The 144,179-nt window shown below is 45.8% G+C and overlaps 3 protein-coding genes and 2 pseudogenes across 3 annotated transcripts; 4 read left to right on the top strand and 1 right to left on the bottom strand.

Moving 5' to 3' along the window:
- LOC125537894 (ethylene-responsive transcription factor 1B pseudogene) overlaps nt 1–1,533 on the top strand; it is a 5,909-nt pseudogene extending 4,376 nt beyond the window's left edge.
- A 6,812-nt stretch (nt 1,534–8,345) lies between these two features.
- LOC125539751 (indolin-2-one monooxygenase) lies at nt 8,346–10,305 on the top strand. Its single transcript, XM_048703258.2, has 2 exons — nt 8,346–9,349; nt 9,445–10,305. The coding sequence occupies exons 1-2, from the start codon at nt 8,420–8,422 to the stop codon at nt 10,108–10,110; spliced, it is 1,596 nt and encodes a 531-aa protein (XP_048559215.2). The 5' UTR covers nt 8,346–8,419; the 3' UTR covers nt 10,111–10,305.
- Nucleotides 10,306–64,298: 53,993 nt separating this feature from the next.
- Nucleotides 64,299–109,641, top strand: LOC125537891 (putative kinase CHARK; annotated as a pseudogene).
- A 4,985-nt stretch (nt 109,642–114,626) lies between these two features.
- LOC125534108 (uncharacterized) lies at nt 114,627–115,913 on the bottom strand. Its single transcript, XM_048697405.2, has 2 exons — nt 115,649–115,913; nt 114,627–115,277 (listed from the first exon to the last, which is right to left on the bottom strand). The coding sequence occupies exon 2, from the start codon at nt 115,255–115,257 to the stop codon at nt 114,862–114,864; it is 396 nt and encodes a 131-aa protein (XP_048553362.1). The 5' UTR covers nt 115,258–115,277; nt 115,649–115,913; the 3' UTR covers nt 114,627–114,861.
- A 13,310-nt stretch (nt 115,914–129,223) lies between these two features.
- On the top strand, nt 129,224–132,267 carry FBX2 (F-box protein 2). Its single transcript, XM_048703257.2, has 2 exons — nt 129,224–129,427; nt 130,311–132,267. The coding sequence occupies exon 2, from the start codon at nt 130,386–130,388 to the stop codon at nt 132,066–132,068; it is 1,683 nt and encodes a 560-aa protein (XP_048559214.1). The 5' UTR covers nt 129,224–129,427; nt 130,311–130,385; the 3' UTR covers nt 132,069–132,267.
- Nucleotides 132,268–144,179: the final 11,912 nt, after the last annotated feature.

The following is a 144,179-nucleotide window of genomic DNA, read 5'->3' as shown; positions in this document are numbered from 1 at the left end:
GTCCAGTGGCCTGTTGGGCGAGCGTCGCTCGGCCGCCCGAGCTCCTCGGCCCACGCACGCTTTCAGCCCATTGGCCCGGTCTGCTGCTAGGGTTTCGCCGGTGACCGTCGATCAGGATCGGACGGTCCAGCGCCGATTTCGCTAGAAGAAAACTGGGAGGGTTCCTCCCGATCGAAACCTAGCGCCCCATTCGTCTCGTTCACCTCGACCCTTCTGTCTCTCTCTCGATCGCCAGAGACGGCGACTAACCGGCCGTCGGCGGTGGTTGCCACCGCGCCGCGACGCGGCTTTCTTTCCTTTCCCCCTTTCCTTTTCTTCTTCTTTTCCAAAGTCAGAGAGAGAGAGAGAGATAAGGGCGCGGTGGAGCCATCTTCTGCTCCTGTCTGCTAGGCGCCGGCGAGTCTCTTTCCTGCCGCCGGCGACGGCATCGAGCGGCCACCGCTGCGCGCGAGCCTGCTCTTGTTCCCCTCCTCTGTTTCTCCTATGACAGAGAGAGCGAGAAAGAGGCGCTGCCAAGCCCTCTGCTCCCCTTCGCGCGCTCGCTGTTGTTCTCCTCGCCGGAGACAGCAGGAAAAGAGGAGTTCGCCCCGGCCGCCGGCGACAACGTCGCGCCACCGCGCCGCACCCGGCCGCCTTCTTTTCCCCTTCCTTTTCCCCCTCCTGTCTGTTCGCGAGTGAGAGAGAGAGTAGAGAGCAGAGACGCGCGGCTGCTTCCCCTCCGCCGGCGTGCACCGTTGCCAGCCCCTTCGCCGGTCGCGCGTTCCCTTTGAGGTGAGCGCGCCACCGTCGAACGGTCTGGCCGCGGTGCTCTTTGCCCCTATCGGGGTAGGTTCTTCGTCCCTGCACCTCGGCTTGCCGATGTGTGTGGGGATCGAGAGGAACGGCGCGGCCATAACGGCGGCGCAAATTTTCCACGGATCCACGGATCATGCCTCCTGCTCTGACAACTCTCTCCCTTCAAGCTCGTCCTCCTCCGACATGACGGCCGTGGGCGTGGGGGCTGCCGCACCGCCTGTGCCCGCCGGCGGCAGCTCGCCCAGGCGCCGCGGTCACCAAGCCCCCGCGGCGACGCCCGTTGGCAAGGACTTGATCGGGGTGCGCACGCGCCCGTGGGGCAAGTTCGCGGCCGAGATCCGGGACTCGACGCGGAATGGCGCCCGCGTGTGGCTGGGCACCTTCGGCAGCCCCGAGGCGGCCGCCATGGCCTACGACCAGGCCGCCTTCTCCGCGCGCGGCGACGCCGCCGTGCTCAACTTCCCCGTCGAGCGCGTCCGGGAGTCGCTCCGCGCACTCGCGCTCGGCGTCGTCGTGGGCTCGCCCGTGCTCGCGCTCAAACGCCGCCACTGCATGCGCAGGCGGTCGCCCAACAAGGGGCCTGTGAAACAGCCCCGGGTTAACGCCGTGAAGGAGGACGCGCGGCCGGCGACGGCGGGCGTGGTGGTCCTGGAGGACCTAGGTGCCGAGTACCTCGAGGAGCTCCTCTGGGTATCCGAGCCGCCCATGGATCATTGCAAGCTTGTCTGCTTGGATTAGCATAGCTCCCGTGGGCTCGTGCCAAATTGATCGCAAGCGACTTTCTCACTGTGAAGAATATGCAATGTGTACACAGTTCATAAGTAAATTCGTGTGGCCGGGAAACAGTTTTCTTTCCTTTCTCCTTGCCTAGCTGCATTTGTGTATGTACTAGCAATGCGCCTTTGCGTTGCAACGGATTTAAAGTAGAATAGTACTTGTTCACAAATTTGAAATAAAACACTCTTGTTTTGATATATATATATATATATATATATATATATATATATATATATATATATATATATATATATATATATATATATATATAAGACTCATTTTCTGTACTCTTGGGAGTGTGTACTCCCATCTACAATATACCTCGTATATGCATTGATTATACCCCTTATCATTCTCAATATACTTCATTAAATATTCTAAGATACCTCAATACAAGTTTTGTTGAAAAAAATATTATTTACGACCTATTTTTTGTAATATACCTTTTCCACGTACAAACAAATCAGTATATACGTAAACCTTTGAAAATATGAGGCATACATGATTTTTTTTTTATGAAATCCATTTTAGGGTATCTAGTAATTATTAATGAAGTATATTAAAAATAATAATAAGCTATAAAAGATTCATATATGTGGTATATGAGGAGCGAGAGTACGTACTCCCAGGAGTACACAACCATTTTCCTATATATATATATCATTAAAAATATATTGCTTTTCACTCAAAATATATTTCTCAAGCTGTTTTGATGAAGTGAAGGAGAAATGTGGTTGCTTATAAGATAATAAGGAGTTTTCTGCAAATTGAAGCAGAGAAGTGGGCTATTGTTGCAAAAATGTCACAACTTACTTCACAGATATTGACGGAACCCATTCTAATACGTCCCAGATCCGTATTCCACTCAACCGACAAAGCCCCCCCTCCCCGCGTCGTCCGCTCCAGGCGACTCGGGGGCGAAACCCTCCCGCCGGTTTCCCCCCGCCTTCCCTCCTCCTCCCCCCTTGCCGCCGGCAGCCGCCCGCGCGGCGGTTGGAGGCGGCGGGGTTTCCCCGCGCACCCGCCTCGACGTTGGAGGCGCCCCCACCCCGCATCAGACGCCGCCGCCCGCCTCCCCAGCTCTTGGTGGCCGCCGACGCAGGCCCTCTGTGGCGGCCGTTGGTTGTCGGAGCTGTCGCTAGCCCTCCTCCTGATCCGATGTGGGGGTCTCCTGGGAAGGTCCGACTGCCAGATCAGGTCGGCTCCTCTATGGCGGCTGGTGGGCCGGGGATCGCCGGATCCGCCCGGATCTGGCCGGCGCGGCCCTGCCTCATCACCCGGCTTGGGTGCTCGCGGTATGGTCTCCCTAGTGGCGGCGGTGTGGGTCGTTCTCCGTGTTTTGACGGGATGTGTGCGGTGAGTGGATGCCGGGGTGGCGGCCTCGGGCGGTGTGGACGGCGTGGCCTCTCGACGAGCGACGGTCGTGGGAGCTGGTGGTCCGCGACTTCGGCTGTGCGGGTGGCGAGGTTTTGGTGGACGTCTACTACGATGGGTCAGGGTGCCCCGTCACCTGGCGTGCCTGCTTCGATGAAGTCCAACGCCTTCTCCGGCTGCGTGCGCTCCCCTGGCCAGTTGGCCGGGTGGATGGGACGGGGGCGGGATCGGGGGAAACCATTGGCCGTCGGCGGAGGCCACGACAATGGCAGCGCCTTGTGGGCGTCGGTTCCCTTCTTGGAGGCCTTGTCGAGGTCCTATCCCGTTTCTCACTGTGCACTTCATTTGGGCGAAAGCTCTAGTTCCCCTTGCGGGCGACGACGTCGTACCTTCGTCGCGTTCCTTCTTGAAGGCGTCGCCTGGGGTTCCCGGAAGCATGGTGGGCACTTTGTGGTGCGTGTGAGGTGTTTGGCGGCGGCAATGGGTGCGGCGTTTTATCTATTCTACCGTTGATCTTCATCTTGTGGTAGCGCTCCATTTGCTTGGCGATGTTCTAGCGTAGGTGGTGGTCGTCATTTGGCGTCATGGTGGCGTTGATGGCGGAGGAGCCTGCCAAGGTTGGCACCTCAATCTGCTTGGAGATGGACCAGTGGAAGATGGTGGAGACGACACCTGTGAGTGCGTCAGACCGGTTTATGCCCCAAACCCGGTATGTGGCTAGGCTGGAGATTCCGGCTTTTGATGTAGGATTAGGTGAATGGTCTGGGTAGTGGCCCAGCTAGCACCCCTTCATCATATGGATAGGAGTAGCGACATATGTTGCCTAGATGGTGGATTCAGCCTTATTGTTATAACACTTTGTAAGGTCCTCGAAAATAATCAATAAAGTGGCCATATGCATCTCCCAGATGTAGAGGCCGGGGGTCATCCTCCTTTTCTAAATTTTTTTTACTTCACAATCGTTAGATGCAGATCTAATGATTAGAAATGATGGATGACAGACACATCATTATCATCAACTGAGTCTTTTGTAGGAGTAGAGATATTGTTGTCCTGGTGGTGTAGTGGAACTTTTCTCTAAATCGACTGCATCACATATCATGTTATCATATTAAATGGAGCCACTCGGAAGTTCAGAAACCGGTACGAACCATGCCTTTCAATTTAAGATAATCTGAAGTGACATAAGGCTAGACAGTAAAGCCTGAAAAAACACCAGCATCTGCGATTCCACGTGCCATGCAGATTTATCCCAAAATCCCACTGTACAGATTCAAACTCTCCAGAACTTGCATATGCAAAGTTTGAAAATATCTGATCACCAAGACCCTTGGGAGGGGTCTTTCCTATTCTCTGTCCCAACAACATACTCTCTTCGGTCCTTTTTATTCCGCACATTGAATTTGCCGAAAATCAAATTTTGCTAACTTTGACCAAATTTATATTAGAAATTATTAGCATCTATAATATCTAATAAATATAATATGAAAATATATTTCAAGATGAATCTAATGATATTTGTGTTGTTATGTGAATGTTTATAATTTTTTATATAAACTTGGTCAAAGTTGAATGAGATTGACTTTAGATAAATCTAATATGCAGAGTAAAAAGGACCGGAAGAAGTACTACTTTTCATGTCAAATCAGATTGTCATGTCTACCTTCAGTTGGTTTTGGAAATCTTGCTGCGAGAAGAAAACGGAACATTCAATACGAGAGAAAGGAACCAAAAGAAAAACTTCTTACTTGCTGGTTATACACTTGAATTATGTTTTCCCTAATCAGACGGTCCAACAAAAAGTCGTTCATGGTCACATCGTCCCTGCAAGAAAGGAGGTGAATTGATCTTTATTCACCAAAACAAAAAGGGAAAGAGGAAAAGAGAGTGGCTAAATGGCTCCCGAGCTCATCTGCTCCTGCGTGTGAACAATAAAATAAAATAAAATAACTAAAAAATAATAATAATAAATCTGTAATTTTGACATGGATGATGTTTAGGTGGGTGATGTCCATGCCAATTTTCAATGGGTTTGGAAATCTGAGTAGCTTTGACAAAGAAAAATTGGGTATGCTCGTATTTTTTTCTCTAGTTTTCGTCGGACTTAACTACAACTCATATTTTTTTGATCTAAACATCAGTTGGTTACGGTTCCATGATGGCTCATGATTTGGCATAGTGTTCGGAAAGAAATCTTTAATGCTCCAAGAAGTCCAAAGATGCTTTACGAACCAACTTTAATTTTCTATTCATGGTGTATTTTTACAATGACAGGATCTAGAGAAGTTTCGTATAAAATTTGTTCTTTCGGGGAATGAAACATCGTAAAGATTGTTTGAGTTCTCCATGGAAGAATTTTGGTAATAAAGCATGGGAAAATGGATGGAATTACTTTGTTTAACATGTTCACGGTATTTTTATGGTGATATCAATAGAAAGAATGTAACGAATGCTACTCAAGAGTGTTTGGTTTTGTCTACTTTCATGATCTTGATGTTCAAGCATGGAAAAGATGAATGGGGGTAATTACTCTAGTTTTCACGTGTTCACGATCCTTTTACCATGGAATAATAAAAGTGCAATGAATTTTCTTTGAGGTTGTTTGATTTGTCTGCTTTCATGATTTTGATGTTGAAGCATGGAAAAAAATCGATGGTGATCATTTCTCATTCACTGTTCACTGTCTTCTACTGTATAATAAATTGAAAAGAATATGTGGAGATTTGTCGAGTTTTATCTACGTGTCTGCTTTCATTACATCGATGGTGATGTGTGGAAACAATGAATGATGAAAACTACTGCATCTTCTATGTGGTCTTGATCTTTTTTCGAAGAAATAAATAGGAAACTGCAATGAAATATTTGTCAAGATTGTTTGAAATGTCCGTGATTATTTCCAAGAGAAATGTAAAATAACTTTTTTTCAAGTGTCCATGATTTTTTATCTCCACAAAATAAATAAATAAACTATTGTAAAAAAATTATTTTGGCGAAGATTACTTGTGGTGAACCAAAGGACCGAGGATGTGGAGTAGAATGGCATATGAAAGAAGCTTAATGTGTGCTCTGCAAAATAAGAGGGGCCTTGTGATGAAAACGACTATAGTTGAGGGTGTTAAGTACAAAATAAAATCACCAATCTAATGGTGGAATGCAAAGGTGTAATGTGGCCGAGAAGTTCGTAAGTTGCATTTTCTACATTTGATCCAAACTAGAAATATGGGCAATGCACATATACAACCTGATCATGGGAACAACTAGTTAACGAGCGCTTCTTCGAGAGCCTCGCAACGATCAGCGCCATTTGGCGCGCTTTCAGCCATTCGCCACGTGTCGTGCTCTGGATGTTTCCTTCGGATTTTATTTTTTTATTTTTCCGCACGCGTTTTCGGCTTTTTAATGTGGTTTTTCGACGTTTTCTTTTTCCCCCAGTCTTTCTTAACTTTTTGATAAAAAAATTTGAAAAAAAATTATTTTTTCGCGAAAAAACGCGTTTTCTTTTTTTCTTTCGTGAAAGTCACGGTTTTTCTTCCGCGAGAGGCACGATTATGCTTTAGCGAGAGTCACGGCCGTGCCTCTCGGAAACAAAAAACGCGTTTTCTGTTTTTTTTTCTTTCGCGAGAGTCACGGTTTTGCTTCGCGAGAGGCACAGTTGTGCTTTCGCGAGAGTCACGGCCGTGTCTCTCGGAAAGGGAAAAACAAAACACGTTTTCTGTTTTTTTTTCGTTCGTGAGAGTCACGGTTTTGCTTCCACGAGAGGCACGGTTGCGCTTGCGCGAAAGTCACGACCGTGCCTCTCGGAAAGGGAAAAAAATATGCGTTTTCTATTTTTTTTCGCGAGAGTCACGGTTTTGCTTTCGCGAGAGGCACGGTTGTACTTTCGCGAGAGTCACGGTCGTGCCTCTCGGAAACAGAAAAAAAAACCGTGTTTTCTTGGTTTTTTTCCTTACACGAGTTACGGTTTTGCTTCGCGAGAGGCACGGTTGTGCTTTCGCGAGAGTCACGGCCGTGCCTCTCGGAAAGGGAAAAACAAAATGCGTTTTCTGTTTTTTTTCTTTCGTGAGAGTCACGGTTTTGCTTCCACGAGAGGCACGGTTATGCTTACGCGAAAGTCACGGCCGTGCCTCTCGGAAAAGGAAAAAATACACGTTTTCTATTTTTTTTTCTTTCGCGAGAGTCACGGTTTTGCTTTCGCGAGAGGCACGGTTGTGCTTTCGCGAGAATCACGATCGTGCCTCTCGGAAACGAAAAAACACAAGTTTTCTGTTTTTTTCCTTACACGAGAGTCATGGTTTTGCTTCCACGAGAGGCACGGTTGTGATTTTGCTAGAGGCACGGGCGTGTCTCTTTCGGAAAGGGAAACAAACCGTGCTCCTGGCTCGGTTTTTTCGCCTGGTTTTTTTGTCCGGTTTTTTCGTGAAAAAAAAGTTCGTCAAAACCTATCAACATAGGATCTAATTTTAAAGATCTCGACGCGACGAATCCAATAGTGAAAACGGTTCGAGATTTGGACGCACGGTTTAAGAGATAAAACATTTTAAATAAACGAATCTATGAAAAAAGGGAAAACTCCCAGATTACGACAAATGGCGCGCTGCATGAGTGCCACTTATCGCGACCTGGGAAACTGAAGTGTTTTTTGCAACAAGTACTCCTTAATTAATGATTTCGTCTGATCATGCTCCACGCTGGGCCGGGTTTCAAGTCAGGCAAAAGCCTGGAGTGGATATCCCAAGCCTAGGCCTGGACCGACCCGAAACATCTGAACATCGCATATTTTTCAAATAATTATTTTAGGATATTTAACTATACTATTATACCTATTTCTAACTAAAATGATTATTTAAACCTCAATTTGGGCTCCCCGCAAAAAAAAAAACCTCAATTTGGGCTTTACTTGGGCTTTTGGGCGGGAAAGGTCGAGTCTGAGACCAGTCCAGATGTTGGTCTCTTGCGCTGGGCTGCCCATGAACACTTCAAAGACCTAACTAAGACCGAAAGTGAGCTTTAACATTTCTAAATTGTTTAACCTCAAAAAAACATTTCTAAATTGTTTTAGTTAATCTTTTTTTGTGTGGGGTATTTCAGTTAGTCCTGGAGTCAGAATTTAGTGGCTCTGATGCATATAAAGGTGTATGCACTAGTTAGTCCATTCAAAATTCTGAAGAAATACGAGCAATGCACTTATATATTTCAACAATCCAACACTTGGGGACGGAATGATTTTGCTAGTTGTATTATCCTCATCTTTTCATTTTTTTAGACACTCGATCAATCGATTTTGCTGATCACACATACGACCAGATATTTTCTGCGAAATTAGAGGCTGGCACGCAAAGCGGTCCACCGCACGGCAAGAGCGGTGTGCCATCTCAAAACTAAAAGACATGCAGAACGGTGCATATATACAGGGGCATAGCATCATCAGGATTATACCACATTATCAGTACGCCATCTGCCTTGGATTGGATCCATGGCTGGTGAAGCAGCGCTCCATGGCGCACCTACATCTGCACAAGCATTGCTTCTTCTGTTCCTCGTCCCACTCGTTCTACTGCTCATCGGTGCGAAAAGATGGAGCCGGAGGAGCAAGCAGCGGCTGAACCTGCCGCTCCCACCTTCCCCTCCGCGCGCACTCCCGGTGATCGGGCACCTCCACCTCGTCGGCCCCCTCCCTCACGTCTCCTTCCGCGACCTTGCCGGTAAGCACGGCCGGGACCTCATGCTCCTCCGCCTCGGCTCGGTGAACACGGTGGTCGTGTCCTCGCCGCGCGCGGCCGCGGCCGTCCTGCGCACGCACGACCACGCTCTCGCGTCCAGGTCGCGCTCCGCCGTCGCCGACATCATCTTCTACAAGCGGACCGACGTCGCCTTCGCGCCATATGGCGAGCCCTGGAGACAGGCCAGGAAGGTGGTCACCACGCACATGCTCAGCGCCAAGAAGGTGCACTCGTTCCGCCACGACCGTGAGGAGGAGGCGCGGATAACCGTGGCCAAGATTCGCGCCGCGGCGGAGACCGCGGTGCCCGTGGACATGAGCGAGCTCCTGGGCTCGTACGCGAACGACGTGGTGTGCCGGGCGGTGCTCGGGAGAAACCACCGCGACGATGGCAGAAACAAGCTGCTCCGCCAGCTGATCGACATCAACATGTCGCTGCTTGGAGGGTTCAACGTCGAGGACTACTTCCCGAGCTTGGCAGTGGCGGACGTGTTCACCGGCATGGTGGTGTGCCCCAGGGCTAGGAGGGTTCGCAAGAGGTGGGACGAGCTGCTCCACAAGCTCATCGACGAGCACGGGCGCCTGCGCGAGCAGGACGATGCCAGCGCAGACTTCATACACGTGTTGCTCGCCCAGCAGGAAGAGTACGGCCTCACCACAGACAACGTCAAGGCGATCTTGCTGGTAAAGAGTAGTGCAGTAATTACTACTCCAATACTTACAGCAAAACTGACAGATTAATCCATTCAGCGGTAATTTATTGGTATGGTAATTAACAGGACATGTTTGAAGCGGGGACAGAGACGACATATCTGGTGCTGGAATTCGCGATGGCAGAGCTGATGAACAACCGGCACGTCATGGCCAAACTGCAAGCGGAGGTGAGGAGGAGGCGTGCGCCGGCGGCGGCCGTAGGCAAGGACGACGAAGGAGAATCAGCACAAGACGTGGTCACGGAGGAGGAGCTAGGAGACATGGCCTACCTGAAGGCCACCGTGAAGGAGACGCTGAGGCTGCACCCGCCGGTGCCGCTGCTCCTCCCCCACCTCTCGATCGCCGACTGCGAGGTCGACGGCTACGCGATCCCTGCCGGGACGCGGCTCATGGTCAACGCGTGGGCCCTCGCGAGGGACCCCGCGTCCTGGGAGGCGCCGGACGAGTTCGCGCCGGAGAGGTTCCTCCAGGGAGGCAGCGCGGCGGCGGTGGACAGCAAGGGGAAGGACTTTGAGTTTCTGCCGTTCGGGTCCGGGCGGAGGATCTGCCCCGGCATAAACTTCGCCAACACCGCCGTGGAGATGATGCTAGCAAACCTCGTGTACCATTTCGATTGGGAGCTGCCGCCGGGGACGAAGGAGGTCGACATGACTGAGGTGTTCAGCTTGTCGATCCGCCGTAAGGAGAAGCTCCTCCTTGTTCCAACTCCAAGATCTTGCCGAGAGGAGTGAGGGGGGTGCTTGTTGTTTCGAAAAAGCATTTAATTAGGTGCGTGCAATCAATCTGCGTATACTCAAGATCTTGATAAGTAATCTACTATATCTAACAATTTTGCTAAAGCATATTTAGATGTGTCATAAATATTGCACATCTAAATTCTATATCATTGATCTTACGTTAAAATTCGTGAGGATATTTTTTTATGCTTAATTCACTCATTTAGATGTGTAAATAATTAAAACACATCTAGATGTGTTCTAGACACACCCTCTAACTCTAACTAAATAGGAGCACTCCACTATCTTATTTCTCCTAATATGGAAGCTATCCACGTAAGGAAGCAACTGGGCGCCTTGCATGCATCCCGTTACCCATGCCGATCGAAGACAAGCAGCCCAATGAGTCGTTTGATTCAACTTTTGTTCAGTACGCACCCACGGCTGGTCGTTTCCTCTTTTGTACTATCATGTAACGCACGAGGCAGTCAGTCCAAACGCATCGTCTAATTCTTTTCTCAGGCTTTCAACGCATTTTCTTTCCAGCTAACGCAGCAGCCTTTTGCGCTGCACGTCACATCTTCCCTCATGTTCTGCCGCCGCCGGAAGTGAGCTCCGGCACCGCGCCGCTCTTGCCGCATGCCAGCAGTGCCTCCATGCCGCATGCACATTAGAGCATCTCCAGCCGTTGGCCCCTCAGGAGAGGCAAAAAATCGCCAATCGCCCCCTGAAGGCGCACCGGCGCTCAACCGCGCACTGGGACATGATGCTTTCCAGCCGCGGCCTCCCACAGTTTTTTAAAATGTTTAAATTCGGCGCAAACACAACGTAAACATGGGCGAGTTCGTTTAAATTTAAACATATTTTTTTTAAAAGAAAAAAACTACCGCGGGCTACCCCGCCATCTCCCTCGTCGCCCGCCTCGCCGCCCGCCCACGCGGTTCTACATGCCGAGGAGGCTGTAGAACCGCGTGTAGTCGTCGTCGTCGTCGCCCCCGCCTACGCCTCCGCCGTCCCTGCTGCATCCCTCCCCCGGTTGGCGCGGCGGGTTGGACGGTCCGGGGGCGTCGTCGTCGTCGCTATCGAGGACGATGACACCGTCCCCGTCCTCGCGCCCACGTTTGCGGGCGGCGATCTCCTCCAGGGCCCGGCGTTGCCGGACCATCTGCTCGCGCACGTAGTCGTCGCGCGACCACCGCATGGCGTCCTCGTCGGAGAAGCCGCGCCGGGCTATATCCTCGTACTCCGGGGGGAGGCTGGACTCCACCTTGGGCTCGACGAGGGCACCGGAGCTGCGGGTACGCGCGCTGACAGGCGTGTCCTGGGGCTCCGGCTTAACGGGGCGGAGGTGGAGGCAGGGAGAGCCGCCGGAGCTGCGGGTACGCGCGTTGACAGGCGTGTCCTGGGGCTCCGGCTTGACGGGGCGGAGGCGGAGGCAGGGGAGCCGCCGGACGAGGAGGAGGACGCCCCGGTCTCCATGTGCCTCGGCGTCCAGGAGCTTCCCCGGCGGCGTGAGAAGGACGGGGGAGCGGGATACTCGAGGCGCGGCGTGTTGCCGTCCTCGATGTACTCGAGGACGGCCTCCAACGTGCGGCCGGGCACGCCCCACCACCGGCACCGGCCATCGGAGTTGAGCCTGCCGGAGGGCACGACGCCGTTGGTGGCCTCGAGCTGCTCGGCGTGACGGCGGCGAAAGTAGGGCTCCCAGAGCGGGCTGTCGGGGACGTACCGTGGCCCCTCCCTCGCCGCCCGCGACAGGGACGCGCGGATGCGTGTGATCTCCGCACGCCGCGTCGCCCCGGTGGGTGGTGGTGGCACCGGCACGCCGCCGACGCTAATCGTCCAAGCCCCGGGCACCCGCATGTCTGGCGGGACCGGGTACTCGGCCTCGAAAAAGAGGCGAGCCTCGTCCTCTTGCAGATGACGGCGCTGAATCCGTTCGCCGCCGCGCCGTCGCCTGGGAAACGCTCGGCCATGCTTTCTCAACTAGTGACGGTGAGAGGAGGAAAGGGGGAGAAATGAGCGCGTGTCGGTGGATGATCGGGGTGAGTCTCTCCGGCGCGCTTGCAGTCGGCTTTTATAGGCGGAGGCGCCGCGTGATAGGCTTGGCCGGCGCGTTACGCGTGGCGTGATTGCGTGGCGGCCGAGGGACGCGCCGCCCAGCCTTCACTGCGCCGCCCGTGAGGCATCAATGAAGGCTGACCGGCGCGGCAGCGCGCGGCAGCTTTGGCATTGATTCGCCGCGGGAAACGAGGCGGTGAGGACGACGAAGGGGCGAGAAGAGGGTAGAGTCGCTGACGCGGCGGGCCCGCGGCTCTTCGCGCCAAAAACGATTCGCCCGGCGCCCCCGAGCGACCCCCAGTGCGCCGGGTGCGGGTTGGGTCCGCCGGCGCCAATTTCGGTCCGAGCCGGCGAAAACTGGACTCTTGGGGGCGCGACTGGGCCGATTTTTTGACGCCGGCGGACGAAAAGACGCCTGGGGGACCTTCTTGGGGACGCGACTGGAGGTGCCCTTAGCCTTTGGTCAGCGCAAGCATCTTCTCCGGTCTTCACGGTACTATTTGTTTCCCTTGCCGGTATAAAATATGTGCTCCTTCCGTCTCCTTAATTGCCTTCATCTTCTTCTCCCTCCGTTTCATTCATGTATTCCCTCCGTTCCGGATTACTTGTCGCAGAAATAGATATATCTAAAGTACGACGAGTAATTTGGAACGGAGAAAGTAATTAGACAAAGTTATTGATGTTTTTTCTCCCTATTCATTTTCTTCAAGAAAAAGTATTTCTTTTATTGATCGGGTGTTCTAACAGCTTCTTCAAGTTTAAGTAGTGGATTTGTTTCATCCATGTTGTCTCTATAGCGACTGGGTGTCTATGCATATTGCGATCAAAATTTCCATTAGTGTTGCTGTGTCTAAGCATCCCTAGAACAAAGAGAGAACCTGCATAGTCCCGCATAAATAGAGGATTAGTTCAAATTGAACTAAATCTAACAGGAGTGTTTATAACTAATTGAAACCTATTTTGTCTATGAAGTGGGGCGGATTGGGTGCCGCCCTGCACCCCTAGTAACTATATTGGATCGGTACGTGCAACCCGAAAAAAGATTGTAGAATATACCACATGAATGACGATTGGATTTGTATTGAAATCATTTTGTACTATAGTATTTGTGCACGTGCTCAAATTTGTGAATAGTTCATTCTATCATCTACAAAATACAAACCATATACCATATCTGACGGTTTATATGAGAGACTTTCTAATTCACCTTCATCGGTAGAACGGACCCAACACACTATGCCTTCTGACATTTTATTTCAATGAGCTTCTACTATTCGATGAAATCGTTTATTTATGGTATTAAACATTATAAGCAACAAATTCCCGCAGCAACGCGCGGGGTCTCATCTACTAATACAAAAAGTCTGAAGCCACTATATCGACAACATCTGTAGATATTTCGAGAGTGAATTCCGCTTTTTAGCTCTAAGTTTGACTTTTTGACACTAATTACCCCATTTAAGAGAATTTCATCTGTCATACTCCATTTAACAAAAGTGTCAGCCACAAATTACCCCTTTCTATTTTTTTGAGCATTCTGATCCATGGGCCCCGATTGCCAGGTCCACGTGTCATGTCACATAGTTGGTTTTTCTTGTGTTTTTTTGCTCACGTCAAACCATTCCGCGCCCGCCCAAAGTAAACCGCGCGCACCGCCAGTCCTGGCGAAGATGTTTCTACATCCGACCCAAGCTGCACCACGTTCGCCTCTAGCACGTGCATCGGTCGCCCAGCTTCGTACTGCATGCACCGCTCTTCATCAAACTGTGTATGTAAGAGCTGTACGAAGTGTGCACTGCTTCACCATTTCTATACTTTGTAACACAGTTTTGACAGCATGATGAAATAAACAAATAGGGAAAATTATTTGGCATAAGACATCCCTTTTGTCCAAATTGCATTTTCCTAATCCATCCATTTTGTATAGCATATATTGAATTGGTGTTAAGCATAAATGCAATATTATTTTTCTACATGTGAAATTGACAACAATGTATAGCATAACTATAATCAATTTTGACATAACAATGTGCATAAGTCTGATATAAGCTACTAGTATCTAAAATATTCCCTTCATTCTTATATACAAAGCCACAAACTCATATTACAAGTACCAAAGTAAAACTTAATGTCTATTTTACAAACTACTACTGTATGTCACACATTAGTTTAGCAGCACTAATCCATATATAGAGCGATGAGGGTGTTCTCTCCCCTGATCTGCTGCCTCGATTGCAATGGCTGGGTATGTTCTCACAGGTCTTGCTATATATAGTACTAGTGAACATAACAAACTGCAAATGCTCTGCCCTCGCGAGCGCTGGAGCTTGATGGCTTGATGCCATGGTCACTTTCTTGTTCTATCTTTTCCCAGCTGGCAGGTTGAAGAAGGTTGTACAGTCTAGGAGTATTCCAGTTGCCTGCGTAGCTGCGCTAATTAATCTATCATGAATAATTTTTTTTACCACATGTGTGTATGTTGTTTACATTCATTCTTAGGGGGTATCCCATCATGCGCTAGGTAATGCAACAGTCATTATCATGAACGCATAACTCTGATAAACTAATACGACAGTACACCAGAATTATACACACGCAAAATGAACTTGGACAAAACAAACTAAAACCAAAACCAAAACGGCAGGGCCACACTTGTTAAATGTCATTCAAGGCGTAAGTATTGAATACACACACCTTTAAACCCTGTTGACCAGCGTTTTAAATGGTCTTGTCAGATTAACATGGCAGAACAGCCAGGACCGTATTTTGCATGGTTATGCATGTGTATCCAGCTCCATTTAAGATGGCTAGCCACCGACACATGTACATGTATTTGCCGAATTGACCTGACGTATCATTCGTGTATTCATTCAATCACTATATTAATTGCTAATCTCATAGCATGGATGAACTGCCCACATTACGTCCTCGCTTGCCACCATGTCCTAAAAATCCGCGTCCGTAAAGTGTGGCAATACTTTTGTTAAATGGGGTATGACGGATGAAATTCTCTTAAATAGGGTAATTAGTGTAAAAAATGTGAAACTTAGGAGTAAAAAGTGAAATTCACTTTTATTTCTATCAACTTGATGAAGGGGTGTAACTTGTCTGAGCCGCATACCCACACCTCACAATAAAGCCCAACATCTAAAGCTGGAGGCCCCAACCAAGTCGCATTACCGGGTCTGGGGCACACACCTGTCCGGCGCACTCTCAATGGTCACTGCACGCGCACGCTGCAGAAGCCGCCGCTACCGTCTTCCACCGATCCATCTTCAAAGGAGGTACTAACGCATTGACCGTGCCAGACACAACTGACGTCGACGCCAGACAACGCCATCATCTTGCGCTCGTCCATCAACACACGTCCACTGTAGAAACCCCGCTACTCCATGCTGCCGAGACCCGCCTGTTGTCGACGTGCTAGCTGTGCCAGTCTTCCTTCGCGAACACCTCTAATCGAGCACCCGAACACCCTAGGCAGCGCCTCCAAGAAGGGCATGACAGACGTAGTGTCGCCGCCGCCCAATCTGAGAAGATTTTGGGTCTTCATCCGGGCATTTTGTCAGAGTGCAGAGGAGGGGACACTTGCAAGTAGGGGAGCGGCGACCTTGGTCGTCGCCACCGCCGGGATGAGAGAGACATCCAGAGTTTTCTTCGGTCTAAATCCACCTCTAACAGCCCCCACCAACGTACCGAGGCCGACGGACGAAACGGCAAGCCACCAAATGCAGCAGGAGAGAGTCTGCAATGGGGAGCAAATCCACAGGCGAGCACCGCCAGCCGAGGGCGCCGCCTACCTAGATCCATAGTTCTCCACAAGGACCGAAGCGACGAGACCTCCCACCACCCAAGCCATCGTCGGGAGTTAGCTGAGCACCCCCTTGCACAAGCCTTGGTTCGTCGCCACGACCCACCACCACCTCGCCACCACGCGATGTTGCCGGAGGCAAGAGGCCGCGCCACTAGCGACCCAGATCCGGGTAGGTTCCCCACATCACCCAAACCGACACGAAAGGGGAGAGAACCTCCGCCACCGCCGTCGGCCGTCGTGCTTTGCCCGTAGGCTTCCTCTAGCGACGCCGGAGGGAGGAACATGATCTGTGAGGCCTCGGCGACTAGGGTTCGGTTTTCGCCCAGTCGCCCAGGTAGGGGGTGACGTGGGGCGTTCGAGTTTTTTACAACTTGTACAGACAATATTCATGTACATGAAATTTCAAGCCCAAAATTCGGCTTATACATAAAAAAGACCTTTTTAGCTATATTTAGTAACTTTGGGCATTATCCATAAAAAGAAAATTTTGGAGTTCACTCCTCTAAATTAGACCTAGCCGAAGTACTAAATCCTATAACAGAGTGAAACTTTTACTCGGTCAAAATCGCCCACCCCCACCTCACCCCCACGGCGCCTAAAAACACATGGCCCCCACGTGGCTAAGTAAAGTTACCCTTCCACATTTTCTCCCGCCCGCGCGGCTCCATCCTTCCTGGAGCCGCCTCCCCATGTGCTGTAGTCGCCACCAATGAACGCCGCCATCGCTGGAATGGGTAACCAAGATTGTTCCGCCACCCCGTCGGCCACCACCGCGTGCGCATCGCCGTCGGAAACCACCCCCGAGCCACAACCAAAACAAGATTGAGGAACAAAAATCTTTTCCAGCCCACCACACCGGCTACCACTGCTACCTCTTGAGCATGTGTTGGTCTTCCGTTGAAGAGGAAAGGGTGATGTAGCAAAGTAGTGTAAGTATTTCCCTCAGTTTTTGAGAACCAAGGTATCAATCCAGTAGGAGACTACACGCAAGTCACCTAGTACCTGCTGAAAGTGCGTTATATCGACTAGAGGGGGGCGAATAGGCGATTTTTATGAATTCTTCACTGAGGAATTTACGGGTGAGGAAATTCCTTAGCGAAGAACTACTAGCAGCGGAATAAGTACTCAAAAGTAAACATTCAGGACACAAGCATAGTCATCATGAAGAAATGAAGACAAGCATGCTACCTCTTGAGCACTACGTTGGATTTCCCCGAAAAGGAGAGGATGATGCAGCAAAGTAGCATAAGTATTTCCCTCAGATTTTGAGAATCAAGGTATCAATCTAGTAAGAGGCTACGCGCGAGTCCCTTGTACCTACACAAAAACAATAGCTCAACGCAACCAACGCGCTTAGGGGTTGTCAATCCCTTCACGGTCACTTACGAAAGTGAGATCTGATAGAGATGATAGATAATATTTTTGGTATTTTTGGTATAGAGAAGCAAAGTAAAAAGTAAAAGGGCAAAGTAAAAAAGCAAAGCAATAATAAAGTGATGGAGATTGATATGATGAGAAAGAGACCCGGGGGCCATAGGTTTCACTAGTGGCTTCTCTCAAGAGCATAAGTATTCTACGGTGGGTGAACAAATTACTGTTGAGCAATTGACAGAATTGAGCATAGTTATGAGAATATCTAGGTATGATCATGTATATAGGCATCACGTCCGAGACAAGTAGACCGACTCCTGCCTGCATCTACTACTATTACTCCACTCATCGACCGCTATCCAGCATGCATCTAGAGTATTAAGTTAAAAACAGAGTAACGCCTTAAGCAAGATGACATGATGTAGAGGGATAGTTTCATGCAATATGATAAAAACCCCATCTTGTTATCCTCGATGGCAACAATACAATACGTGCCTTGCTGCCCCTTCTGTCACTGGGAAAGGACACCGCAAGATCGAACCCAAAGCTAAGCACTTCTCCCATGGCAAGAAAAACCAATCTAGTAGGCCAAACCAAACTGATAATTCGAAGAGACTTGCAAAGATAACCAATCATACATAAAAGAATTCAGAGAAGATTCAAATATTATTCATAGATAGACTGGATCATAAACCCACAATTCATAGGTCTCAACAAACACACCGCAAAAAGAAGATTACATCGAATAGATCTCCACAAGAGAGGCGGAGAACATTGTATTGAGATCCAAAAAGAGAGAAGAAGCCATCTAGCTACTAACTATGGACCCTTAGGTCTGAAGTAAACTACTCACACTTCATCGGAGGGGTTTGGATGATGATGTAGAAGCCCTCCGTGATCGATGCCCCCTCCGGCGGAGTTCCGGAACAGGCCCCAAGATGGGATCTCGTGGATACAGAAAGTTGCGGCGGTGGAATTAGTTTATTGGCTCCGTATCTGATCGTTTGGGGGTACATAGGTATATATAGGAGGAAGGAGTACGTCGGTGGAGCTTCGAGGGGCCCACGAGGCAGGGGGGCGCGCCCTCCACCCTCATGACCGCCTCGTGGCTTTCTTGACGGAGGGTCCAAGTCTCCTGGGTCTTATCTGATGAGAAAATCGTGTTCCCGAAGGTTTCATTCCGTTTGGACTCCGTTTGATATTCTCTTTCTCCGAAACACCGAAATAGGCAAAAAACAGCAATTCTAGGCTGGGCCTCCGGTTAATAGGTTAGTCCCAAAAATAATATAAAAGTGAAAAATAAAGCCCAATATAGTCCAAAACAGTAGGTAATATAGCATGGAGCAATCAAAAATTATAGATACGTTGGAGACGTATCAAAGCACAGAGTACAGGAAGCATAAGCACAGGATAACACAAGATGAAGACAAACAGACTGAAGAAATTGAACTGAGGAATTTGAGAAAAAATCTTCAGTCAAAGTCTTCAAGCACAGATATGAACAAGCACTCAACACAGTTATGAGGAAATGAAAGAGTTGAGGAAATAGAACCAGTAAGCTTGGTGAAGACAAAGGTTTGGTAGACCAGTTCCAACCGCTGTCTCAGTTGTACGTCTGGTTAGGGCGGCTAGGTATTTAAACCTGAGGACACACAGTCCCGAACACCCAGTCCTGAACACGCAGCTCAGGACACTCAGTCCTCACCGTATTCCCCTTGAGCTAAGGTCACACAGACCTCGCCCAATCACTCATGGCAAGTCTTCAGGTGACTTCTGAACCTTCACAAACTTGGTCACTCGGCGATCCACAATTCCTCTTGGATGCTCTATACCTTGACGCCTAACCGTCTGGAAGAAGCACAGTCTTCAAAGGTAACAAGCATCGGATCCACGTAGGATCAATCTCTTCAGTGATGCTCAATCACTTGGGGTTTGTAGGTGTTTGGGTTTGGGTTTTCCTCACTTTATGATTTTCGCTCAAAGTCCGCGGAGGATGGGTTGCTCTCAAATGACAAGTGTCAGTTTCTCTCGGAGCAGCCAACCAGCTAGTGGTTGTAGGGGGCGGCTATTTATAGCCTAGGGAGCAGCCCGACATGATAAGACATAAATGCCCTTCAATGATATGACCATTAGGTGGATAGATATATTTTGGGACAGCTGGCGCATAGCACAGCAACGGTCGGAATTTTGAGTAGCAAAATCCTCAGGGCTATCATGTTCCTCACTGTGTAGGCAATCCGCACTGGCGAATTCCTAACTCCTCAGTTAAAACAAATTCCTCAGAGACCAGAAGAACTTCGTCTCTGTCACTGAAGAATATGACTGGACTGTATGGGATTTCCAATGGCTTCACTCGAAGGGATTGGTAGGTGTAGGATTTTGAGTTGAGCATCACATGGAAATTTTTTCTTAGTATTTCCTCGACCCCCTTTAACAGTACGGTATTTCCTATGACTCAAAAAAGAGAAAATGAAACTACGAAAACAAAAGTCTTCACGCTTCATGTTCCTCGAATGAATACCAAGTCTTCAAGGTCACACCAATTTCTTCACTTTCAAAGTCTTCAGAAATCCAAAGTATTCAGTCGAAGAACTTCATTTTTAGGGGTCGACTTTCTCTGTAAATATCAAACTCCTCATAGACTTATAGACATGTGTACACTCACAAACGCATTAGTCCCTTAACCTATAAGTCTTCAATACACCAAAGTCACTAAGGGGCACTAGATGCACTTACAATCTCCCCCTTTTTGGTGATTGATGACAATATAGGTTAAGTTTTCAACGGGGATAAACATATGAAGTGTAAATACTGATATTGAGGAATTTGATTGCAAGATATAGAAGAACTCCCCCTGAATATGTGCACGGTGAGGTATTTGCTTTTGAAGCATTGCAGACTTGAAGAGTAGAATCATGGAGATCTCCCCCTATATATTGTAATTCATACACGCATTTGACATATCACAATGAAGAATTTGAAATGCATGATGAAATATGGTGACTGATGTAATTCAGCATGAGTGCATTAGCATATATGAGGAATAAGCATGCAGAATACAAATCAAAAGTATCAGCGCACCATCAGGTTTAAGTTTACAACTCGATCCAATAAAGTCTCAGAAGAACGAGAGTTGTAACTTAACAAATAAAAATGCCCATATAGAAAGACCCGCTTGAAGACTAACTCAAAATTCTCCCCCTTTGTCATCAAATGACCAAAAGGATCGAATATGAGGACTAACGCCCCTGAAGAATATCAAGTTGATGAAGGAGCGCCAGCGTTGTTGGGGTCGTTTGTCATGGAAGAAGGGCCTGCTACAGTGTCATCCAAGTCTTCATTCTCATCGGTGTCGCGCGATGAAGAATATGAGCTGGCCACCAAGGAAGGAACCCTGACCTTCTTGAATTTCTTCGGTGGAGGTGCAGACCAGTCAAAATCTTCCTTGAGACCCATTTTCTTGAGATCTTCTTCACCATACAGATGTGACAGTATTACCCAGGTGCGACCGAAAACTTCATGGAGGTAGTAATGGTTTTTCTTCACTACATTGTGGGTAGCAGTCATGTTGTGAAGAAATGAACCAAACTGACGCTTAACCCATTTATGGTTTTGATCCACCTTTTGGTGAAGACTAAGCAGAAGCTCACGGTCAGTCATCACACGAGGAGCAGTAGCTTGAGGAGTAGACTTGGGTGCATTGGCAGAGTCATGTGTGGCAGAGTCATCATTGGTGGAATAAGATGCAGCTTTGCGAAACTGTTCATCCAATGGACGAATGCCTTCATCTATAACAGCTGGTGCCTTGCCCTTTTCATCAACTGAGGAATAGGTCCGCTTGAGGACTTCAATTGGGGGCAAGTAGCTGAGGTGATTCTAGAAATCAGCTTTGTAGTTGAGTGAAGTCCTTGTCCTGAGGAATTTCATGATCCAGGGTGCATAAGGCTTCAGCTCAAACGGAGAAAGTGCAACATTTGCCAGAGTCCTCATGAAGAAATCATGATAATTGACAGGAATGCCATGAACGATATTGAATACCAGATTCTTCATGATGCCAACAATTTCCTCATCACATGAGTCGTGGCCTTTTATGGGACTCGTTGTCCTTGTTAGAATGCGATAGACAGTTCTGGGCACATATAGTAATTCCTTCACGAGGAATTTGGTTCGTGAGGCCTGACCAGACTTCAAAGGTTTCATCAGAACTTGCATGTAGTGATTTGTAAGCTCAGGTTCACTATAAATGCAACTAGCTTCTTCAAGGGGAGGACTGAGTGGTAAGGCACGAAGCAATTCAGTAGCTGGTGCTGTGTAGTGAGTGTTATCAGACATCCAGTCCAGCACCCATGAATTCATATCTTCAGAATCTCCTGTGATGTGCAGCGTCGAATAAAATTGAAGAATCAGTTCTTCATTCCAATCACAGATGTCAGAGCAGAAATTTAACAGTCCAGCATCGTGAAGAACACTGAGGACTGGCATGAAGCACGACAGAGATTCCATATCCACGTGAGGAATGTGCTCATGGTAGAAGATTTTGTTTTTGTTGAACAGCACTGAGGAATAGAAATTGGCTTGGCTGGCTGTCCAGAAACGCCCCTTCCTAATGCGAGTAGAGTCATAAGGGTTGTAGTCTGTGAAGAATACGTGCTCGCCGAAGAAATCATCAGCCTTGAATTTTTGCTTCCTGGAGAATGGATCCTCTGGCTTGGGCAGAGGAGTGTCAGTGAGTTGCAATACGACCTCAGGAATCTCAATCATAGGTTCTTCAGGCTGAGGAATTTCTGGTTCCTCTTCAGTGGCAGTCTGCGTCTTCAGATGTTCAGCAGCAGCAGTTTCTTCAGCACTAGTGGCTGGAATTTCTTCTCGTACAGATGAAGTGGGGTGAGTTTCTTCAGAGCCCATTTGAACAGTTTGTACAAGGGATTGAGGTATTTGCTGCAATGGTGTGAACATTGGAGAGTTTGGATGCTGACTTTCCCAGAATTCATCACTCATTACTGGTGTGGAGCAGCCAACGTCCACATCTTCATCTTCCATTTTTTCAACTCCAGCCTCTTCAGCAGTGAACTGAGGCAGAGGCGAGGAAATGACAGGTGTTGAAGGGATCTCATCCACTTCAATTTCTTCATCCAACTGCTCGGACAAAGTAGCAGAAGGATTTTCTTCATCAGATCCGCTGGGGATCACATATTCTTCATCGAAAGGAATAAGGTCCTTTGATGGCATGGTAGAGAGAGGAACATCATCAATGGGATTTTCAAACAAGCTGGTCAAAGGCTTCATCTTCTTCGGAGCTGAAGAATGTGAAGTAGCTGATGCTTTCCTTTTCTTCCCTGCTGCACGCTCTGCAGCCTTGGTCTTCTTCACATTTGATGCAGATCGAAAGATCGGAGTTGGTGTTGGCGCAGGAGGAGCAGAGGAATCTGGTTGATTTTCTTTAGGCACAACTGATGCAGTTGCCTTGATTTCTTCATTTTCTTCAGGCCCACCACTAGTGGATGGCCCCGGCAATTTCTTCAGGGGATGGAATGCAGTCATCAGCCCTGGAACTCACATTTTCTTCAGCAGCCTGATTTTCATCAGTGGTGCTGGCATGTTCTTCAGTCGGCTGAGCAGATGCTTCAGCCTGAGGAACTTCCTGTTGCATTGGGGCTGCAACATTTGAGGTGAAGTTATCAGCAAGTTTCACAAAGCGCACCTTGGCTCCAAGCCAGTCAGGACGTATGCGTCAAATTCATCACTGAGTTTCTTGATCTCAGTTTGAACAGCGACAAGTTCTTCAGTTGTCATAGAGACAACGTTTTTCTTCAAATAGCGCTCCTTCTTGTACTGCGCTTTCTTGATCTGCCTGGCCTTCTCAAATTTCCATTTTTCTTCTTGAATGAAGTGGGTCAGCATGTGACTTTGGCCACGAGTCAGCTAGAAGTCAGACATGAGAGTGTTGGGGTCCTTGTGCCAAACATCAATGTATTCGAGGATCAACTTCGGATCCAAAAGTAGTGGCACATCTGTTCCCTTGGCTCTAGCAGCCCTGACTTGCCTATCTCTGATGATTTCAGCAAGTTCATCATCATCAGCTTCGTCTTCTTCAGACGGCACTTGGAAGGCAACCTGCTTCTTCTGAGGACTGGGGCAAGGACCTCGTCCAGCAGTGGCCTTTGTCTTCAGTAGAGAGGGTCCCGTTGAGGAATTTGGTGCAGCTGAGGAACTAGCTGAAACTCCTGAGGCAATTGAGATGCCTGTGGTCCTTTGACACGTGGCGAGATGCACAGGTGCAGCGGACTTTGTCGGAGCAGCTGAGGACTTTGGAAGAGCTGAGGATTTGGGAGGAACAGGAGCAGCATGAGAAGTTGGCCTTGAGGGCTTTGAAGATTCTGGCCGTGAGGGCATTGCTGAGGAACTTGGTCTTAAAACCACTGAAGGTGAAGCACTTGGCTTGTGCGCGGGCTTCTTTGACATGACCTTCTTAGGCTTGACAGAGGCCTCAGCGGCAGCAGCAGCAGCAAAGTCTTTGTTGAATATCCTCACAGCTTCTTTGGCTTGTTTAGCCAACTTGGTTTGGCGCTTGGCACATTCATCAGGAAAATCCTCACCACACTTGAGGCTGCTGGGATCAGCTATTTGGCCAGGTGCCAATGGAGGTCTTGGGCATGGAGGATTGAGTGTGAATTTATTCATGTTATTTGGGAGTGACATATTTGTACTCCCTCCACTTTCTAGCCCATCTCCTCTCTATCTTCTGAATGCGCACCTTGCGCTGATTTTTGTTTTCCTCAGGAGGTGTGCAGTACCCAGCATATATATCATCAGGGATCTCAAACGTTGTGTTGACCTCAGCCCTCTTTCCTCCTTTCTGTGGCTTCTTACCGTCATCCATTTTCTTCAGTTGAGGAATTTGAACAATTGAATTCTCTGAAGAAGTATGCAACTTCTTTTCGAGGAACGCTACAAATGAGTTAAGTTGATGAGAACCTATTGATTCAGCAGCTGACATGAGTACCTGTGAACAGAGTATAGTTGCGAGGAATTTGGAGAGGTCATATGCGTTCTCAGAAGGTTTTATAAAGAACAAGTTTGAGGAATTTGACCAGATAAGTCTTGAAGACTTTCACTAAGCGTTCTTAGTCCTAGGTTCCAGAGTTGTACAGATCAGAAATCCGCACAATTGAGGAATCTTGAAGAGAAATTCGCAGCTTAGAGAAATGAATTAAGAACAAATGATATGAGAGGTGTTTTAGTGTGTGAAGATATGAAGAAAAACACCTTTGAAGATTTTGTAGATAATCATTCGAATCAACGAGGGCAGTAAAAGTAACTTTTAATTACCCTGAACAAAGAACACGACGAACTGGACTGTGGAGATGTGAAGTTCGTCAGTGCGGATCTTCCACGCCCTAACTTGGCGGAGGAAGACAGCTACGGCGGCGGCGGAGTGAAGATTTCTGCGGCCGGCGCGAGTACGGTGGCGACGAGGTCGTGGCAGTGAAGCTCTTCCTCACCGGCGACGATGAAGTAGCGGCGGCGCTAGGGTTTGAGAAGATCGAGCTGAAGAGAGGTCGAGCGGAGTAAAAGAAGTGAGGAAGGGGAGAGGGGTATTTATAGCCATGGTGAAAAACCGTTCGCCCGAAGAATTTGGACGAACGTGCCCCTAACCCTTCTCATTCGCATGACATGTGTCACCCACGTACTGAGAAGTGGAGATCGTGTTAGATCGTGGGTGAGTGGATAAGTATGTCGTGGGATGCGGAACGATTTGAGCGGCAACGCCAAAAAATTGGAGAAGATAAGTTAAAAGTTTCGTTCGTAATATTTTCAGCTGACAGGGACACAGTGAAGATTTTGAACGAGTTTCAAATAGAACGCACATGAAGAATTTGTGAACAAATCGGGTTGAGTATAGCATAGAGGGGGAAGGGTCCGATCACATTCACTTAGCAGAAAAACCAATTTGAAGAAGTAGCCATAAGTGAATGCTGTAGAGGACATAAACTCATATATATATATATATATATATATATATATATATATATATATATAGCCAGTGAAGAAAAACAACGGAAACAGTGAAGACAAAGCAAAGTTGAAGAATTTGAACAACCGAGGAATTTCAACTTTTGGTGGTGGCGTGACCCACCGTATGAGAATGATGATTTCAGACACCGCGTACAATTATCGTAGGGTTCTGAGAACCAAATTCTTCGCTAATTTCTTCACATTTAGAGTGTTATTCTTCATTGATTGAAGAAAAACGTTTCTTCATGTGTTGCACATCTAAGTCATCAATTTTTCATAAGTGTTAGGTTGAGTGTCCTTTTCAAAGAACATTCGAAGATTCTAGGATATTTAGCTCACACCGCAACTTACTAAATCTCTTCTTATCCAAGGGCTTTGTGAAGATATCGGCTAGCTGTTCTTCAGTCTTCACATGCTCAATAGAAATGTCGCCCTTCAACACATGATCACGAAGAAAATGATGACGAATCTGAATGTGCTTAGTCTTCGAGTGCTGAACTGGGTTGTGAGCAATCTTGATGGCACTCTCATTGTCACAGAAGAGAGGCACATTCTTCATGTTGACGTCGTAGTCCTTGAGAGTTTGCTTCATCCATAGCAATTGAGCATAGCAAGAACCAGCGGCAATGTACTCAGCTTCAGCAGTAGATAGTGATACGCAGTTCTGTTTCTTCGAGGACCAATAGACCAAAGATCGTCCGAAGAAATGACATGTACCAGATGTTGACTTGCGGTTCACACGATCACCAGCATAGTCAGAGTCAGAATATCCAATGAGATCAAAAGCCGAGCCCTTGGGGTACCATAATCCAAGTGTTGGTGTGTGAGCTAGATATCGAAGAATATGCTTCACAGCCTTATGGTGTGATTCCTTCGGTGTAGCTTGAAATCGGGCACACATGCAAACACTAAGCATTATATCTGGCCTAGATGCACATAAGTACAATAAAGAACCAATCATGGAGCGGTATACCTTATGATCGAAGTCGATACCATTTTCATCAGTGCACATATGGCCATTTGTGGGCATAGGAATTTTGACGCCTTTGCAATCTTGCATGCCGAATTTCCTCAGTACATCCTTGAGGTATTTCTCCTGAGATATGAATATGCCATTGCGTTGTTGACGATTTTGAAGATCTAAGAAGAATTTCAGCTCTCCCATCATAGACATTTGATATTCTCATATAGGCAAATTCATCACTTTAACGTTGGTTAGTACAGCCAAAGATAATATCATCAACATATATTTGGCACACAAACAATTCACCATCATAAGATTTAGTGAAAAGAGTAGGGTCGAGTGAACCGGGTTTGAAGCCTTTCTTCATGAGGAATTCCTTCAAAGTATCATACCACGCCCGAGGGGCCTGCTTGAGGCCATAGAGGGCCTTGTTGAGTCTGAAGACTTTGTCAGGATTCTTTGGATCTTCAGAACCTGGGGGTTGAGCAACATATACTTCTTCATCAAGCTTACCATTGAGGAATGCACTTTTCACATCCATTTGATATAAAGTGATATCATGATGGTTAGCATAAGAAAGTAATATGCGAATAGCCTCAAGTCTAGCAACAGGTGCAAAAGTTTCATCGAAATCAATTTCTTCAACCTGTGTGTAGCCTTGAGCTACAAGCCGTGCCTTATTCCTCACCAAAAGGCCATTTTCATCTTGCTTGTTGCGGCAGATCCACTTTGTGCCAATAATATTGTGCTTGCGAGGATCTGGACGTTTGACCAATTCCCAGACATTGTTGAGTTTGAATTGATGCAATTCTTCTTGCATGGCCTGAATCCGCTCAGGCTCCGGAAATGCTTCATCTACCTTAGTGGGCTCTGAGATAGAGACAAAAGCATAGTGCCCACAAAAGTTAGATAAATGTGAAGGTTTTGAGCGCGTGAGAGGACCTGGCGCTTTGATGTCATTGATAATCTTTTCAACTTGCACTTCTTTTGCAATGTGAGGATGAGCTGGTTGTCATTGAGGACTTTGATCAGCATTTTCTTCAGCACCATTTTCTTCAGTATTTTCTTCAGGTGCATTAGCTCGACGTTCTTCATGTTCTGAAATGAATTCTTCAGCAAATTCTTCAGTAGGAATGACATCCTCAGTAGCCTTGAACTTGATAGTTTCCTCAGGTGCTGGTTCATCTATCACAGTAGGTAGGTGCTCTCTTTACGAGCCATTAGTTTCATCGAACCGTACATCTACAGTTTCAACAACCTTGTGAAGAACGTTGTCGAAGACTCAGTAGGTGTGCGAGTCCTTTTCGTAACCAAGCATAAAACCTTCATGTGCTTTCGGTGCAATTTGAGTTGTGATGAGGATCTCTAATCCAACATTTAGTATCGAAGACTTTGAAATAACTTACATTGGGTTTCTTATCAGTGAGGAGTTCATAGGCTGTCTTGTTGAAGAATTTGTGAAGATATACTCCGTTGATGATGTGGCACGCAGTATCAATTGCCTCAATCAAGAAACAACAAGGCGTTTTATATTCATCAAGCATAGTGCGAGCCATCTCAGCAAGAGTCCTGTTCTTGCGCTCCACGACGCCGTTCTGCTAAGGAGTATAAGGAGCAGATAACTCATGAGTAATACCAAGTTCATCAAGATAGTTATCAAGACCAGAATTCTTGAACTCAGTTCCATTGTCACTTCTGATGTGCTTGATCTTCACACCAAAGATGGTTGAAGCCCTCGAGGAAAATCGTTTGAAGACTTCCTGCACTTCATGTTTGTAAGTAACAGTGTGTACCCATGTGTATCCAGAGTAATCATCAACAATAACAGAGCCATATTGAGATGCATCATTTGAAACTGCAGAATAATGGTTAGGACCGAAGAGATCCATGTGAAGCAATTCAAATGGACGAGTGGTGGTCATGATAGTCTTTGCTGGATGCTTAGCCTTTGTCATCTTCCCAGCTTCACAGGCTCCACATAGGTGATCCTTGAGGAATTTGACATTCTCGATGCCAATGACATGCTTCTTCTTCGCAAGTGTGTGCAAATTCCTCATGCCTGCATGACCAAGTTGTCGATGCCAGAGCCAGCCTTCTGAAGCTTTTGCAAGTAGGCACATGGCTGGTTGTGGTCCCGTAGAAAATCAACAATATACATGTCTCCTCTCCTAAAGCCTTCAAAGACTTTGGAATTATCAGCTTCCATAACCACAACACAGCGGTACTTGCCAAAGACAACAACCATATCAAGGTCGCAAAGCATTGAGACAAACATGAGGTTGTATCCTAAGGACTCGACAAGCATGAATTTGTCCATGTGTCGATCCTTTGTGATCGCAACCTTACCTAGACCCAATACCTGACTTTTGCCTTTGTCGGCAAAGATGATATGCTTCAGATGCGACGGAGATAATGGAGCATCCATCAATAAATTCTTGTCACCAGTCATGTGATTTCTACATCCACTATCGAGGACCCACTCAGTGGCTTTGGGTTGATCATCCTGCAGATGAATTAGTGCAACTTACGAACTCATATACTTCATCCTTGATGTAACACCCCAGATGTAACCTACCTTATTTGTACTCCAACTCTTGCCGTTTCCGGCACTAAGTTATATTATTTCCTCGTTGTTGGGTTTTTGTCTCTGCGTGTTTTGTCTTTGTCATGCATCTCATATCATACCATCATGTGCATTGCATTTGCATACGTGTTCGTCTCATGCATTCGAGCATCTTCCCTGTTGTCCATTTTGCATTCCGACGCTCCTATGTCCTTCGGTGTCCCTTTCTACCTCTTTTCGTGTGTGGGTGTTAAACATTTTCGGATTGGACCGAGACTTGTCATGCGGCCTTGTTTACTACCGGTAGACCGCCTGTCAAGTTTCGTGCCATTTGGACTTCGTTTGATACTCCAACGGTTAACCGAGGGACCGAAAAGGCCTCGTGTGTGTTGCAGAACAACACCCCTCCAAAGTTGCTCAAAACCCACCTAAACCTCCTCCATCATCCAGAGCGTTTGATCACGATCGCGTGGCCGCAAACCGCACCTCATTTGGAGCTTCCTAGCTCCCTCTACCTCTATAAATAGACCCTTCCACAAATCCCGGGTCTCTTCTTCCCCTAACCCTAGTCTTTTTCCCCGCAACGCGCCGAACATTGTCCGAACCGCGCCGGACACCGCAACGCCGCCACCCGCAACCAGTGGCACACTTCCACGTGGCCGCCGGCCGCCTCCCACCGCCGCCCGAGGCCCGCGAAGCCCACGCCGGGCCCCCAAGAGCCCGCGCGCGCCCTCGCCTCCTCTCCTCACCGCACCGCCTCCTCCTTCGTCCACCCCGCCGCCCGACGCCGCTTCGCCGTCACGCCGCCCCATCGCCGGCCACCTCACCGGAACCCGACCACCGCCGCCCCGTGCACCGATCACCACCGCGGGAGCCGCGCCTCGCCGCCCGGCGACCTCTCCGTCCAGCTCCGGCGAGCTCCGCCATCTCCGACCAACTCCGGTGACAAGTCCGGCCACCACCGCGGCCATTTCCGGCGACCTCATCCTCGGACTGCTACAGTGCATCGGCTGGATCTGGATCTCAAATTCGAAATCTTGGTTGACTTTTTCCCATGAAACCCTAGCATTTTTGCATACTTTGCCATGCCATAACTTCCTCATCGTGGCTCCGGTTCGTGCGTGTAGCATATCAAAGTGTTCGTCTCGAAGAGTACATCATTTCATCTCATTGCATCATTTTCATTTGAGCTCATATTGGTGCCCGAAATACTGTTGGAAGAGGGCTATGTGATGATAGTTTCAGATCTGTTTCAGCAAATGCCCTTTTGTCATTTTTGCCATGATTAATGTGTGCATGCTATGATCCTGAGCTCTACATGTGTTTTGAAGTATGCCATACTATCTTTACAGGGGTGTATGCCATGTATTTTTGTTATCTTTGTGGTGACTAGCACAAGCATGCAAAGTAGCTTACTCAATGATGCTGATTTCAGGGACTTAGAGTTTCACTGAGTCCTTGCCCTGTCATTATTTTTATGCCATATGTTCATGTTGTTTCCTAGTGATCCATGCCTCTTTTGAGCATGACCAGTAAGGATGTTTTGTAGATATTGTGTTGGTCTATCCATCCATGTCTTTGTTTGAAATTATGGAACACCCTAGCTTGAGTCAATCGAGCTCTACTTTTGCTATAAAATGTTCCTCGCAGATTGTTAACATGTTTTGCAATTTTGCCAAGCTTGTTGTTGTTGATCCAGGCATGCTATGATGTTGTTCTTGCCATGTCTAGCTTCTATGTCATGTCTATTTGCTGGGTGTATGCTTAGCTTGTCATGCAATGCCTCGTAGTGAGTGCATCGAGCTCGTAAACATGCCTACTCGTTATTTGTTTTGCCATGCTCCAGTTTTTTCACTAAGTCTGAATCTGTTTATGTTTTTGCTATGTTCACATGCTTGCAATTGTATTTTCTGATCCCTTTTGGCTCATGGTCACTAAGGGACTTTTGTTATATGCTTTGAGTAGCTTCATGCCATGCCTTGCTTTGCCATGATATGTTCCTGTAGCATGTAGTTTGCGTGCTCTAAACATTGCTTCCTGATGATAAATTCCTGACATGCTGTTAATTTCACTAAGTCTGTAACCAGTAATCTTTTGCACTTTTGCCATGCTTGTTTGAACCTGTTAATGAGTGACTTAGCCGTAGCTGAGTGTTCATATTTTGTCAAGCATTATGAGTGGATCCCTGCCATGTATTTTGTTGCCATGTTTGAGTACAGTAGTTTTTTATCTTGATGCATTTAGGAGGCTACTGGCTGTTAATCGCAGACCGGTGCCATATTTGTTTTGCTTGCCATTTCCAAACCGTGCATCCGATTTCGGTGATCTTTATATCGGTTTCGACCGAAATCAACTCCTCTTTCCAGTGGCATTCTTGGTTTTCCAAGTTGAGGCCAGGTTCAATCATTCCTTTCCAAATCATGCATATGCATCACATATCGCATCCCGCATATCATACCATGTTTGCATCATGTTGCTTGAGCATTGCACGTGGTTGATTGTGTTCCTTTTGTTTGTTGTTCTTTCTTGGTTAGATCCGGGAGACGAGTACGTGAATGAGGAGCCCGTTGAGTACGCTTACGAGGATCAAGTCAGCTCTGAGAACTTTACAGGGACCGATGATACCGCTCTAGATGTTATGACCGAGTTCAAGTGGGAGTTCGACGAAGACTCTCGTCGTTACTACGTGTCTTTCCCAGATGATCAGTAGTGGTGCCCAGTTGGGGCGATCGGGGACTTTGTCGCATTTGGGGGTTGATCTTTATTTTTGTTCCGTAGTCGGACCTTGAGTGTATTGGGTGAATGTAATGACTTATTTATGTATTTGTGTGACGTGGCGAGTGTAAGCCAACTATGTGGCCTTTCCCCTTTATTTATTTACATGGGATGTTGTGAAGATTACCTTACTTGCGACATTGCTTTCAATGCGGTTATGCATCTAAGTCGTGCTTCGACACGTGGGGGATATAGCCGCATCGAGGGCGTTACAAGTTGGTAATCAGAGCCTTCCTCGACCTTAGGAGCCCCCTGCTTGATCGAATCGTTGTCGTTGTTGAGTCTAGAAAAATGTTTTGAGTCTTTTAGGAATTATATATGTCGGAGAGTTAGGAATTCTTTTTACTCCTCAGTCCCTTCGTCGCTCTGGTGAGGCATCCTGACGTAGAGTTTTGACTCTTCTCTTCTCAAATTTAACTAATTTTTTTTAGGATCACGCGGGTATCTTGGAATCGTTCCGATGGTTTTGTGACGAGAACATTGTTCTTGGTGCCTCCTGAAATTTAGGGGTTGTGGCAGTGTCCCGGGGAGTTGAGCTTCGAGGTGTTGTCGTCACAATTTTATCGTCGCAATTCTGGAATACCTGAGTTTCGCCGACATCGAAAATCTCTTTTATGCAGTTGTTGGTGAGATAACCTAGACGCCACCCAGTACTGGGGCGGGATTTCGGGAGTATTGCCATAACTCGTATAAGGAATGCTTTTCGAAGGTTGAGGTAAATGATTTTCGAAGGTTTCTTGGTTATGTGTTGAAGGATGGATACAGCTGGATGTAGGTTTTGCTAGCTTTGGGTGAGATATTATGCTTCCCCTGTATCCCCAACACCTGATTGCATAACCAGAATGGTTCGGGAGTTTCATAGGTGGGAATTTATGTAGTTCTAGTTCTTCTTCCGCGGATATTTGGTTTGGGATTGGGTAATCTTCACCAAGTATTTGTTCTTGTCCGTACCTTGTTGTTTTATTCTTCTACCTCTATCTAAGTGGCTTCTCAATTTATGGAAATGTGACCATTTCGATTGGAATGCATTCGTTCATTTTGTTCGGATGCAAAGACTTTATGTTGCAATTTCTATCCGTTGGATTCAGCTTCAATATTTGTCTGTCAATATGCTAACGGATGTCACCCTCTTCAGGATGGCTCCTGCTAAGGGTCAGAATCAGAATCAGGATCCGCCACCACCACCTCCACCTCCGGAGGCATGGCAAGCTGTGATGGCCGCTACCAATGCAAACATGCAGCTAATCATGCAAATTCTGCAAGAACGCAACCAAGGGAATCATGGCCATGGCAACAATCAGAATCAGTTTGCTACACTCAACCAGTTCCTCGCTAACTAGCCAAAGACCTTCAGCAACTGTGTCGAGGCCTCATTCGCTGATGATTGGCTCGTGGATATATGCAAGCATTTCGAGTGCAGTAACGTCAGGCCTAAGAACTTTGTCAAGTTTGCCTCCTTCCAACTCAAAGACCAAGCTGCAGAATGGTTTCAGCAATACAAAGATTCCAGAGGAGGCTGTGTGATTACCTGGGATGAATTCCGTCAAGACTTCAAAGCTCATCACATTCCTCAGAGTGTTGTTGAAAGCAAGCATGAGGAATTCCGCAACCTGAAGCAAGGCAGCTTGTCTGATTACCAGTATAACATTCTGTTCCAGAGGCTCGCTCGTTTCGCCAAGCAGGACGTCCCTGACGAGAAGAGCATGATTTATCAGTTCAAGGGTGGCCTCAGAGAAGATCTCCAACTAGCTCTCGTCCTTTTTGAGCCGAAGAAGTACGATGAGTTCTACAATATGGCAATGAAGCAAGAGACTGCTCAACTCAAGTGCGATGCTTCCAAGAAGCGAGTCATATGCAACTCCTTCTTCCTCAACTCAAGTGGCTTCTAAGCAGCAAAAGTATTGGCTGCCTCCTCCGTTCCGTCAGCCTTATCAGCAGAAGAGCAAAGCTGGCAATGGATCTTCCCACCCACCCAACCCTGGCTTTCAGAACAAGACTTCGTCTCAAGCTCCAAGATCAAGTGCTCTGTATCACCGTCCGCTCTCGGAGGTCACGTGCAACAAGTGTCAGCAGAAGGGTCACTATGCCAACAAATGCTTCAATCAGAGGCATCTTCCTCCTCCTCCTGTGAGATCTGCTAGCAATGCAGTGGTCAAGCATAACCCCAAGCACGCCAAGGTCAACTTGCTGAATGCAGCTAGCGCAGAGGACTCGTCAGATGCCATCATGGGTAACTTTCCAGTTAACTCTACTCCTGCAAAAGTCCTTTTTGATACTGGTGCATCGCATTGTTTCATGTCAAGATCATTTGTTTCCAAGCATGACTTCGTTTCACAAATGTTGGGTAAACCTATGGGAGTGGTTTCTCCGGCTAAGTCTATGAGGGCTACCTCGATAGTCCCGGATGTTTCTATCATGATGGGTGATTTCAAGTTTCTGGCTTCTCCAATGGTCCTTGGTAACTCGGATATCGATCTTATTCTTGGAATGGACCGGCTTTCTAAGCACAAGGCTCAGCTTGATTGTGCTGCCAGGCAGATTCAATTGACTCATTCGTCTGATGATGTAATCGTCTTTGCCGCTAATGACGATACCATTTGACTGTTTTCTCTCAATTAGAAAGGAGAGCTGGATGCCATCTCTCAAATTCCAGTCGTTTGCGAATATCAAGACGTCTTTCCAGAAGAGCTTCCAGGAATGCCTCCGCACCGGCCAGTTGAATTCGTCATCGATCTTGAGCCTGGCACGGAACCTGTTTGCAAACATCCTTACAAGCTTGGACCTGAAGAGTTGAAAGAGCTGAAGAAGTGTAACACCCCGGATGTAACTTCCCCTATTTGTACTCCAACTCTTTCCGTTTCCGGCGTTAAGTTATATTTATTTCCTCGGGTTCGGGTCTTGTCTCCGTGTGTTGTTTTCGTTTTCTTGCATCTCATATCATGTCATCATGTGCATTGCATTTGCATACGTGTTCGTCTCATGCATTCGAGCTTTTTCCCCGTTGTCCGTTTTGCATTCCGGCGCTTCGTTCTCCTCCGGTGGTCATTTCTAGCTTTCTTTCGTGTGCGGGGATTAAACATTTCCGGATTAGACCGAGACTTGCCAAGCGGCCTTGGTTTACTACCGGTAGACCGCCTGTCAAGTTTCGTACCATTTGGACTTCGTTTGATACTCCAACGGTTAACCGAGGGACCGAAAAGGCCTCGTGTGTGCTGCAGCCCAACACCCCTCCAATTTGGCCCAAAACCCACCAAACTCTGCTCCATGTCCTAGAGCGTTCGATCACGATCGCGTGGCTGAAAACCGCACCTCATTTGGACTCTCCTAGCTCCACTTATGCCTATATATACTCCCCTTCGTTTTCGGATCTTCTTCCCCGTCCAAACCATAGTTTAAAAAAAAACAGATCCGCGCTGACGGACGTGTCCGCCCCCGGCCGGACAACGTCCGCCGACGCCCGCCGCCACCCGCCGCCTGACACATGGCAGCCGGCCACACCAACCGCCGCCGCCGCCAGCCGGCCCGGGAGGCCCAAAGCCGGCCCCGAAGCCCGTCTCTTCGCGCGCCGCCGCCCGCACCTTCTCCTCCGACGCCGATCCGCCGCGCCGCCGCTCCCCTCGCCGGCCGGCACCGCCGCCACCTCGCCCAACCTCGGCCTCCGCTCCGGCCGCCCCTCGCCGCCGCGGGCCGGCGCCGCCCCGCTGCCCCGCGCGCCGCCTCTCCGGTGAGCCGGACCACCGCCCCGGCGCCGCCCCGCTGCTCCGGCCACCATCCCCGCCATTTCCGGCAAGTCTTCGGCGAGCTGCTACAGTGTTCTCCGGCGTGCATCGGGAACCGTGCGGATCTGGATCCAGATCTGAGAAATTCATCTCGGTTGACTTTTTCGTCCCTAACCCTAGTTTTTTATGCATACTTTGACCGCCCGTAACTTTGCGTCCGTAGCTCTGTTTTGGACATATTATATATCAAAATCTTCGCCTCGACGAGAGCATCATTTAATTCCATTGCATCATTTTCATTTGAGTTCATATTGATGCCCAAAATGCTGTTAGAAGGAGGCTTCGTGAGTTAATTGTCAGATCTGCTAGTTCATCTCAGACTTTTGTCATTTTTGCCATGATTAATGTGTGCATGCTATGCCTGTGAGTCCTCATATGTTTTGTTACGCATTTTGTCTTCTTTCCAGAGGTTCAACCCATGCATTTTTAGGATGTGTGTGGTGACTTGTGCAAGCTTGCAAAGAGAGGCACCCGGGAAATCTGTTTTCAGGGACTTAGTTGTTTTCACTAAGTCTGGGATTATTTAGTTCATGATGTCATGTGTTCAGCTTGTTTCCTAGTGATCCGTGCTTCTTTTGAGGATGATCAGTAAAGGAGTTTTGTTAATCATGTTATGATCTATCCATCCATGTCTTTGTTTGCAATTATGGAGCACCATAGCTTGAGTCAATCGAGCTCTACTTTTTCTTCGTGGTGAATCTGGGCAGATCGTCAACTCGTTTGCGATTTTGCCGGCGTTGTTGTAGTTGATCCGTGCATGCTATGCCATTGTTCTTGCCATGTCTAGCTTGTATTTTCTGCCTTATTAATGGGTGTATGCCTGCCTTGCCATGACTTGCACCGTGGTGAGTGCATCAAGCTTGTTTACATGCCTTCGTGAGTTATATTTCAGCATGTCTCAGTTTTCACTGTCTGAAAACTGATTGTGTTTTAGCTATGTTCGTGTGCCCGTTAATATATTTTGTGATCCCTTTTGGCCTCAGGTCACTTTGGGACTTTTGTTAAGCTTGTTGAGTAGCTCCATGCCATGTTCTTACTTGTCCTGTTCAGGTCATGTAATGTTGTTTTGCTGCTCCGAAGAGAGCATCGTGATCTGAAATTTCAGACTAGTGTTAACTTCACAAAGTCTGGAATCTGTTTTGCATTTGCGTTTTTGCCATGCTTGTTTGAACCTCATAATGGATGAATTGGCCGTGGCTCAGTGCTAGTATTTTGTTAAGCATCTTGTGTGCATCCCTGCCATGTATTTTGTTGTCTTGTTTGGTGGCTGTAGCATGTTCATTTCGTTGCATTTAGATGCCTACTTGTTGTAAATCGCAGACCGATGTCATATCTTAAAACGCTTGCCATTTTCAAACCGTAACTCCGATTCCAATGATCTTTATATCGTTTTCAAGCGATTTCATCCCCTCTATCCAGTGGCACCCTTGGAATTCCAAGTTGAGGCCACGTTCATGCATTTCCTGTCATATCTTGCATTTTGCATCCCGCATCGCATCCCGCATAGCATATCATCATTTCATAATATTGCTTGGTCTTGCACGTGGTTGATTGTATCCTTGTTGCTTGTTTGTCTTGTTGGGTAGAGCCGGGAGACGAGTTCGCTACCGAGGAGCCCGTTGAGTTTTCTTGTGAGGATCCAGTCAACTCTGACAGCTGTGCAGGCAAGATGATCATACCCTCGAAATCACTACTATCCTTGCTATGCTAGTTTGCTCGGTCTTGCTATGCCAATGCTTCGATGCCTACCATTTGCTTGTCAGCCTCCCAATTGCCATGTTGAACCTCTAACCCACCATGTCCTAGCAAACCGTTGATTGGCTATGTTACCGCTTTTCTCAGCCCCTCTTATTGCGTTGCTAGTTGCAGGTGAAGATTGGAGGCCGTTCCTTGTTGGAACATCATTTATTTACTTGTTGGGGATATCATTATATTGCCATGTTATCTTAATGCATCTATATACTTGGTAAAGGGTGGAAGGCTCGGCCTCTCGCCTAGTGTTTTGTTCCACTCTTGCCGCCCTAGTTTCCGTCATATCGGTGTTATATTCCCGGATTTTGCGTTCCTTACGCGGTTGGGTTATAATGGGAACCCCTTGATAGTTCGCCTTGATTAAAGCTTTTCCAGCAATGCCCAACATTGGTCTTACCATTTGCCACCTAGCCTTTTCTTTCCCTTGGGTTCTGCAGACTCAAGGGTCATCTTATTTACCCCCCCAGGCCAGTGCTCCTCTGAGTGTTGGCCCAAACTAGAGCACCGTGCGGGGCCGTCCCTCGGCAACTTGGGTTACATTGGCTCCCGTACGCTTAGCTTATCCGGTGTGCCCTGAGAACGAGATATGTGCAGCTCCTATCGGGATTTGTCGGCACAGCGGGTGGTGTTGCTGGTCTTGTTTTAACCTGTCGAATTGTCTTGTTGTACCGGGTTACCGAGTCTGATTGGTGTGTCTCGGGTGGAGGTCTAGTCCTTCGTTGACCGTGAGAGCTTGTCATGGGCTAAGTTGGGACTCCCTGCAGGGATTGAACTTTCGAAAGCCATGCCCACGGTTATGGGCAGATGGGAATTTGTTAATGTCTGGTTGTAGATAACATAAACCTTAATTAATTAAAATGAATCAACTGAGTGTGTTACCGTGATGGCCTCTTCTCGGCGGAGTCCTGGAAGTGGACACGGTGTTGGAGTTATGCTTGCGCAGGTTGTTCTTATAGCTTCTCGCTCGTGCTTTGCCTCCTCTTCTCGCTCTCTTTTGCGTATAAGATAGCCACCACATATGCTAGTCGCTTGCTGCAGCTCCACACATATTTGCCTTATCCTTCCTATAAGCTTAAATAGTCTTGATCGCGAGGGTGCGAGATTGCTAAGTCCTTGTGGCTCACAGATACCATAATTCCAGATGCAGGACCAGGTGATTTCGCTCCAGGTGACGAGTACGAGCTCAAATGGGAGTTCGACGAGGACTCTCAGCGTTATTATGTTTCCTTTCCCGATGATCAGTAGTGGTGCCTAGTTGGGGTTTGATTCAGGGCCTTGTCGCATGTTGGGTTTTCTTCTATTTTGGCGCCGTAGTCGGGCCATGAGTGTTTGTATGATGGATGTTATTTATGTACTTTGATGTGACGTGGCGAGTGTAAGCCAACTATGTATCTCTCCCTTTTATCATATATTACATGGGATGTTGTAATGATTGCCTAACTTGCGACATTGCTTTCAATGCGGTTATGTCTCTAAGTCTTCCTCGACACGTGGGAGCTATAGCCGCATCGGGGGCGTTACAAGTTGGTATCAGAGCCTTCCCCGACCTTAGGAGCCCCATTGCTTGATCGTTTTTTTAGCAGCCGAGTTGTGTCTAGAAAAATGTTTTGAGTCATTTTGGAATTATATATCGGAGAGTTTAGGAATTCTTTTTACTTCCCAGTCTCCTCATCGCTCTGGTAAGGCATCCTGACGTAGAGTTTTGACTCTTCTTTTCTCAAATTTCACTAAAAAAATTTTTTAGGATCACGCGAGTATCTTGGATTTGTTCCGATGGCTTATGATGAGAATACTGTCTTGGTGCCTCCTGTCAGGGGTTTAGTGGAAGTGTCCCGGGGAGTTGAGCTCTGAGGTGTTGTCATCATAATTTTATCGTTGCAGTTCTGGAATACTTGAGATATGTTCGCCGACATCGAAAATCTCTTTTATGCAGTTCGTTGGTGAGATAACCTCGACGCCACCCAGTACTGGGGCGGGAGTTCGGGAGTATCGCCATAACTTGTATAACGGATGCTTTTCGAAGGTTGAGGTAGATGGTTTCCAAAGTTTTCTTGGTTATGTGTTGAAGGATGGATACAGCTGGATGCAGGATTTGCTAGTTTGGGTGAGATATTATGCTTCCCCTGTATCCCCAACACCTGATTGCATAACCGGAAAGGTTCGGGAGTTTCATAGGTGGGAATTCTAGTAGCTCTAGTTCTTATTCCACGGATATTGGTTTGAGATTGGGATTTCTTACCGATTATTCGTTCTTGATCCGTACCTTGTTGATTTATCTTTCTACCTTAATTCTACGTGGCTTCTCAATTTATGGATATGTGACCATTTGAAGAGGAATGCATTCGTTCATTTTGTTCGGATGTGAAGACTATATGTTGCAATTTTCATTCTGTTGGATTCAGCTTCAATATTTATCTGTCTATGTGCTAATGGTGGTCAACCTCTTCAGGATGGCTCCCGCTAAGAGCACCAGTCAGAACCAGAATCAAGATCCGCCACCGCCTCCACCTCCTCCGGAGGCATGGCAAGCTGTGATGGCCGCAACCAATGCAAACACTCAACTGATCATGCAAATTCTCCAAGAGCGCAATCAAGGCAGTCAAGGGAATCAAGGCAGCAATCAGAGTCACTTTGCTACACTCAATCAGTTCCTTGCTAACGGGCCAAAGACTTTCAGTAATTGTGTTGAGGCAACCGATGCTGACGATTGGCTTGTGGATCTGTGTAAGCATTTCGAGTGCAGCAACGTCAGGCCTGAGGACTTTGTCAAGTTCGCTTCCTTCCAACTCAAAGATCAGGCAGCAGAATGGTTCCAGCAGTACAAGGATTCCAGAGGTGGACGTGTTATCACTTGGGATGATTTCCGTCGAGATTTCCGAGCTCATCACATTCCGCAGAGCGTGGTTGAAAGCAAGCGTGAGGAATTCCACAATCTGAAGCAAGGTTCTTTGTCTGTCTATGACTACAACAAATTGTTCCAGAAGCTTGCCCGCTTTGCCAAGCAGGACGTGCCTGTTGAGAAGAGCATGATATATCAGTTCAGGGGTGGTCTCAGGGAAGATATTCAGCTCGCTCTTGTCCTCTTCGAGCCCTTGAGATACGATGAGTTCTACAACATGGCACTGAAGCAAGAGGCTGCTCAGTTGAGGTGTGATGCTTCCAGGAAGCGAGTCAGAGATGTTACTCCTTCTTCCTCTACTCAAGTGGCCAAGCAGCAGAAGTTTTGGCTTCCTCCTCCTCCGTTCCGTCAGCCGTATCAGCAGAAGAGCAAAGGTGGCAGTGTTTCTTCCCACCCACCCAACCCAGGCTTTCAGAACAAGACTTCGTCTCAAGCTCCAAGATCGAGTGCTCCGTATCACCGTCCGCTTTCAGAGGTCACGTGCAACAAGTGCCAACAGAAGGGTCACTATGCCAACAAGTGTTTCAACCAGAGGCGTCTTCCTCCTCCTCCTCCTGTCAGATCGGCAAGTACAGCTATGGTCAAGCATAACCCCAAGCATGCCAATGTGAATTTGATGAATGCAGCTCAGGCAGAGGACTCATCAGATGTGATCATGGATAACTTTCCAGTTAACTCTTTTCCAGCAAAAGTACTTTTTGACTCTGGTGCATCGCATTGTTTCATGTCAAGATCATTTGTTTCCAAGCATGACTTCGTTTCACAAATGTTGGGTAAACCTATGGGAGTGGTTTCCCCGGCTAAGTCTATGAGGGCTACTTCAATAGTTCCGGATGTTTCTATCATGATGGGTGATTTCAAGTTTCTGGCTTCTCCAATGGTTCTTGGTAACTCGGATATTGATCTTATTCTCGGGATGGATTGGCTTTCTAAGCACAAGGCTCAGCTTGATTGTGCATCCAGACAGATTCAATTGACTCATTCGTCTGAGGATGTAATTGTCTTTGCCGCTCGGGATAATACTATCCGTCTGTTTTCTCTCAATGAGAAGGGTGAATTGGACGCTATTTCGCAAATTCCAGTCGTTTGCGAATATCAAGACGTCTTTCCAGAAGAGCTCCCAGGAATGCCTCCACACCGGCCAGTTGAATTCGTTATTGAACTTGAGCCTGGCACGGAACCTGTGTGCAAACGTCCTTACAAGCTCGGACCTAAAGAGTTGAAGGAGCTGAAGAAGCAACTCGATGAGCAAGAAAGAATGGGTCTCATTCGGCCTAGTACTTCTCCGTGGGGTTGTGGTGTTCTTTTTGTGAAGAAGAAGGATGGAACGGACCGACTTTGTGTTGATTACCGTCCAGTGAACAAGAAGACCATCAAGAACAAATACCCACTTCCCAACATCAATGAGCTGTTCGAACAACTCAAAGGTGCCCAAGTATTCTCCAAGCTTGATCTCCGTATGGGTTAGCACCAGATTCGCATTCGTGAAGAAGATATTCCCAAGACAGCATTCAGAACAAGCTTTGGTTCATATGAATACACTGTCATGTCTTTTGGCCTCGCCAACGCTCCTCCGACGTTCTCTCGCATGATGAATTTCATCTTCAACGCCTACACCAATGACTTTGTTTTGGTCTATCTCGATGACATTCTGGTTTTCTCCAAGAATAAGGAAGATCATGTCAAGCACTTGCGTTTGGTTCTTGATAAGCTCAGGGAACATCAGTTCTACGCCAAGTTCTCCAAGTGTGAATTTTGGCTCGATGAGGTTCTTTATCTTGGTCATATCATCTCTGCCAAGGGCATTTCCGTGAATCCCGAGAAGGTATCCGCAATTGTGAATTGGGAACCTCCTCAGAATGTGAAGCAACTCCGCAGTTTTCTCGGTCTCGCAAGCTACTGTCGAAGATTCGTTGAAAACTTTTCCAAGATCGTGAAGCCTCTCTCTAATCTTCTTCAGAAGCATGTCAAGTACGTTTGGTCTCCGGAGTGTGATATTGCTTTCAACACTTTGAAAGAGAAGTTGATCACTGCTCCAGTTTTGACTCCGCCTGATGAATCCAAGCCGTACGAGGTCTTTTGTGATGCCTCTCTCCAAGGTCTTGGCGCAGTATTGATGCAAGAGAAGAAAGTGGTTGCTTATACATCTCGCCAGTTGAAGCCTAATGAGAAGAACTACCCCACTCATGATCTCGAGTTGGCGGCAGTTGTGCATGCTCTTTTGACTTGGAGACATCTTCTATTGGGAAGAAAAGTGGACATTTTCACTTATCACAAGAGTCTCAAGTACATCTTCACTCAGCCTAATCTCAACCTCAAGCAAACTCGATGGGTCGAAATGATTCAAGAGTATAATCCGAGTATTGAGTATACTCCAGGCAAGGCCAATGTGATTGCTGACGCTTTGAGCAGGAAGGCCTACTGCAACAGTCTGATTCTCAAGCCTTATCAACCCGAGCTTTGTGAAGCTTTCCGCAAACTTAATCTGCAAGTTGTTCCTCAAGGTTTCCTCGCCAACCTTCAAGTCTCTCCTACCTTAGAAGACCAGATTCGCCAAGCCCAACTTCTTGATGCTATGGTGAAAAAGGTGAAGATTGGGATTGCCAAGAGTCAGTCCAAGTACAAGTGCTACCGCCTTGATGACAAGGACACTCTCTTCTTTGAGGATCGTATTGTTGTGCCCAAAGGTGAACTTCGTAAGGTGATCATGAACGAGGCTCACAATTCTCTCCTCTTCATCCACCCTGGGAGTACGAAGATGTATTAGGACCTCAAGGAAGCTTATTGGTGGACTCGAATGAAGCGCGAGATCGCTCAATTCGTGAATGAATGTGATGTCTGCAGAAGAGTGAAGGCAGAACACCAAAGGCCAGCTGGTCTCCTCCAACCTCTTGCCATTCCAGAATGGAAGTTTGACCACATTGAAATGGACTTCGTGACTGGGTTTCCAAAGTCCAAGCGTGGCAATGATGCTATATTCGTCGTCATCGACAAGCTCACCAAAGTGGCTCACTTTCTGCCTATCAAAGAGTCGATCACTGCAGCTCAATTGGCGGAACTCTATACCTCTCGCATTGTCTCTCTGCACGGTATTCCTCAAGTCATATCTTCAGACCGTGGCAGCATCTTTACCTCAAAGTTTTGGGATTCTTTTCAGAAGGCCATGGGCACCAACATCCGCTTCAGCACTGCTTTCCATCCTCAAACAAGCGGTCAAGTCGAGCGTGTCAACCAAATTCTTGAAGATATGCTCAGGGCTTGTGTGATCTCCTTCGGCATGAAGTGGGAGGATTGTCTTCCTTATGCTGAATTCTCATATGACAACAGTTTTCAAGCAAGTTCGGGCAAGGCCCCTTTTGAAGTTCTGTATGGCAGGAAGTGTCGTACCCCTCTCAACTGGTCTGAAACCGGTGAACGTCAGCTGCTGGGTAATGACTTAATCACAGAGGCAGAAGAAATGTGCAAAGTCATTCGTGATAACCTCAAAGCAGCCCAATCCCGCCAGAAGGGCTACTATGATAGTAAGCACCGTGATTTGGCTTTCGAGATCGGAGATCATGTTTACCTCCGTGTCTCTCCTATGAAAGGTACTCGTCGCTTCGGTATCAAAGGGAAGCTTGCCCCTAGAAACGTGGGACCTTTCAAGATTGTCAGCAAGAGAGGCGACCTCGCCTATCAACTCGAGCTTCCTTCAAACTTTGCAAATGTTCATGACGTGTTCCATGTCTCTCAGCTTCGAAAGTGCTTCAAGACTCCTGACCGCACCGTCAACTTCGAGGACATTGAGCTTCAAGAAGATCTCTCCTATCGTGAGCACCCAGTTGCTATTCTTGAAGAGACCGAACGCAAGACTCGCAACAAGTCAATCAAATTTCTCAAAGTCAAGTGGTCACACCATTCCGACCGTGAAGCTACCTGGGAACGCGAGGATCACCTCCGTTCTAAGTACCCGGAGTTCTTTCAGTCCTAGATCTCGGGACGAGATCTTTTCGTAGAGGTGGAGTGTTGTAACACCCCAGATGTAACTTTCCCTATTTGTACTCCAACTCTTTCCGTTTCCGGCGTTAAGTTATATTTATTTCCTCGGGTTCGGGTCTTGTCTCCGTGTGTTGTTTTCGTTTTCTTGCATCTCATATCATGTCATCATGTGCATTGCAGTTGCATACGTGTTCGTCTCATGCATTCGAGCTTTTTCCCCGTTGTCCGTTTTGCATTCCGGCGCTTCGTTCTCCTCCGGTGGTCATTTCTAGCTTTCTTTCGTGTGTGTGGATTAAACATTTCTGGATTGGACCGATACTTGCCAAGCGGCCTTGGTTTACTACCGGTAGACCGCCTGTCAAGTTTCGTACCATTTGGACTTCGTTTGATACTCCAACGGTTAACCGAGGGACCGAAAAGGCCTCGTGTGTGTTGCAGCCCAACACCCCTCCAATTTGGCCCAAAACCCACCAAACTCTGCTCCATGTCCTAGAGCGTTCGATCACGATCGCGTGGCCGAAAACCGCACCTCATTTGGACTCTCCTAGCTCCACTTATGCCTATATATACTCCCCTTCGTTTAAAAAAACAGATCCGCGCCGACGGACGTGTCCGCCCCCGGCCGGACAACGTCCGCCGACGCCCGCAGCCACCCGCCGCCTGACACGTGGCAGCCGGCCACACCAACCGCCGCCGCCGCCAGCCGGCCCGGGAGGCCCAAAGCCGGCCCCCGAGCCCGTCTCTTCGCGCGCCGCCGCCCGCGCCTTCTCCTCCGACGCCGATCCACCGCGCCGCCGCTCCCCACGCCGGCCGGCACCGCCGCCACCTCGCCCGACCTCGGCCTCCGCTCCGGCCGCCCCTCGCCGCCGCGGGCCGGCGCCGCCCCGCTGCCTCGTGCGCCGCCTCTCCGGTGAGCCGGACCACCGCCCCGGCGCCGTCCTGCTGCTCCGGCCACCGTCCCCGCCATTTCCGGCAAGTCTCCGGCGAGCTGCTACAGTGTTCTCCGGCGTGCATCGGGAACCGTGCGGATCTGGATCCAGATCTGAGAAATTCATCTCGGTTGACTTTTTCGTCCCTAACCCTAGTTTTTTATGCATACTTTGACCGCCCGTAACTTTGCATCCCTAGCTCCGTTTTGGACATATTATATATCATAATCTTCGTCTCAACGAGAACATCATTTCATCCCATTGCATCATTTTAATTTGAGTTCATATTGATGCCCAAAATGCTGTTAAAAGGAGGCTTCGTGAGTTAATTGTCAGATCTGCTAGTTCATCTTAGACTTTTGTCATTTTTGCCATGATTAATGTGTGCATGCTATGCCTGTGAGTCCTTCATATGTTTTGTTAGGCATTTTGTCTTCTTTCCAGAGGTGCAACCCATGCATTTTTAGGATGTGTGTGGTGACTTGTGCAAGCTTGCAAAGAGAGGAACCCGGGAAATCTGTTTTCAGGGACTTAGTTGTTTTCACCAAGTCTGGGATTATTTAGTTCATGATGCCATATGTTCAGCTTGTTTCCTAGTGATCCGTGCTTATTTTGAGGATGAGCAGTAAAGGAGTTTTGTTAATTATGTTATTATCTATCCATCCATGTCTTTGTTTGCAATTATGGAGCACCATAGCTTGAGTCAATCGAGCTCTACTTTTTCTTCCTGGTGAATCTGGGCAGATCGTCAACTCGTTTGCGATTTTGCCGGCGTTGTTGTAGTTGATCCGTGCATGCTATGCCATTGTTCTTGCCATGTCTAGCTTGTATTTTGTTCCTTCTTAATGTGTGTATGCCTGCCTTGCCATGACTTGCACCGTGGTGAGTGCATCGAGCTCGTTTACATGCCTTCGTGAGTTATATTTCAGCATGTCTCAGTTTTCACTGTCTGAAAACTGATTGTGTTTTAGCTATGTTCGTGTGCCCGTTAATATATTTTGTGATCCCTTTTGGCCCCAGGTCACTTTGGGACTTTTGTTAAGCTTGTTGAGTAGCTCCATGCCATGTTCTTACTTATCATGTTCAGGTCATGTATCATGTTGTTTTGCTGCTCCGAAGAGAGCATCGTGATCTGAAATTTCAGACTAGTGTTAACTTCACTAAGTCTGGAATCTGTTTTGCATTTGCGTTTTTGCCATGCTTGTTTGAACCTCATAATGGATGAATTGGCCGTGGCTCAGTGCTAGTCTTTTGTTAAGCATCTTGTGTGCATCCCTGCCATGTATTTTGTTGTCTTGTTTGGTGGCTGTAGCATGTTTGTTTCGTTGCATTTAGATGCCTACTTGCTGTAAATCGCAGACCGATGTCATATCTTAAAACGCTTGCCATTTCCAAACCGTAACTCCGATTCCAATGATCTTTATATCGTTTTCAACCGATTTCATACCCTCTATCCAGTGGCACCCTTGGAATTCCAAGTTGAGGCCAGGTTCATGCATTTCCTGTCATATCTTGCATTTTGCATCCCGCATCGCATCCCGCATAGCATATCATCATTTCATAATATTGCTTGGTCTTGCACGTGGTTGATTGTATCCTTGTTGCTTGTTTGTCTTGTTGGGTAGAGCCAGGAGACGAGTTCGCTACCGAGGAGCCCGTTGAGTTTTCTTGTGAGGATCCAGTCAACTCTGACAACTGTGCAGGCAAGATGATCATACCCTCGAAATCACTACTATCCTTGCTATGCTAGTTTGCTCGCTCTTGCTATGCCAATGCTTCGATGCCTACCATTTGCTTGTCAGCCTCCCAATTGCCATGTTGAACCTCTAACCCACCATGTCCTAGCAAACCGTTGATTGGCTATGTTACCGCTTTTCTCAGCCCCTCTTATTGCGTTGCTAGTTGCAGGTGAAGATTGGAGGCCGTTCCTTGTTGGAACATCATTTATTTACTTGTTGGGGATATCATTATATTGCCATGTTATCTTAATGCATCTATATACTTGGTAAAGGGTGGAAGGCTCGGCCTCTCGCCTAGTGTTTTGTTCCACTCTTGCCGCCCTAGTTTCCGTCATATCGGTGTTATATTCCCGGATTTTGCGTTCCTTACGCGGTTGGGTTATAATGGGAACCCCTTGATAGTTCGCCTTGATTAAAGCTTTTCCAGCAATGCCCAACATTGGTCTTACCATTTGCCACCTAGCCTTTTCTTTCCCTTGGGTTCTGCAGACTCAAGGGTCATCTTATTTACCCCCCCGGGCCAGTGCTCCTCTGAGTGTTGGCCCAAACTAGAGCACCGTGCGGGGCCGTCCCTCGGCAACTTGGGTTACGTTGGCTCCCGTACGCTTAGCTTATCCGGTGTGCCCTGAGAACGAGATATGTGCAGCTCCTATCGGGATTTGTCGGCACAGCGGGTGGTGTTGCTGGTCTTGTTTTAACCTGTCGAATTGTCTTGTTGTACTGGGTTACCGAGTCTGATCGGTGTGTCTCGGGTGGAGGTCTATTCCTTCGTTGACCGTGAGAGCTTGTCATGGGCTAAGTTGGGACTCCCCTGCAGGGATTGAACTTTCGAAAGCCGTGCCCACGGTTATGGGCAGATGGGAATTTGTTAATGTCTGGTTGTAGATAACATAAACCTTAATTAATTAAAATGAATCAACTGAGTGTGTTACCGTGATGGCCTCTTCTCGGCGGAGTCCGGGAAGTGGACACGGTGTTGGAGTTATGCTTGCGCAGGTTGTTCTTATAGCTTCTCGCTCGTGCTTTGCCTCCTCTTCTCGCTCTCTTTTGCGTATAAGATAGCCACCACATATGCTAGTCGCTTGCTGCAACTCCACACATATTTGCCTTATCCTTCCTATAAGCTTAAATAGTCTTGATCGCGAGGGTGCGAGATTGCTAAGTCCTTGTGGCTCACAGATACCATAATTCCAGATGCAGGACCAGGTGATTTCGCTCCAGGTGACGAGTACGAGCTCAAATGGGAGTTCGACGAGGACTCTCAGCGTTATTATGTTTCCTTTCCCGATGATCAGTAGTGGTGCCTAGTTGGGGTTTGATTCAGGGCCTTGTCGCATGTTGGGTTTTCTTCTATTTTGGCGCCGTAGTCGGGCCATGAGTGTTTGTATGATGGATGTTATTTATGTACTTTGATGTGACGTGGCGAGTGTAAGCCAACTATGTATCTCTCCCTTTTATCATATATTACATGGGATGTTGTAATGATTGCCTAACTTGCGACATTGCTTTCAATGCGGTTATGTCTCTAAGTCGTGCCTCGACACGTGGGAGCTATAGCCGCTTCGGGGGCGTTACAAGAAGCAACTCGATATTCAAGAGCAAATGGGTCTCATCCGACCAAGTTCTTCTCCGTGGGGTTGTGGAGTTCTTTTTGTAAAGAAGAAGGATGGAACGGACCGACTTTGTGTCGACTACCATCCATTGAACAAGAAGACTATAAAGAACAAGTACCCACTTCCCAACATCAATGAGCTATTTGAATAACTCAAAGGTGCTCAAGTATTCTCCAAGCTTGATCTCCGTATGGGCTATCATCAGATTCGCATTCGTGAACAAGATATCCCCAAGACAGCATTCAGAACAAACTATGCTTCATATGAATACACTGTCATGTCTTTCGGCCTTGTCAACGCTCCTCTGACTTTCTCACGCATGATGAACTTCATCTTCAACGCCTACACAAATGACTTCGTCTTGGTCTACCTCGATGACATTTTGGTCTTTTCCAAGAACAAGGAGGATCATGCCAAGCACTTGCGTTTGGTGCTGGATAAGCTCAGAGAACATCAGTTCTATGCCAAGTTTTCAAAGTGCGAGTTTTGGCTCGATGAGGTTCTCTACCTTGGGCATATCATCTCTGCCAAGGGCATAGCGGTGAATCCTGAGAAGGTGTCTGCAGTTATGAATTGGGAACCACCTCAGAACGTGAAGCAACTCCGCAGCTTCCATGGGCTCGCAAGCTATTGTCGAAGGTTCATTGAGAACTTCTCTAAGATCGCGAAGCCTCTTTCCAACCATCTCCAAAAGCACGTCAAGTACGTTTGGTCTCCTGAATGTGACATCGCTTTCAAAACCCTAAAAGAGAAGTTAGTCACTGCTCCAGTTCTGACTCCTCCTGATGAATCCAAACCGTTTGAGGTCTTCTGTGATGCTTCCCTTCAAGGTCTTGGTGCAGTGTTGATGCAAGAGAAGAAAGTTGTGGCTTATACCTCTCACCAGTTGAAGCCCAATGAAAAGAACTACCCCACTCATGACCTCGAGTTGGCGGCAGTTGTGCATGCTCTTTTAACTTGGAGACATCTCTTATTGGGACGAAAAGTGGACATCTTCACTGACCACAAGAGTCTCAAGTACATCTTCACTCAACCTAATCTCAACCTCATGCAGACTCGTTGGGTCGAAATGATTCAAGAGTATAATCCGAGTATCGAATATACTCCAGGCAATGCCAATGTAATTGCTGACGCATTGAGCAGGAAGGCTTACTGCAACAGTTTGATTCTCAAGCCTTACCAACCTGAGCTTTGTGAAGCTTTCCGCAAACTCAATCTGCAAGTTGTTCCTCAAGGTTTCCTCGCCAACCTCCAAGTCTCTCCTACTTTGGAAGATCAGATTCGCGAGGCTCAACTTCTTGATGCTATGGTGAAGAAGGTGAAGATTGGGATTGCCAAGAGTCAACCCAAGTACAAGTGCTATCGTCTTGATGACAAGGATACTCTATTCTTCGAGGATCGCATTGTTGTGCCTAAAGGTGACCTTCGTAAAGTCATTATGAACGAGGCTCACAATTCACTCCTCTCTATCCGCCCTAGAAGTACAAAGATATACCCTGAACTCAAGCAGTCATATTGGTGGACTTGAATGAAGCGCGAGATTGCTCAGTTCATGAACGAATGTGATGTCTGCAGAAGAGTGAAGGCAGAACACCAATGACCAGCTGGTCTCCTCCAACCTCTTGCCATTCCAGAATGGAAGTTTGACCATATTGAGATGGACTTCGTGAATGGATTTCCAAAGTCCAAGCGTGGCAATGATGTTATCTTCGTTGTCATCGACAAACTCACTAAAGTGGCTCATTTCCTTCCTATCAAAGAATCCATCACAACAGCTCAGTTGGCAGAGCTATATACCTCCCGGATTGTCTCTCTGCACGGCATTCCGCAGTTGATTTCTTCAGATCGTGGCAGCATCTTCACCTCTAAGTTCTGGGATTCTTTTCAGAAGGCCATGGGCACCAACATCCGTTTCAGCACAGCTTTTCATCCTCAAACTAGTGGCCAAGTTGAGCGAGTCAATCAAATTCTCGAAGATATGCTCAGGGCTTGCGTCATCTCTTTCGGTATGAAGTGGGAAGATTGTCTTCCATATGCCGAGTTCTCCTACAACAACAGCTTCCAAGCGAGTTCGGGCAAGGCCCCATTTGAAATTCTCTATGGCAGGAAGTGTCGTACTCCTCTTAACTGGTCAGAGACTGGTGAACGTCAACTTCTTGGCAATGACTTGATCATAGAGGCAGAAGAGATGTGCAAAGTCATTCGTGATAATCTCAAGGCCACGCAATCGCGCCAGAAGAGTTACCATGATAGCAAGCATCGTGACTTGGCTTTCGAGATCGGAGACCATGTCTACCTCCGCGTCTCTCCAATGAAAGGTACTCGTCGATTCGGTATCAAAGGGAAGCTTGCCCCTAGATACGTGGGTCCTTTCAAGACCGTCAGCAAGAGAGGCGATCTCGCCTATCAACTTGATCTTCCCTCCAACTTTGCAAACGTGCACGACGTTTTTCATGTCTCTCAACTCCGCAAGTGTTTCAAGACCCCTGACCGCACCGTCAACTTCGAAGACATTGATCTCCAAGAAGACATGTCTTATCATGAGCACCCAGTTGCTATTCTTGAAGAAACTAAGCGCAAGACTCACAACAAGTCAATCAAATTCCTCAAAGTCAAGTGGTCACATCATTCCGACCGTGAAGCCACCTAGGAATGCGAGGATCACCTCCGTTCTGAGTACCCGGAGTTTTTCCAGTCCAAGATCTCGGGACAAGAACCTTTCGTAGTGGTGGAGTGTTGTAACACCTGGATGTAACCTACCTTATTTGGACTCCAACTCTTGCCGTTTCCGGAACTAAGTTATATTATTTCCTCGTTGTTGGGTTTTTGTCTCCGTGTGTTTTCTCTTTGTCATGCATCTCATATCATGCCATCATGTGCATTGCATTTGCATACGTGTTCATCTCATGCATTCGAGCATCTTCCCCGTTGTCCGTTTTGCATTCCGGCGCTCCTATGTCCTCCGGTGTCCCTTTCTACCTCTTTTCGTGTGCGGGTGTTAAACATTTTCGGATTGGACCGAGACTTGTCATGCGGCCTTGGTTTACTACCGGTACACCGCCTGTCAAGTTTTGTGCCATTTGGACTTCGTTTGATACTCCAACGGTTAACCGAGGGACCGAAAAGGCCTCGTGTGTGTTGCTGCCCAACACCCCTCCAAAGTGGCTCAAAACCCACCTAAACCTCCTCCATCATCTAGAGCGTTTGATCACGATCGCGTGGCCGCAAACCGCACCTCATTTGGAGCTTCCTAGCTCCCTCTACCTCTATAAATAGACCCTTCCACAAATCCCGGGTCTCTTCTTCCCCTAACCCTAGTCTTTTTCCCCGCAGCGCGCCGAACATTGCCTGAACCGCGCCGGACACCGCAGCGCCGCCGCCCGCAACCAGTGGCACGCTGCCACGTGGCCGCCGGCCGCCTCCCACCGCCGCCCGAGCCCCGCGAAGCCCACGCCGGGCCACCGAGAGCCCGCGCGCGCCCGCGCCTCCTCTCCTCACCGTGCCGCCTCCTCCTTCGTACGTGCCGCCGCCCGACGCCGCTTCGTCGTCACGCCGCCCCATCGCCGGCCACCTCGCCGGAACCCGACCGCCGCCGCCCCGTGCACCGACCACCACCGCGGGAGCCGCGCCTCACCGCCCGGCGACCTCTCCGTCCTCCTCCGGCCAGCTCCGGCGAGCTCCGCCATCTCCGACCAACTCCGTTGACAAGTCCGGCCACCACCGCGGCCATTTCCGGCGACCTCATCCTCGGACTGCTACAGTGCATCGGCTGGATCTGGATCTCAGATTCGAAATCTCGGTTGACTTTTTCCCATGAAACCCTAGCATTTTGCATACTTTGCCATGCTATAACTTCCTCATCGTGGCTCCGGTTCGTGCGTGTAGCATATCAAAGTGTTCGTCTCGAAGAGTACATCATTTCATCTCATTGCATCATTTTCATTTGAGCTCATATTGGTGCCCGAAATACTGTTGGAAGAGGGCTATGTGATGATAGTTTCAGATCTGTTTCAGCAAATGCCCTTTTGTCATTTTTGCCATGATTAATGTGTGCATGCTATGATCCTGAGCTCTACATGTGTTTTGAAGTATGCCATACCATCTTTACAGGGGTGTATGCCATGTATTTTTGTTATCTTTGTGGTGACTAGCACAAACATGCAAAGTAGCTTACTCAATGATGTTGATTTCAGGGACTTAGAGTTTCACTGAGTCCTTGCCCTGTCATTATTTTTATGCCATATGTTCATGTTGTTTCCTAGTGATCCATGCCTCTTTTGAGCATGACCAGTAAGGATGTTTTGTAGATATTGTGTTGGTCTATCCATCCATGTCTTTGTTTGAAATTATGGAACACCCTAGCTTGAGTCAATCGAGCTCTACTTTTGCTATAAAATGTTCCTCGCAGATTGTTAACATGTTTTGCAATTTTGCCAAGCTTGTTGTTGTTGATCCGGGCATGCTATGATGTTGTTCTTGCCATGTCTAGCTTCTATGTCATGTCTATTTGCTGGGTGTATGCTTAGCTTGTCATGCAATGCCTCGTAGTGAGTGCATCGAGCTCGTAAACATGCCTACTCGTTATTTGTTTTGCCATGCTCCAGTTTTTTCACTAAGTCTGAATCTGTTTATGTTTTTGCTATGTTCACATGCTTGCAATTGTATTTTCTGATCCCTTTTGGCTCATGGTCACTAAGGGACTTTTGTTATATGCTTTGAGTAGCTTCATGCCATGCCTTGCTTTGCCATGATATGTTCCTGTAGCATGTAGTTTTCGTGCTCTAAACATTGCTTCCTGATGATAAATTCCTGACATGCTGTTAATTTCACTAAGTCTGTAACCAGTGATCTTTTGCACTTTTTCCATGCTTGTTTGAACCTGTTAATGAGTGATTTAGCCGTAGCTGAGTGTTCATATTTTGTCAAGCATTATGAGTGGATCCCTGCCATGTATTTTGTTGCCATGTTTGAGTACAGTAGTTTTTTATCTTGATGCATTTAGGAGGCTACTGGCTGTTAATCGCAGACCGGTGCCATATTTGTTTTGCTTGCCATTTCCAAACCGTGCATCCGAATACGGTGATCTTTATATCGTTTTGACCAAAATCAACTCCTATTTCCACTGGCACTCTTGGTTTTCCAAGTTGAGGCCAGGTTCAATCATTCCTTTCCAAATCATGCATATGCATCACATATCGCATCCCGCATATCATACCATGTTTGCATCATGTTGCTTGAGCATTGCACGTGGTTGATTGTGTTCCTTTTGTTTGTTGTTCTTGCTTGGGTAGAGCCGGGAGACGAGTACGTGAACGAGGAGCCCGTTGAGTACGCTTACGAGGATCAAGTCAGCTCTGAGAACTTTGCAGGGACCGATGATACCGTTCCAGAAGTTATGACCGAGCTCAAGTGGGAGTTCAACGAAGACTCTCGTCGTTACTACGTGTCTTTCCCAGATGATCAGTAGTGATGCCCAGTTGGGGCGATCGGGGACTTTGTCGCATTTGGGGGTGGATCTTTATTTTGGTTCCGTAGTCGCACCTTGAGTGTATTGGATGAATGTAATGACTTATTTATGTATTTGTGTGACGTGGCGAGTGTAAGCCAACTATGTATCCTTTCTCCTTTATTTATTTACATGGGATGTTGTGAAGATTACCTTACTTGCGACATTGCTTTCAATGCGGTTATGCCTCTAAGTCGTGCTTCGACACGTGGGAGATATAGCCGCATCGAGGGCGTTACAAGTGAAGAATATGACATCAATTTATCAAATTAATTTCATCAAGCAATAGAACAGATAAAGCAGTATGAGGACGTGAGAAATGAAAGTTCATTTCTTCATGATTAGCCAGCGTCCTTTCAGGCATACTCAGGTCTCCAGCAAATTCTTCAGACGATTACGTACGTCTGGAGACCTGACCCTGCAGAAAGGGTTAGTTCCTTTTCTTCACCACCCACATCTGAAGGGTTGGCAAAGAGTTCATCACTCTATGAGCTCCATACGAGAAAGGTGGCATAGAAGCCAGTCCATTTCGTTTCACATAAGAGGAGTTAGGATAAGCATATGAATAAGCAGAGAAATTCTTCGAGGACTTATGAACATGATGATTAGAAGAATAACGCTCATATTCATAGCCCTTAGCTCTTCCCTACGAAACAGAGTTGTTAGCATGATGATATTCGTATGAGGATTTTGATCCTTTTGAGGAATTTGATCCTCGTGTGGAGTTTGGTCCGTATGAGGACTTGGATCCATATGACGAATTTGGTACATATGAAGAATTTGCTCTGGGGTTCCTATTCTTCACAGGAGGTGTCCTGAGGACATTCACCTGAAGGTCTTCAAGGCACTTTTTGGGAACCTAGATTTTCTTCATAGGGGAACCGTTCCTGCAGTTATTGCCAACATATCTAGCAAATACTTCACCATTCTGATTTTTGAACAGTTTATAGTTGGAGTCAAATGACTCATCATCAGAACGAGGAGATTCACATGCAAATCGAGATAAGTTAGATGGATCAACTGGAGGTCCCTTTGCAGCAACCCATGTAGTTTTGGGGTACTGCTTAGGCTTCCAATATGTACCATCAGCATTAAGTTTCATCTCAAAAGCAATACCCTCTTTCCTAGGGTTCTTGTTGAGGATCTGCTTTTTAAGCACATCACAAAGAGTCTGATGCCCTTTGAGGCTTTTGTACATGCCTCTCATGTACAATTCCTTCAGCCCTACATCGTCAGTGATACTAGCAGTGTCCTCAGATGAGGAATTAGTGATAGTAGAGGCATGTGAAGAATTTGAAACATTAGCAGCATTTGAACATTCTGGTGAAGAATTAGCAGTTTCACGTTCAATGCACTTTAAGCATGGAGGAACAAATTCTTCTTGAAAAGCGTTGATTTGTTGAGCAAGTAATGAATCGTGCTCCTTCTGAAGATCTTCATAACTCACTCTTAGCTTTTCAAGATCTTGCTTTCTTTGAAGAAATTCATAAGAAAGCTTCGCATGATTAGATAAAAGAGTGTTATGTTGATCTTGAAGGGTGTCATACTTAGTATGAAGTCTCTGAATACTTTCAGCCAAAGCTTTTGACTGATCCATTTCTTCACCCAACATATCATCGCTCTTATTTAGCATGTATTGAACTTTTTCCAAAGCTCTTTGTTGTTTAGTGGCAAGGGAAGCAAGTTTGACATAGCTGGGTCCAAACTCATCACCAGATTCATCATCACTAGACTCGGATAGGTAGCATTCAGTTACCTTAGCATCTTTTGCCATAAGGCACGATGCAGAAGATGATGATTCTGGTTCGAATGTCATCGCTTTGAGAGATTCCTTAAAGTCCTCAAACCAAGGATCATGACATGTTCGATGACCTTCATAGACCTCAGAGAGACGGTCCCAGATAAGCTTCGCATGATCGAGATGCATGATACTCCTGAACTGATTTTGAGACAGACAGGAGCAGATGACATCCTTCGCCGTGAGGTTGAGAAGAGTGTACTTGCGAATGTCATCAGCTTCCGCCATCTTGCACAGATCGGTCAGACCAATCTCAGTGACGGTCTACAGCTCGCTGTTCATCGCCATGAGGCGCTTCTTCATCATGGCCTTCCACTTGGGATACTCGTGACCGTCAAAGATGGGGCATGCCACTTTCTTCATACCTGCGGTCGACATAACTAAACTCCAGGCGGTTAAACCAAAATCACACAGAACAAGGGAGTACCTTGCTCTGATACCAATTGAAAGTGCGTTATATCGACTAGAGGGGGTGAATAGGTGATTTTTATGAATTCTTCACTGAGGAATTTACAGGTGAGGAAATTCCTTAGCGAAGAACTACTAGCAGCGGAATAAGTACTCAAAAGTAAACATAACAGAACACAAGCATAGTCATCATGAAGAAATGAAGACAAGCACAGAGTACAGGAAGCGTAAGCACAGGATAACACAGGATGAAGACAAACAGACTGAAGAAATTGAACTGAGGAATTTGAGAAAATCTTCAGTCAAAGTCTTCAAGCAAAGATATGAACAAGCACTCAACACAGTTATGAGGAAATGAAAGACTTGAGGAAATAGAACCAGTAAGCTTGGTGAAGACAAAGGTTTGGTAGACCTGCTCCAACTGTTGTCTCAGTTGTACGTCTGGTTAGGGCGGCTAGGTATTTAAACCTGAGGACACACAGTTCCGGACACCCAGTCCTGAACACGCAGCTCAGGACACTCAGTCCTCACCGTATTCCCCTTGAGCTAAGGTCACACAGACCTCGCCCAATCACTCATGGTAAGTCTTCAGGTGACTTCCGAACCTTCACAAACTTGGTGACTCGGCGATCCACAATTCCTCTTGGATGCTCTAGACCTTGACGCCTAACCGTCTAGAAGAAGCACAGTCTTCAAAGGTAACAAGCGTCGGATCCACGCAGGATCGATCTCTTCAGTGATGCTCAATCACTTGGGGTTTGTAGGTGTTTGGGTTTGGGTTTTCCTCACTTGATGATTTTCGCTCAAAGTCCTCGGAGGATGGCTTGCTCTCAAATGACAAGTGTCAGTTTCTCTCGGAGCAGCCAACCAACTAGTGGTGGTAGGGGCCGGGCGGCTATTTATAGCCTACGGAGCAGCCCGACATGACAAGACATAAATGCCCTTCAATGATATGACTGTTAGGTGGATAGATATTTTGGGACAGCTGGCGCATAGCACAGCAACGGTCGGAATTTTGAGTAGCAAAATCCTCAGGGCTATCATGTTCCTCACTGTGTAGGCAATCTGCACTGGCGAATTCCTAACTCCTCAGTCAGAACAAATTCCTCAGAGACCAGAAGAACTTCGTCTCTGTCACTGAAGAATATGACTGGACTGTATGGGATTTCCAATGGCTTCACTCGAAGGGATTGGTAGGTGTAGGATTTTGAGTTGAGCATCACATGGAAATTTTTCCTTAGTATTTCCTCGACCCCCTTTAACCGTACGGTGTTTCCTATGACTCAAGAAATAGAAAATGAAATTATGAAAACAAAAATCTTCACGCTTCATGGTCAATGAATACCAAGTCTTCAGGGTCACACCAATTTCTTCACTTTCAAAGTCTTCAGAAAGTCTTCAGAAATCCAAAGTCTTCAGTCGAAGAACTTCATTTTTAGGGGTCGACTTTCTCTGTAAATATCAAACTCCTCATAGACTTATAGACCCGTGTACACTCACAAACGCATTAGTCCCTTAACCTATAAGTCTTCAATACACCAAAATCACTAAGGGGCACTAGATGCACTTACACCTGCACAATCAATCAAGAACCTTGCAACCAACGTGATAAAGGGGTTGTCAATCCCTTGATGGCCACCTGCAAAAAAGAGATCTGATAAAGAAAATAAGATTAATATTTTTGGTATTTTTATTGTATAGATTGAAAAGTAAAGATTGCAACATAAAATAAATAGTAAACTAGAATTGTAGATCCGAAACTTATATGATATAAAATAGACCCGAGGGCCATAGGTTTCACTAGTGGCTTCTCTCATGATAGCATGTATTACGATGGGTAAACAAATTGCCGCCGAGCAATTGATAGAAAAGCGCATAGTTGTGAGAATATCTAGGCATGATCATGAACATAGGCATCACGTCCGTGTTAAGTAGACCGAAACGATTCTGCATCTACTACTATTACTCCACACATCGACCCCTATCCATCATGCATCTAGAGTATTAAGTTCGTAAGAACAGAGTAATGCTTTAGGCAAGATGACATGATGTAGAGGGATAAACTCAAGCAATATGATATAAACCCCATCTTTTTATTCTCGATGGCAACAATACAATACGTGCCTTGCTGCCCCTACTGTCACTAGGAAAGGACACCACAAGATTGAACCCAAAGCTAAGCACTTCTCCCATTGCAAGAAAGATCAATCTAGTAGGCCAAACTAAACCGATAATTCGAAGAGACTTGCAAAGATATCAAATCATGCATATAAGAATTCAGAGAAGAACCAAATATTGTTCATAGATAAACTTGATCATAAATCCACAATTCATCGGATCTCGGCAAACACACCGCAAAAGAATATTACATCGAATAGATCTCCAAGAACATCAAGGAGAACTTTGTATTGAGAACCAAAGAGAGAGAAGAAGCCATCTAGCTAATAACTATGGACCCGAAGGTCTGTGGCAAACTACTCACACATCATCGGAGAGGCTATGGTGTTGATGTAGAAGCCCTCCGTGATCGAATCCCCCTCCTGCAGATCGCCGGAAAAGGCCCCCAGATGGGATCTCACGGGTACAGAAGGTTGTGGCAGTGGAAAAGTGGTTTCATGGCTCCCCTGGATGTTTTTAGGGCATAAGAGTACACATAGGTGAAAGAAGTACGTCGGTGGAGCTCCATGGGGCCCACGAGGGTGGGGGTCATGCCCCCTGCCTCATGGAAGCTTCGCGGGCTTCCGGACTTGTACTCCAAGTCTCATGGGTTGTGTTTGTTCCAAGAAAGATCCTCGTGAAGGTTTTGTTCCATTTGGATTCTGTTTGATATTCCTTTTCTGCGAAACACTAAAATAAGCAAAAAAACTGAAACTGGCACTGGGCCTCCGGTTAATAGGTTAGTCCCAAAAATAATATAAAAGTGTGTATTAAAGCCCATTAAACATCCAAAACAGATAATATAATAGCATGGAACAATCAAAAATTATAGATACGTTGGAGACACATCAACCACCGCTGGTACCAAGACCGGGAGGGTGGCCACTACCTCTCGAAGGACGGTAGGCCGCCCTTCCACAGCTCCTGTCGGCGGCAAGCGACCTAGGAAACTGACAACCGCGGTGTTGGCCCTCGCCGAGGAGGCCACAAAGAAGAAGGCCACTCCGGCCCCTCTTCCCTGTCCGGTGGCTCGTATGGCGTCTTCGGCCACCTATACAGCCAGTGCTTCATCGCGTCCAGCTACCGCAGCCGACAATAAGGGTTGCGACTGCCAAGTGCTCACGGAAATGCCTACGAGGTAAAAAAATCATTTCAGCCGATGTTTTTTGCGGTGATTGTTGGTGGCCGATGATGATGGAGTTTTATTGTTGTTGTTGCCCTAGTGTGGAGATGAACACGACCAAATCGGCGTATTTAGAGGTGTCTCAGGCTTGATTATCTCAATTATGATTCGGCGTGGGATGAGTTCAAGATGTTGGAGGAAGAGAGATGAAAATCTAAGTTGGCGGCCGAGGAGAGAAAGTTGAAGACGTAGGAGCCTAAACTTGCACTTGAGGAGATACTTCATGATCCCAAGAAAGCCGAAGTCTTGCTATCATGTTCGTGGACCCAACCACAATGGATGATACCGCAAGAAAGTATTGAGAGCTCACTCGTGGGGAGATCTTTACCTCAATGGAGGTCTTTCTTCGGAATGGTGGTGGTGGTGGTTGCAGCGGCCAAGAGGGTGGTGGCCGGGAGGATGGTGGCGGTGATGTGAGTTGATAGGATGGTGGTGATGATGATGGTGAGCATGTGTATGGTGGTGGTTTGTTTGGTAAGAAAGGTGTTTGAGTTCGTGTTCGTGCATGCCATTGGTTAGCTTCGATCCGCAACATAAAACATGCTATGTTGTGATGATTTTGGATCAAACTTGATCGGTGAAGTGATGACTTTATGCTTGTGAATGGTTTATATGTTGTGCATGTTTATCTTCAAAAATTTGAGTGCTTGATGATATATTGTGTAAGTGTTCGAAGTTCCTGTGGCTAGGATAGAAAAACTTATGCTAATTTTTTCACTTCACTATATTTAGGGAATATAGGTCCGGCAACCTATAAAGAAGTAAATTTTACTTCACTAACTTTATTTAGCTGTTTACTTTTCTATTGTTTAGGGGATCGGCTAGAGATGCTCTTAGTGATCAAATTTTACTCTTTTTGCTAGCCACATAGTTTTCTTGTGCTGACATTCATGTTGGTTTCGTCTTGGTGAAATGTGCGAGATTTGTTTGGATGCAGAGTATTTATGAACTAATGTGTGTTCATTGGATGCGTATGTCACTTTAGGTTGAGTATGGTCTGTCTACGCATGTTACTGCATCTAGAAGTGATATTTTTATATTAAAAAAAGCAATTTTCAAAAGAAGCTTGATATATTTTTAGCATTTTTTTCATTACGGTAATATACCAGTGGTGTTTGAACTTGCCATGGATGTTTAGTTTAGTGCTCGAATTTGAAAATACGCCAAACTATTTATAAAACTTGACACAAACATAAAAATACGATGCTAATTCCATCCGTATACGTTAAGTGTTTGCATGGCTAGTGGGCCCCGTCTATCAGGGAAACTAAAATAAAAAATGGTGCCAGATAGGAATTGATCGGGTTACCTAAAGCTAATGCCTGCCTCTATTATTTGTAAAAAAAGTCCATAAGCAAGGCCACACTGCCGGTTACGAATATTTGTGGTACATAAATAATAAGCTCGTGGTACACAAATATTCGTGCACACACACACACACACACACACACACACACACACACACACACACACACACACACACACACACACACACACACACACAAAATAACGGCGTGCAATAAAATATCTTCCTAAAAAATGTTCCTGCATTTTTTAAAATATTCACATATTTTTTTAGAAAAACACTATTTTAAATATAATCCATGAATGTTTATAAATTTTTTACTTAGTACAAGAATTTAAAATATACTGTGTTGGATTAAAAATTTAAAAGTGTACTAAATAACAAAATGTTTAGTGAATAATATTTTTTACAGGCATGGCTTATATTTAAATAATATGTGAACAGTTTAAAATTTTAATTTGTTTTTAAGATTGTTACTTTAGTTTTGTGTAGAGTATTTATAACATGAATAGTTGAACTGTATTTGTATTGCTGCCGTTATAATTTATGGACTTTTTACATTTTTTTAAGAACAATTAACATGCTGTTAGTAGGCATATGGCCAGCACAGGCTGCTTGACAACACTACATCAAAATTTAGGAGACTCCATGACAATATTTTCTAGCGGGCGCTTGGTGGCCAGCACAGGCTGCTTGATAGCTCAAGGTTTCAGGTTCAAGTCCTGCCTGAGCGATTTTTTATTTTAAGTTCCCTGACAGCCGGGACCCATTAGTCATAGAGACATATAAAGTATTATAGTAATTTTGTTTCTTATTTATAAGTGGGCTCCATGCCACATCAGCCACATACACTGTCAAGTCAGCGCACTTTACATTTATAGATGAGATTAGCACCGTATTTGCACTGTCGTGCCAAGTTTTAGAACTTGTTTGGCATATTTTTCAACTTCAGGCACTAAAATGAACATTCATATCAAGTTCTAGTACCACTGGTGTACTTACCTCTTAAAAATCCTCCAAACATTCGTGACATTTAAAAATATATTTATTCAAAGATTATCAATTATTTTCTCACCTTTTATTGTTTCAAAATGACTTTACAAACTAATTCATAAATATTGATATGAGTACAAAACAATTGGATACATTTCCGTCATGTTTCAATTATTACAGCCATGTTTTAATCAATTTCAAAAACATTTCATACACATACAAAAAAGCATTGTTTAAGAATAATTTGTAAATATGATAAATACATTTCCCTATATATTTTAGTTGCCCAGTCACATTTTAATCAATGTTTGGGATGTTCCATAGGCATTTCACACAAATTTTAGTTCTTTCTAACATATTTCAATAGTTTTAGTCATTTAAAAAATAATCATGAAACTTGCATTTTGTAAATTAATTTGAATACAAAATTTGAAATTATCTTCACTTATTTTAAGTCTTCATTTTTGCGGCGAAAGTAGTTAAAGTATTTGAATCCTGCATTCTATCAATATTTTAAAAAAAAATTAATAGATTTATATACTTTTAGAATGTCTTTTGTGGAAGGTCGTAGATTCCAAATATATTATCAATAAACTTCTACCAGACCCAAAATCATTCAAACATGTAAAAGTAATTTTCAAAAAAGTTTCAAAAGAAATTTGATATCTTTGTGACACTTTTTGATTCCTAAATTCTCAATTATTTCAGTGACATTACAAAAGATATATTTTATTCTAATATTTTAAATATTTTTTGATTTTTGAAAGACGTTATAAATTAATTAATGAACATACTTTAAGTACAACAATTTAACATATATTTCCATCGGATTTCAATTATTACAGTCATGTGTCAATCAATTTTATAAACATGTCATGCAGGTACCAAAATTATTATTGTTTCAGAACAACTTGCAGATATAATTATTACGTTGTACACATTTTTATTGCTTAGTCATATGTTAATCATTTCTGGAACATTCCAAAGACATTTCACACAATTATTTTTATTATTTAATACTAATCTCTATAATTTTAGTTGCATTTTAAAAGCTGTAAAACTTGCATTTCAATTTTTTAGAATTAAGTTTGTAACAAAATTTGAAAATTATTACAAATTATTTCAAGTCTTTCTTTTGCCGGGAAATTCTTTGAATCCTTCGAATCTTGGATTGTGTTAAGAAACCATTTTTAAAGTTAATTGATGTAGTTTCAAAATTTATCAGATGGGGCCCGTCCTTTGAATACCGAAAATATCTGGTATATCATTGATATACTAGCAAGATGCCCGTGCATTGCACGAAACATCAAAATGCATTTTTTTTTACAAAACACCTGTTGTGATTGACCCATGCGGAGTAATCCTGTGTAAAAACTAAAGATTTATTGAGAAAGATGAGAGATAAGGTGAGGAGGAGTGGGGTGCGGTGGTGATTGGTTGGACGATGCCGGTAGGTGGCCATCATGCCAGATTGTTCGAGAGGCTTTCTTCTTTAATTGCTCAACAATGAGGTTGTTGAAGATAATGATGAATGAGGAAAGGCGTAATCAACAAATGTGAAGAGAGGTGCGGATATCATTTTTACAAAATTGTCATAATTTGCTTTTATCCGTCAGATATAAATTGAACGGTCTACATTACACGACGAACGACCTTCTTGTTTAACCAAAGGGGTCGCCCCCACCTCATTTTTACTGAAAAACGAGGCAAACAGAACAACCAAACTGTTCACAGCGCTCAGGCCGTGCCAAAGTAGCTGCGCCAGATGACTCCCTTACAACTACTCCCTCTGTAAAAAAAAATATAAAAACATTTAGATCACTGATGTAAACTTTTTCATATTTCTTAGTGATCTAAACGCTCTTATATTTGTTTATAGAGGGAGTAGATATTATGCTGATATAAATCTTTCTAAAACCCCTCACACATGCACGCAGGCTGGGGTAAGAAACAGAACGAAAACAATCGGGATACTCATCAAGAAACATCGCAGCAGGCTAGAACATTGATATATGCCTTGTATTGGAACGTTGCTAAAAGAGCTCACTAGTCTTAAAGCAGATGTGCATGGTCTCTACATAGCATAGTCTCCGCCTTGATATATTCTCCCGATCCATGAGTTTACGGATACAGATAAAACAGAGCGTGTAAACCAAAGAACGTTTTCTTGGAGAGTTCCTGTCGTGACCTGACCTCCTCTTATCAATAAGCTTGCTCTGGCCAACGGAGCCACCCCAGCAACAAGAACACACTACACACCATGGCTTCCTACAACGCAAGAATCCATATCCTGCTCGTGCTATCCTCCGTTTTCTGCCTCGCATCTCACGCCGCCGTATTCAACTGCAGCGACTGGGATCTCTCCGATGTGATCTCTTGTGACGATGCCACACTTGCAATGGGAACCACCATGGGCGGAATCAGTTTCGACGACTATTGGGTGTGTATTATCCTTGAGGAGACTCGGGATTCTCGCTACAGACCACCAATGAACTGCAGAGCCAGGTTTTTATCTGATCTCGCTTCCGCGTTCGAAGAATACAAACTTGCAATTAGCCTCCTAGAGCAACCTAGTGAGGGAAGATATGACCGTAGAGCGATGACCACGAGGAAGAAAAAGCCTGTTGTGTTCCGCGGGAAGATCGCGTCATCGTGGTTGATGCAAGCAGCTGTGGTAGGCTCGGCCTTGCTGGTCTTGATTTGCACCGTGCCAGCCCTTCTGCTCTGCATACGCGGCAAGAGGCTGACGCAGAGCACATCGGTTATCGAACCCCGGCGAGAAATGGGACTTAGGCTGTTTCGCGCGTGGCCGCAGTCCGTTCAGGCAGCCGCGCCCGGCCTCTGCAGGGCGCATATCCAGGGAAGCACGCACTCCCCCGGCGTCGCCATCACTGTCTCCTACATCGGTGCTCCGAACCTCGCCAGCGTCGAAACGTGACGAAGCACATGCAGCAGCAGCGGCATCCCAGGTCCTGAGCCCGGCGCTCATCGAGCTATGTTCGCCGGCCACGATGCAGCGCCCGCTCCTTGACATCTCCCCGCTGCGGCCTTTAGGCTTTGAAGCCTCCCCAACCCCACCTCTCCAGTGCAATGGCAACCTACAGCGAACCCCTACGCCACCCCGTGCTCGCCCCCATGATGCTGGGCACGACCTGCCGGCGGGCCTGGCTGAGCTCATTGTGCCCTGCCTCGAGCTTCCGGCAACACTCTTCTGTCCAAGGCAGCCGGCGCTCCTACCATCTGCAACCACGCAACCTCCCCCTGAGGCGCCCTTGGCATCTCCAAGGCCAAGCTCTCCAGCGGCCCGTCGAAAGACTTTGGCGGGCATGAGAATCTCCAAGGAGGGTGGCATCTCTCTGCAACGGATCCGGCGACCTTCTAGCCGCACGCCGGCTGCTCCGGTGGCAAAGGTGGCCGAGCGCCTGGTTTGCCGCAGCCTGGGCATAATCAAAGATGGTCAAAGATGTAACTGCTTCAATCCTGGAGGCGTTCATGGAGAAATTCAAGGAGCAGCTCCCTCCTGAACTGATTGTGGCCATGAGGGACTCCTTCAAGCTTGATGACAGTTCTATTAGTGTTGCTGAGGATGCGCTGATAGACCATGGTGGTGCTGCCGCATTAGACTCTGTGGGGCTGGAGCAAGACGGCCAGGGATCGCAGCCTGCGATCGCTTGAGCGGATACTACTTGTAGTACCTGTGTTAGAGCTTCCATGGTTGTCATGTTAGTAAACCAATCTGATGCTTACAAGGGTTCTGTTGCTGCTACTAGTTTGTATGTGTCTAGTTTGTACCTCTTCACTACACTCCATGGGTTATGTAACTCGGGCTGTGTCCCACACGGGTGTGTGTTCGTACTTCAAATTTGGCCACGGGCCATGTACTGGGGTTTGGGATCCCACCTTGTTTGTGTTGATGTTTTATCCCATGTTAGTCCAAGGGCAACCCCTGTGCACCCATGATAGTGCAACCTATCAATACCCTCAACTGGAACGTGAGAGGGCTTAATTGCCCGAACCGTAGAGCAACTGTCAAGGCTACCATCACTAGCACCTCTTGCCATTTGGTCTGTCTCCAGGAGACTAAGTTGAGCAACGTGATACGTCCATTTTGCATCATGCTTTTATATCGATATTTATTGCATTATGGACTGTTATTTCACTTTATGTCACAATACTTATGGCTATTCTCTCTTATTTTACAAGGTTTACATAAGGAGGGAGAATGCCGGCAGGTGAAATTCTGGGCTGGAAAAGGAGCAAATATTACAGACCTATTCTGCGCAACTCCAAAAGTCCTGAAACTCCACGGAACATCTTAAAATAAATAAAGAAAAACCCTCACCAAAGATGAAGGCCAGGGGGCCCACACCCTGCTCACGAGGGTGGGGGCGCCCCCCCTCCTAGGGCGCCCCCCCTACCTCGTGGGCCCCCTGGTGGCTCTCCGACGTCCATCTTCTCCTATATGAAGTCTTTCGATGAGAAAAAAAATAAGAAGGAACTTTTCGGGACGAGACTCCGCCGCCACGAGGCGGAACCTTGGCGGAACCAATCTAGAGCTTCGGCAGAGCTGTTCTGCCGGGGATACTTCCCTCCGGGACGGGGAAATCATCACCATCGTCATCACCAACGCTCCTCTCATCGGGAGAGGGCAATCTCCATCAACATCTTCACCAGCACCATCTCATCTCCAAACCCTAATTCATCTCTTGTATCCAATTCTTGTCTCAAGGTCCGGGATTGGTGCTAGTAGGTTGCTAGTAGTGTTGATTACTCCTTGTAGTTGATGCTATTGGTTTATTTGGTGAAAGATCATATGTTCAGATCCTATATGCATATTATTACCCCTCTGATTATGAACATGAACATCCTTTGTGAGTAATTACGTTTGTTCCTGAGGACAAGGGAGAAGTCTTGCTATTAGCAGTCATGTGAATTTGGTATTCGTTTGATATTTTGATAAGATGTATGTTGTCTAGCCTCTAATGGTGTTATGTGAACGTCGACTACATAATACTTCACCATTATTTGGGCCTAGAGGAAGGCACTGGGAAGTAATAAGTAGATGATGGGTTGCTAGAGTGACAGAAGCTTAAACCCTAGTTTATGCGTTGCTTCCTAAGGGGCTGATTTGGATCCATATGTTTCATGCTATGGTTAGGTTTACCTTAATACTTTTGTTGTAGTTGCGGATGCTTGCAATAGAGGTTAATCATAAGTGGGATGCTTGTTCAAGTAAGAACAGCACCCAAGCACCGGTCCACCCACTTATCAAATTATTAAAGTATCGAACGCGAATCATATGAACGTGATGAAAACTAGCTTGACGATATTCCCATGTGTCCTCGGGAGCGCTTTTCCTTATATAAGAGTTTGTTCTGGCTTGTCCTTTGCTACAAAAAGGATTGGGCCACTTTGTTGCACTTTATTTACTTTTGCTACTTGTTGCTCGTTATAATTTATCTTATCACAAAACTATCTGATACCACTTATTTCAGTACTTGCAGAGAATACCTTACTGAAAACCGCTTATCATTTCCTTCTGCTCCTCGTTGGGTTCGACACTCTTACTTATCGAAAGGACTACGATAGATCCCCTATATTTGTGGGTCATCAAGACTCTTTTCTGGCGTCGTTGCCGGGGAGTGTAGCGCCTTTGGTAGGTGGAATTTGGTAAGGAAAAATTTATATAGTATGCTGAAATTTACTGTCACTTGTTACTATGGAAAGTAATTCTCTGAGGGGCTTGTTCGGGGTATCTTCACCTCGTCCAGTAGAGCAAAGAGTTGCTCCTCAACCTACTGAACCTATTGAAAATGAAACTCCTTTTGAATTTCCTCCGGGTATGATGGAAAAACTGCTAGCTAACCCTTTTACAGGAGATGGAACAAAGCATCCTGATGAGCACTTAATATATGTGGATGAAGTTTGTGGATTATTTAAGCTTGCAGGTATACCCGATGATGTTGCTAAGAAGAAGGTCTTCCCTTTATCTTTGAAGGGAGACACATTGATATGGTATAGGCTATGTGATGATATGAGATCATGGAACTATAAAAGATTGAAGTTAGAATTTCATCAAAAGTATTACCCTATGCATCTTGTTCATCGTGATCGCAATTATATATATAATTTCTGGCCTCGCGAAGGAGAAAGCATCGCTCAAGCTTGGGGGAGGCTTAAATCAATGTTATATTCATGCCCCAATCATGAGCTCTCGAGAGAAATAATTATGCAAAGTTTTTATGCTCGGCTTTCTGAAAACAATCGCACCATGCTCGATACTTCTTGTGCTGGCTCTTTTATGATGAAGACTATTGAACTCAGATGGAATTTATTGGATAGAATTAAACGCAACTCTAAAGATTGGGACCTCGACGAAGGTAAGGAGTCAGGTATGACACCTAAGTTTGATTGTGTTAAATCTTTTATGGACACCAATATTTTCCGTAAGTTTAGCACTAAATATGGACTTGACTCTGAGATAGTAGCTTCTTTCTGTGAATCTTTTGCTACTTATGTTGATCTCCCTAAGGAGAAGTGGTTTAAATATCATCCTCCCATAGAAGTAAAAGTAGCTGCACCTATTAAAGTTGAAGAAAATACTGTCACTTATAATGATCCTATTGTTCCTACTTCTTATGTTGAGAAACCACCTTTCCCTGTTAGAGTAAAGGATCATGCTAAAGCTTCAACTGTTGTTCGTAAAAGCAATATTAGAACTTATACACCTCCTGAGCAAGTTAAAGTAGAACCTAATATTTCTATTGTTAAAGATCTCTTGTCTGATAATATTGATGGGCATGTTATTCGGTTCGAAGGTGAAACTGGTAGAATTGCTAAACCTTGTGCTAAAGATAAACATAGACCCGTGGTAGGCGTGCCTGTTATTTCTGTTAAAATAGGAGATCATTGTTATCATGGCTTATGTGATATGGGTGCGAGTGCTAGTGTTATACCGCATACTTTATACGAAGAAATTAAGAATGAAATTGCACCTGCTGAGTTAGAAGGTATTGGTGTCACAATTAAACTTGCCAATAGAGATACTATTTCACCAATTGGAATTGTTAGAGATGTTGAAGTCTTGTGTGGGAAAAATAAATATCCTGCTGATTTTCTTGTTCTTACTTCTCCGCAAGATAGCTTTTGTCCCATTATATTTGGTAGACCCTTCTTGAACACTGTTAATGCTAGGATAGATTTGCAAAAATAATGTTGTTACTATTGGCTTAGGTGATATGGTTCATGAGTTTAATTTCTCTAAATTTAGTAAACAACATCGTGAGGAAGAATTACCTAGTAAGGATGAAATTATTGGTCTTGTTTCTATTGCCGTACCTCCTAGTGATCCTTTAGAACACTATTTGCTAGACCATGAAAATGATATGTTCATGAATGAAATAAGGGAAATAGATGAAGTGTTCTTTAAACAAGAACCTATTCTGCAACACAATTTGCCTGTTGAAATTTTAGGGGATCCTCCTCCACCCAAGGGTGATCCCGTGTTTGAGCTTAAACCTTTGCATGATAATCTTAAATATGCTTATCTTGATGAAAAGAAGATATATCATGTTATTATTAGTGCTAACCTTTTAGAGCATGAAGAAGAAAGATTATTGAAAACTCTAAAGAAGCATCGTACTGCTATTGGATATACTCTTGATGATCTTAAGGGCATTAGTCCCACTCTATGTCAACATAAAATAAATTTGGAAGCAGATGCCAAACCAGTTCGTGATCCTCAACGACGTTTGAATCCTAAAATAAAAGAAGTGGTAAGAAAAGAAATACTCAAGCTTCTGGAGGCAGGTATAATTTATCACGTTGCTGATAGTCAGTGGGTAAGTCTTGTCCATTGTGTCCCTAAGAACGGAGGTATTACTGTTGTTCCTAATGATAAAGATGAATTGATTCCACAAAGAATTATCACAGGTTATAGGATGGTAATTGATTTCCGCAAATTAAATAAGGCTACTAAAAAATATCATTACCCCTTACCTTTTATTGATCAAATTCTAGAAAGATTATCCAAACATACACACTATTGCTTTCTAGATGGTTATTCTGGTTTCTCTCAAATACCTGTGCCGGCTAGAGATCAATCAAAGACTACTTTTACATGCCCTTTTGGTACTTTTGCTTATAGACGTATGCCTTTTGGCTTATGTAATGCACCTGCTACCTTTCAAAGATGCATGATGGCTATATTCTCTGACTTGTGTGAAAAGATTTATGAGGTTTTCATGGACGATTTTTCCGTCTATGGTTCCTCTATTGATGATTGCTTGAGCAATCTTGATCGAGTTTTGCAGAGATGTGAAGAAACTAATCTTGTCTTGAATTGGGAAAAGTGCCACTTTATGGTTAATAAAGGTATTGTCTTGGGGCGTAAAGTTTCTGAAAGAGGTATTGAAGTTGATAATGCCAAGGTCGATGCTATTGAAAAGATGCCATGTCCCAAGGACATCAAAGGTATAAGAAGTTTCCTTGGTCACGCCGGATTTTATAGGAGGTTCATTAAGGACTTCTCAAAAGTTTCTCAGCCTCTGACTAATTTATTGCAAAAAGATATACCATTTGTCTTTGATGATGATTGTGTAGAAGCATTTGAAATACTTAAGAAAGCATTAGTCTCTGCACCTGTTGTTCAGCCACCTGATTGGAATTTACCCTTTGAAATTATGTGTGATGCTAGTGATTATGTTGTAGGTGCTGTTCTAGGGCAAAGAGTTGATAAGAAATTAAATGTTATTCATTATGCTAGTAAGACTCTAGACAATGCTCAAAGAAATTATGCCACTACTGAAAAAGAGCTTTTAGCAGTTGTATTTGCTTGTGATAAGTTCAGACCTTATATTGTTGACTCTAAAGTAACTATTCACACTGATCATGCTGCTATTAAATACCTTATGGAAAAGAAAGATGCTAAACCGAGACTTGGGTTCTCTTGCTACAAGAATTTGATTTGCATATTGTTGATAGAAAGGGAGCTGAGAACCCCGTTGCAGACAACTTGTCTAGGTTAGAAAATATTCTTGATGACCCACTACCTATTGATGATAGCTTTCCTGATGAACAATTAAATGTTATAAGTACCTCTCATAGTACTCCTTGGTATGCTGATTATGCTAATTATATTGTTGCTAAATTTATACCACCTAGCTTCACATACAAACAAAAGAAATAGTTTTTCTATGACTTGAGACATTACTTTTGGGATGACCCACATCTTTATAAAGAAGGAGTAGATGGTGTTATTAGACGTTGTGTACCTGAGCATGAACAGGAACAGATCCTACGCAAGTGTCATTCCGAGGCTTATGGAGGACACCACGCTAGAGATAGAACTGCACATAAGGTATTGCAATCTGGTTTTTATTGGCCTACTCTCTTCAAGGATGCCCGTAAGTTTGTCTTGTCTTGTGATGAATGTCAAAGAATTGGTAATATTAGTAGACGTCAAGAAATGCCTATGAATTATTCTCTTGTTATTGAACTGTTTGATGTTTGGGGCTTTGATTATATGGGACCTTTTCCTGCCTCCAATGGATACACACATATTTTAGTTGTTGTTGATTACGTTACTAAGTGGGTAGAAACTATTCCAACTAGTAGTGCTGATCATAACACTTCTATTCAAATGCTTAAGGAAGTTATTTTTTCGAGGTTTGGAGTCCCTAGATATTTAATGACTGATGGTGGTTCACACTTTATTCATGGTGCTTTCCGTAAAATGCTTGCTAAGTATGATGTTAATCATAGAATTGCATCTCCTTATCACCCACAGTCTAGTGGTCAAGTAGAGTTGAGCAATAGAGAGCTCAAATTAATTTTGCAAAAGACTGTTAATAGGTCTAGAAAGAATTGGTCCAAGAAACTTGATGATGCATTATGGGCTTATAGGACTGCATACAAAAATCCTATGGGTATGTCTCCGTATAAAATGGTTTATGGAAAAGCATGTCACTTACCTCTCAAACTAGAACATAAGGCGTATTGGGCTATTAAAGAGATCAACTATGATATTAAACTTGCCGGTGAGAAGAGGTTATTTGATATTAGCTCACTTGATGAATGGAGAACCCAAGCTTATGAAAATGCCAAGTTGTTTAAAGAAAAAGTTAAAAGATGGCATGACAAAAGGATACAAAAGCGTGAGTTTAATGTAGGTGATTATGTATTGCTATACAACTCTCGTTTAAGATTTTTTGCAGGAAAACTTCTCTCTAAATGGGAAGGCCCCTATGTTATCGAAGAGGTCTATCGTTCCGGTGCCATAAAGATCAATAACTTTGAAGGCACAAATCCGAAGGTGGTAAATGGTCAAAGAATTAAACATTATATCTCAGGTAATCCCATAAATGTTGAAACCAATATTATTGAAACCGTAACCCCGGAGGAATACATAAGGGACACTTTTCGGAACGTTTTAGACCCCGAAAAGGAATAGGTATGTGGTACGGTAAGTAAACCGACTCCAAAACAATTTTTAAGGCAATATTTCTCCGTTTTGGAATATTTAGAAAAACAGAAAAATAAGTAGCAGTCCGGGAAGGACACGAGGGCCCCACGAGGGTGGTGGGCGCGCCCTACCCCCCTGGCCGCGCCCCCTACCTCGTGAGCACCTCGTGTGCCTTCCGGACTCCGTTTTCTTACACGATACGTATTTTGGTCGGTAAAAATTCATTATATATTCTCCCGAAGGTTTTGACTCCCGTATCACGCAAATCTCCTATGTTTTTGTTTTCAAGCTGTTGCTGCTGCAAATTAGAGCAAGATGTCTTCTCAAGAGTCAATCGGGGAGAGCCGGGTATCTAATCCGGCACCGGAACCAAGGGCAAACAGCGACGCTGACCACTTTGGGCCAGCAACGGAGGAAGAGATGGAGGCTGACTTGATGAGAGTAGATGCCATGGAGTATCAAGAAGTCACCTCTCGCCTCCGAGCTGGGTTCACGATGGGGGAACTACAGAGCTCATCTATTCCAAATTCGGTTATCCCTTCTAATGTTAGATTTCTTTCTTATGAAAATATGAAGAGGAGTGTCACTTGTTCTCCTGCAGGTATGCAACACCCTTGGGTGCAAGGAGCTTTAGCTGTCACAGGAAAGCTTTGTAAGGAAATAATGGACCTCAAACAGCAAGTCAATAAGCTCGAGGAGGAGAACCGCATCCTGAGGGGAATCATCGCCAAGAATATTACACCGACAACAAAGAAGGAGATATAATCACATGGGTATGGGCACTCCCCTTGGCAACTTCCAATCTTGGGGGAGGTGCCCCGGTATCGTATCACAATCACAACTCCTATCTTTATCGTTTTTCTTAGTTCGATCCTATTAGTAGTATCTTGATCTAGTAGAATAAAGTGTATGGCATGATCTAGTTTTGAGTTTTGCTTTTTGATCTCTCTATGTAATCGAGTCCGTGAGTTATACATAATAAAGATTAGTGTTGAGTCAAGGGCTTGATTATTTTGCCATGATCTTGGGTGAATAAAAGAAAAGAGAAAAAGAATAAAAAGAAACAAAAAGTTCATATTGATCTTATTGAGAGTAATGACTTCACATAGAAAGAGTATGATGATTAAAAGTTGTTGGGAGTTGGCAGACATAGCTTTGGTCATTGTTGCAATTAATAGGAAGTAATAAGGAAAGAAAGGTTTTCACATATAGATATATTATCATTGACATCTTTTATGATTGGGAGCACTCATTAAAATATGACATGCTAAAGGGTTGATGTTGGACAAGGAAGACAACGTAATGAGTTATGTCTTTCTTATATCTGAGATAAAGTATGTTGTCATGGATCCTCTAACTTGTTGAGCTTGCCTTTCCCCCTCATACTAGCCAAATTCTCAGCACCAAGTAGAAATACTACTTGTGCTTCCAAATACCCTTAAACCAGTTTTGCCATGAGAGTCCACCATATCTATCTATGGATTGAGTAAGATCCTTCAAGTAAGTTGTCATTGATGCAAAGCAATAAAAATTGCTCTAAATATGTATGATTGATTGGTGTGGGAGAAATAAGCTTTATACGATCTTGTGATGTGGAAGTAATAAAAGCGACAGACTGCATAATAAAGGTTCATATCACAAGGGGCAATATAAAGTGACGTTCTTTCGCATTGAGATTTTATGCATCCAACCATAAAAGCGCATGGCAACCTCTGCTTCCCTCTGCGAAGGGCCTATCCTTTATTATTATCTTCTACCTTATGCAAGAGTCACGGTGATCTTCACCTTTTCTTTTTCATTTTATCCTTTGGCAAGCTCAGCATGTTGGAAAGAACATGACATATATATATCTAATTGGATGTAGGGGAGCATGAACTATTATTGTTGACATTACCCTTGAGGTAAAAGGTTGTGGGGCAAAACTATAAGCCCCTATCTTTCTCTGTGTCCGATTAAAACTCTGTAACCACAAGTATTGCGTGAGTGTTAGCAATCATGGAGGACTAAATGATAGTTGAGTATGTGGACTTGCTTTTTAGCTCTAACATAGACTCTTTCCGATGTTATGATAAATTGTAATTGCTTCAATGACTGAGATTATAGTTTGTCAGAGCCCAATAAGGTTTATGATTTATACTCTTGCATTGTGAATAGATCATCACTTGAACATAAGTAATCATATGACAAAATCTATATATGTTGCTGTTATGAGAATAATCATGATGCCTTCATGTCTGTATTTTTTTATCGACGCCTCTACCTCTAAACATGAGAACATATTTATTGTTATCGGCTTTTCGCTTGAGGACAAGCGAGGTCTAAGCTTGGGGGAGTTGATACGTCCATTTTGCATCATGCTTTTATATCGATATTTATTGCATTATGGACTGTTATTTCACTTTATGTCACAATACTTATGGCTATTCTCTCTTATTTTACAAGGTTTACATAAGGAGGGAGAATGCCGGCAGCTAGAATTCTGGGCTGGAAAAGGAGCAAATATTAGAGACCTATTCTGCGCAACTCCAAAAGTCTTGAAACTCCATGGAACATCTTAAAATAAATAAAGAAAAATCCTTGCCAAAGATGAAGGCCAGGGGGCCCACACCCTGCTCACGAGGGTGGGGGCGCCCCCCCCCCTAGGGCGCGCCCCCTACCTCGGGGGCCCCCTGGTGGCTCTCTGACGTCCATCTTCTCCTATATGAAGTCTTTCGATGAGAAAAAAATAAGAAGGAACTTTTCGGGACGAGACTCCGCTGCCACGAGGTGGAACCTTGGCGGAACCAATCTAGAGCTCCGGCAGAGCTGTTCTGCCAGGGATACTTCCCTCCAGGAGGGGGAAATCATCACCATCGTCATCACCAATGCTCCTATCATCGGGAGAGGGCATTATCCGTCAACATCTTCACCAGCACCATCTCATCTCCAAACCCTAATTCATCTCTTGTATCCAATTCTTGTCTCAAGGTCCGGGATTGGTGCTAGTAGTGTTGATTACTCCTTGTAGTTGATGCTAGTTGGTTTATTTGGTGAAAGATCATATGTTCAGATCCTATATGCATATTATTACCCCTCTGATTATGAACATGAACATGCTTTGTGAGTAATTATGTTTGTTCCTGAGGACAAGGGAGAAGTCTTGCTATTAGCAGTCATGTGAATTTGGTATTCGTTTGATATTTTGATAAGATGTATGTTGTCTAGCCTCTAGTGGTGTTATGTGAACGTCGACTACATAACACTTCACCATTATTTGGGCCTAGAGGAAGGCATTGGGAAGTAATAAGTAGATGATGGGTTGCTAGAGTGACAGAAGCTTAAACCCTAGTTTATGCATTGCTTCGTAAGGGGCTGATTTGGATCCATATGTTTCATGCTATGGTTAGGTTTACCTTAATACTTTTGTTGTAGTTGCAGATGCTTGCAATAGAGGTTAATCATAAGTGGGATGCTTGTTCAAGTAAGAACAGCACTCAAGCACCGGTCCACCCACATATCAAATTATCAAAGTATCGAACGCAAATCATATGAACGTGATGAAAACTAGCTTGACGATATTCCCATGTGTCCTCGGGAGCGCTTTTCCTTATATAAGAGTTTGTTCTGGCTTGTCCTTTGCTACAAAAAGGATTGGGACACCTTGCTGCACTTTATTTACTTTTGCTACTTGTTGCTCGTTACAATTTATCTTATCACAAAACAATCTGTTGCCACTTATTTCAGTACTTGCAGAGAATACCTTGCTGAAAACCGCTTATCATTTCCTTCTGCTCCTCGTTGGGTTCAACACTCTTACTTATCGAACGGACTACGATAGATCCGCTATACTTGTGGGTCATCACAACATTGACAGTTTTCATTGCTGCTTCTCTTGGCAGAAATAGGTTTCAGGGTTTCGCGCAACGCCCCGCCTCCGGAACCAGAGGTGGAATTCTTCTGCTATTGGATGACAGCCTTCTTGAGATTACCGATATCGCCACCTCGACCTTTTGTCTCTCTGCCATGGTGCGGATTCGTGCTTCCGACTCCTCCTTCAAAATCACGTCTGTCTACGGCCCCACTGACAACGCCTCCAAAGATGCCTTATTTGTGCGTTGCTTAGCCAGAAGCCACCCTTGGGCGTGGGATGGCTCGCCACTGGTGACTTCAACCAAATTTATCGTGCCAGGGGCAAAAACAAGCGCAATGTTAACCGCAGCAGAATCAACCGCTTTCACGCCGCTTTGCAATCTTGCGAGCTCAAGGAGATCCATCTCTAGAATAGGCGTTTCACCTGGAGCAATGAGAAGACAAATCCCACCCTATGCAAGCTTGACTCATTCTTCTGCAACGCTGAGTGGGACACCACCTTCAACACCCACGTGTTGCACTCCTTGTCCTCATCCCTCTCCGACCATTGCCCCCTTTTGCTTGCTGACGACAAAGGGCCCAAATGGCCGCGGTCTTTCAAGTTTGAGAATTTCTGGACCTCCCTTCCAGGCTTCCACGAAGTCGTCCAAAAGGCATTGACTGAAGGCGTGCCACACACGGAGCCTTATCTCATTCTGCATCACAAGCTCAAGAAGACCGTGCTTCGTCTTACGGCATGGAGTAGAAACCTTTTCTCAGCAGCCAATATTCACTTCCATGCGGCCCTTCTCGTGATCCTGAGGCTAGACATTGCGTAGGAGGCGCGCCTCCTATCGCTGGAGGAGCTCGACCTCCGTGCCAGGCTAAAACATAGGGTGATCAGCTTGGATGTGCTCCAGAGGGCCAGAAAGAGCCAATGCGCTCGGATTGCCAACCTTAAAGAGGGTGATGCAAACACAAAGTTCTTCCATCGTTGTATAAATGGCCGGAGAAGGAAGAACCATATTCACCGAATCAAACTCACGAATGGATGGGTTACTGACCATGGCGAAAAAGAAAAGATCATCCATGACCACTTCTCTGTGGTCATGGGGAAGGGAGACACGAGCAATCTTGACTTCAATTGGGCAGAGCTCAACGTGCAGCCGCTCGATCTGCACACCCTAGATGACACTATTACCGAAGAGGAGCTTTGGGAGGCCATTAAGGTGATGCCAAGTGACAAGGCGCCGGCCCAGACGGCTTCACGGGCATCTTTTTCAAGAAATGTTGGGACGTCGTCAAAAACGATGTCATGAGAGTCATCCATCGTTTTGACTCCCTCCACACATCCAACCTTCAATGGTTGAACTCCGCCAACATTGTGCTCTTGCCCAAAAAGGATGGTGCAGAGGGCATCTCTGACTATAGGCCCATAAGCCTCATTCATGCCATCACCAAAATCCTTACTAAGGTGCTCTCTTTGCGGCTCGCCCCTCATATGGATGCCCTCGTCTCCAACACCCAAAGCGCCTTCATTAAAAAGAGAAGCATTCAGGAAAACTTCATGTATGTGCGGAACTTTGCTCGACGCCTTCACAAACGCAAGACCCTCGCCCTTCTTTTCAAGCTGGACATAAGAAAAGCCTTCGACTCTGTCAGATGGGAATTCATCCTCGACCTCTTGCAACCAAAGTGTTGGGGAACGTAGCAGAAATTCAAAATTTTCTATGCATCACCAAGATCAATCTATGGAGTAATCTAGCAACGAGGGGAAGGAGAGTGCATCTACATACCCTTGTAGATCGCTATGCGGAAGCGTTCAAGTGAACGGGGTTGATGGAGTCATACTCGTCGTGATGCAAATCACCGATGATCCTAGTGCCGAACGGACGGCACCTCCGTGTTCAACACACGTACAGCCCGGTGACGTCTCCTACGCCTTGATCCAGCAAGGGGAGAAGGAGAGGTTGGGGAAGACTCCATCCAGCAGCAGCACGACGGCGTGGTGGTGGTGGAGCAGCGCAGGACTCCAGCAGGGCTTCGCCAAGCACTACGAGAGACGAGGAGGGAGGGAGGTAGGGCTGCGCCAACAGGGAGAGCAAATCACGCGTGTTGGGCAGCCCCATACCTCAAGTATATATAGGGGGAGGGGAGGGGCTGCGCCCCCACCTAGGTTTCCACCCCTAGGGGTGGCGGCCAGCCCTAGATCCCATCTAGGGGGGCGGCCAAGGGGGGAGAGGGGGGGCGCACCACTAGGTGGGCCTTAGGCCCATCTGAGCCTAGGGTTTCCCCTTTTTTCCTTCTCTCTTTGCCTTGGGCCCTGGTGGGGGGGCGCACCAGCCCACCTGGGGATGGTCCCCTCTCACACTTGGCCCACGCAGCCCTCTGGGGCAGGTAGCCCCACCTGGTGGACCCCCGGGACCCTCCCGGTGGTCCCGGTACGTTACCGATAGCACCCGAAACCTTTTCGCTGACCAAAACAGGACTTCCCATATATAAATCTTTACCTCTGGACCATTCCGGAACTCCTCGTGACGTCCGGGATCTCATACGGGACTCCGAACAACATTCGGTAACCACGTATATCTATTCCCTATAACCCTAGCGTCATCGAACCTTAAGTGTGTAGACCCTACGGGTTCGGGAACCATGCAGACATGACCGAGACAACTCTCTGGCCAATAACCAACAACGGGATCTGGATACCCATGTTGGCTCCCACATGTTCCACGATGATCTCATCAGATGAACCACGATGTCAAGGATTCAATCAATCCCGTATACAATTCCCTTTGTCTAGCGGTACGATACTTGCCCGAGATTCGATCGTCGGTATCCCGATACCTTGTTCAATCTCGTTACCGACAAGTCTCTTTACTCGTTCCATAACACATCATCCCGTGATCAACTCCTTGGTCACATTGTGCACATTATGATGATGTCCTACCGAGTGGGCCCAGAGATACCTCTCCGTTACACGGAGTGACAAATCCCAGTCTCGATTCGTGCCAACCCAACAGATACTTTCGGAGATACCTGTAGTGTACCTTTATAGCCACCCAGTTACGTTGTGACGTTTGGCACACCCAAAGCACTCCTACGGTATCCGGGAGTTGCACAATCTCATGGTCTAAGGAAATGATACTTGACATTAGAAAAGCTTTAGCATACGAACTACACGATCTTCGTGCTAGGCTTAGGATTGGGTCTTGTCCATCACATCATTCTCCTAATGATGTGATCCCGTTATCAACGACATCCAATGTCCATGGTCAGGAAACCGTAACCATCTATTGATCAACGAGCTAGTCAACTAGAGGCTTACTAGGGACATGTTGTTGTCTATGTATCCATACATGTATCTGAGTTTCCTATCAATACAATTCTAGCATGGATAATAAACAATTATCATGAACAATGAAATATAATATAATAATAACCAATTTATTATTGCCTCTAGGGCATATTTCCAACAGTCTCCCACTTGCACTAGAGTCAATAATCTAGTTCACATCGCCATGTGATTAACACTCACAGGTCACATCGCCATGTGACCAACATCCAAGAGTCTACTAGACTCAATGATCTAGTTCACATCACTATGTGATAAACACTCAAAGAGTTCTGGGTTTGATCATATATGCTTTTGAGAGAGGTTGTAGTCAACGGGTCTTGCCATATTCAGATCCCTATGTATTTCGCAAAACTTTATGTCATATCGTAGATGCTGCTACCACGTTCCACTTGGAGCTATTCCAAATTGTTGCTCCATTATACGTATCCGGTATCTCTACTCAGAGCTATCCGGATAGGTGTTAAGCTTGCATCGACGTAACTCTTTACGTCGAACTCTTTATCACCTCCATAACCGAGAAACATTTCCTTATTCCTCTATGGATAATTTTGACCGCTATCTGGTGATTTACTCCTAGATCACCTTTGTACCCTCTTGCCAGACATGTGGCAAGGCACACATTAGGTGTGGTACTTGGCATGGCATACCGTATAGAGCCTATGACAAGAGCATAGGGGACGACCTTCGTCCTTCCTCTTTCTTCTGCCGTGGTCAATCTTTGAGTCTTACTCAACTTCACACCTTACAACTCAGGTGAGAACCCCTTCTTTGACTGATCTATTTTGAACTCTTTCAAAAACATGTCAAGGTGTGCGTTCTTTGAAAGTATCATCAGGCGTCTTGATCTATTTCTATAGATCTTGATGCCCAATATGTAAGCAGCTTTATCCAGGTCTTCCTTTGAAAATCACTCTTCAAACAACCGTTTATGCTTTCCATAAATTCTACATTATTTCAGATCAACAATATGTCATCCACATATACTTATCAGAAATATTGTAGTGCTCCCACTCACTTTCTTGTAAATACAAGTTTCTAGCAAACATTGTATAAACCTAAAAGCTTTGATCACTCCATCAAAACATATATTCCGATTCCGAGATGCCTGCTCTAGTCCATAGAAGGATTGCTGGAGCTAGCATACCTTTTAGCATTCTTAGGATCGTCAAAACCTTTTATTGTATCACATACAACTTTTCTTATGAAAACTGGTAAGAAAACTTGTTTTGACATCCATCTGTAAGATTTCATAATCGAAAAATACAGCTAATGCTAACATGATTCCGACGGACTTAAGCATCGCTACGGGTGAGAAATTCTCATCATAGTCAACTCCTTGAACTTGTGAAAAGACTCTTTCCCACAAGTCGAGCTTCATAGACGGTAACATTACCGCCCATGTCCGTCTTCTTCTTAAAGACCCATTTATCTCAATGGCTTTCTGATCATCGGGCAAGTCCACCAAAGTCCATACTTTGTTCTGATATATGGATCCTATCTCGGATTTCATGGCTTCTAACCATTTGTCGGAATATGGGCCCACCATCGCTTCTCCATAGATCGTAGGTTCATTGTTGTCTAACAACATGATATCCAAGATAGGATTACCGTACAACTTAGGAGTAGTACATATCCTTGTCGACCTACGGGGTTCGATAGCAACTTGATCCGAAGCTTCATGATCACTATAATTAACTTCCTATTCAACAGATGTAGGCTTCACAGAAAACATCTTTCTGTGTTGCACCACTCTCTGGTTGAAATAAAGGTTCGACAACCTCATCAAGTTCTATCTTCCTCCCACTCAATTCTTTCGAGAGAAACTCTTTCTCAAGAAAGGACCCGTTCTTAGCGACAAACAATTTGCCCTCGGATCTGAGATAGAAGGTATACCCAACTGTCACCTTTGGGTATCCTATGAAGATGTGTTTGTCCGCTTTGGGTTCGAGCTTCTCCGGCTGAAGCCTTAAGCATCGCAGCCCCAAACATTAAGAAACGACAACTTTGGTTTCTTGCCAAACCAATGTTCATACGACGTCATCTCAACGGACTTATATGGTGTCCTATCTAAAGTGAATGCAGCTGTCTCTAATGCATAACCTCAAAATAATAGAGGTAGATTGGTAAGAGACATCATAGATCGCACCATATCTCATAAGGTTCGATTACGACGTCCGAACACACCATTACCTTGTGGTGTTCCAGGTGGCTTCAACTGCGAAACAATTCCACAATGTCTTAAGTGATTGCCAAACTCAGAAAATCCCCTTTTGATCAGATCATAGGAACATGATCTTGTTTGTTATGATGATTCTTAACTTCACTCTGAAATCGCTTGAACTTTTCAAACGTTTCAGACTTGTGCTTCATTAGGTATATACCTATATCTACCCAAATCGTCACTGAAGATGAGAAAATAGCGATATCCACCGCACGCTTCAATTCTCATTGGATCACACGCATCAGCATGCATGATTTCCAACAAGTCACTTGCCCGTTTCATTGTACCTGAAAACGGGGTCTTAGTCATCCTGCCCATGAGGCATGGCTCGCATGTGTCAAGTGATTCAAATCAAGTGACTCCAAACATCCATCGACATGGAGTTTCTTCATGCATCTTACGCCAATATGACCTAAGCGGCAGTGCCATGAGAAAGTGGTACTATCATTATTAACTCTAAACCTTTTGCGTGAACATGTGTATTACCACGACCGAGATTCAATGAACCATTCACATAGGGTGCATGACCATGAAAGGTATCATTCATGTAAACAGAATAACCATTATTCTCTAACTTAAATGAATGACCGTATTGCAATGAACATGATCTAATCATATTCATGCTCAACGTAGACACCTGATAACATTTATCTAGGTTCAATACTAATCCCGAAGGCAGATGGAGCGTGCGATGGTGATCTCATCAACTTTGGAAACACTTCCAATACACATCGTCACCTCGCCCTTAGCTAGTCTCCATTTAGTCCGTAGCTTTTGCTTCAAGTCACCAATAATAGTAACTGAACCGGTATCCAATACCCAGGTGCTACCAGGAGTACTAGTGAGGTACACATTAATAACACGTATATACTTTGTTGAAGTTGCCAGCCTTCTTATCTACCATGCATTTGGGGTAATTCCTGTTGGGGAACGTAGTAATTTCAAAAAAATTCCTACGCACACGCAAGATCATGGTGATGCATAGCAACGAGAGGGGAGAGTGTGATCTACGTACCCTTGTAGATCGACAACGGAAGCGTTTGGTTGATGTAGTCGTACGTCTCCACGGACCGACCGATCAAGCGCCGAAACTACGGCACCTCCGAGTTCTAGCACACGTTCAGCTCGATGACGATCCCCGGACTCCGATCCAGCAAAGTGTCGGGGAAGAGTTCCGTCAGCACGACGGCGTGGTGACGATCTTGATGTACTACCATCGTAGGGCTTCGCCTAAGCACCGCTACAATATTATCGAGGACTATGGTGGAAGGGGGCACCGCACATGGCTAAGAATATGATCACGTGGATCAACTTGTGTGTCTAGGGGTGCCCTCTACCCCCGTATATAAAGGATCTAGGGGAGTAGGCCGGCCAGCCCTCTATGGCGCGCCAAGGAGGAGTCCTCCTCCTAGTAGGAGTAGGACTCCTACTAGGAGGGGGAAAGAACTGGGGAGGGAGAGGGAAAAGGGGGGGGCGCCGCCCCCCTCTCCTAGTCCAATTCGGACCAGGGGGAGGAGGCGCGCAGCCCACCTCTGGCAGCCCCTCTCTCTCTCCACTAAGGCCCATATGGCCCATTACTTCTCCCGGGGGGGTTCTGGTAACCCTCCGGCTCTCTGTTTTCTCCGAAATCACCCGGAACACTTCCGGTGTCCGAATATAGCCGTCCAATATATCAATCTTTATGTCTCGATCATTTCGATACTCCTCGTCATGTCCGTGATCACATCCGGGACTCTGAACTAACTTCGGTACATCAAAACTCATAAACTCATAATATAACTGTCATCGAAACCTTAAGCGTGCGGACCCTACGGGTTCGAGAACAATGTAGACATGACCGAGACACGTCTCCGGTCAATAACCAACAGCGGAACATGGATGCTCATATTGGCTCCTACATATTCTACGAAGATCTTTATTGGTCAGACCGCATAACAACATACGTCGTTCCCTTTGTCATCGGTATGTTACTTGCCCGAGATTCGATCGTCGGTATCTCAATACCTAGTTTCAATCTCGTTACCGGCAAGTCTCTTTACTCATTCCGTAATACATCATCTCACAACTAACTCATTAGTTGCAATGCTTGCAAGGCTTTATGTGATGTGCATTACCGAGAGGGCCCAGAGATACCTCTCCGACAATCGGAGTGACAAATCCTAATCTCGAAATACGCCAACCCAACATGTACCTTTGGAGACACCTGTAGAGCACCTTTATAATCACCCAGTTACATTGTGACGTTTGGTAGCACACAAAGTGTTCCTCCGGCAAACGGGATTTGCATAATCTCATAGTCATAGGAACATGTATAAGTCATGAAGAAAGCAATAGCAACATACTAAACGATCGGGTGCTAAGCTAATGGAATGGGTCATGTCAATCAGATCATTCACCTAATGATGTGATCCGTTAATCAAATAAAAACTCTTTGTCCATGGTTAGGAAACATAACCATCTTTGATTAACGAGCTAGTCAAGTAGAGGCATACTAGTGACACTCTGTTTGTCTATGTATTCACACATGTATTATGTTTCCGGTTAATACAATTCTAGCATGAATAATAAACATTTATCATGATATAAGGAAATAAATAATAACTTTATTATTGCCTCTAGGGCATATTTCCTTCAATTCCGCTACCAGTGACCGTTCCCCTTACAATAGAAGCACTCAGTCTCGGGTTTGGGTTCAACCTTGGGTTCCTTCACTGGAGCGGCAACTGGTTTGCCATCCATGAAGTTTCCCTTCTAGCCCTTGCCCTTCTTGAAACCAGTGGTCTTATTAAACCATCAACACTTGATGCTCCTTCTTGATTTCTACCTTTTGCGGTCTTAAGCACCGCGAACAGCTCCAGGATCAACTCCATCCCTTGCATGTCATAGTTCATCATGAAGATCTAGTAGCTTAGTGATAGTGGCTAGAGAACTCTATCAATCACTATCTTATCTGGAAGTTTAACTCCCACTTGATTTAAGTGATTGTAGCACCCAGACATTCTGAGCACATGCTCACTAGCTGAGCTATTCTCCTCCATCTTGTTGGCAACAGAACTTGTCAGAGGTCTCACACCTCTCAACACGGGCATGAGCCTGAAATCCCAATTTCAGCTCTTGGAACATCTCATATGTTCTATGGCGTTCAAAACGTCATTGGAATCCCGATTCTAAGCCGTAAAGTATGGTGCACTAAACTATCAAGTAGTCATCAGGATGTGTCTGTCAGGTGTTCACAACATCCACAGACGACGTTGTAGGGGTTTGCACATCGAGCGGTGCATCAAAGACGTAAGCCTTCTATGTAGCAGTGAGGACACTCCTCGGACTACGGACCTAGTCCGCATCAGTGCTTACAATATCTTTCAACTTGGTCTTTCTCTAGGAACGTATTGAAACAGGTGAAGGAAATATGCCCTAGAGGCAATAATAAAGTTATTATTTATTTCCTTATAATCATTATAAATGTTTATTATTCATGCTAGAATTGAATTAACCGGAAACATAATACATGTGTGAATACATAGACAAACAAAGTGTCACTAGTCTGCCTCTACTTGACTAGCTCGTTAATCAAAGATGGTTATGTTTCCTAACCATGAACAATAAAGTTGTTATTTGATTAACGAGGTCACATCATTAGTTGAATGATCTGATTGACATGACCCATTCCATTAGCTTAGCACGCGATCGTTTAGTATGTTGCTATTGCTTTTCTTCATGACTTATACATGTTCCTATGACTATGAGATTATGCAACTCCCGTTTGCCGGAGGAACACTTTGGGTGCTACCAAACGTCACAACGTAACTGGGTGATTATAAAGGAGCATTACAGGTGTCTCCAAAGGTAGATGTTGGGTTGGCGTATTTCGAGATTAGGATTTGTCACTCCGATTGTCGGAGAGGTATCTCTGGGCCCTCTCGGTAATACACATCACATAAGCCTTGCAAGCATTACAACTAATATGTTAGTTGTGAGATGATGTATTACAGAACGAGTAAAGAGACTTGCCGGTGACGAGATTGAACTAGGTATTGGATACCGACGATCGAATCTCGGGCAAGTAACATACCGATGACAAAGGGAACAACGTATGTTGTTATGCGGTCTGACCGATAAAGATCTTCGTAGAATATGTAGGAGCCAATATGGGCATCCAGGTCCTGCTATTGGTTATTGACTGGAGCATGTCTCGGTCATGTCTACATTGTTCTCGAACCCGTAGGGTCCGCACGCTTAAGGTTACGATGACAGTTATATTATGAGTTTATGCATTTTGATGTACCGAAGGTTGTTCGGAGTCCCGGATGTGATCACGGACATGACGAGGAGTCTCGAAATGGTCGAGACGTAAAGATTGATATATTGGAAGCCTATATTTGGATATCGGAAGTGTTCCGGGTGAAATCGGGATTTTACCGGGTTACCGGGAGGTTACCGGAACCCCCCGGGAGCCATATGGGCCTTCATGGGCCTTAGTGGAAAGGTGAAAGGGCTGCGCGCCTCCCCCCTTCCCCTAGTCCTATTAGGACTAGGAGAGGTGGCCGGCCACCCTTCCCCCTCTTTCCCACTTGGGGAATCCTAGTTGGAATAGGATTGGAGGGGAGTCCTACTCCCGGAAGGAGTAGGACTCCTCCTGCGCCTCTCTCTCTTGGCCGGCGCCCCCTCCCCCCATGGCTCCTTTATATACTGAGGTAGAGACACCCCAAAGACACACAAGTTGATCCACGTGATCTATTCCTTAGCCGTGTGCGGTGCCCCCTGCCACCATATACCTCGATAATACTGTAGCGGTGTTTAGGCGAAGCCCTGCTGCTGTAGTTCATCAAGATCGTCACCACGCCGTCGTGCTGACGGAACTCTTCCCCGACACTTTGCTAGATCGGCGTCCGGGGATCGTCATCGAGCTGAACGTGTGCTCGAACTCGGAGGTGCCGTAGTTTCGGTGCTTGATCGGTTGGATCGTGAAGACGTAATACTACCTCCTCTACGTCGTGTCATCGCTTCCGCAGTCGGTCTGCGTTGGGTACGTAGACGATACTCTCCCCCTCATTGCTATGCATCACATGATCTTGCGTGTGCGTAGGAAAATTTTTGAAATTACTACGAAACCCAATAGTGGCATCCGAGCCTAGGTTATTTATGTTGATGTTATATGCACGAGTAGAACACAAGTGAGTTGTGGACGATACAAGTCATACTGCCTACCAGCATGTCATACTTTGGTTCGGCGGTATTGTTGGACGAGACGACCCGGACCAACATTACGCGTACGCTTACGCGAGACCGGTTCTCCCGACGTGCTTTGCACACAGGTGGCTAGCGGGCACTGTCTCTCCAACTTTAGTTGAACCAAGTATGGCTACGCCCGGTCCTTGCGAAGGTTAAAACGGAGTCTATTTGACAAACTATTGTTGTGGTTTTGATGCGTAGGTGAGATTGGTTCTTACTTAAGCCCGTAGCAGCCACGTAAAACTTGCAACAACAAAGTAGAGGACGTCTAACTTGTTTTTGCAGGGCATGTTGTGATGTGATATGGTCAAGACATGATGCTGAATTTTATTGTATGAGATGATCATGTTTTGTAACCGAGTTATCGGCAACTGGCAGGAGCCATATGGTTGTCGCTTTATTGTATGCAATGCAATCCCGATGTAATGCTTTACTTTATTACTAAACGGTAGTGATAGTCGTGGAAGCATAAGATTGGCGAGACGACAACGATGCTACGATGGAGATCAAGGTGTCGCGCCGGTGACGATGGTGATCATGACGGTGCTTCGGAGATGGAGATCACAGGCACAAGATGATGATGGCCATATCATATCACTTATATTGATTGCATGTGATGTTTATCTTTTATGCATCTTATCTTGCTTTGATTGACGGTAGCATTATAAGATGATCTCTCACTAAATTATCAAGAAGTGTTCTCCCTGAGTATGCACCGTTGCAAAAGTTCTTCGTGCTGAGACACCACGTGATGATCGGGTGTGATAGGCTCTACATTCAAATACAACGGGTGCAAAACAGTTGCGCACGCGGAATACTCAGGTTATACTTGACGAGCCAAGCATATACAGATATGGCCTCGGAACACGGAGACCGAAAGGTCGAGCGTGAATCATATAGTAGATATGATCAACATAATGATGTTCACCGATGAAACTACTCCATCTCACGTGATGATCGGACATGGTTTAGTTGATTTGGATCACGTGATCACTTAGAGGATTAGAGGGATGTCTATCTAAGTGGGAGTTCTTAAGTAATATGATTAAATTGAACTAAAATTTATCATGAACTTAGTACCTGATAGTATCTTGCTTGTTTATGTTGATTGTAGATAGATGGCTCGTGCTGTTGTTCCGTTGAATTTTAATGCGTTCCTTGAGAAAGCAAAGTTGAAAGATGATGGTAGCAATTACACGGACTGGGTCCGTAACTTGAGGATTATCCTCATTGCTGCACAGAAGAATTACGTCCTGGAAGCACCGCTGGGTGCCAGGCCTGCTGCTGGAGCAACACCAGATGTTATGAACGTCTGGCAGAGCAAAGCTGATGACTACTCGATAGTTCAGTGTGCCATGCTTTACGGCTTAGAATCGGGACTTCAACGACGTTTTGAACGTCATGGAGCATATGAGATGTTCCAGGAGTTGAAGTTAATATTTCAAGCAAATGCCCGGATTGAGAGATATGAAGTCTCCAATAAGTTCTATAGCTGCAAGATGGAGGAAAACAGTTCTGTCAGTGAGCATATACTCAAAATGTCTGGGTATAATAATCACTTGATTCAATTGGGAGTTAATCTTCCGGATGATTGCGTCATTGACAGAATTCTCCAATCACTGCCACCAAGCTACAAGAGCTTCGTGATGAACTATAATATGCAAGGGATGAACAAGACTATTCCCGAGCTCTTCGCAATGCTGAAAGCTGCGGAGGTAGAAATCAAGAAAGAGCATCAAGTGTTGATGGTCAACAAGACCACTAGTTTCAAGAAAAAGGGCAAAGGAAAGAAGAAGGGGAACTTCAAAAAGAACGGCAAGCCAGTTGCTGCTCAAGAGAAGAAACCCAAGTCTGGACCTAAGCCTGAAACTGAGTGCTTTTACTGCAAGCAGACTGGTCACTGGAAGCGGAACTGCCCCAAGTATTTGGCGGATAAGAAGGATGGCAAGGTGAACAAAGGTATATGTGATATACATGTTATTGATGTGTACCTTACTAATGCTCGCAGTAGCACCTGGGTATTTGATACTGGTTCTGTTGCTAATATTTGCAACTCGAAACAGGGGCTACGGATTAAGCGAAGATTGGCAAAGGACGAGGTGACGATGCGCGTGGGAAACGGTTCCAAAGTCGATGTGATCGCGGTCGGCACGCTACCTCTACATCTACCTTCGGGATTAATATTAGACCTAAATAATTGTTATTTGGTGCCAGCGTTGAGCATGAACATTATATCTGGATCTTGTTTAATGCGAGACGGTTACTCATTTAAATCAGAGAATAATGGTTGTTCTATTTATATGAGTAATACCTTTTATGGTCATGCACCCTTGAAGAGTGGTCTATTCTTATTGAATCTCGATAGTAGTAATACACATATTCATAATGTTGAAACCAAAAGATGCAGAGTTGATAATGAAAGTGCAACTTATTTGTGGCACTGTCGTTTAGGTCATATCGGTATAAAGCGCATGAAGAAACTCCATACTGATGGACTTTTGGAACCACTTGATTATGAATCACTTGGTACTTGCGAACCGTGCCTCATGGGCAAGATGACTAAAACACCGTTCTCCGGTACTATGGAGAGAGCAACAGATTTGTTGGAAATCATACATACCGATGTATGTGGTCCGATGAATATTGAGGCTCGTGGCGGATATCGTTATTTTCTCAACTTCACAGATGATTTAAGCAGATATGGGTATATCTACTTAATGAAACATAAATCTGAGACATTTGAAAAGTTCAAAGAATTTCAGAGTAAAGTCGAAAATCATCGTAACAAGAAAATAAAGTTTCTACGATCTGATCGTGGAGGAGAATATTTGAGTTACGAGTTTGGTGTACATTTGAAAAACTGTGGAATAGTTTCGCAACTCACGCCACCCGGAACACCACAGCGTAATGGTGTGTCCGAACGTCGTAATCGTACTTTACTTGATATGGTGCGATCTATGATGTCTCTTACTGATTTACCGCTATCATTTTGGGGTTACGCTCTAGAGACGGCCGCATTCACGTTAAACAGGGCACCATCAAAATCCGTTGAGACGACGCCTTATGAACTATGGTTTGGCAAGAAACCAAAGTTGTCGTTTCTGAAAGTTTGGGGCTACGATGCTTATGTGAACAAGCTTCAACCTGATAAGCTCGAACCCAAATCGGAGAAATGTGTCTTCATAGGATATCCAAAGGAAACTATTGGATACACCTTCTATCACAGATCCGAAGGCAAGACTTTTGTTGCTAAATTCGGAAACTTTCTTGAGAAGGAGTTTCTCTCGAAAGAAGTGAGTGGGAGGAAAGTAGAACTTGACGAGGTAACTGTACCTGCTCCCTTATTGGAAAGTAGTGAGGAAGCTAATGATAATGATCATGAAACTTCAGATCAATATACTGCTGAACCTCGTAGATCAACCAGAGTAAGATCCGCACCAGAGTGGTACGGTAATCCAGTTCTGGAAGTCATGCTACTAGATCATGATGAACCTACGAACTATGAAGAAGCGATGGTGAGCCCAGATTCCGCAAAGTGGCTTGAAGCCATGAAATCTGAGATGGGATCCATGTATGAGAACAAAGTATGGACTTTGGTTGACTTACCCAATGATCGGCAAGCAATTGAGAATAAATGGATCTTTAAGAAGAAGACTAACGCTGATGGTAATGTTACTGTCTACAAAGCTCGACTTGTCGCAAAAGGTTTTCGGCAAGTTCAAGGGATTGACTACGATGAGACCTTCTCACCCGTAGCGATGCTTAAGTCCGTCCGAATCATGTTAGCAATTGCCGCATTTTATAATTATGAAATTTGGCAGATGGATGTCAAAACTGCATTCCTGAATGGATTTCTGGAAGAAGAGTTGTATATGATGCAACCGGAAGGTTTTGTCGATCCAAAGGGAGCTAACAAAGTGTGCAAGCTCCAGCGATCCATTTATGGACTGGTGCAAGCCTCTCGGAGTTGGAATAAACGTTTTGATAGTGTGATCAAAGCATTTGGTTTTATACAGACTTTCGGAGAAGCCTGTATTTACAAGAAAGTGAGTGGGAGCTCTGTAGCATTTCTAATATTACATGTGGATGACATATTGCTGATTGGAAATGATATAGAATTTCTGGATAGCATAAAGGGATACTTGAATAAAAGTTTTTCGATGAAAGACCTCGGTGAAGCTGCTTACATATTAGGCATTAAGATCTATAGAGATAGATCAAGACGCTTAATTGGACTTTCACAAAGCACATACCTTGACAAGATTTTGAAGAAATTCAAAATGGATCAAGCAAAGAAAGGATTCTTGCCTGTGTTACAAGGTGTGAAGTTGAGTAAGACTCAATGCCCGACCACTGCAGAAGATAGAGAGAATATGAAAGATGTTCCCTATGCATCAGCCATAGGCTCTATCATGTATGCAATGCTGTGTACCAGACCTGATGTGTGCCTTGCTATAAGTTTAGCAGGGAGGTACCAAAGTAATCCAGGAGTCGATCACTGGACAGCGGTCAAGAACATCCTGAAATACCTGAAAAGGACTAAGGATATGTTTCTTGTATATGGAGGTGACAAAGAGCTCACCGTAAAAGGTTACGTTGATGCAAGCTTTGACACTGATCCGGACGATTCTAAATCGCAAACCGGATACGTGTTTACATTAAATGGTGGAGCTGTCAGTTGGTGCAGTTCTAAACAAAGCGTCGTAGCGGGATCTACATGTGAAGCGGAGTACATAGCTGCTTTGGAAGCAGCGAACGAAGGAGTCTGGATGAAGGAGTTCATATCCGATCTAGGTGTCATACCTAATGCATCGGGTCCAATGAAAATCTTTTGTGACAATACTGGTGCAATTGCCTTGGCAAAGGAATGCAGATTTCACAAAAGGAGCAAACACATCAAGAGACGCTTCAATTCCATCCGGGATCTAGTCCAGGTGGGAGACATAGAGATTTGCAAGATACATACGGATCTGAATGTTGCAGACCCGTTGACTAAGCCTCTTCCACGAGCAAAACATGATCAGCACCAAGGCTCCATGGGTGTTAGAATCATTACAGTGTAATCTAGATTATTGACTCTAGTGCAAGTGGGAGACTGAAGGAAATATGCCCTAGAGGCAATAATAAAGTTATTATTTATTTCCTTATAATCATGATAAATGTTTATTATTCATGCTAGAATTGTATTAACCGGAAACATAATACATGTGTGAATACATAGACAAACAAAGTGTCACTAGTATGCCTCTACTTGACTAGCTCGTTAATCAAAGATGGTTATGTTTCCTAACCATGAACAATAAAGTTGTTATTTGATTAACGAGGTCACATCATTAGTTGAATGATCTGATTGACATGACCCATTCCATTAGCTTAGCACCCGATCGTTTAGTATGTTGCTATTGCTTTTCTTCATGACTTATACATGTTCCTATGACTATGAGATTATGCAACTCCCGTTTGCCGGAAGAACACTTTGGGTGCTACCAAACGTCACAACGTAACTGGGTGATTATAAAGGAGCATTACAGGTGTCTCCAAAGGTAGATGTTGGGTTGGCGTATTTCGAGATTAGGATTTGTCACTCCGATTGTCGGAGAGGTATCTCTGGGCCCTCTCGGTAATACACATCACATAAGCCTTGCAAGCATTACAACTAATATGTTAGTTGTGAGATGATGTATTACAGAACGAGTAAAGAGACTTGCCGGTGACGAGATTGAACTAGGTATTGGATACCGACGATCGAATCTCGGGCAAGTAACATACCGATGACAAAGGGAACAACGTATGTTGTTATGCGGTCTGACCGATAAAGATCTTCGTAGAATATGTAGGAGCCAATATGGGCATCCAGGTCCCGCTATTGGTTATTGACTGGAGACATGTCTCGGTCATGTCTACATTGTTCTCGAACCCGTAGGGTCCGCACGCTTAAGGTTACGATGACAGTTATATTATGAGTTTATGCATTTTGATGTACCGAAGGTTGTTCGGAGTCCCAGATGTGATCACGGACATGACGAGGAGTCTCGAAATGGTCGAGACGTAAAGATTGATATATTGGAAGCCTATATTTGGATATCGAAAGTGTTCCAGGTGAAATCGGGATTTTACCGGGTTACCGGGAGGTTACCGGAACCCCCCGGGAGCCATATGGGCCTTCATGGGCCTTAGTGGAAAGGTGAAAGGGCTGTCCACAAGGGCTGCGCGCCTCCCCCCTTCCCCTAGTCCTATTAGGACTAGGAGAGGTGGCCGGCCACCCTTCCCCCTCTTTCCCACTTGGGGAATCCTAGTTGGAATAGGATTGGAGGGGAGTCCTACTCCCGGAAGGAGTAGGACTCCTCCTGCGCCTCTCTCTCTTGGCCGGCGCCCCCTCCCCCCTTGGCTCCTTTATATACTGAGGTAGAGACACCCCAAAGACACACAAGTTGATCCACGTGATCTATTCCTTTGCCGTGTGCGGTACCCCCTGCCACCATATACCTCGATAATACTGTAGCGGTGTTTAGGCGAAGCCCTGCTGCTGTAGTTCATCAAGATCGTCACCACACCGTCGTGCTGACGGAACTATTCCCCGACACTTTGCTGGATCGGAGTCCGGGGATCGTCATCGAGCTGAACGTGTGCTCGAACTCGGAGGTGCCGTAGTTTCGTTGCTTGATCGGTTGGATCGTGAAGACGTACGACTACTTCCTCTACGTCGTGTCATCGCTTCCGCAGTCGGTCTGCGTTGGGTACGTAGACAATACTCTCCCCCTCGTTGCTATGCATCACATGATCTTGCGTGTGCGTAGGAAATTTTTTGAAATTACTACGAAACCCAACAACAGGGAGCTACAACGTGAGCTATTTATCTACAACATATTTGCAAAGACAATTTAGACTATGTTCATGATAATTGAGTTCATTTAATGAACTCCCACTCAGATAGACATCCCTCTAGTCATCTAAGTGAAACATGATCCGAGTCAACTAGGCCGTGTCCGATCATCACGTGAGACGGACTAGTCAACATTGGTGAACATCTTCATGTTGATCGTATCTTCTATACGACTCATGCTCGACCTTTCGGTCTTCCGTGTTCCAAGGCCATGTCTGTACATGCTAGGCTCGTCAAGTCAACCTAAGTGTTTTTGCTGTGTAAATCTGGCTAACACCCGTTGTATTCGAACGTTAGAATCTATCACACCCGATCATCACATGGTGCTTTGAAACAACGAACCTTCGCAACGGTGCACAGTTAGGGGGAACACTTTCTTGAAATTATTACGAGGGATCATCTTATTTAAGCTACCGTCGTTCTAAGAAAATAAAATGTAAAACATGATAAACATCACATGCAATCAAATAGTGACATGATATGGCCAATATCATTTTGCTCCTCTCGATCTCCATCTTCGGGGCTCCATGATCATCGTTGTCACCGACATGAGACCATGATCTCCATCATCATGATCTCTATCATCGTGTCTTCTTGAAGTTGTCTCATCATCTATTACTTCTACTACTATGGCTAACGCTTTAGAAGTAAAGTAATTACATGACGTTTATGTTGACACGCAGGTCATAAATAAATAAAGACAACTCTTATGGCTCCTGCCGGTTGTCATACTCATCGACATGCAAGTCATGATTCCTATTACAAGAACATGATCAATCTCATACATCACATATATCATTCATCACATCCTTTTGGCAATATCACATCACAAGGCATATGCTACAAAAACAAGTTAGACGTCCTCTAATTGTTGTTGCAAGTTTTTACGTGGCTGCTATAGGTTTCTAGCAAGAACGTTTCTTACCTACGCGAAAACCACAACGTGATATGCCAATTTCTATTTACCCTTCATAAGGACCCTTTTCATCGAATCCGATCCGACTAAAGTGGGAGAGACAGACACCCGCTAGCCACCTAATGCAACTAGTGCATGTCAGTCGGTGGAACCAGTCTCACGTAAGAGTACGTGTAAGGTCGGTCCGGGCCGCTTCATCCCACGATGCCGCCGAATCAAGATAAGACTAGTAATGGCAAGCAAATTGACAAAATCGACGCCCACTACAACTTGTGTTCTACTCGTGCATAGAAACTACGCATAGACCTAGCTCATGATGCCACTGTTGGGGAACGTAGCAGAAATTCAAAATTTTCTATGCATCACCAAGATCAATCTATGGAGTAATCTAGCAACGAGGGGAAGGAGAGTGCATCTACATACCCTTGTAGATCGCTAAGCGGAAGCGTTCAAGTGAACGGGGTTGATGGAGTCGTACTCGTCGTGATCCAAATCACCGATGATCCTAGTGCCGAACGGACGGCACCTCCGTGTTCAACACACGTACAGCCCGGTGACGTCTCCTACGCCTTGATCTAGCAAGGGGAGAAGGAGAGGTTGGGGAAGACTCCATCCAGCAGCAGCACGACGGCGTGGTGGTGGTGGAGGAGCGCGGGACTCCAGCAGGGCTTCGCCAAGCACTACGAGAGACGAGGAGGGAGAGAGGTAGGGCTGCGCCAACAGGGAGAGCAAATCACGCATGTTGGGCAGCCCCATACCTCAAGTATATATAGGGGGAGGGGAGGGGCTGCGCCCCCACCTAGGTTTCCACCCCTAGGGGTGGCGGCCAGCCCTAGATCCCATCTAGGGGGCGGCCAAGGGGGGAGAGGGGGGGCGCACCACTAGGTGGGCCTTAGGCCCATCTAAGCCTAGGGTTTCCCCCTTTTTCCTTCTCTCTTTGCCTTGGGCCCTGGTGGGGGGGCGCACCAGCCCACCTGGGGCTGGTCCCCTCTCACACTTGTCCCACGCAGCCCTCTGGGGCAGGTAGCCCCACCTGGTGGACCCCCGGGACCCTCCCGGTGGTCCCGGTACGTTACCGATAGCACCCGAAACCTTTCCGCTGACCAAAACAGGACTTCCCATATATAAATCTTTACCTCCGGACCATTCCGGAACTCCTCGTGACGTCCGGGATCTCATCCGGGACTCCGAACAACATTCGGTAACCACGTATATCTATTCCCTATAACCCTAGCGTCATCGAACCTTAAGTGTGTAGACCCTACGGGTTCGGGAACCATGCAGACATGACCGAGACAACTCTCCGGCCAATAACCAACAGCGGGATCTGGATACCCATGTTGGCTCCCACATGTTCCACGATGATCTCATCAGATGAACCACGATGTCAAGGATTCAATCAATCCCGTATACAATTCCCTTTGTCTAGCGGTACGATACTTGCCCGAGATTCGATCGTCGATATCCCGATACCTTGTTCAATCTCGTTACCGGCAAGTCTCTTTACTCGTTCCGTAACACATCATCCCGTGATCAACTCCTTGGTCACATTGTGCACATTATGATGATGTCCTACCGAGTGGGCCCAGAGATACCTCTCAGTTACACGGAGTGACAAATCCCAATCTCGATTCGTGCCAACCCAACAGATACTTTCAGAGATACCTGTAGTGTACCTTTATAGCCACCCAGTTACGTTGTGACGTTTGGCACACCCAAAGCACTCCTACGGTATCCGGGAGTTGCACAATCTCATGGTCTAAGGAAATGATACTTGACATTAGAAAAGCTTTAGCATACGAACTACACGATCTTTGTGCTAGGCTTAGGATTGGGTCTTGTCCATCACATCATTCTCCTAATGATGTGATCCCGTTATCAACGACATCCAATGTCCATGGTCAGGAAACCATAACCATCTATTGATCAACGAGCTAGTCAACTAGAGGCTTACTAGGGACATGTTGTTGTCTATGTATCCACACATGTATCTGAGTTTCCTATCAATACAATTCTAGCATGGATAATAAACGATTATCATGAACAATGAAATATAATATAATAATAACCAATTTATTATTGCCTCTAGGGCATATTTACAACAGAAAGGGCTTCCCTTGCAAATTTCGTGATTGGATTGCTATTGTACTTTGCACCTCTTCCTCACGTTTCCTGCTCAATGGTCTACGCGGACCTCCCATCAAACATGGTCGCGGTTTTCGGCAAGGGGACTCGATCTCGCCATTGCTATTCGTCCTCGCAATTGATCCTCTTCACCAAATGCTTGACTTGGCAACAAGGAAGGGCCTCCTTCATAATATTCGGGGACGAGGTGCTATGATGAGAACCTCCTTATACGCGGATGACGCGACCATTTTTATGGCCCCTATCAAGAGTGACATCGACAACCTCTCCACCATTTTGAAGGGCTTCGGTGATGTCACGGGTCTATGAAGGAAATATGCCCTAGAGGCAATGATAAAGTTATTATTTATTTCCTTATATCATGATAAATTTTTACTATTCATGCTAGAATTGTATTAACTGGAAACATAATACATGTGTGAATACATAGACAAACAGAGTGTCACTAGTATGCCTCTACTTGACTAGCTCGTTAATCAAAGATGGTTATGTTTCCTAACCATAGACATGAGTTGTCATTTGATTAACGGGGTCACATCATTAGGAGAATGATGTGATTGACATGACCCATTCCGTTAGCTTAGCACTTGATCGTTCAGTTTGTTGCTATTGCTTTCTTCATGACTTATACATGTTCCTATGACTATGAGATTATGCAACTCCCGTTTACCGGAGGAACACTTTGTGTGCCACCAAACGTCACAACGTAACTGGGTGATTATAAAGGTGCTCTACAGGTGTCTCCGAAGGTACTTGTTGGGTTGGCGTATTTCGAGATTAGGATTTGTCACACCAATTGTCGGAGAGGTATCTCTGGGCCCACTCGGTAATGCACATCACTATAAGCCTTGCAAGCATTGCAACTAATGAGTTAGTTGCGGGATGATGTATTACGAAACGAGTAAAGAGACTTGCCGGTAACGAGATTGAACTAGGTATTGAGATACCGACGGTCAAATCTCGGGCAAGTAACATACCGATGACAAAGGGAACAACGTATGTTGTTATGCGGTCTGACCGATAAAGATCTTCATAGAATATGTGGGAGCCAATATGAGCATCCAGGTTTCACTATTGGTTATTGACAAGAGACATGTCTCGGTCATGTCTACATTGTTCTCGAACCCGTAGGGTCCGCACGCTTAAGGTTTCGATGACAGTTATATTATGAGTTTATGAGTTTTGATGTACCGAAGGAGTTCGGAGTCCCGGATGAGATCGGGGACATGACGAGGAGTCTTGAAATGGTCGAGACGTATAGATCAATATATTGGACGACTATATTCGGACATCGGAAAGGTTCTGAGTGATTCGCGTATTTTTCGGAGTACCGGAGAGTTACGGGAATTCGCCGGGGAGTATATGGGCCTTATTGGGCCATACGGGAGTAGAGGAGAGAGGCCAAAAGGAAGGAGGCGCGCGCCCCCCCTCTGATCCGAATTGGACAAGGGGTGCAGCCCACTTTTCCTTGTTCCTCTCCCCCTCTTTCCTTCTCTCCTACTCCAACAAGGGAAGCAGGAGTCCTACTCCCAGTGGGAGTAGGACTCCCCCCTTGGCGCGCCCTCCTCCTAGGCCGGCCACCTCTCCCCTTGCTCCTTTATATACAGGGGCACGGGGCACCTCTAGACACAACAGTTGATCATTAATCTCTTAGCCGTGTGCGGTGCCCCCCTCCACCATAGTCCTTGATAATATTGTAGTGGTGCTTAGGCGAAGCCCTGCGATAGTAGAACATCAAGATTGTCACCACGCCGTCGTGCTGACGGAACTCTTCCCCGACATTCTGCTGGATCGGAGTCCGAGGATCGTCATCGAGTTGAACATGTGCTACAACTTGGAGGTGCCGTAGTTTCGGTGCTTGATCGGTCGGGCCGTGAAGACGTACGACTATATCAACCGCGTTGTGCTAACGCTTCCGCTTTCGGTCTACGAGGGTACGTGGACAACACTCTCCCCTCTCGTTGCTATGCATCACCATGATCTTGCGTGTGCGTAGGAATTTTTTTGAAATTACTACGTTACCCAATAGTGGCATCCGAGCCTGGTTTTATGCGTTGATGTAATATGCACGAGTAGAACACAAGTGAGTTGTGGGCGATATAAGTCATACTGCTTACCAGCATGTCACACTTTGGTTCGACGGTATTGTTGGATGAAGCGGCCCGGACCGACATTACGCGTACGCTTACGCGAGACTGGTTTTACCGTCGTGCTATGCACACAGGTGACGAGCGGGTGTCAGTTTCTCCAACTTTAGTTGAACCGAGTGTGGCTACGCCCGGTCCTTGCGAAGGTTAAAACAACACCAACTTGACAAACTATCGTTGTGGTTTTGATGCGTAGGTAAGAACGGTTCTTTCTCAGCCCGTAGCAGCCACGTAAAACTTGCATCAACAAAATAGAGGACGTCTAACTTGTTTTTGCAGGGCATGTTGTGATGTGACATGGTCAAGACGTGATGAGATATAAGTTGTTGTATAAGATGATCATGTTTTGTTGAAGTTATCGGCAACTGGCAGAAGCCTTATGGTTGTCTCTTTATTGCATAAGATGCAAGCGCCAAATAATTGCTTTCAATTATCGCTATGCGATAGCAATAGTTGCAAGAGCAATAGTTGGCGAGACGACCATGTGACGACACATTGATATAGATCAAGATGATAGAGATCATGGTGTCATGCCGGTGACGATGGAAATCATGACGATGTTTTGGAGATGGAGATCAAAGGCACAAGATGATGATGGCCATATCATGTCACATATTTTGATTGCATGTGATGTTTATCTTTTATGCATCTTATCTTGCTTTAATTGACGGTAGCTTTATAAGATGATCTCTCACTAAATTTCAAGATAAAAGTGTTCTCCCTGAGTATGCACTGTTGCCAAAATTCGTCGTGCCCAGACACCACGTGATGATCGGGTGTGATAAGCTCTACGTCCATCTACAACGGGTGCAAGCCATTTTTGCACATGCAGAATACTCAGGTTAAACTTGACGAGCCTAGCATATGCAGATATGGCCTCGGAACACTGAGACTGAAAGGTCGAGCGTGAATTATATAGTAGATATGATCAACATAGTGATGTTCACCATTGAAAACTACTCCATTTCACGTGATGATCGGTTATGGTTTAGTTGATTTGGATCACGTGATCACTTAGAAGATTAGAGGGATGTCTTTCTAAGTGGGAGTTCTTAAGTAATATGATTAATTGAACTTAAATTTATCATGAACTTAGTCCTGGTAGTATTAGCATATCTATGTTGTAGATCAATAGCTCGGTTTAGCTCCCCTGTTTTATTTTTGATATGTTCCTAGAGAAAACTAAGTTGAAAGATGTTAGTAGCAATGATGCGGATTGGATCAGTGATCTGAGGTTTATCCTCATTGCTGCACAGAAGAATTATGTCCTTAATGCACCGCTAGGTGATGGACCTATTGCAGGAGCAGATGCAGACGTCATGAATGTTTGGCTAGCTCAATATGATGACTACTTGATAGTTTAGTGCACCATGCTTAATAGCTTAGAATCAGGACTTCAAAGACGTTTTGAACGTCATGGATCATATGGATGTTCCAGGAGTTGAAGTTAATATTTCAAGCAAATACCCGAGTTGAGAGATATGAATTCTCCAACAAGTTCTATAGCTAAAAGATGGAGGAGAATAGCTCAAGCAGTGAGCATGTGTTCAGATTGTCTGGGTACTACAATCGCTTGAATCAAGTGGAAGTTAATCTTCCAGATAAAATAGTGATTGACAGAATTCTCTAGTCACCATCACCAAGTTAGTAGAACTTCGTGATGAACTATAGTATGCAAGGGATGATGAAAACGATTCCCGAGCTTTTCATGATGATGAAATCGATGAAGATAGAAATCAAGAAAGAGCATCAAGTGTTGATGATTAACAAAGACCACTAGTTTCAAGAAAAGGGCAAAGGGAAGAAAGGGGAACTTCAAGAAGAACGGCAAACAAGTTGCTGCTCAGGTGAAAAAAACCCAAGTCTGGACCTAAGCCTGAAACTGAGTGATTCTACTGCAAAGGGACTGGTCATTGGAAGCGGAACTACCCCAAGTAATTGGCGGATAAGAAGGATGGCAAAGTGAACATAGGTATATTTGATATACATGTTATTGATGTGTACTTTACCAGTGTTTATAGCAACCCCTCAGTATTTGATACTAGTTCAGTTGCTAAGAATAGTAACTTGAAACGGGAGTTGCAGAATGAACATAGACTAGTTATGGGTGAAGTGACGATGTGTATTGGAAATGGTTCCAAGATTGATATGATCATCATCGCACACTCCCTATACTTTCGGGATTAGTGTTAAACCTAAAATAAATGTTATTTAGTGTTTGCGTTGAGCATGAATATGATTGGATCATGTTTATTGCAATACGGTTATTCATGTAAGTTAGAGAATAATTGTTGTTCTGTTTACATGAATAAAACCTTCTATGGTCATACACCCAATAAAAATGGTTTGTTGGATCTCGATCGTGGTAATACACATTTTCATAAAATTGAAGCCAAAAGATGCAAAGTTAATAATGATAGTGCAACTTATTTGTGGCACTGCCGTTTAGGTCATATCGGTGTAAAGCGTATGAAGAAAATCCATGCTGATGGGCTTTTGGAATCACTTGATTATGAATCAGTTGATGCTTGCGAACCATGCCTCATGGGCAAGATGACTAAGACTCCGTTCTCCGGAACATTGGAGCGAGCAACAGATTTGTTGGAAATCATACATACTGATGTATGTGGTCCGATGAATATTGAGGCTCATGGCAGGTATCATTATTTTCTGATCTTCACAGATGATTTAAGCAGATATGAGTATATCTACTTGATGAAACACAAGTCTAAAACATTTGAAAAGTTCAAAGAATTTCAGAGTGAAGTGGAGAATCATCGTAACAAAAATAAAAGTTTCTACGATATGATCGCAGAAGTAAAATATTTGAGTTACGAGTTTGGCCTTCAGTTAAAACAATGTGAAATAGTTTCACTACTCACGCCACCTGGAACACCACAGTGTAATGGTGTGTCCGAACGTCATAACCGTACTTTATTAGATATAGTGCGATCTATGATGTCTCCACTATCGTTTTGGGGTTATGCATTAGAGACGGCTACATTCACATTAAATAGGGCACCATCTAAATTCGTGGAGATGACACCATATGAACTGTGGTTTGGCGAGAAACATCAGCTGTCGTTTCTTAAAGTTTGGGACTGCGATGCTTATGTGAAAAAGTTTTCAACATGATAAGCTCGAACCCAAATCGGAGAAGTAAATCTTCATAGGATACCTAAAAGAAACTGTTGGGTACACCTTCTATCACAGATCCGAAGGCAAGATATTCGTTGCTGAGAATGGATCCTTTCTAGAGAAGGAGTTTCTCTCGAAAGAAGTGAGTGGGAGGAAAATGGAACTTGATAAGGTAATTGTACCTTCTCCCGAATTGGAAAATAGTTCATCACAGAAATCAGTTCCAGTGATGTCTACACCAACAAGAGAGGAAGTTAATGATGATGAGAAACTTTAGATCAAGTTACTACAGAACTTCGTAGATGAACCAGAGTGAGATCCGCACCAGAGTAGTATGGTAATCCTGTTCTGGAGGTCATGTTACTTGACCATGACGAACTTGCGAACTATGAGGAAGCGATGATGAGCCCAGATTCCGTGAAATGGTTTGAGGCCATGAAATCTGAGATGGGATCCATGTATGAGAACAAAGTATGGACTTTGATTGACTTGCCAATGATCGGCGAGTCATTGAGATTAAATGGATCTTCAAGAGGAAGACGGACACTGATAGTAGTGTTACTATCTACAAAGCTAGAATTGTCGCAAAAGGTTTTCGACAAGTTCAAGGTGTTGACTACGATGAGAGTTTATCACTCGTATCTATGCTTAAGTATGTCCGAATCATGTTAGCAATTGCCGCATTTTATGAAATCTGGCAAATGGATAAACAAAACTGCATTCCTTAATGGATTTATTAAAGAAGAGTTGTATATGATGCAACCAGAAGGTTTTGTCAATCCTAAAGGTACTAACAAAATATGCAAGCTCCAGCGATCCATCTATGGACTGGTGCAAGCATCTCGGAGTTGGAATATACGCTTTGATAAGTTAATCAAAGCATATAGTTTTATACAGACTTGCGGTGAAGCCTGTATTTTCAAGAAAGTGAGTGGGAGCACTACAACATTTCTGATAAGTATATGTGTATGACATATTGTTGATCGGAAATAATGTAGAATTATTCTGCAAAGCATAAAGGAGTGTTTGAAAGGAGTTTTTCAAAGAAAGATCTCAGTGAAGCTGCTTACATATTGAGCATCAAGATCTATAGAGATAGATCAAAACGCTTGATAAGTTTTCAATGAGTACATACCTTGACAAGTTTTTCAAGTAGTTCAAAATGGAATAGTCAAAGAAAGAGTTCTTGCATGTGTTACAAGGTGTGAAATTGAGTAAGACTCAAAGCCCGACCACGGCAGAAAATAGAGAGAGAATGAAAGTCATTTCCTATGCCTCAGCCATAGGTTATATAAAGTATGCCATGCTGTGTACCAGACCTATTGTATACCCTGCCCTGAGTTTGGCAAGGGAGTACAATAGTGATCTAGGAGTAGATCACTGGACATTGGTCAAAATTATCCTTAGTGGAATAAGGATATGTTTCTCGATTATGGAGGTGACAAAAGGTTCAGCGTAAAGGGTTACGTCGATGCAAGTTTTGACACTAATCCAGATGACTCTAAGTCTCAATCTGGATACATATTGAAAGTGGGAGCAATTAGCTAGAGTAGCTCCGTGCAGAGCATTGTTGACATAGAAATTTGCAAAATACATACGGATCTGAATATGGCAGACCCGTTGACTAAACTTCTCTCACAAGCAAAACATGATCACACCTTACTACTCTTTGGGTGTTAATCACATAGCGATGTGAACTAGATTATTGACTCTAGTAAACCCTTTGGGTGTTGGTCACATGTCGATGTGAACTATGGGTGTTAATCACATGGTGATGTGAACTATTGGTATTAAATCACATGGTGATGTGAACTAGATTATTGACTCTAGTGCAAGTGGGAGACTGAAGGAAATATGCCCTAGAGGCAATGATAAAGTTATTATTTATTTCCTTATATCATGATAAATGTTTATTATTCATGCTAGAATTGAATTAACTGGAAACATAATACATGTGTGAATACATAGACAAACAGAGTGTTACTAGTATGCCTCTACTTGACTAGCTCATTCATCAAAGATGGTTATGTTTTCTAACCATAGACATGAGTTGTCATTTGATTAACGGGGTCACGTCATTAGGAGAATGATGTGATTGACATGACCCATTGCGCTGGCTTAGCACTTGATCGTTCAGTTTGTTGTTATTGCTTTCTTCATGACTTATACATGTTCCTATGACTATGGGATTATGCAACTCCCGTTTACCGGAGGAACACTTTGTGTGCCACCAAACGTCACAACGTAACTGGGTGATTATAAAGGTGCTCTACAGGTGTCTCCGAAGGTACTTGTTGGGTTGGCGTATTTCGAGATTAGGATTTGTCACTCCAATTGTCGGAGAGGTATCTATGGGCCCACTCGGTAATGCACATCACTATAAGCCTTGCAAGCATTGCAACTAATGAGTTAGTTGCGGGATGATGTATTATGGAACGAGTAAAGAGACTTGCCGGTAACGAGATTGAACTAGGTATTGAGATGCCGACGATCAAATCTCGGGCAAGTAACATACTGATGACAAAGGGAACAACGTATGTTGTTATGCGGTCTGACCGATAAAGATCTTCGTAGAATATGTGGGAGCCAATATGAGCATCCAGGTTCCGCTATTGGTTATTGACAGGAGACGTGGCTCGTTCATGTCTACATTGTTCTCGAACCCGTAGGGTCCGCACGCTTAAAGTTTCGATGACAGTTATATTATGAGTTTATGAGTTTTGATGTACCGAAGGAGTTCGGAGTCCCGGATGAGATTGGGGACATGACGAGGAGTCTTGAAATGGTTGAGACGTAAAGATCGATATATTGGACGACTATATTCGGACATCGGAAAGGTTCCGAGTGATTCGGGTATTTTTCGGAGTACCGGAGAGTTACGGGAATTCGGCGGGGAGTATATGGGCCTTATTGGGCCATACGGGAATAGAGGAGAGAATCCAAAAGGAAGGAGGCGCGCGCCCCCCCTCTGGTCCGAATTGGACAAGGGGTGCAGCCCACTTTTCCTTGTTCCTCTCCCCATCTTTCCTTCTCTCCTACTCCAACAAGTGAAGGAGGAGTCCTACTCCTGGTGGGAGTAGGACTCCCCCCTTGGCGCGCCCTCCTCCTAGGCCGGCCACCTCTCCCCTTGCTCCTTTATATACAGGGGCAGGGGGGGCACCTCTAAACACAACAGTTGATCATTGATCTCTTAGCCGTGTGCGGTGCCCCCCTTCACCATAGTCCTTGATAATATTGTAGTGGTGCTTAGGCGAAGCCCTGCGACAGTACAACATCAAGATCGTCACCACGCCGTCGTGCTGACGGAACTCTTCCCCGACATTCTGCTGGATCGGAGTCCGGGGATCGTCATCGAGTTGAACGTGTGCTAGAACTCGGAGGTGCCATAGTTTCGGTGCTTGATCGGTCGGGCCGTGAAGATGTACGACTACATCAACCGCGTTGTGCTAACGCTTCCGCTTTCGGTCTACCAGGGTACGTGGACAACACTCTCCCCTCTCGTTGCTATGCATCACCATGATCTTGCGTGTGCGTAAGAATTTTTTTTGAAATTACTACGTTACCCAACAGTCTATGCACCAACTTTCACAAAAGCTCGGTTGTGCACATCCGATGCTCCAACGTTGACTTGGATCATGTCCTCAGTGGCGTACCGGTGTCCAGAGCCACCTTCCCGATGAAATACATGGGACTCCCACTCTTAGTCTGGCAGCTCAAGTCTGTAGATTTCCAATACCTTGAGGACAAGGCGGCCGGCAAACTTGTCACTTGGGACGGACAAAACAGCACCACCATCGGGCGCACGACACTTGTCAAATCAGTCATTGCCTCCCAGGCAGTGTATACCATCACGCCTCTCATCGTGCCACCGCGCTCTCTTCACAACATCAACAAATTGGAGAGGGCCTTTCTCTGGTCTGGTTCAGATAAGACGACCGGTGCCAAATGTAAAGTGAATTGGAAGGTGGTCTGTCGCCCCAAGGAGTACGGAGGCCTTGGGGTTCTAGACACTGACAAGTTTGCTCGGGCCTTACGTCTTAGATGGCCTTGGTATGAATGGAAGGCGCCGAACAAGCTTTGGATGGGGCTTGGGAACCCCTGCACGGAGGACGATATGGACTTCTTCTATGCCTCAACGGCCATCATTTTAGGCAATGGAACCAAAACACCTTTTTGGGACTCCCCATGGCTTCTTGGGCGGAAACCGAAGGACATTGCTCCTTTAATATATGATGCCTCCACGCATAAGAATTGGAAAGTGCGTGAAGCCCTCGATGGAAATGCTTGGATTCTTAAAATCAGCCACAACATCGTCGCTTCCGTTGCCCACATCCGTCAATTCTTCACGTTATGGATGTTGGTGCATGATCTACACCTGGACACACAAGCTGGCGATGACATTATCTGGAAACATGCCAATAACGGGATCTACTCGGCGGCCACTACATACAAGGCACAGTTCCTCGGCTTGACGCTCTCGCCTATGGACTTCATGATCTGGAAGGCTTGGGCCCCTCCCAAGATCAAATTCTTTGCTTGGTTGGCTATCCAAGACCGGATTTGGACTGCCGACAGATTAGAGCGGCGCGGATGGGAAAACTGTGGACTCTGCCCGCTCTGCAGGACTGAAGGCGAGACGGGCGCGCACCTCTTCTTCAAATGCCGCTACACTATTTGGCTATGGAACTCGGTCATCCTTGAATTCGGTCTTACTCACATGGACACCTCTTCTTGGCATTTGGATGGATCCATTTTGGAATGGTGGGACAAGTGAACCAGCTTGCAAAACCAAGATCGACGAGCCTTGGCCTTCCTTACAATGTTGGTTTCTTGGACAATCTGGAACAAGCGTAACGCTCGGGTCTTCCGTCGCAAGAGTGCACCACCCCCGGTCCTCCTTCGGACTATCATCGACGACGCCAAGCTTTGGGTTCTCGCGGGTACTAAAAAACTGGGGTCCATTATTGTATGCGAGTAGTTGTCATGCCATCAGGGCCGGTCCTGAGATTTTGGGGGCCCGGGGCGAAAGTATAACTTGGGGCCCCTTGTTATAAACATAATATGCATATCTTCAAATTTTCTTGTAAGATTCTTCGATGAAAAATCACTTGTGATTGTGTGAATGTCAATATCATCCAATAGTTTGTTATCGATGCATAATGTTACCTAACCATTTAAGCTCTTTTAGTTCATTGTTTATCCCAAATGGTTCTTCAATGATTTTAAATTTGAAAAGCTTCTTTTAGCTGATGCAACAATCACATGCACCGTGAATCTGAACAATCTTTCAACACAGTGAGTTATATCCTTTCTTCAATGAAGTGATTCATATCAACCAAAACAAATAGATATGTAACATGCAAAAAAAATCATCCGCAGCTTATAGAATTTCTTCATGGCAACTACTTTTATCAAATTCTTTCTTTCTCAAAGCATGAAGTTTTACTTTAAACTGTATGGAATAGTACTATTGACATACCTGAGATTGATTAGATCGGCGTCAGTCATTGGACGCTCGGCGATGATGTGACGTGGATTTCTGGTGGCAGACACTCGAGGATGTACATGTGCGCTCGGGCCGGCAATGTCAATTTTCTGGGGTAGGTGATGTTCGTGTTGTGTCGTCGCCGCATACAGTGCCCCGAGACTGATAGATGATGTGGGATCGGGTAGGCTAGGATTGATGGCGGAGGGAGGAGATCACCTTCTCCTTGGCTCGAGGAACCAGCGCCAACGGCCATGGTGGAGTCGTCGGCGTGGGGTTGTGTGTGCGCTAGGGTGGATGCAGTGGAGCTTCCCATCGGCTCGTGGTAACCCTAGATTGGTAGGGATGTTGGTGGGGTCAGCGGTGCACGGTCCCGTCGAGCCGTTCGGCTCGAACGGAAAAGAGATCAACCTAACAGAGACTAGTCACCCCTAAGCGATTTGGGATCTGGAGTTTGGAGCTTGCGGAGAACAGAGAATAGAGGGAATTAGGGATGACCTCACGCCACACGATCGTTTATTTTTCTTTTGGAGGGAGAATGTCTCACGATAGTTATGGAATATAAAGAGAATGAGCCGACGTGATTTACGTGTGTACGCTGATTTGTTTCCGCATGATCGTACCCTGATTTATGTGCGTTCGCTGCTACCTTCCTTCTTGAGCTGGGCTACTTCTTTTTTCTACGTGAAGCTATGGCCTGCTACTATACATACCTTTATACGTATATTACACCTCGGAGGGGGCCCCTAGATCTTGGGGGCCCGGGGCGGCCGCCCCCCCTGCCCCCCTCAGGGCCGGCCCTGCATGCCATGTGTGTGGTCACTTGTAACACCATAAAACTCTTCTCTCTTATTTAATGAATGAGGTAAATTTTTTGCCTCCGTTTCGGAAAAAAAAAGTGTGAGCTTGACGCCGCGACGGACAATTTCGCCGAGGAAAGAAAGATCGGGAGAGGCGGGTTCGGTCAGGTGTACCGAGGCTACTTGAGTGACCAAGACCGGGATGTGGCCATCAAGACGCTCTCGGAGGAGCAGACGACGGTGCAGGGGAGCAAGGAGTTTGAGGCAGAGGTCAACATCATGAGCCGTCTTAGACACCGCAACATCGTCCAGCTCATCGGCTGGTACCGTGGCCGGAGATCACTAGCGATTGTCTACGAGCTCGTCTCCGGAGGCAGCCTTGACACCCATCTCTACAGTCCTGGCAGACCCTTAACGTGGCCCGAGAGGTATTCCTCCTTCTGTTGTTCTGCATCGACCGATCTTATCTAAAAGTTTTTGAGCCGGAGTTGGCAGTATCCAAGCTCTATACCCGCCACTGTCACTGCAGGTACAAGATCGCGCTCGGCCTGGGCTCCGCCTTGCGGTTCATCCACCCGGAATGCGACCAGTGCATCATGCACGGCGACATCAAACCCGCAAACGTGATGCTCGACGCGTCGCGCAACGCCAAGCTTGGCGACTGCAGGCTAGCGAGCCTCGTCGACCACTGAGCCGAGCCACACTGACAACGCAGGTCGTCGTGGGAACCCTCGGGTACATCGACCCGGAGTTCGTCAGCAGCCGCAGGCTGAGCACCGAGTCCGACGTGTACAGTTTCGGCATCGTGCTCCTCAAGATCGCCTGCGGCCGGCGACCAACGTAGAGGCGGCCAGATCATCAGGCCTCGGTGGCGCTGCTGGCCTCGGTCCGTGGCATGTACCACCGAAAGTCCGGAACCCAATGGCGGAGCTAGGGGGAACAGCAAGGGCCCTGGCCTCCCTGTACAATAAGGATGATTTTGTACTTAAGTCTAATTTAGACATGATGTTTGGACAAAATTAGCTTTCTTGGCCCCCTCTAAGTGAGAATCACCATGTTCGGCCCCGTTTAAGCTCAAATCCTGCCTCCACCCTTGCCGGAACCGGATCGTCGACGCGCCTGATCGGAGGCTGGATGGCGAGTTTGACAGGCTGCAAATGGAGCGTCTGCTCGTCACAGGGCTCTGGTGCGTGCACCACGACCCGATGCAGCGGCCGTCCGTTGCGGGCAGGCTATGGATGTGCTACGATCTGGAGACGCAAAGTTGCCCGTGCTTGTAGAGATGAGTGGTGCAGGTGAGGTTCAGTCTTTGGAGGCACAGGCTTAGGGCATGTACAATGGTGTTATCTTAGTAGTGCCACGTAGGATAAATGATGAGGTGCAGGAGAGAGAATTCGTAAGAAAAAACCTTGTCTTTTCTTATTTAAGAGAAGACAAGAGATGATCTCTTAGCATAATTTGTCTCATCATGTTTTAAGGAATGACAAGTTATTAAAGATCAGGCTAAGAGATCGGGGGCAGCCATGAGGGTGTGGGCGATGGGGCTGAGTCGGAGGTCGGGGCAACGAGGCAGAGGCGAGGCGCTGTCTATGGGAAAGTGGGCGGCGGGGATCGATGAGCCGGAGGCCAGGCCGGCCGAGAAGCGGGGAGATGAAGGTTGGCGACGAGGACGAGGTGGAGGTGGCGTCCTCCAGCCATGCTATCTGTTCAGGGAGTCGGGGTTAGGCACAACCAGATGATGGATGCTGGCAACAACAGCGTCCAGACTAGGACGTCCTTCTCATCTGCGTCCAGGCTGGACGCTGTTTTCCACTGCGTCCTTACTATTTTCCAAATTTCCAAATTTCCATTTATCATTTACCACTTTCGTAATTATTAAATTATTAATTACTATTAATAAAATTTTCGGTCATTTTTTCATTGTTTGTTTCCTTTTAATTTGTCAAAGCCTAAAACTAAAACCCAGCTAGCCCCACGTCCGCCTGGGTGGCTGGCCTATACGCAAATCTGGTCGCTAGCTCCCATGAAAAAAAACTAGTCACTAGCTATCCGTACAAAAAAATCTGATCGCTAGCTTTTTTGGAAGAAAAAGACTGATCACTAGTGCTAACATCGATTTGTTAGCTTTCGCGTCTGATCAATAAACATATACAAGTACGTCTCTCATCACTAGCTTCTAGGCTACCTATGATTTTTTTTGGCCTATTGGTTTTTGCGTTTTTCACTCTTATATTTTATAATTAATTTTCAGCAAGGAACAAATTTGGAACAAAATATATTTCAAAAAACATGTTCACGAATTTACATAAATTTTTAAATTACAAAAAATGTTAACGAATACAAAAATGTTCTAATATACGGTGAACAATCCTTTAATATATGATGATCATTTTCTGAATACACACTATTTTTTGCAATATACATATAATTTTTCTATGCAGTGAACCTTTTTATATATGATGAACTAAAAGCAAACAGGAAAAAACAAACAGATAAAATAGATAAATAAGAAGAGAACAAAAAATAAACACATTTTGAATTAAAAAATGTAAACAAGATCAATTTTAGAAAATGAACAATTTTACAAATTTTCAGACATTTGTTGAAACATGTGAATTTATTAAAAAAGAATCAAAAAGTTCAATTTTTGAAAAATAGAAAAATTTAAAAGGGAAGGAAACCAATGAAGAAAAGATGATACAAGAAGAAAAGAAAAAACATGAAGAAAACAGAATAAAAATGTATCCTGCCTACTTGGATCGGCTTATCTGCGGTTTGTTCGTTGTCGAGGGTGGACTTGCAACGGGGACAAAAAAATGTTGGACCCGAGTGGCAAGTCGAGGATGGACTCGAAATTGGGACCAAAAAAGGTCGGCCCCGGTTGCGAGTCAAGGTTGGACTTGCAATTGGGACAAAAAAGGTTGGGCCCGAGTTGTGAGTGAGTTGACTGTGGACTTACAACTGAGACAAGAAATTGTCTAAGCCCTAGTTGCATTTCGACCATGGACTTAACTGGAACAAAAAAGGCCAGGTACCACTTGCGAATCGAGGGTGGACTTGCAACTGGGACTAAAAACCTAGGCCCCTAGTTATGTGTTGACTGTGGACTTGCAACTCGAACAAAAAAGGATGGGCCCACCTGCGAGTCGAGGGTAAACTTGCAACTTGGACAAAAATGGTTGGGCCCTAGTTGCGAGTTAAGGGTGGACTTGCAACTCGAACAAAAAATGTTGGACTCTATTTGCGAGTCGAGGGTGGACTTGCAACTCGGACAAAGACCCCGGTGTGAATCGAGGGTGGACTTGCAATTTGGACAAAAAAGTTTGGCCCCATTTTATGAGTTGAGATTGGACTTTCAACTAGGACAAAAAAGGTCGGTCCCTAGTTATAAATCAAGGATGGACTTCCAACCGGGACGAAAAAAGGCGGGCCTCAGTTGCGAGTCGAGGGTCGACTTGCCATGAGGACATAAAATGTCAGGGCCTGATTTCGAGTTTAGAGTGGAATTGCAACCGGGATAAAAATAAGGTAAGTAACCCCATGTCCTCGGACGAAGTGCGAGTTCGGCTAGGTCTTGATCGGGAGACATCATTCCTTCGAGGAGTGGTCCTGGAAGGCTTGGAAAGAATCTCGGAATAACAAAGGGGAACTCGTTTGTCAAGCCAAGGACTTCGGATCCGGATTCATTAACATCGAAGAGGTCGTCTTCGGCGTAGAAGACCAGTTCGGAGGCTATTGATAGTGTCCTGGGGTAGGGGGTGCTAACCTAGTTGACCCGTGGTTCCCGTGGTCCTTGGGCCGGGCCAGTGGGCCCTCATCCTTATTAAGGTCACTCCGGAAGCTGCACTCTTGGAACGTGATCAAGGCTACATTTGCCGAAGACTTGGCGTATACTCGAAGACATCTCCTGCCGCTTCCATCTGCGTCCCTCGACATCGACCATGTAACCCTAGATACCATGTCTTGCGTGTATATGAGCTAAAGAGTTTACCCCGTATAGGGGGGATCACAATCACATTCATCTAGCCCTAGGGTTATAGCACAACTTACGATCTCGAGGTAGATCAATCTTGTACTCGATACACCATCATCAATATAAACAAGAGCAGGACGTAGGGTTTTACCTCCATTAAGAGGTCCCGAACCTGGGTAAACATCGTCTCCCTTGTTTCTGTTACCACCGATCCGAGATCCACAGCTCAGGAGCCCCTACCCCGAGGTCTGTCGGTTTTGACACCAACAACCATCAAAACTACCATTGATGTTTTTTTTAAGATAATGCAAGTTTTTTTGCTTCCTTTGAATGATCATTTCTTAAGCATTTCCCTAGAAAAAAGAAGATGAAGACCTACATGGGAGACGAAATCATCCTAAATGCCAGATGCTATGGACTAGGTGTTATTATACCAAAGGAGAAGCAACCTTACAAAGCGCTTCATGAGAGGCAACTCATGCAAATAAGGTAAAAGAAAGTAAGTTGTTTTGTTTTTGTTCGTTTCAATAAAGAGTGATAGAAGGCTGGAAGCTATAGTTAAGAGGAGAAGAAGAAAATGTCCGTTACTGACATGGTATGTATAAAAGTTACTGTGTACTAGGTCTCTGTTGAAAACTTTCAAAATTTTGTCTTTTGGACATGTTGGAACTAACCTCTTAGGACCACGAAGAAAATCCCTGAAGAAATTTACAAATCTAGCTTCTAGGGTAGAGACGGTGCATAGTACGAGCCACCACACTCGTACCGGATGTCATACCAAAGAGGAGAGGAGAAGACAATGGTCCAGGACATTTGGCGGCACACAGAGTCGCTCATACCACACACGGGAAAAATGGAACGGAAGGTCCAATTTTTAAAGACACTCCCGCATATTCAACAACATATACAGAAGGTCTGAATTTTTAAGACGGTGTTTGGTACGAGCACGAACGCTCTTACCCTCGGTTGTACCACGTGTGATTCAGGAAGAATATGATTCGGGGAGTTTGATGACATTTTGTACGAGCGTGTGCGCTCCGCATCCAGTTTTGGGAATATGAACCCGAGGTAACCCTAAACTTAAATTTCAATCTCTTATTTCTTCTTTCTCCAAGACTCTCCAATCCCTCGAAGGATATCTCTCCCTACTTGTTTTCAGCCCGAATCCTTCCGCGTGAACGCTCTACGGTATGTTTCTCCTCCGATCCTCAACTTATTTTTCCTTGTGAATTCATGCTCTATAGTCTTGCATTGCCATGTTTAGGTTCTAGTATGTCTTGCCCGATCCGCCTCGTTTGCGTCATGTTCCTCCTCCAGCTTCGCGCCCTCCATGGTCGTGTCCGGAGCCTACTCCTGCACCTGCGATGCGAGAGGGGGGGGGGGGGAGGAGGGGGGGATGAGACGGGCTAGGGTTAGGTTACTATCGTCCGGCATAAATAGTCAGATTTGGCCCATCATGTGGTGCGCCGAAGTGGCTTTCTCATAGGACCGTTGTGTTCGTATGTTCGTGTGGGTCTAAGGTCGTCAGTTCGACGTGATGGGCATGCCTGAACGCGGCCAGGCCTTCTTGTATTCATCCCAAATGTAGGCTGGATACGAGGGTGTGCCGGTCAGCTCGGCAGTATAGGGCCGATTTGAATAGCTCGACTGGATCGTGTGTTTTGGTGATCGGATGCTGAGCGGACCGTCCATCCGGACGTACCATGGTGGTTTAAGGAGCCCGGTCGATGATGGGTCAGGCTACAGGTACGATGCCAGAGACAGTGAGCTGTGCGACGGGCAGGGCGTCGACTGGACCATGGAGCTGCCGGTCCAGCCTTTCTCCCGGACGCTTCCTCCTAGATCTCGTTTCGCGACGCGGAGGGCAGCGAGAATTCGCAAGCAGTGCCACATGCACTTTGGTCGGTCGGGTCTGGTTCAGGCTTGCAGTGCCTGCCCTCTCGTTCCCACTGCGTTTACTTCTAGAGGACCGCGCCTGAGGTGACCACAGAGACTGCACGGCACAGCACAGCACAGGTGACAGAGGTCTGCTACAGCTCTGCGACTGCGAGCTCCATCTCCGTTTTCGTCGGCTCCACACCCCACGGGCGGCGAAACAGTACTGCTAATCGCACCTCTGCGCTGCCTGCCATGTTCCAGGCCCGGAAAGCGCCGTCCCACATTTGTCACGTTCCCACTGCCCACACCACAAGCTTGCAAGCGGCTCTCACTGCAACATAATTGAGGCTTGGAATGTAGCATCCTTCAGTTGGCGTAGGTTTCTCCAACAATTAGCCATTAGTCATTAGCGGAGTAGGTACTCATAAACCAAACCACAAGTCATAATAAGAACAGCAAAGTAGCCATGAATTCCTAGTGAAATACTCCATTCAAGGTCTAGACATCACAGTAACATGCATGCCAATGAAGCGTTATTTATGTTACAGCGTGCTTCCCCAAATCTCCATCACACACACAAACAGCGGAAGAACGGAAGAAATCATTCATCATCGAACTAAACACGCAATTAACTAAACGCAAACCACGACGCTAATGAATTGACGAGCAATCCCTAGTGAAACCAAGCCGGCGGGCTTAGCCGAGATGGACCTCGGCCTCGCGCCTCTCGCCGCGCCTGGCGCGCACCACGAAGGCGACGGCGACGGCCACGCCGACCACCGCCAGGGCCGCGACGCCGCAGGCCACGCCGGCCGCGACGGCCACGGATCTGCGCGGCGGGGACGCACGCGGGTTGGTGCTGGTGGTGGTGGGCATCGCCGATGCCGCCTCCGGCTTCGCGGCCATGGAGTTGTCCAGCGCCTCCGGGAGCACGGCGGCCTCGGGCTTGGCGCCGAAGAAGGAGGCCATCTCGGGCGTCGCCTCCGTCTTCCCCTCGCTGCCGAAGTCCTCCAGCCCGTGGGACTCCGACCCGACGGCCAGGAGCGCCGCCACGCAGAGCGCCACGAGCAGATCTCGCCGGGAGGACGCCATCGCTTCTGTCGCCGATCGAGCTGCCGTTGCGAGAATCAACAGTCAGTGGCTACTAGAACAGCCTAAACAGCAAACTGTTACTACGATCGTCAACTGCTCTCTAGATTTTAGACTGAATGAGGTGCAAGGTGCTAGTACATATATATGTGGAGAAATGCAGAACGATCATGCGGCTCGGTGGTTCACCAAATGGCCGGACAAAAAGAGCGAAAAGCAACCAAAGAAGTACTACTAGTAGAAGAAAATGTCACATGCACCGACAGATCTCAGTATCAACTACAAGCAGGAGCAGCTAGACGGCCATGTTCTTTCTGCAGCAGCAGACCATACTAAACAAACAAAGTGCAGAATTCCACAAAGGAAAAGCTCAACGCGGCACCATGGAACGTACCTCGGGAGCTTCACGAAAGGATAGTGTGTGTGCGACGGAGAGAGCGGAGCAGAGCAGCGTAAGACTTGTGACTTGTGGGAGGCTCAGGCCATGAAGATTCCCGGTATATATAAGAGCGCCTCCGTTGGCACGAGTATGGGAACCTGTGGAGAGCGAGAGGCTCGTGACGTGAGTGAGTGAGAACCCTATCTAATCAACCGATCTCTCTCTCACTCACTCACTACCACCATGCATCGCATGATGCACGTAGAGTAGATGTGATGTAGGGCTCGTCGTTACTTGGGTGTGGTGGTGGAGTGAGTGTGAAGCCATTATGATTTTTGACCACTGCCCCGTGCCCGCGGGAAAACAAAGGCGGGGAGAGAGAGAGAGAGGTGGCCGGCCTCCCCCACCATTAGGTAGGCACGCATGTGAGGAAGCCTTTACTTGGTTTACTAACCTCTCTGTCGGCTTGCTTCGACCCACTATTAGGACTAGTCTCGTACAGTACCACCGCTGATCCATCCATCCCGTGCCCAGATTCTGTGCTACGGTTACTGTACTCCGTTGTACTCTTCCTCGGTCGCGTAGGGGGCTGTCTATTCTATCCCGCCTCACGAGCCGCGCTTCACGGGCTAGCGATCGAGATCGACCCTCGTGCAGCGAGCGCCGTGTCCGGTGACCATAATTAGCTCATGCGTCGTCCGCTTCGTCATAGCAGCACTGCTACTACGTCTTGGCAGGCCATCACGGCCTCTGAGGTCAAGTCACGCAGCTCATCGGTCGTCCGCCTGCTGGTCGTTGGACGAACACGGGCGGGGCAGTCCTCGAGTCCTGAGAGATGTACCGCGACGTGCACGGTTGATCGCCATTGGCCGGTGACCCGATGGATCAGAGCGTTGTTTTAGGGCCGGGGTGGTAATTATCGTTGGATCGGCACGGCGAGGCGGAGAATCTCACGAATGAATACTGTAGTAAGTAGGCCTGGTCCAGTCCAGCGTCCAGTGGTGGTGGCTAGCTAGAGGTAGCACGTACAGTACTCGTAGTCGATCGATCCAGCGAGCGACCTGGCAGGACAACATATGGCGCCGAGTTGATTGGCCGGGCACGCCCTGCATGGGCATGCATTGCTGGGGCAGAGCGGTTAGTTGGCAACCCTTGTACACTACTCCCACCTAACCCAATAAAACCACAAAGGTCGTCATCACCCACAAAAGGGGCCTCATCATATGATGCGTGATGCGTGAACCGGCACGATTGGGCACACCTGCCTACAGCGGCCGTGGTAAGTGAAACAGTGCACTATGGTAGTCTATGCCCATCTCATTATTCGAGCGAACGGATCAGGGCGTTCATGAACACATGACAGTGTATAGAACGGCCAGGTTGGATGTCTGTCTGTGGAAAAATTTGAGGAAATTGCAAGCTTCTGAGACGCTGTTGGACTGAAGATCAACACTCGGAAGCTAACGCTGGGCGCTAGATGGATGCAAGCGGAGCAACCTTGGCGCGTGTTTTGTTATTCTGTCTCATCACGAGTGAGGAGGACCAACGGACCACCAAGTTTCGTTGTGGATCAACCAGCAGCAATTGTAATCTACCCCTGACACCAGTCCCGAGCAAGTGCGCTGGAGTATAAACCTTCGGCTTTGGCCTCGCATGCGCGCTCTTTTTGCGGTGAGGCAACACCTGTCTGTACGGGAATCTGGACGCGATCGGGTTGGTGGTGTGCGAGCGCAAGAAACGGGCTGCAGGTCCCCGGCCTCGGCCTGGCCCGTCCGTGACAGCGTCGAGTGTTCATGCTACCTCTTGCGCGTGGAGGTGGTGTCAGATCTCCAGCCAGTGCGATGCGGTGCTCAACAGTGAGGGGAAAACTCACGCTGTAGAGCACCATGTTCAGATTGCCCCTTGGACAACGTGGCCCGGTTCAGCAAAAAGACGCCGAATTCACTACCGAGCTGACACTCTTGACGATGGTGGATTCGGAAGAAGCGACCTCGGTCGATCGGCGTCTTGTGATGTAAACGCGCCGTTGAAATTGTCGGCCGTTCCGTCGAACGTCTATTCTATTCTGTCCACAAGTGAACCAACCATTCATCAAGTTTTCTCCTTCTCCACTCACGGCCGCACCACCCGCCCGGCAATCTACCCGTGACGGGACTGCCGACCAGTTTCCATGCGCTCTTTTGGCGATGAGACAACACCTGTCTGTACGGGGATCCGGACGTACTACGTGAGCTTCTTTTGCTTTTTCTTTCTTTTTGATTGAGTAGAAAAAAGATTGGACGTGAGTGGGTTGGTCCCGGCCCGGCCCGGCCGTCCAAGTCCGTCCGTGAGGCCAACTCCATCGTGCGACCCCAAACGGACATCCGTTTTGTTCTGTTTTTGTCCCTTTAAATAAGGATTTGGGCCCGTCCGTCCAAGTCCGTCCGTGACAGTGTTGTGCATGGAGAGGCGTTGTGTGTCAGTGTGCGCTGCCGAGCATGTACACACGCTGTAGATCGACCAGCCTGTGCCGTTTGTACTTCATGTTCGTTCAGCCTTTTACGTACTGCTGAGATCTACGTACGTTGCTAGGCAGTACTGCTGCTCTCTGTTCCTTTTCCAGTTGTCACTTCTCCACTCACTATGCATGGGGTCTACTAGGCACGTCACTGCTCGGAGGCTCGGCTCGACCATGTACCGCAGGCGCAAAGTAGCTCTTCAGCCAAATGGATCAAGTAAAGGCAACTCTAGCACTGGCAGCCTTCATATAACGTATGTAAAGCATACTTCATACGGATACAGAGGCTGCCGAACCAAAGTGGAAACTCATAATTGTCATATAAGCGTGCTGTCGCGTTGTCTCCGAGGTCATGGTGGAGTAGGGAAGTTTTGTCGTTCAGGAGTAAGCGCGGGCGGTTGTCTACGCAAGTGACAGCTGGAAGATGGAATATCTTCTGTTGGGTCAGTGGTCGAAGACCGACAGTTCTGATTTCCTCCTCTGACGTCGTCGTCATGCGGGGGTGTCAATTCTGAAGTTTGATGACGTGTCCGGAGGCATGTTGCCCCGGTCTGATTCTTTCAACGACTATGTTTTTGCTTCTGACAAACTACTTTGGAGATCCGTAAAGCTGCTGATCAGCGATGGAGCCGCGTCAAGCTTGGATGAAGAGGTGATCTGTCTTTTTACCCTTTGGTGGCCGCTTCGGTGGTGTCGAAGGAAAGGGACATGCGTTGGTATTTTGCATAGGATTTTTCTATCTTTTCAGTTATGTATGGTCGATGCTTATGTGCCTTGAACCTTGATCTTTATTATATAAATGAGGCACGTATTATCATGAAAAACATTCATAATTGTCATAAAAGCATGCTTCGTAATTTTTTCTAAGGTGAGACCCGTTTATGAAATGGCTCAAAGACAGAATCATCATAGAAGCGTGCTCATTTTTTTCCTCATGTGAGACCCGTTGGCTCAAAGACATTTTCCATCCCCACCTATTTTTTGCGGGGTAAATATATGACATTTTTCTTCCCCGCCTTAACAATGAAAGTTTTTGAACTAGGATTTCAATATGGATTTACAAAATCGATTTTCAGATTACAGGAAGGATTAGAACGAGGATTTGAACAATCTTAATGTTGGGTAACGTAGCAGAATTTTAAAATTTTCTACGCATCACCAAGATCAATCTATGGAGTCATCTAGCAACGAGGGAGAGAGGAGTGCATCTACATACCCTTGTAGATCGCGCGCGGAAGCGTTTAAGAGAACGGGGTTGATGGAGTCGTACTTGACGTGATCCAAATCACCGATGACCTAGTGCCGAACGGACGGCACCTCCGCGTTCAACACACGTACGGTTGGGAAGACGTCTCCTCCAACTTGATCCAGCAAGGGGGAAGGAGAGGTTGATGAAGATCCAGCAACACGACGGCGTGGTGGTGGATGCAGCAGGATCCCGGCAGGATTTCGCCAAGCGCAAGCGGGGAGGAGAGGTGTTACAGAGGGAGAGGGAGGTGCCAAGAGCAAGGGGTGCGGCTGCCCTCCCTCCCCCCTTTTTTTATAGGGGCCTTGGGGGGCGCCAGCCCTAGGAGATGAATCTCCAAGGAGGCAGCGGCCAAAGGCTGGCTTTCCCCCAAGCCAAGTGGGGGCGCCCCCACCCCTAGGGTTTCCCAACCCTAGACGCAGGGGAGCCCAAGGGGGGGCGCACCAGCCCACTAGGGGCTGGTTCCCCTCCCAATTCAGCCCATGGGGCCCTCCGGGATAGGTGGCCCCACCCGGTGGACCACCGGGACCCTTTCGGTGGTCCCGGTACAATACCGGCAACCCCCGAAACCTTCCCGATGTCCGAAACTGGACTTCCTATATATAAATCTTTACCTCCGGACCATTCCGGAACTCCTCGTGACGTCCGGGATCTCATCTGGGACTCCGAACAACTTTCGGGTTACTGCATACTAATGTCTCTATAACCCTAGCGTCACCGAACCTTAAGTGTGTAGACCCTACGGGTTCGGGAGACATACAGACATGACCGAGACGCCTCTCCGGTCAATAACCAACAACGGGATCTGGATACCCATGTTGGCTCCCACATACTCCACGATGATCTCATCGGATGAACCACGATGTCGAGGATTCGATCAATCCGTATACAATTCCCTTTGTCAATCGGTACTTTACTTGCCCGAGACTCGATCGTCGGTATCCCAATACCTCGTTCAATCTCGTTACCGGTAAGTCACTTTACTCGTGCCGTAATGCATGATCCCGTGATCAACCACTTGGTCACATTGAGCTCATTATGATGATGCATTACCGAGTGGGCCCAGAGATACCTCCCCGTCATACGGAGTGACAAATCCCAGTCTCGATTCGTGCCAACCCAACAGACACTTTCGGAGATACCTGTAGTGTACCTTTATAGTCACCCAGTTACGTTGTGACGTTTGGCACACCCAAGGCACTCCTACGGTATCCGGGAGTTGCACAATCTCATGGTCTAAGGAAATGATACTTGACATTCGGAAAAGCTACAGCAAACGAACTACACGATCTTTGAGCTATCCTTAGGATTGGGTCTTGTCCATCACATCATTCTCCTAATGATGTGATCCCGTTATCAATGACATCCAATGTCCATAGTCAGGAAACCATGACTATCTTTTAATCAACGAGCTAGTCAACTAGAGGCTCACTAGGGACGTGTTGTGGTCTATGTATTCACACATGTATTACGATTTCCCGATAACACAATTATAGCATGAACAATAGACAATTATCATGAACAAAAAAAATATAATAATAACCATTTTATTATTGCCTCTAGGGCATATTTCCAACAGTCTCCCACTTGCACTAGAGTCAATAGTCTAGTTACATTGTGATGAATCGAACACCCATGCAGTTCTGGTGTTGATCATGTTTTGCTCTAGGGAGAGGTTTAGTCAACGGATCTGCCACATTCAGGTCCGTATGTACTTTACAAATCTCTATGTCTCCATTTTGAACACTTTCACAAATGGAGTTGAAGCGACGCTTGATATGCCTGGTCTTCCTGTGAAACCTGGGCTCCTTGGCAAGGGCAATGGCTCCAGTGTTGTCACAGAAGAGAGTCATCGGGCCCGACGCATTGGGTATGACTCCTAGGTCGGTAATGAACTCCTTCACCCAGACTGCTTCTTGTGCTGCCTCCGAGGCTGCCATGTACTCCGCTTCACATGTAGATCCTGTCACAACGATTTGCTTGCAACTGCACCAGCTTACTGCTCCACCATTCAAAATATACATGTATCCGGTTTGTGACTTAGAGTCATCCAGATCTGTGTCGAAGCTAGCATCGACATAACCCTTTACGACGAGCTCTTCGTCACCTCCATAAACGAGAAACATATTCCTAGTCCTTTTCAGGTACTTCAGGATATTCTTGACCGCTGTCCAGTGTTCCATGCCGGGATTACTTTGGTACCTTCCTACCAAATTTACGGCAAGGTTTACATCAGGTCTTGTACACAGCATAGCATACATGATAGACCCTATGGCCGAGGCATAAGGGACGACACTCATCTTTTCTCTATCTTCTGTCGTGGTCGGGCATTGAGTCGTGCTCAATCTCATACCTTGCAATACAGGCAAGAACCCCTTCTTTGACTGATCCATTTTGAACTTCTTCAATATCTTGTCAAGGTACGTACTCTGTGAAAGACCAATGAGGCGTCTCGATCTATCTCTATAGATCTTGATGCATAATATATAAGCAGCTTCTCCAAGATCCTTCATTGAAAAACACTTGTTTAAGTAGGCCTTTATGCTTTCCAAGAATTCTATATCATTTCCCATCAACAGTATGTCATCCACATACAATATGAGAAATGCTACAGAGCTCCCATTCACTTTCTTGTAAATGCAGACTTCTCCATAAGTCTGCGTAAACCCAAACGCTTTGATCATCTCATCAAAACGAATGTTCCAACTCCGAGATGCTTGCACCAGCCCATAAATCGAGCATTGGAGCTTGCACACCTTGTCAGCATTCTTAGGATCGACAAAACCTTCCGACTGCATCATATACAATTCTTCCTTAAGGAAACCATTAAGGAATGTCGTTTTGACGTCCATTTGCCATATCTCATAATCATAGAATGCGGCAATTGCTAACATGATTCGGACGGACTTCAGCTTCGCTACGGGTGAGAAAGTCTCATCGTAGTCAACCCCTTGAACTTGTCGATAACCCTTAGCGACAAGCCGAGCTTTATAGATGGTTATGTTACCATCCGCGTCTGTCTTCTTCTTAAAGATCCATTTATTTTCTATGGCTCGCCGATCATCGGGCAAGTCAGTCAAAGTCCATACTTCGTTTTCATACATGGATCCTATCTCGGATTTCATGGCTTCCAGCCATTTGTCGGAATCCGGGCCCGCCATCGCTTCTTCATAATTCGAAGGTTCACCGTTGTCTAACAACATGATTTCCAAGACAGGGTTGCCGTACCACTCTGGTGCGGAACGTGTCCTTGTGGACCTACGAAGTTCAGTAGCAACTTGATCTGAAGTTTCATGATCATCATCATCAACTTCCTCTCTAGTCGGTGCAGGCACCTCAGGAACATTTTCTTGAGCTGCGCGACTAACCGGTTCAAGAGGCAATACTTCATCAAGTTCTACTTTCCTCCCACTTATTTCTTTCGAGAGAAATTCTTTCTCTAGAAAGGACCCATTCTTGGCAACAAAGATTTTGCCTTCGGATCTGAGGTAGAAGGTATACCCAATAGTTTCTTTAGGGTATCTTATGAAGACGCATTTTTCCAATTTGGGTTCGAGCTTTTCAGGTTGAAATTTCTTGACATAAGAATCGCATCCCCAAACTTTTAGAAACGACAGCTTAGGTTTCTTCCCAAACCATAATTCATACGGTGTCGTCTCAACAGATTTCGACGGAGCCCTATTTAAAGTGAATGCGGCAGTCTCTAAAGCATAGCCCCAAAATGATAGCGGTAGATCGGTAAGAGACATCATAGATCGCACCATATCCAATAGAGTGCGATTACGACGTTCGGACACACCATTACGCTGAGGTGTTCCAGGCGGCGTGAGTTGTGAAACTATTCCACATTTTCTTAAGTGTGTGCCAAATTCGTGACTCAAGTATTCTCCCCCATGATCTGATCGCAAGAACTTGATTTTTCTGTCACGTTGATTCTCAACCTCGCTCTGAAATTCTTTGAACTTTTCAAAGGTCTCAGACTTGTGTTTCATTAAGTAGACATACCCATATCTACTCAAGTCATCAGTGAGGGTGAGAACATAACGATAGCCACCGCGAGCCTCAACACTCATTGGACCGCACACATCGGTATGTATAATTTCCAACAAGTTGGTTGCTCGCTCCATCGTTCCTGAGAACGGAGTCTTGGTCATTTTACCCATGAGGCATGGTTCGCACGTGTCAAATGATTCGTAATCAAGAGACTCCAAAAGTCCATCTGCATGAAGCTTCTTCATGCGTTTAACACCTATGTGACCAAGGCGGCAGTGCCACAAGTATGTGGGACTATCATTATCAACTTTATATCTTTTGGTATTCACACTATGAATATGTGTAACATTACGCTCGAGATTCATTAAGAATAAACCATTCACCAACGGAGCATGACCATAAAATATATCTCTCATATAAATAGAACAACCATTATTCTCGGATTTAAATGAGTAGCCATCTCGAATTAAACGAGATCCTGATACAATGTTCATGCTCAAAGCTGGCACTAAATAACAATTATTGAGGTTTAAAACTAATCCCGTAGGTAAATGTAGAGGTAGCGTGCCGACGGCGATCACATTGACCTTGGAACCATTCCCGACGCGCATCGTCACCTCGTCCTTCGCCAGTCTCCGCTTATTCCGCAGCTCCTGTTTTGAGTTACAAATGTGAGCAACCGCACCGGTATCAAATACCCAGGAGCTACTACGAGTACTGGTAAGGTACACATCAATTACATGTATATCACATATACCTTTCGTGATGCCGGCCTTCTTGTCCGCTAAGTATTTGGGGCAGTTCCGCTTCCAGTGACCACTTCCCTTGCAATAAAAACACTCAGTCTCAGGCTTGGGTCCATTCTTTGGCTTCTTCCCGGCAGCTTGCTTACCGGGCACGGCAACTCCCTTGCCGTCCTTCTTGAAGTTCTTCTTACCCTTGCCCTTTTGAACTTAGTGGTTTTATTCACCATCAACACTTGATGTTCCTTTTTGATTTCCACCTCTACTGATTTCAGTATTGAATATACCTCAGGAATGGTCTTTTCCATCCCCTGCATATTGAAGTTCATCACAAAGCTCTTGTAGCTCGGTGGAAGCGACTGAAGGATTCTGTCAATGACCGCGTCATCCGGGAGATTAACTCCCAGCCGAGTCAAGCGGTTATGCAACCCAAACATTTTGAGTATGTGCTCACTGACAGAACTATTTTCCTCCATCTTACAGCTGAAGAACTTGTCGGAGACTTCATATCTCTCGACCCGGGCATGAGCTTGGAAAACCATTTTCAGCTCTTCGAACATCTCATATGCTCTGTGTCTCTCAAAACGCTTTTGGAGCCCCGGTTCTAAGCTGTAAAGCATGCCACACTGAACGAGAGAGTAATCATCAACACGTGACTGCCAAGCGTTCATAACGTCTTGGTTCTCTGGGACAGGTGCGTTACCTAGCGGTGCTTCTAGGACATAATCTTTCTTGGCAGCTATGAGGATGATCCTCAGGTTCCAGACCCAGTCCGTATAGTTGCTGCCATCATCTTTCAGCTTGGTTTTCTCTAGGAACGCGTTGAAGTTGAGGACAACGTGGGCCATTTGATCTACAAGACATATTGTAAAGATTTTAGACTAAGTTCATGATAATTAAGTTCATCTAATCAAATTATTCAATGAACTCCCACTCAGATAGACATCCCTCCAGTCATCTAAGTGTAACATGATCCGAGTTAACTAGGCCGTGTTCGATCATCACGAGACGGACTAGTCAACATCGGTGAACATCTTCATGTTGATCGTATCTTCTATACGACTCATGCTCGACCTTTCGGTCTTCTGTGTTCCGAGGCCATGTCTGTATATGCTAGGCTCGTTAAGTCAACCTAAGTGTATTGCGTGTGTAAATCTGGCTTACACCCGTTGTATTCGAACGTTAGAATCTATCACACCCGATCATCACGTGGTGCTTCGAAGCAACGATCCTTCGCAACGGTGCACAGTTAGGAGGAACACTTTCTTGAAATTATTACGAGGGATCATCTTATTTAAGATACCGTCGTTCTAAGCAAATAAGATATAAAACATGATAAACATCACATGCAATCAAATAGTGACATGATATGGCCAATATCATTTGCTCCTTTGGATCTCCATCTTTGAGGCTCCATGATCATCGTTGTCACCGGCATGACACCATGATCCCCATCATCATGATCTCCATCATCGTGTCTTCTTGAAGTTGTCTCGTCATCTATTACTTCTACTACTATGGCTAACACTTTAGCAATAAAGTAAAGTAATTACATGGCGTTTATGTTGACACCATGTCATAAATAAATAAAGACAACTCCTATGGCTCCTGCCGGTTGTCATACTCATCGACATGCAAGTCGTGATTCCTATTACAAGAACATGATCAATCTCATACATCACATATATCATTCATCACATCCTTTTGGCCATATCACATCACAGAGCACATGCTGCAAAAACAAGTTAGACGTCCTCTAATTGTTGTTGCAAGTTTTTACGTGGCTGCTATAGGTTTCTAGCAAGAACGTTTCTTAACTACGCCAAAACCACAACGTGATATGCCAATTTCTATTTACCCTTCATAAGGACCCTTTTCATCGAATCTGATCCGACTAAAGTGGGAAAGACAGACACCCGCTAGCCACCTTATACAACTAGTGCATGTCAATCGGTGGAACCAGTCTCACGTAAGCGTATGTGCAAGGTCGGTCCGGGCCGCTTCATCGCACGATGCCGCTGAATCAAGATAAGACTAGTAACGGCAATCAAATTGACAATATCGACGCCCACAACTGCTTTGTGTTCTACTCGTGCATAGGAACTACGCATAGACCTAGCTCATGATGCCACTGTTGGGTAACATAGCAGAATTTTAAAATTTTCTACGCATCACCAAGATCAATCTATGGAGTCATCTAGCAACGAGGGAGAGAGGAGTGCATCTACATACCCTTGTAGATCGCGCGCGGAAGCGTTCAAGAGAATGGGGTTGATGGAGTCGTACTCGACGTGATCCAAATCATCGATGACCTAGTGCCGAACGGACGGCACCTCCGTGTTCAACACACGTACGGTTAGGAAGACGTCTCCTCCAACTTGATCCAGCAAGGGGGAAGGAGAGGTTGATGAAGATCCAGCAGCACGACGGCGTGGTGGTGGATGCAGCAGGATCCCGGTAGGTCTTCGCCAAGCACAAGCGGGGAGGAGAGGTGTTACGGAGGGAGAGGGAGGCGCCAAGAGCAAGGGGTGCGGCTGCCCTCCCTCCCTCCTTCTTTATATAGGGGCCTTGGGGGGGGCGCCAGCCCTAGGAGATGAATCTCCAAGGGGGCGGCGGCCAAAGGGTGGCTTTCCCCCCAAGCCAAGTGGGGGGCGCTCCCACCCCTAGGGTTTCCCAACCCTAGGCGCAGGGGAGGCCCCAGAGGGGGGCACCAGCCCACTAGGGGCTGGTTCCCCTCCCAATTCAGCCCATGGGGCCCTCCGGGATAGGTGGCCCCACCCGGTGGACCCCCGGGACCCTTTCGGTGGTCCCGGTACAATACCGGCGACCCCCGAAACCTTCCCGATGGCCGAAACTAAACTTTCTATATATAAATCTTTACCTCCGGACCATTCCGGAACTCCTCGTGACGTCCGGGATCTCATCCGGGACTCCGAACAACTTTCGGGTTATTGCATACTAATGTCTCTATAACCCTAGCGTCACCGAACCTTAAGTGTGTAGACCCTACGGGTTCGGAAGACATGCAGACATGACCGAGACGCCTCTTCGGTCAATAACCAACAGCGGGATCTGGATACCCATGTTGGCTCCCACATGCTCCACGATGATCTCATCGGATGAACCACGATGTCGAGGATTCGATCAATCCGTATACAATTCCCTTTGTCAATCGGTACTTTACTTGCCCGAGACTCGATCGTCGGTATCCCAATACCTCGTTCAATCTCGTTACCGACAAGTCACTTTACTCGTGCCGTAATGCATGATCCCGTGATCAACCACTTGGTTACATTGAGCTCATTATGATGATGCATTACCGAGTGGGCCCAGAGATACCTCTCCGTCATACGGAGTGACAAATCCCAGTCTCGATTCGTGCCAACCCAACAGACACTTTCGGAGATACCTGTAGTGTACCTTTATAGTCACCCAGTTACGTTGTGACGTTTGGCACACCCAAGGCACTCCTACGGTATCCGGGAGTTGCACAATCTCATGGTCTAAGGAAATGATACTTGACATTCGGAAAAGCTACAGCAAACGAACTACACGATCTTTGAGCTATGCTTAGGATTGGGTCTTGTCCATCACATCATTCTCCTAATGATGTGATCCCGTTATCAATGACATCCAATGTCCATAGTCAGGAAACCATGACTATCTTTTGATCAACGAGCTAGTCAACTAGAGGCTCACTAGGGACGTGTTGTGATCTATGTATTCACACATGTATTATGATTTCCGGATAACACAATTATAGCATGAACAATAGATAATTATCATGAACAAAGAAATATAATAATAACCATTTTATTATTGCCTCTAGGGCATATTTCCAACACTTAAAACTACAATTCTCTATCAATAGAACTACGGACTCTACCTCCTCTTCAAAGTGACTTCGCAGGCGGGGAAGGCTTCGGGCTCGCGACTTCCATGGCCACGTGGTCGACGAACGCATGTGTGTCTTGGATGCGGGATACAACCACATTTTTAAGGCTAGCGTGAGCACGACTTCGAATCCTATGCATGCGACCGTCGAGATACGCATGAAGTAGGTAAGGGCGGCAGGGAGGTAGGCAGGGCCAACTGCGGCACGCGTTGTCCTTGACCCACTCGGAGTAGTGTCATGCCCTCTCCCAGAACTTTTTGTCGGCGCAATCCTCTTAGGTCTCACCGGGAAAGGCCCGACAAAAAAAAAGCCAACAAAATCATCGTGTACGCACCATTATTGACATAGTTTTTTAGAACCATGTGTCATTATAGGGAGGTCTTATACGACGCACTTTCCATCAAATAGACCCCCAAAATGCACCGCACACGAGCGAACGGGTCGACCCACTAAGCGACATTCACTTGCTACGATTATCTGTTTTGCATTTTTTTCCAGCGACTCGGCGACACTGTAGCAACTCCATGTATTATAGACGGGCACTGCAACACGTGGTTTTTGGGGGGCATTTTCTTTTCTAAAAAACATTTTATGAAAAAAAGAACATATTTTTAAAATACGAATTTTTCTCAACAATATTTTTTTATAAAAGGTGAATTTTGAATTCCTGAATTTTTTTGAATTCTAATTTTTTTGAAACAAGAACATTTTTAAAAAATTGTCAAGCATATTTTGAAAACACGTATTTATTTTGAAAATTTTGAGAACATTTTTAGAGATTCACCAAGTTTTTTAAACAGGATTTTTTTAAAATACTATTTTTTGAAATTAAAATACCTTTTTAATCCAACTAATTTTGAAAAACTCTGTGCAATTTTTTGAAAAGTAGAAACATTAAGAAAAAATAAACAGAAAACCGAACCCCACAACCATCTAGAAGGTTGCTAAAACCGAAAAAAACAGGACAGTCATACAACTGTATAAGTTCCTAAAATCAGATTCACAACTGCTAAATGGGCCAGCCGATCTGTCGCTCGCTGGTTTGTGCGGAGGACAGTCTGGCGCAGAATGCGTCAAATCGATTCGGAGATTAACAGCCACGTTAATCGAAGAGTTTGTGGGCTGGGCATTGCTCTGCTTGAGTCTCACAGCCACGGACAGAGAAGTTTCTGGTACGGAAGAGTTTGGCCCAGAGAAAAGCCACAGCACGAGCCCTTTTGCCATCCCGTGCACCGACGGTCCGGATCGGGAGCAAGGACAGGATCCCGACCGTCGGTTCCCGTTCGAGCACGGGCGGTGCAGACGAAGCGTCCGCCTCTTTGGCTCCCTGCGGCCGCAGTTTTCCTTCCCAAAGGGGAAAAGAGAGAGAGAGAGAAGAGGAGAAAGTCTGCAGAAATCGCGATCGGAGGCACAGCTCGAGGTGATTCTCGATCTTGTAATTCCGTCAGCTAATTTTACCAGTAATTTTCCGTTCGCTCGCATGCATCCCGCTCGGTAGGAACCACTAGTAATTTGTCTACGCCTCCCTCTTCTGCGCGGCTGCGGATTTGGTTCCAAATTAGGGTTTCGAATTAGGATGTATGGGCCTAGAATCGTCGGATATGTTCCTCATGTTTCGATTCGATGCTTGGTTTGCCGGCTGCGTATGCTTAATTGGAGAAATTTGTTGGTGGGTCTGGTCGCCCCAATCTCAGATGCGGGTTATCGGAGCTTGTGGCTCTGTGTAGTGCGGGGTGTTTGCTTTGCTTCAATTGAAGCGAATTCACAGCTTTATCACGGGTGCTTTGTACAGGAAAAAGTCGCCTCTTTTTGTGCAGGCTGAGGATTGCAATTTTGGTTCGAAACTAGAGTTTAGTCACCCCTGTGATTAGTCCTTTCAATCTTATTCCATGTTATTACCTTCATCAGAGAATCTGATTACAACTTTGTAGCTCAGTTTACTCGGTTTGCATCGCAGATTTAGGTTCCTGATTTTGAATATATTCATAAATAAGTGGATTGTACTCCCTCCGTAAAGAAATATAAGGGCGTTTAGATCACTAAAAAGTGTTCTAAACGCTCTTATATTAGTTTACAGAGGGAGTACTAAAGTAGTGATCTAAATGCTCCTATCTTTCTTTACGGAGGGAATAGTTGTTATGTATGTACATTCCTTTTAACACGCCGTGTGGTGAACAACTAGATTTTGTATTCCTCTCGGTGACTAGGTGACCAAGGGTTTATTTTTCCTGATGATACTTTTCTGAACTTATCAGTTCCTCTTAATGAAATTTGAGCTGAAGTGTTTGATTATTGCATTGCAGGGATTTGTATTTTTATTTGCCTGGGTTTGGGGGAAGGCTAGGGAAGTTCATCACAAGATAGGATTTCAGAATTTTATGGACTTTGATTGCAATAAGGCAGGAGAGTCTTCAGCCAAGCATTGTTCTAGCATTTGCAACGAGGGCACACTCATCCAGGGAAACACCTTAACTCATTGTGGAAAGGCTAAAAAGTGGAATAGCCTCAACAAATTGAACAACCCGGAGTCAAGTCATGGATCACTTCCAAGGGTTAATGACCCCAAGGAAGATGGTGAAACAGGAAATGATGCAACTGCCTCAGAGTGTAGCATTATGTGCTTCACTGATCTGCCGTCTGCATTGGTATGTGAAGTCCTTGCGCGCCTTGATCCAAAGGGGCTTGGGGTTGTATCTTGTGTCTCCACAGTTCTGCAGACCCTAGCCACAGATCATCAGGGATGGAAGAAATTCTACTGTGAGAGGTGGGGACTTCCAAATGCTCCCATCGGATCCCTAGTTCCAGGTGGAACCCCAGATGGGAGGTCGTGGAAAGCATTGTTTGTGGATCGGGAGTTTCAAAGCAGATCATTCATGGGAAGATTTAGTGTGGATGTTCTCCGTGGTCACAATGAGGATGTACGCACTGTGTACCTTCTGGCAGCAGCAAATCTGATATTCACTGGCGGCCATGATTCTGTGGTTCGGATGTGGAATATGGAGGAAGGGCTACTGATTGATGAGTCCCGCCCATTTGGTTGCACTATCCGGGCAATTGCAGCTGACAGTAGGCTTTTGGTAACTGGAGGATCCAAAGCCTTCATTCAGTGTTGGAGGGCTATTGAGGGGGCCTCGCACCTTTTCCACATTTCTGGCAATGGTACTAACCAGAATTCTGAATTTCGCCTATGGGGGCATGAAGGGCCTGTGACTTGTCTTTCCTTGGATTCAACAAGGATTTACAGTGGTTCTTGGGATATGACTGTTCGTGTTTGGGACAGAGCCGAGATGAAGTGTGTGCAAAAGTTCATGCATGCTGACTGGGTTTTGGCCCTGGCTCCTCATGGAAATACTGTTGCCAGTACAGCTGGTAGAGACGCATATGTGTGGGATATCGGAAGTGGCGAGTTAACAACTATAATTTCCAATGCCCATGTTGGTAATGCATATTCTGTAGCTCGAACACACCTGGCAGGTGTGCTGTTTACTGGAGGAGAGGACGGGGCAATTCGCTTGTTCGATGTTTCTGAGATATCGGATGATGAGAATATTAAACCAGCTGCCACTTGGTTGCCGCATTCTGGCCCTGTTCATTCTCTTGCTTTTGAGTACCCATGGCTTGTTTCTGCCTCTAGTGATGGTAGGATTGCACTAATTGATTTGAGGAAGATCCTGACCCCCCTAAACTCATCAAAGCGCCGCTTCAGGGTTAAGCCCTTTGATCCAAGTACCGTAGAGCCTCCACAGCGGATGCTTCATGGCTTTGGATGCTATCTTTTCTCCGTCGGCATCGGTGCAGATAGAATCATATGTGGAGGCGAGGATGGCTCTGTCAGGGTCTGGAACTTCTCGGAAGCACTGGAGATTGAGAAGAAGGCACAGGCTTTAAGGAGCCTGAGACAGGAGAACCGCATGAGGCGGAGGAAGGCGCAAGTGGAGATGAATGCAAATGGTAGAAGGGTTGACCATTGCTCAGTAGCCATGAAAAGGAATCCATTGAAGGGTGATAAGAGTGTCACCTGGCAAATCAAGCGTCCCATCAGTGACAAGGTCAAATCCTAGATTGGGTATTTGTACCCTTCGTAATATAACATTTTTCTTTTCCGATTCCATCCATAAGCTCGGTTTGCTACATGTAGGTCAACATTTGGCATTTTCCTATATCCAACTTATATCTAGTGCACTGCGGTCGCATTTGATATGTATGCAATTCTTATTTGACCTGGTGTACATTGGGTCCAATGGAAGAAAGTTTTCCATACATCCTTCTGTTTCCAGCTGCGGTTGCATTCGTTCTTGTATCTTTCTGTTTGCATTTCTGGTGAAAGAAAAATTATATGACCCCATGCAGGAATAGTCGACTTGTCTAGTTATCTCAGTGTTGCAGCAAACATGTTTCATCCCTAGGCTAGCTGGATATATTTCAGTCTCTTTGGCCTTTGCTACAAGGAAAATATGTATTGTACAGTACCACTTTGTTTTCAGGTATGGGTTTGTAATTGTTGCGAGGGGGGTGGGGGGGGGGGGGGGGGGGGGAATTGACTATTGACTTGTAACTGAACCATTTCCCTTTATCAGTTCAGAATATATGTCCCCATGTTTCCTCTCCGTGACAATTGATATTCAGACTGAGGTTAATCTGGCACGCAAGAACAACCCGTTGGAGGAGCAGATCCAGCAAGCCATGAGGTGGTTTTCCCCCATAAACGGTGTATCTATTAACTCAAAATGTAGCATATACAAAACGTGACGAGCAACATCTAGCATCTGCATAGATAAGAAGCACACAGTCAAAAACCAACAATCTGATAGAAAAAGATAAAAGCAGACATATCAGAAACAGTAAAGTCATATAAGATCGACACTGTGCCTATGTACAAAGAGGTGGCAAATCGATCTAGAGATTATGATGTCACACGTGTTGGGTAAAAACCTCTCTGGCACCTGCTCTAATCACATACGGACTGCCTTGAATAACGGTTGGTACTCCGTTCGATGTAGCATAAACCATGTACGAAACCAATGTGTACTATGGAAAATAACTTGCAACAGAGAAGAGTTTTTGCTATTTAAAACAAAAAAAGTTCTTCATAGCCAAAACGACCATATAAGGCATACGCTTGTGAGCATTCTAAATCTTTTGGAATTCCATTCAAACAGGGACAAAAAAATATCGACACCACTTGCAGACGTATATAAATTGAACGTTATTTGGATGACTAACCATGTAGAACATGCAAACTTACACTGAGAAAATAGGTGTTTGATTGTCTAATCGTGAGTACAAAAACCACACTTCTTGCTCTTGTCAATTGCAACGGGCGAGATGTTTAGCACAACACCTCTTCGAAGATACCACATGAAAATGTTAACTTTTAGCAGAACGTTCAACTTCCAAAATTTTATGCTATTATCCACTGGGGCCTCTAAAATGCATAACCGCACAATCTATAGGGTTCACTGTAAAAGACCAAAATGTAGCTAACCAAGCCATTGGGGGGGGGGGGGGGGCAGCGGTGGGGGAGGTGAGCGCGCGGGTCGTCACCACCATAGAGACGGTGGAGGAGATCATCGCCCACACACCGCCACCAATGCCGATGTTGACATCATCATCCTCGACGACACGGCCACCACCCACGTTACAAATCGGGATGGTGTCACAGGTCAGGACTCAGGACAAGGGACCTGAACCTTGGGGTGAAGGCCATTGCAACCGCCGACAGCCTAATCTGTAGCACACCCTTCACCAATGGAGTAGCATCTCGGAACCACACTCCGTCGTTCCAAGCATCAACGAGTGACACCATGTTCGGGCCAAATGGCTCCTTTGATCCTCGATTGCACCCGACGGACACACCTGGGATCCTTGGGGTCCATAGGCCATCCCCGATAACAGGTACGGGAAATTTGCCCCAACACCATCATGCTTTCCACCAGTACCATGAATTGGATGAGCAACGGCCATGGGAGTGGCATTCCCTGTCACCCAAGGCTGAATTCCTTAAATTTGATGGTCAAACCCCAAACTATGGTATCAAGGTGAAACCTATTTTGAGGTGTACCATGTTCACCCTGATTTGTGTACACGTTATGCATCTCTTAGCTTGCAGCACACTGCTGCATTATGGCTTCAGCATTTGGATGCCAAAATAGGTAGAATTGATTGAAGTGAGTTCTGTGAGCGTGTGCAACATGGACATGGTAAAAATAATTATGATAGATGCCGTAGATAGATTCGTGCATTAAGGCAAACTGGTACAATAGTTGAGTATTTCGACAAATTTGAACACCTCCATCACCAATTGCTATTGCACATTCAATTTAGAGGAAGCATTTTTCGTTGATGAGTTCTTAGATGGGTTGAAAGAAGAAATTTGATCTGCTATTTGGATCCATCGGCCTCAAGACTAGGATACTACGAGTTTGTTAGCATCGTTGCACGAAGAGGACATGGAATTGGGCAATCATTGTTCTTCCAGCAAGCTTGGTCCAGTCGGGGACACTTAGTGATATGATAAGTCATAGTTCCACTCCAAGGTGGATCAAGGCAAACATAGTGAACTGGTCAATATTGACGACAAGGTGGAGGCACTCAAAGCCTTCTAGTGTTCTAAAGGGCTATGTTTCACCTACGACGAGCCCTAGAGTAAGACCCACAAGTTCCACTTCATATCATCAAAGAGTTGCTTGATGTGCTCTTTGTCTCTTAGCCAAAGGATGAAAGTGAGAATGAGAATAATGACAATGAAGAACAAGCTTCAAAGGTGATGCTAGTCGGTTCATATGTGAGTACACCCAAGCGCAAACATGCACTCCAATTGCAAGATTATGTGGGCAAGCACCATGTTCAGATTTGCCTGGACCTGGGCAGCGTGGGCACATTCATTGGCATAGATATGGCTGCGTGGCTCCATTGCAAGATCCAGTTGTGCCCTCCTGCACAGCTCATCATGGAAAATGGCGCTCAGTTTCTTATGACACCCATGCGCCCCGACTGGAATGGTCTGTGCATGGCCACAAATCCGTAGATGACACGCACGACTTAGATTTTGGGTGTTATGACATTATTTTGGGTGTAGATTGGCTGGAGCGATTGAAGGAAATATGCCCTAGAGGCAATAATAATGTTATTATTTTATTTCCTTATATCATGATAAATGTTTATTATTCATGCTAGAATTGTATTATCCGGAAACATAATACTTGTGTGAATACATAGACAAACCAAACGTCACTAGTATGCCTCTACTTGACTAGCTCATTAATCAAAGATGGTTATGTTTCCTAACCATAGACATGTGTTGCCATTTGATTAACGGGATCACATTATTAGGAGAATGATGTGATTGACATGACCCATTCCATTAGCTTAGCACCCGATCGTTTAGTATGTTGCTATTGCTTTCTTCATGACTTATACATGTTCCTATGACTATGAGATTATGCAACTCTCGTTTGCCGGAGGAACACTTTGTGTGCTACCAAACGTCACAATGTAACTGGGTGATTATAAAAGAGCTCTACAGGTGTCTCCAAAGGTAAATGTTGGGTTGGCGTATTTCGAGATTAGGATTTGTCACTCCGATTGTCGGAGAGGTATCTCTGGGCCCTCTCGGTAATGCACATCACATAAGCCTTGCAAGCATTGCAACTAATGAGTTAGTTGCGGGATGATGTATTACGAAACAAGTAAAGAGACTTGCCGGTAACAAGATTGAACTAGGTATTGAGATACCGACGATCGAATCTCGGGCAAGTAACATACCGATGACAAAGGGAACAACGTATGTTGTTATGCGGTCTGGCCGATAAAGATCTTCGTAGAATATGTAGGAGCCAATATGAGCATCCAGGTTCCACTATTGGTTATTGACCGGAGACATGTCTCGGTCATGTCTACATTGTTCTCGAACCCGTAGGGTCCGCACACTTAAGGTTTCAATGACAGTTATATTATGAGTTTTGATGTACCGAAGTTAGTTCGGAGTCCCGGATGTGATCATGGACATAACGAGGAGTCTCGAAATGGTCGATACATAAAGATTGATATATTGGACGGCTATATTCGGACACCGGAAGTGTTCCGGGTGATTTCGGAGAAAACCGGAGTACCGGAGGATTACCGGAACCCCCCCGGGAGAAGTAATGGGCCATATGGGCCTTAGTGGAGAAAGAGAAGGGCAGCCAGGGTGGGCCGCGCGCCTCCTCCCCCCTAGTCCGAATTGGACTAGGAGAGGGGGGCGACGCCCCCTTTCCTTCTCCTTCCCCACTTCCTTCCCCCTCCTAGTAGGAGTCCTACTCCTACTAGGAGGACTCCTCCTTGGCGCGCCTATAGGGCCGGCCGGCCTCCTCCTCTTGCTCCTTTATATACGGGGGCAGGGGGCACCCCTAGACACACAAGTCGATCCACGTGATCGTTTTCTTAGCCGTGTGCGGTGCCCCCTTCCACCATAATCCTCGATAATATTGTAGCGGTACTTAGGCGAAGCCCTGCGACGGTAGAACATCAAGATCGTCACCACGCCGTCGTGCTGACGGAACTTTTCCCTGACACTTTGCTGGATCGGAGTCCGGGGATCGTCATCGAGCTGAACGTGTGCTAAAACTCGGAGGTGCCGTAGTTTTGGTGCTTGATCGGTCGGGCCGTGAAGACGTACGACTACATCAACCGCGTTGTCATAACGCTTCCACTGTCGGTCTACAAGGATACGTAGATCACACTCTCCCCTCTCGTTGCTATGCATCACCATGATCTTGCGTGTGCGTAGGATTTTTTTTGAAATTACTACGTTCCCCAACAGTGGCATCCGAGCCTAGGTTTTATGTGTTGATGTTATATGCACGAGTAGAACACAAGTGAGTTGTGGGCGATATAAGTCATACTGCTTACCAGCATGTCATACTTTGTTTCGGCGGTATTGTTGGACGAAGCGGTTCGGACCGACATTACGCGTACGCTTACGCGAGACCGGTTCTCCCGACGTGCTTTGCACAAAGGTGGCTAGCGGGTGTCAGTTTCTCCAACTTTAGTTGAACCGAGTGTGGCTATGCCCGGTCCTTGCGAAGGTTAAAACAACACCAACTTGACAAACTATCATTGTGGTTTTGATGCGTAGGTAAGATTGGTTCTTGCTTAAGCCCGTAGCAGCCACGTAAAACTTGCAACAACAAAGTAGAGGACGTCTAACTTGTTTTTGTAGGGCATGTTGTGATGTGATATGGTCAAGACATGATGCTAAATTTTATTGTATGAGATGATCATGTTTTGTAACCAAGTTATCGGCAACTGGCAGGAGCCATATGGTTGTCGCTTTATTGTATGCAATGCAATTGCACTGTAATGCTTTACTTTATCACTAAGTGGTAGCGATAGTCGTGGAAGCATAATATTGGCGAGACGACAACGATGCTACGATGGTGATCAAGGTGTCGCGCCGGTGACGATGGTGATCACGACGGTGCTTCGAAGATGGAGATCACAAGCACAAGATGATGATGGCCATATCATATCACTTATATTGATTGCATGTGATGTTTATCTTTTATGCATCTTATCTTGCTTTGATTGACGGTAGCATTTTAAGATGATCTCTCACTAATTATCAAGAAGTGTTCTCCCTGAGTATGCACCGTTGCGAAAGTTCTTCGTGCTGAGACACCACGTGATGATCGGGTGTGATAGGCTCTACGTTCAAATACAGCGGGTGCAAAACAGTTGCACACGCGGAATACTCAGGTTATACTTGACGAGCCAAGCATATACAGATATGGCCTCGGAACACAGAGACCGAAAGGTCGAGCGTGAATCATATAGTAGATATGATCAACATAGTGATGTTCACCAATGAAACTACTCCATCTCACGTGATGATCGGACATGGTTTAGTTGATTTGGATCACGTAATCACTTAGAGGATAAGAGGGATGTCTATCTAAGTGGGAGTTCTTTAGTAATATGATTAATTGAACCTAAATTTATCATGAACTTAGTACCTGATAGTATCTTGCTTGTTTATGTTTGATTGTAGATAGATGGCCCATGCTGTTGTTCCGTTTTAATGCGTTCCTTGAGAAAGCAAAGTTGAAAGATGATGGTAGCAATTACACGGACTGGGTCCGTAACTTGAGGATTGTCCTCATTGCTGCACAGAAGAATTACATCCTGGAAGCACTGCTGGGTGCCAGGCCTGCTGCTAGAGCAACACCAGATGTTATGAATGTCTGGCAGAGCAAAGCTGATGACTACTCGATAGTTCAGTGTGCCATGCTTTACGGCTTAGAATCGGGACGTCAACGATGTTTTGAACGTCATGGAGCATATGAGATGTTCCAGGAGTTGAAGTTAATATTTCAAGCAAATGCCCGGATTGAGAGATATGAAGTCTCCAATAAGTTCTATAGCTGCAAGATGGAATCACTTGATTCAATTGGGAGTTAATCTTCCAGATGATTGCGTCATTGACAGAATTCTCCAATCACTGCCACCAAGCTACAAGAGCTTCGTGATGAACTATAATATGCAAGGGATGAATAAGACTATTCCCGAGCTCTTCGCAATGCTGACAGCTGCGGAGGTAGAAATCAAGAAGGAGCATCAAGTGTTGATGGTCAACAAGACCACTAGTTTCAAGAAAAAGGGCAAAGGAAAGAAGAAGGGGAACTTCAAAAATAACAACAAGCAAGTTGCTACTCAAGAGAAGAAACCCAAACCTGGACCTAAGCCTGAAACTGAGTGCTTCTACTGCAAGCAGACTGGTCACTTGAAGCGGAACTGCCCCAAGTATTTGGCGGAGAAAAATGATAGCAAGGTGAACAAAGGTATATGTGATATACATGTTATTGATGTGTACCTTACTAATGCTCGCAATAGCACCTGGGTATTTGATACTGGTTCTGTTGCTAACATTTGCAACTCAAAACAGGGACTATGGATTAAGCGAAGATTGGCTAAGGATGAGGTGACGGTGCGCGTGGGAAATGGTTCCAAAGTCGATGTGATCGCGGTCGGCACGCTACCTCTATATCTACCTTCGGGATTAGTATTAGACCTAAATAATTGTTATTTGGTGCCAGCGTTAAGCATGAACATTATATCTGGATCTTGTTTGATGCGATACGGTTATTCATTTAAATCAGAGAATAATGGTTGTTCTATTTATATGAGTAATATCTTTTATGGTCATGCACCCTTAAAGAGTGGTCTATTCTTATTAAATCTTGATAGTAGTGACACACATATTCATAATGTTGAAGCCAAAAGATGCAGAGTTGATAATGATAGTACAACTTATTTGTGGCACTGCCGTTTGGGTCATATCGGTGTAAAGCGCATGAAGAAACTCCATACTGATGGACTTTTGGAACCACTTGATTATAAATCACTTGGTACTTGCGAACCGTGCCTTATGGGTAAGATGACAAAAACACCATTCTCCGGTACTATGGAGAGAGCAACAGATTTGTTGGAAATCATACATACATATGTATGTGGTCCGATGAATGTTGAGGCTCGTGGCGGATATCGTTATTTTCTCACCTTCACAGATGACTTAAGCAGATATGGGTATATCTACTTAATGAAACACAAGTCTGATACGTTTGAAAAATTTAAAGAATTTCAGAGTGAAGTTGAAAATCATCGTAACAAGAAAATAAAATTCCTACGATCTGATCGTGGAGGAGAATATTTGAGTTACGAGTTTGGTGTACATTTGAAACAATGCGGAATAGTTTCGCAACTCACGCCACCCGGAACACGACAGCGTAATGGTGTGTCCGAACGTCGTAATCGTACTTTACTAGATATGGTGCGATCTATGATGTCTCTTACTGATTTACCGCTATCGTTTTGGGGATATGCTCTAGAGACGGCCGCATTCACGTTAAATAGGGCACCATCAAAATCCGTTGAGACGACGCCTTATGAACTGTGGTTTGACAAAAAACCAAAGTTGTCATTTCTGAAAGTTTGGGGCTGCGATGCTTATGTGAAAAAGCTTCAACCTGATAAGCTCGAACCCAAATCGGAGAAATGTGTCTTCATAGGATATCCAAAGGAAACTATTGGATACACCTTCTATCACAGATCCGAAGGCAAGACTTTTGTTGCTAAATTCGAAAATTTTCTAGAGAAGGAGTTTCTCTCGAAAGAAGTGAGTGGGAGGAAAGTAGAACTTGACGAGGTAACTGTACCTGCTCCCTTATTGGAAAGTAGTACATCACAGAAACTAGTTTCTGTGACACCTACACCAATTAGTGAGGAAGCTAATGATGATGATCATGAAACTTCAGAACAAGATACTACTGAACCTCGTAGATCAACCAAAGTAAGATCCGCACCAGAGTGGTACGGTAATCCTGTTCTGGAAGTCATGCTACTAGATCATGATGAACCTACGAACTATGAAGAAGCGATGGTGAGCCCAGATTCCGCAAAATGGCTTGAAGCCATGAAATTTGAGATGGGATCCATGTATGAGAACAAAGTATGGACTTTGGTTGACTTGCCCAATGATCGGCAAGTAATTGAGAATAAATGGATCTTCAAGAAGAAGACTGACGCTGACGGTAATATTACTGTCTACAAAGCTCGACTTGTCGCAAAAGGTTTTCGACAAGTTCAAGGGATTGACTACGATGAGACCTTCTCACCCGTAGCGATGCTTAAGTCTGTCCGAATCATGTTAGCAATTGCCGCATTTTATAATTATGAAATTTGGTAGATGGATGTCAAAACTGCATTCCTGAATGGATTTCTGGAAGAAGAGTTGTATATGATGCAACCGGAAGGTTTTGTCGATCCAAAGGGAACTAACAAAGTGTGCAAGCTCCAGCGATCCATTTATGGACTGGTGCAAGCTTCTCGGAGTTGGAATAAATGCTTTGATAGTGTGATCAAAGCATTTGGTTTTGTACAAACTTTTGGAGAAGCCTGTATTTACAAGAAAGTGAGTGGGAGCTCTGTAGCATTTCTGATATTATATGTAGATGACATATTACTAATCGGAAATGATATAGAATTTCTGAATAGCATAAAGGGATACTTGAATAAGAGTTTTTCAATGAAAGACCTCGGTGAAGCTGCTTACATATTGGGCATTAAGATCTATAGAGCTAGATCAAGACGCTTAATTGGACTTTCACAAAGCACATACCTTGACAAAATTTTGAAGAAGTTCAAAATGGATCAAGCAAAGAAAGGATTCTTGCCTGTGTTACAAGGTGTGAAATTGAGTAAGACTCAATGCCCGACCAATGCAGAAGATAGAGAGAAAATGAAAGATGTTCCCTATGCTTCAGCCATAGGCTCTATCATGTATGCAATGCTGTGTACCAAACCTGATGTGTGTCTTGCTATAAGTCTAGCAGGGAGGTACCAAAGTAATCCAGGAGTGGATCACTGGACAGAGGTCAAGAACATCCTGAAATACCTGAAAAGGACTAAGGATATGTTTCTCATATATGGAGGTGACAAAGAGCTCATACTAAATGATTACGTTGATGCAAGCTTTGACACTGATCTGGACGATTCTAAATCGCAAACCGGATACGTGTTTACATTAAACGGTGGAGCTGTCAGTTGGTGCAGTTCTAAACAAAGCGTTGTGGCGGGATCTACATGTGAAGCGGAGTACATAGCTGCTTCGGAAGCAGCAAACGAAGGAGTCTGGATGAAGGAGTTCATATCCGATCTAGGTGTCATACCTAGTGCATCGGGTCCAATGAAAATCTTTTGTGACAATACTGGTGCAATTGCCCTAGCAAAGGAATCCAGATTTCACAAGAGAACCAAGCACATCAAGAGACGCTTCAATTCCATCCGGGATCTAGTCCAGGTGGGAGACATAGACATTTGCAAGATACATACGGATCTGAATGTTGCAGACCCATTGACGAAGCCTCTTCCACGAGCAAAACATGATCAGCACCAAAGCTCCATGGGTGTTAGAATCATTACTGTGTAATCTAGATTATTGACTCTAGTGCAAGTGGGAGACTGAAGGAAATATGCCCTAGAGGCAATAATAATGTTATTATTTTATTTCCTTATATCATGATAAATGTTTATTATTCATGCTAGAATTGTATTATCCGGAAACATAATACTTGTGTGAATACATAGACAAACCAAACGTCACTAGTATGCCTCTACTTGACTAGCTCATTAATCAAAGATGGTTATGTTTCCTAACCATAGACATGTGTTGCCATTTGATTAACGGGATCACATTATTAGGAGAATGATGTGATTGACATGACCCATTCCATTAGCTTAGCACCCGATCGTTTAGTATGTTGCTATTGCTTTCTTCATGACTTATACATGTTCCTATGACTATGAGATTATGCAACTCCCGTTTGCCGGAGGAACACTTTGTGTTCTACCAAACGTCACAACGTAACTGGGTGATTATAAAGGGGCTCTATAGGTGTCTCCAAAGGTAAATGTTGGGTTGGCGTATTTCGAGATTAGGATTTGTCACTCCGATTGTCGGAGAGGTATCTCTGGGCCCTCTCGGTAATGCACATCACATAAGCCTTGCAAGCATTGCAACTAATGAGTTAGTTGCGAGATGATGTATTACGAAACCAGTAAAGAGACTTGTCGGTAACGAGATTGAACTAGGAATTGAGATACCGACGATCGAATCTCGGGCAAGTAACATACCGATGACAAAGGGAACAACGTATGTTGTTATGCGGTTGACCGATAAAGATCTTCGTAGAATATGTAGGAGCCAATATGAGCATCCAGGTTCCGCTATTGGTTATTGACCGGAGACATGTCTCGGTCATGTCTACATTGTTCTCGAACCCGTAGGGTCCGCACGCTTAAGGTTTCGATGACAGTTATATTACGAGTTTATGAGTTTTGATGTACCGAAGTTAGTTCGGAGTCCCGGATGTGATCACGGACATAACGAGGAGTCTCGAAATGGTCGAGACATAAAGATTGATATATTGGACGGCTATATTCGGACACCGAAAGTGTTTCGGGTGATTTCGGAGAAAACCGGAGTACCGGAGGGTTACCGGAACCCCCCGGGAGAAGTAATGGGCCATATGGGCCTTAGTGGAGAAAGAGAAGGGCAGCCAGGGTGGGCCACGCGCCTCCTCCCCCCTCGTCCGAATTGGACTAGGAGAGGGGGGGCGGCGCCCCCTTTCCTTCTCCTTCCCCACTTCCTTCCCCCTCCTAGTAGGAGTCCTACTCCTACTAGGAGGAGGACTCCTCCTTGGCGCGCCTATAGGGCCGGCCGGCCTCCTCCCCTTGCTCCTTTATATACGGGGGCAGGGGGCACCCCTAGACACATAAGTTGGTCCACGTGATCGTTTTCTTAGCCGTGTGCGGTGCCCCCTTCCACCATAATCCGCGATAATATTGTAGCGGTGCTTAGGCGAAGCCCTGTGACGGTAGAACATCAAGATCGTCACCACGTCATCGTGCTGACGGAACTTTTCCCCAACACTTTGCTGGATCGGAGTCCGGGGATCGTCATCGAGCTGAACGTGTGCTAAAACTCGGATGTGCCGTAGTTTCGGTGCTTGATCGGTCGGGCCGTGAAGACGTATGACTACATCAACCGCGTTGTCATAACGCTTCTGCTGTCGGTCTACAAGGGTACGTAGATCACACTCTCCCCTCTCGTTGCTATGCATCACCATGATCTTGCGTGTGCGTAGGAATTTTTTTGAAATTACTACGTTCCCCAACAGCGATATCGCCTCAAGTGGGTGGATTGACGGTGCAAGATTATGCGATTCACTCACAATGACGCATACATCATGCTTCGGGGGGAGGGGGGGTGCTATGGTCCATGAACTATTGGCAAGTGAGTATAGCCAAACCGCGCAAATTTTTCATATTGTGTAAGTGCGTGCTACATCTGATGGACTTGTATTTCAAACGCGGTAGCCGCGGGATGAGAACAACAGTCCTTCTCAACTGCCACTAGTCATTACAATTTTGATGGAGGAGTATCAATCTCTCTTTGCAACACCCAAGAAGTTGCCACCACAATGCTTTTTTGATCACCAAATTCCACTGATTAAATGAGCCAACACTGTCAAGGCATGACCGTGCCATTACTCACTGCAACATAAGTCAGAAATTGCGAGGTAAGTGATTGAAATACTAGATAGTGGCATCATTCAATGAAGCAGTAATCCATTTGT

The sequence above is a fragment of the Triticum urartu genome, chromosome 2A (genome assembly GCF_056163025.1).
Source record: "Triticum urartu cultivar PI428250 chromosome 2A, HENAU_Tu73, whole genome shotgun sequence".
In the NCBI taxonomy this organism is placed as follows: Eukaryota; Viridiplantae; Streptophyta; class Magnoliopsida; order Poales; family Poaceae; genus Triticum; species Triticum urartu.
This window is presented reverse-complemented; position numbering and strand designations above follow the sequence as displayed.

Excerpts from the sequence above, each read along its gene's own strand:
- LOC125539751 (XM_048703258.2), top strand. The coding sequence starts at position 8,420 with ATGGCTGGTGAAGCAGCGCTCCATGGCGCACCTACATCTGCACAAGCA. Across the intron at positions 9,350-9,444 it reads ACGTCAAGGCGATCTTGCTG|GACATGTTTGAAGCGGGGAC; the intron begins GTAAAGAGTAGT and ends GGTAATTAACAG.
- LOC125534108 (XM_048697405.2), bottom strand. The coding sequence starts at position 115,257 with ATGGCGTCCTCCCGGCGAGATCTGCTCGTGGCGCTCTGCGTGGCGGCG.
- FBX2 (XM_048703257.2), top strand. The coding sequence starts at position 130,386 with ATGGACTTTGATTGCAATAAGGCAGGAGAGTCTTCAGCCAAGCATTGT.